We start from the raw sequence: 112,127 nt of genomic DNA, 5'->3' as shown, positions 1-112,127 counted from the left end.
GAGAAACTCCTTTTCAAACCACTTCACTAAAAACAGTTGTGGAAGACTTTTGGTACAAAGAAGAGTTCAAAAACTGCTGACAATATTCTCCTGAGAAGGGCACAAAGAAAACAACAACCAATGGCATTAAAGCAAATATGTCACATGGTGGCACGAACCTCTAAATAAACAAGTCTATGTATTATTAAAATGTCCACAAATTCTTAAAAAAAAAAAAGGAATATATATTGAGGTTTATGAAGAACATTTGAGTGTCATCTGCAAATGTGCAAACCTTTTTAGACTATAACACCCCCATCTCCTCCATAAAAGGCTTTGGCTCAATTCCATCGCTGGTTCGCAACCCCCCTGAAAAACTGCTTTGGATTCAACTCAAGTTTTACGCATACTCACTACTTTTTACAAAAAAAAAATTAAACGCCAAATATGACGTCACCCATTAGCCGAAGCAAAAAACCTAATAAATAAGACCGTTGTACAAAGACTTCAAAGTGTTGAAATGATGAAAACTTTTACATTGGCCGTGTCAGAATTCCCACCCTAACTACTAAAAAACTATACAGTGCGGAACTATATAGTGCCTTGGATTTCAAAAGTAATTCAGACACCATGCTCACTACCTTTTTTTTGTTTCTTTTTTAACTGCAAATATGATGTCATCGATTTCACGAAATGTAAATCTCATTGATGTGAGCGATTTGTGATGACCATTTATGAATCCACTGAGTGCTTAAGACGAAACATTTATATTTTATTTAAAAAAAAACATTTAAATGTAATAGTTTTATAAGCAAAACATAAATCAAAATGTAAAATGCTGTGAGATTTCCACTTTTGTGTAAAAAAAGAAAGTCCTAACAAGCTCAAATTTTCACTCTTGAGAAGTTGGTTCCGGCAGGTTCTGTCCAGATGTTAGAGAAACACAGAATCCCAAACAGATGTTGACTCTTGTTCATCAAACTGAAATCATCGTTTTGCACCAATAGGTGGCGTCCCAGCCCTGCTTTGACCTCAAACGGCTTCAGCTGCAGTGAAATCTGTGAATGCAGCCTGTAAATAGTCCCAACCCACAGTCTGAAGACGAGCGGCGCCCTATCTGCAGTCAGCTCTCCTCTAATAGACAAAGTGCGGGTGTTATCTGCGGCCTGAAACCTTTAGCCTGCCGGATCTTTGCCCTCCACGTGAACTCAGACAGCCCATAACTGCACCTCCAGTTACAGCCAGGAAAGGAGGTTTGACCCCCGCAGGCCTCCTGTCAGATTTGCGAGCGGCCAGCATGGGTCATCTATACCTCACAGAGGGCTCGGCGGTGTCGCGTTGCAGGGAAACAGCACGCCACAACTGCCAGTCAGGCAGTAACCTGAGCGTCTGTCAGAACTCCGACAGGAAACTGCTCTCAAGCTCCGCCGCGTCACTTTCTGACAGTCAGAGCAAATCTTTTCAAGTTTGCGGCTTATGCCTGAAGGTGACACTCTGTCAGTAACGCGCACCTGAACTCATCAATCAGGCAGGTTATGGAGAGCAAAAGTACCTGCCGGCACAGATCACTAAGTGTGCAATTGTGGTTTTTAAAGCAGCAACGTTTGGTTGACGACAAAAGCAGGTCAAAATCCAGAAAAGGTGAAGATCCTCCACCTTCTGACTGATAGAAAGAAACCCTCTCAGCTTCTTTTTTTTCTCTTTTCATTTTCGGGGCAACAAGAAGCTGCAGCAGAAATGAAGACAACAGAAAAGCACATCTTCAGTGTGATTTATTTACCAAAATATGACCCCTACCACCCTCTGTCACCGGCCCCAATATTACAAAAAATATCACATCTGCGCTTCGACAACCTGCGGAGAAAATAACAAAAAAAAAGCCAAGAGCAAGATGTGATTCCAACATTCAATCTTTGAAGAAGTGTTAAGACACGTTTTCAGCGCTTGTCTGCCCCTGGGAGGACGTGATGGAAGTCAAATAAGTACACTTCAGGAGAAAAAGGAACCAAACATGTGGGAAACAAGGCAGGACTTTTGTTTTTCTGGTGCAATAATTCGACATTTGCAAAGCCAAGTTTGAACTTTGACCTCGCGGCCGTCAGTTTTCAGTGGAGCGCATGGCGTGGGCCGGACCCAAAACCTCGATGAAGACGAAGAAAAAACAAAAACACAGAAGCAGAAAAAAGGCCACAAATCATAGTTTTTGGATTGTGCTCATTGGTCCTGTGGTAGAGACGGGTTATCGTAAGTTTTCTTTATTGCTCAGATCCCCGTTGATGCATTTTTCCCATCTGAAATTAGGACATTTTAAATTTATGGTCAACACTTTTAGATGTTATTTGGCATTTAACCAGAAGGCTAACAGAGTGTTTGTATATCTACATATGCAGGATGCTTTTCTTTTTCTGACCAAACAAAATTTAGTCCCAATAAATCGACTAGTTAGCCGAGCTAGCGCCTTCACTACAAGATTTTTAACGTTTTTTGTCACCATTCCAGCTTTTTTAAGTTTGTGCTACGAACTGTTTATTCTTGGGTCAGTGCAGGGAGGTCTTCACGTTAGCAACAGGAAATGGAATTCAAAACCGTCGCTTAAACTTTTGTAATTACAAGGGTGCTTGGCTGTGGTCGCCGCTTCATGATTTTACAAACTATTTTTTTTTAAGTTGAAGTTTTTAATGAAAATATAAATTTCACTTGTCATCAACCAGTAAAATTCATTTTGATCATCTCTGTTGGTGTGTAAACTGTTGAGTCCTGGCATCTGGACATTAAAATCAACTTTCTTGAAGAGTTTCAAAATTTGAAGCAACCTTTTTCCGATCATAGCGCCTAGAAACACAACACAGCTACAATAAACTGACTACAAAAGAAAACTAGCTAGTCAAGCTAGCCTCTTCACCATTTTTATCTACGAGACTTTTACTGATTTTTGTCACCATTTCTGCTTTTTCTGGTCCATTTATTTTTGGGTCCTTCACGTTAGCGACATTTCAAACTTTGGTTGTTGCAGTGGTACAGGATAGTTTGTTAAATTTGTTTGTTTCCTTTCAGAGAGTTCTAAATCTAGAGATAAATATCATCTTATTGAGAGGTAAAATAAAATTCGGTTCTGATTATCTGTCGGTGAGTCCACCGTGTCGTCTACTAGAAGTTGAGTCATAGCATCTTGACGAGAAATCGTCTTTCTTGTGCTTTGACTCAACGTAAAGACGTCATCTGGATAAACGAGAACCTTCATCGACATGTTTTTCGTCTACAACGCTACATAGACCCCAGTATCAGACTACAGGGACCACGAAAACCTCAACTGCTTTTAACCCTTTAACATCTAAGATGTCATCGGAGACGTCATAATAACACATAATCTTTGACATACTGTGTCGCTATTCCGCGACAAAACCATCTGCTTTATGCTGATTATGTAAACACCCTACTGTAATGTGTTGCATATCAGCGTAAGAATCCGCTGAGATTACGTTATTAGCATGAACGGTTAAAGAGTTACGGTGGTGAAAAGAAAGTGGAGACGGACGCGAAAACTCCAGGGTTGACGGGTTAAACAGACAGATTTTTGTCAATTTTTGGGCCAGGTATAAAACATTTTGACTGTAAAAAAAATAAATGGACAAAAAAAGAAATGTGTTTGTTTATTTATTTTTCTCTTATTTTTTTTAGAATCCGTATTTTTTTTCAAATAATCGACATGGAAAAGAATGTGGTAGCGTGAAAAGCTTGTTTGGTTATAGCAACAACAGCAAAATAATTTGGCTATTTTATTACGTTTTAAAAATAAGGTGAAAGGCGTGTCTTCATAGTCGGTAGTTCTACGGCAAGTCGGAGACGCCAGATTGCAATAACATAAGCAGCATAGAATCACATTAGACATGTGACACAAACCTCTCAGTGTAGATTTAAAAATATGTCTCCCCTAAACATCTGAGAAATTCCAAATGTTTGATTTTTTCTCCCTCCACTTCATCACAATTCAGTTTCGCCGGATTTGAACATTTTTGTGAATTGTTTCAATTTTTTTATTTTACAAAAACTAAACTGAGAACGGTCTGAGACATATTTGAGACAGAAGGGCAAACGTTTTTATGGTCATACCAGATGGTCAAAACTTCTTGCCAACAGTCGCCGTCCAATGAGACACAATCAAATAAATGATTTGCGGCTTTAGCTAAATCCGTGAAAATCTGCCCGTAAATCGGGTGATCCGATGGCTGAGCTCTGGGGGAAATGACGTGAGGTTCCACCAGCTGAAATTTGGTGTGCAGCAAGTCCCGCTTCCTTCCGCTTCATGCAAAGCTAGCTAGCTGCAGTGTCCCTGTTAGTGTTTGCGGTGAGGGGGTGGGGCGTCATCGATCCTTTCACACCCCTGACTTCTTCCGAAAAGCAAACCGGGGGGCGTAAATCCCATACGTGGAAGCGCTCCTCTGAACGGGGAGTCTCACTGGTATCCCAGAGCCGAAGCAGATCCCAGTCTCTGGCTGTAAAAGGTGTAATGCGGGTAGTACGGACCCGGAAGGGAGATGGGGGAGTGTCCGGAGGGGAGGTGGACTTTGCTGTAGGGGTGGTAGCGAGCTAAGCCCAGGCTGGGGGGGCCCCTGAGGGACAGAGAGCCAGGCATGGAGCCTGAGCTGCTCTGGTGTGGGAGGTGCAGGTGGCAGGAGGCGGGTCCAGAGGAGGAGACGGAGAGCAGCTTGCTGTCCATCGTCAGGGCCGTGTGGGTCCGCAGGTGGGCCAGGAGCTCGTCCGACGTGGCGAAGCGCTTGTCGCACGGCCCCCCGGCGGACACCCAGTTGCAGGCGTGGGGCAGGGGGTCGTTGGGGAGCATGAAGCCGTAGGAGTAGAGGGGGTGGGACAGTGAAGACGACACGCTGGAGGACAGCGAGCCCTGGTGGAGGGAGTGGAGCGGGTGGGAGGGGTACACCATGGGGTAGCTGCTCTTGAGGGTGGAAGACGGGTCGTGGATGCAGGAGTTGCAGCCGCCGAGGTGGGGCATGCTGGGGTAGCTTAGGCAGTAAGGGTCCCTGCACAAGCCCTGCATGAAGGAAGGGGGCGAGGCGCCTGTCAGCGGGCTGGAGTTGGGGTGTTTCCCGCCCATGCCGCCCACCCCCAGGCTCGACTTGGAAGCGTCCAAACTCGGAGCGAACTGGTAGCCTGCGTACCCCCCCATGACGGCTCCCTGGTACCCCATGGTGGAGGGGGGCAGTGGGAAGAGCTGCTGGCTGGATTTGAAGGGGGAGATGGGCGTGGCGTGTCCGGCGCCGAGGCCGGGCTGACCGGACTCGGCCTTGTCGGGGTTGGAGCCACCGTCCGAGCTGCCGGTGCTGCAGTTGGTGCTGGCGCGGGCGTGGCTGGAGTTGGCGTGCTGCGGGCTGTCCGACGCTGCTTTGGTGACATCGGTGTCCTTTTTTAGGTGGGGGGCGCCGCTGCCCGGGCTGCCGGGACTGCTCTGCTCGCGTGCGGCATCTCCACCCTGGGAGCCGGCGGCGCCCGCAGGAGAGTGAGTCTGCTTGTGAAGCTGCTGTCCAGGGGGGGTGCTTACGCCCCTGCAGCCGGGGGAGGCCGCGTGGGGCGGACACGGGGGCTGACCAGAACCCCCGTTGGTCGTGGCGTTATTGCTGCTGGTCACCCTGAAACCAGCTTTTTCGCTGCCGCCGACACTGCGACACTCGCCGCCGCCTTTGCTGTAGGGCTTGAAGCTGGATTTATCGTCCAGGGAGGGGCGGTGCTCCCCCAGTTTGAGGCCAGAGGCCGACGAGCGGCTGGCGGACTCCTTGTCCCCCTGGCTGCAGGAGGAGCTGAGCTTGGAGCACGGAGGATCCGGTTTCCCGATCTGGGAGCAGGTCTGAGCCAGCAGAGCCAGAGGACTCTTCTTTGCATCCAACTGCAACCAAACAGACGTTTAGTCAACTTCAGCCCCCAAACCCGAGCTGCGTTCACACAAACCCGAGCTGCGTTCACAGCAGATCTGTCAGAAAATGTTGCTAATTTATTCCTTTTTTTCCCTCTTTCTTTTCTTTGTGTTTTATCTCCATCTTTGGATGAAATAAATCAAATCCCGGAGGATTCCATTGATCTGGACTGACTGTTGATTAAATCATCATCATCAGGATCAACAACTTTAAAAAAAAAATCAATGCAGAACAACAGACAGTTATTGATTAGTTGTCTAATTACTGTGATTTTTTGATTACATTCCAATTATCTCTGTTAGAATTTGAGAAACCAATCAATTTTAAGGTAAAAATACATTTAAAAAGTGTTTTTTCTTTAGGATTAAAGTGATTTGGGGGGGGGGGGGGGGGGTGTCACACGCACCTCGATGCTCACGGGCGCGGACGTGAGCGGCTGTAAATACTCCGGGTGCAGCAAGTGTCCGCTGTGCGCCGTCAACATCTTGATCAGTCGGATCGGAAGCCGCTTCGCCTGCCGGAGGGGGTCCGAGGGGGTCAGCGGGGGGCCCGCGGGACCGGGACGGCGCCTCTCGGAGTCCTGACTGAGCTCGATCCGCGGACTAAATCGGTCTGACCCTGGGGGGGGGTATTTCATCGGAGAGGAAGCGGCTCCCGGCGATGCGCGCAGTATATTCCCGCTGAACGCCCCGAGAGGTCCCGCGAGGACGGAGGGAAGGCGCCGCTCGCGCTACTGAGACGTCCTCATGCCCGCGCGCGAGTTCGAAACCCAAAGTAGAAGTCCACACAGGCGGGAAAAAGTGAAAATCCGAGCTCGGTAAGGAGCTGCGTCGGGACGTCGTTCCGGTCCGAGCTGCTGCTGCGTTCTGAGCGCACTGACCGAGGTTCACTGCGCAGCCGCAGTCCGACCGCTGGGGGGCAGCCGTGAGTGGAGGGGGGCGGGGCTACGTGCAGCAGCTTTGATAACAGAAATACCTCTGATCTGATTAAAATATGAAAGAAGAAAAGAAACAGTTTAAGTTTAAGAAGCTTTAAATAACCAAACATCAATATACAAATTAAAGAAAAAGACAAACAAACAAAAACTCAAAAAGAATCTCTACTAACACAACAAAGCACATTTTTAGCAGCTCAGGTGACAAAAACATTCGGCAAATTTAAGAAGCTGCGAAAACTAAACTCAACTTTCAAAAAAGTCTTGATAAAGAAAAAAAAAACAGTGAACCCAAACCTCCTGTATTCAATTCAGACAGACAGACAGACAGACAGACAGACAGACAGACAGACAGACAGACAGACAGATGGTTGGATCGAAAAATGAATGGATGGTTGGATAGTTTGATAGATAGATAAAGGGATGAATGGATTGATGTTATATGGATAGATAGATGGTTGGATGACTAGATAAATGGACGGATGAACGAATGGCTAAATGGATAGATGGATAAACAGATTATTGGAGGGATAAATGGACAGGTGGATGAATAGATAAACACAGATGGAATGAAGGACAGTTCTTAACGGATGGATTGATGGATAGATTGGACTTTACCAGCATCTCAGTGAGAAAGCTAGCTTTCGTTCGGCCCTGAAAGTTGCTGGACAGACTTGCTAGATATTTTATTGTAGAATTAGCATAAATTGGACGTTCTGTTTTCTCCCAACCAACACCCAGTAAAGCCAAGCAGGCATAAAAGAGCTCAGATCAAATGAAAGATGCTTTTGTGACCTTCTTTATTTGTTAATTACTTTAGCCCGTTGTTGGCATAAACCGGGAGCACATCGTGTTCCTTCTCATGTTTGTCACAGATTCAGAGAGAAAAGGAAACAAAAAAGGGTTTTATTAGTTCACTCACAAGACACGCGGCAACATTTCCAACGAGAATCTTCTTTACTACAGTTTGCAGGAAGCTCTAAACGGAATTGTTCACTTGGAAAAAAGAAGGTTATGCTTTCAACTCAAACTCCTCAGACGTTTTTCTCCTTCTGGCATTGAAGTAATCCAAGCACAAAAAAATAAAAATCATTACATGGAACGAGTCTCAGAGGAGACTAATTTCTGTTATTAATTTATGGCATTTTTGCCGGGGTAGAAAAATGTGATAAAGACAGATCACTGCTATATTAGTGGTTACATAAATCTGGAATTTTAATAACTTTATTGCATTACCGCCTTGCTGACTGACTTTGCAATGAGCTAATTTTGCTAAACTAATTATACAATGAATTGGTTAAAGTACTTAAAAATTACGGCTGACAAGAACTATTAGCTGGAACCCAAAAATAGTCTGAGTCTGAGGGGATTTGATTTTGTGAATCCTCCACAGCCTCAATTGAATGCAAAAAAAAAAAAAATCATCCCTAATCCCTCATAACCTGCGGGCAAAAAGCTGCATAATGTGAATTAGCTGACGGATATTAGTACACGACTCACAGGCTGCTCGTTTATCTTCAAAAGCGACGCAAGGAGAGTGTGATCCATGAAAGCAGGTTTCCTTCAAAACACGAAGACCTTCTGGACAATTCCCCATAAAGGCTGTGTTAATGATCTGAAATCAGTATTAGGTTACTAAAAAAATAACATTTGGGTAGAGTAACTGGTGCCTTGACCTCTTGGCTTGAACACAACGCAGCTACTTACAGCCATCCATCAATGTCAGGTCTGTGATAAGAGGCAGAGAGTGGGAGCTCCATCTAATCAGGAAACAAGGTCACGGTCTGCAGCTCTGCACAGGAGACAGCAGGGACAGAAACAACAGAGGCCGTTTGACGCCACAGGACCGAAAAACGCGAGAAGAGATCCCCGAAACACAAATTCCCAAGTAATACACGTTTACGCCCTCAACTCCAAGATGAGGAGAGTCAGCTGGACAAAGGTACGTGGGAGGAGAAAGGAAAGGCAGATAGACAGAAAGAGGCAGAGCAGAAGAGAAGCCAACGAAGGTCAGGCACAAGGAACGCGGCCACAATGAACAATGGAGATCCTGTCTTTCATTTCTCATGACTTGCAGTTGCCTTGAAGTTGGTCAGGCAAAGTGTTTTCCTGTTGTTGCGTAGTGTGCGATAGCTTTCTTTTTAAACAAGAGCAACAAAAACAAAAACAATGAAATCACACAAAAAACAGAAAAGAGATCGTTCATGAAGCCATCCAGCACTCAGTGTTCAAATAAAATAAAAACGACATGTTTAGGCCCGTACACACCGGGACGAATATTCGCCAGGCGTTATTCGCCAGCGTTTTTCGCCACGTCTTTTGTGTTCACACCCAGGCGATTTTCGCTGACGATGAGCCGAGCGAACATGCAATTTCATTCCCTGACATTAGATGGCGCTTAATGTAAACAGAAATACTCCTGTACACAAGGTGGCGCTGCGCAACTTTACGATTCTTAAAGTCGCTTTTTACTCAGAAGAAGAGAGCAAGTATTTACGCGCTTGTCAGAATCATACAAAGAAAACATGAATATTTCCAGCACCAGTAGCTCCAACTGGTGCTTGGTTCGGGGATATTTAAGAATGTCCGTCATTATTTCTTCGCGGCAGTGTAGACGCTACTTGGCGTCTATCTTCTTCGCTGGTATGTGTGCTCAGCAAGGCAGTTTTGTGTTTGAGCGCCCCCAAGTTGTGTTTTACTGTAACTTCAGAAGCTCCAGACACGTGTGCAAAAGCGCCATTCTCATTGGTCGAATAGATTTCGACGCGACGCGTCGAAAAAAAAAAACGAACCCGAGGCGTTTTTTTTTTTGACGCTTTGGCGCTTGGCGTTTTTTCGCCTCGGTGTGCACACTCTCATTGGTGCCCTTTGTTTAGTCACGAGGCGTTAAACGTCGGCGAAAATCGCCGGCGAAATTCGTCCCGGTGTGAACAGGCCTTTTCTCTGGTCTTTATGTTGAATTCAAAAATTACAATGTTGTTTAGTAGTTTCAATTCAAATATTCAATTAGTTAAGCTGAGATTTGCTGAATCCCTAAACCAAAACAAGTACATTTTACATTAAATCAAGTAAAATCAGGTAAAATATATATTAGTTTGGAAGCCAAAACCAAAACACATTTTTTTGTGTCCAATGTCTAAAAAGAACAGAAAATGAACTACAATCCATTCAGTAGGTTATGATACCTAAACCTACAATTTTGTCTAAACTTTACACAGAATCAAGTAGATTCGATTGAACTTCCGAGAAGTTCAACCTGAAACATTAGAATCAGAAAACAACAAAATTAAAGTAAGTCGTTATTTTGGTCTAAATCTAAACCAAACACCAAATTAAAGCTAATAAATTCTGGTTTGTATGAAGCTATTTCATTGCATAAACCTGACACAACAAAATGACCACAGAACAGAACATCCATGAAGACCCTAAAAAGTGAAATAATATGATATATTTTGGTTGGATCGTTTGAAAAGGACGTTTTTCAACTCATGTCCTTTACATTTGAAAATGCAGTATTCAAAATCATCCATTTGAATACCTCCTTCATTTTCTGATGCTTTGGATTTGTTTAATGATCCAGTCAGCTCACCTGTCTGCTCACCTGTCTGCTCACCTGTCTGTTGACCCTCAGAAACCATCAAATGGAGCCGCTCTTTTGTGTTTTAAAACGTCCCGTGGGCGGAGGAGGAGGACCGACACATCAGGCTGTAATCAGATTGTTCTTTTTGAAATTCATTCTATGATTTGGGGAAACTGGAAAGTTGAATGTGACTCGTAACACAGTTAAATGTATTTAACTGAAGTTTAAAGGTAAAAACACATTTACATGTCATTTCTAGGACAAATTTATTTTAAAATGTGGAAATAAAAGTGTGGAATAAAATTACTTTAAGATAATTATGGTTTAGAAAAAAGAAAAATTGAACTGTTGTAACTCTTGAAATAAGATATATTGGGGCAGATGAGTATAAATTTGTCTAAAGATTATTTAAAACAGACTAATTTTAGGACATAATATATACCTAAATATTAATGTTTTTAGCTAATTTAAAGCTTGTTTTTGCTTTATAAAGGGCAGGATATCAATTTTTACCAAATCCAGTTTGTTCTAGAGGCAAATTTCTGTCACTTATAACGAGGGAAAAACATCTAGAATTTCAATTCAATTCAATTCAATTCAATTCAATTCAATTCAATTCAATTCAATTCAATTCAATTCAATTCAATTCAATTCAATTCAATTCAATTCAAATCAAACAAATCAAATCAAATCAAATCAAATCGTGCTCCTCCAACTAGTGCTACTCGAAGTGCTTTACTAAAAAACTATAATCGAATAGAAAAACAAAAATGAACAATAAAAAAAATAGAGACATTGCACAAAATTATGTGTGAAACCCATACAACGCCCACACGCACACGTCCGCACACGCACACACAAACACACCCACACACACACACACACACACCATGGTAAAGCATTGAATGCATCATTAAAATGATGCAAAGTAGAAATCTGGCTTTATAATGAAGTGGGGAAACAATATTTTGGGGACCTGTCCACATTAGTGACCCCCCCCCCCCCCCACTTAAGTTCACAGAGTACTCTACCACAGGACCCCCCAGATCTAAGTTTAAGAGTCAGACCCTGAAGATCCCACTGCAGCGACGCCGTTCACTGAGATTTGATCACTGAAGTGGAGAATCCCTCTGAGGAAAAAACTGGAGTTACAACTAAAAGTAAAAGAAGGAAAAGTGGAAACAGATCAAAATAACCGGATAAGTAAACAAATAAACCTCAATGGACTGACATAGATCAGTAAAAGTGAATAAAAAAGACCAAATGAGTGAAAAGAGAACGCAGAATAATAAAAATAACTTGTTTTAAGAAGGAAGTTTTTCCAGAGTGAAGCTGTTGCTGTTTTATAATCAGAAGTTAAAATTAAGCAAAAAGCTATTGTGAAAATAGTTTTAGGGGTCATGAAATGGATGCTGGATTAAAATCCCGTTTTGTTGTTTGTGATTTACTCTAATTGTGTTTTTAATGTTAAAGTAAATCCATTTTTGGAATAGACCAGATAACCCTTCTCAGTCTGAGGGCTGCACTAGAAAATCCGTTTTCCATTCGTCACTCAACTATTCCTGATACCTTTCAAGTGAAGGATTCCATATAAAAGTGCTCCCCCCCCGGAGAGACAGCCTGAAATCTTTGATGTTATCCCTGTTTTTAAACGATATCACATCCCTCATCTTTTTGAAATTGCTGGCTTTTCGCTCAGCTCTCCTCTTTGATTTCCAGCATGGCTGGACGCCACATTTGCAGGAGCGCAGCAGAGGCACCGTGTCGGGATTTCCTAAGATCTGTGCTGGCAAAAAAAACTGAAACGCAGCAAACTTTAGCAAAAAATAAGTAAAAGAAATGACCCAAGGTGGTACTACAGTTTCTGAACACATTTGTCTTTATCTTCACAGACATAAAAGCTAAATGACGACACATTTTAAATAAAATATGATATACAGGAAGGATGTCAGATGGAGACTGTATAGGTCCTCAAACACAGGATACAAATGTTTCCACAAACCTTTCAGTTAGTTTTGGTGATCAGAGAAGAAAAATCTCAAATGCTTTTTAGATTTGTTTGGACCAACAGGTTTAAAGCTGTTTTTAGCATCATTTGATGCAATTTCTAAATATGAGATGTTGAGTTTTTGCCTTTATGCTTATTTAAGAAAAAAACATGTTGGCATTTGGAATTCTACAACCAGAAATATTTTTTCGCTGAGGTTTGCTTGCATTTCATTTTCTTTTTTTCACCAGAATTCAGCAAAAACTATCTTATCAATAAAATCTCAGACATGTTTTCTTATTTTAGGATTGTTATGCCGTTGAAAACCTTTCTTAATTAAATTATTTTGCCAGAAAATAAGGGACGGACGGACGGACGGACAGACAGAGAGATAAACATTTACGTAAACTCTTTTTTTATTTAGATATAAGAACATTCAAAGCATTTCTAAGCATTAATTCATGTCATTAGCTTTTACATTTTTTTGTTGCAAACGGTTCCATTTTTCTGTGGTGTTCCTCAAGGCTCCGTTTGTGGTCCCCCGTTCGTTTAAGTTGGTTTCATCCAGACTTTTCTCAGAGCTGCATGCTAACAAATGAACATCTCTCATTTGGAAACGCACTGTGCAAAAGCACTGCTCCGTTTGATCAAACGTTTGTCAAGTTAACAGGAGTTATGACCCGCGGACCAGACCAGTAAAACAGAAGCTGCTGTCTGACATTCAACTGGTCTTGTTTTGAGAGGTGGACTTTTTTCTGTTGATGTCAGCGAAACTGATTGCTGCCGTTCACCCTGAAGGTATTAAACAAGCCCACTGGCTGCTGTCTGCAGCCTCTGAGATGTAATCATTTACCGCTGATCTCCTTCTGCTCCTAACAGATGTAAGTGAAGGTCAGGCTTATCACTCTTGTCAGAGCGCCCGCCACACATTTATTCTGAACTGATGTGCAACGTTGAAAAGTGGTTCACAACAAGAGTTCTTGAAGAGGATTTAGCACGATTTCTTTGCTTTTGACCTTAAACATCTTCAAGTATCGTTACCTTAAAGATCAAAATCACCGGTTTGCAGAGTTTGAGGATGACAAGAAACCAAAATGTCCTTGATTTAACTAAGAACACTTCTTCCTTAGAATATTCCGAACATCTGAGGCCATAAAATCTCTGACTTTGCTCGGCCAAGGGGCGGTACTGTCAGGAACTGAACTGGTGGTGAAGGAGCCAGCATGCAGGAGACCAAGCATTGTGGCAGAAACTGAACCATGGAAAAACCCAGGGAGCAACAAAAGAGTGACAAAGCAGAGCAGAACCGATGACAGATAAATTTCCCTTCGGGGATCAATAAAGTTGTTCTTGAATCTTGAATCTTGAATCTTGAATGACCTGACAAGGATAAACTTAAAACCAGACACTTCTATGGGCTGAGGGTGATTAGCTGAAATAAAGACAGCTGTGGAGGATGAACCTGAACCTGTTGAGACTGAGAGGGAAAATTAAACACGACTAAAACCCCAGCACAGACACTTCACAGTACTCCTCCCCAAAAGGGCAGATCCCAGATGCCCAAGCTCAAAGCACTTGGGAGGAGGGGACTTGGGAACAAGGCAAAAACAAGTCCAGAAAACAGTGAAGGTTCTCCTGCATATTGAGTCCTACATCACCAGTTCCTGACAGGTACAGCACACAGCAAAGTTGGTTTTCTAAAATGTCACTGGAGATTTAGTGATTAGTGTTGCCGTCCTTAAAATTACTGTCACTCCGTTTACGCAATGAATGTGATTCCATTGAATTCTGAAGCTGAGAAAGCAGCTTTGCACTGATATGCAACACCTCACCGTAGATCAATGTAAACAGCTGATTGCAACGAGGACAAAAGCGACTTTGCCCTGAAACGAAAGCTGCTTCTCTCCTCATCAAAATCTGTTGGAATCAGGCCAACTGCATCAACAGTCAAAGAGTTATGGTAGTTCAAAGAGCGTGGGTTATTTGCCAGCAACAGCTTCGGTGTTAAAACGTTAAAAGGTTTAACATCAGGACTCCGATTTACTAAGATGGTCAAGTAGTCGTTTTAGCCTGGAATGAGCAGGTTTTCTCGTGTACCAAGCAGCAGTGGATGCAGTTTATTTTTGTAAACAGAAACAGGGTTGTAAGGAATATGTTTGTTCATAGAGGACAACTTCATGAAGAAAACTCTATAAATAGTTTTTTTTTCCACCCAAACATGCCTCTTAGATCATGGGATGTTTTACAGACCAAAGGTCTGCAGAAAAAAACTACTCTTGTTTGTCAGAAACACTGCAAGAAGAGTTATTTGTATTCTGAAAACACTATTTTGACACAAAATGTGACATATTCATGTTTTCATGTTATTTTAGATCCAACATGAACATATTTAATTTATGTAACTGATAGTTATTTAGCTGTAAATCTGTTTGTATTTTGAACTAAAAGCCATGTGTTGTGGGTTTTTTAAAGTAACACTCAGAAAACAGATGGATTTAAATTTCATATAAAACCTTTTTTGCAGACCATTTCATCCCTCTGCCTGTTTGTGTTTGTGTGCTTTGACAGCAATAACTCCCAAAACCCAAACCCAACAAAAGACCAAAGTAAATATTGGTCTAATGACGCATGTACTCAGGAATACAACAGACAATGTTAAAACAGACTTAAAACCCACTTCTAGAAGGACTAAGTGTCATGAACGTTCCCCAAAATGTTGTGTATAAAGGCAATAATCACAGGAGTTAAACATCAGCATCAGAGATGGAGAACTGGACCAGGAGCCGTTTTTATCCATGGAGTCCCTCTGATCTGTGAGCAAAAAAACAACAAGAGTGGAGGAGAAAAAAATAAAAATATTAGAGGAAGTGGTGGAGGCAACTCGCACTCTCTCTCAGCTTTGATAGCTTTATTTACTTAACCCTTCTCACAGCCCTCATTCATAACTGTCAGGAACAAATCCATGGACCATTAAGAAACCCAAATGTGAGCTCCTCCAACCATAGGCCAGTTCCTCGCTTTCGTACATAATTACAAGTCAGCAGGGTCCATCTCTGCCCAAAACACACCATTAAAGAGCAAGAACTCCACTCCGCCGTTGGGCCCACATCTGTCATCCATCAGCAGCTTGGCTCCATATCAAGACGTGCCAAAAGTCTGTCTTAACGCTTTCAGAGGCTGTGGCAACATTGGAGGACGGTAAATAAGGTGCTTTTCCTGCCTGTGATGTTTCTGCAGAGTTAGCGAGCGTCCAAAAAAAAGCAGAGGCCGTCAAACTCGGCGGACAGAATCTTCAATTACGTGAATATACGTGGAAAAAGTGAGAAAAGTTGTGATCTTTATGTGAAATTTTCACAGATGTATCACGAATGAACCACGTTAAAACCAAGAATGAGTACGAATAAACCACGCAAAGAACACAAAAAGTCAAAAATTGATAAAAGTCAAACATCGGTGGTACATGCGTGAAAGGTCCGTTAGACATACGCGGAACGGTCGTGGAAAGCTACAAATGTGCGTATGCATCTCACAAAAATGATTCACAACTGTGTAAATTGTACGTAATGATGGCGTATAAACTATGTAAAATACGTGTAAATTACGAAATTCTCCTCTGACCAAAAATATTGAACAACTTAAATCCAAATTCCCGTAAAAACCCGTCGGCCGAAACCCTCGACGGACATCTGCGCACATCAACGAATGACGGACGCAAGAAACACTTATGGATTACGTAAATCATGCATGTATTACGAAAGATTGAAAATGTGCTTGGTGGCTGTGTGAGACGGACTTGAGATGTCATTGAACACCCTGACAGAGGCCAGCATATTGTTCCTGTCATTCATTGAGGATGGGGGGCGGGGTGGGGGCCAACTGCTGTCAGAGCTCTTGTCAGGCTTTAGTGTTACAAGGACGGAAGAGCTCAATTAAAAGGACATTACTGTGCGAGTAAATTAAAGAAACACTTCATCTTCTGCGCAGGATTTGACTGAAAGGATCCAGGCTGAGGACGCGTTTGTTGTTAGAGAGCTCCAGGAATTTCCAATCCGTCTTCCTGTGGAGAAATATTCATGACTGTCAACTCCTTCTTCCTTGTTTTTGACGGTCAGACCGTAAAAAGCTGGGAATTATTCTGCTGATCATCCAACAAACCTCGCCTGTAGTTAGGGATGACAAAGTGCTCTATTTAGGACGTTAGACTGAAATGTCCCGGGTTTAATTTATCTCCCTGGGATGAATACATGAATCTGAAGTAGTGCCATTTTTCACACAGCCCCACCACTCACTGGAATATTATTACGACTGCCCCAGAAAGTTGCAGAGGGAACCGTTTTTCACCTGAACAAGCGATACGGTGTCATGTCGAGCATTACTCACCAAGCGCTCTGACACTTGGTGAAATATTTTCAAGGCTGACCTCGGATTTCTGCTGAAGTAGGACGGTTTCCTCTCCAGTTCCGAGTCAAACTTTAAAGGGATGAGATAATGTTGGGATTTTCCTTGCAGCGATAAATACATTTGAGATCGGATCTCTTCCTTTTCTGTTTGGCGCCGGATTTTTTACCCTTCTTATTTGTTCTGCTCATCAGCGTCACTCAGCTTGTTGGCAGAAGTTATGATAAGTCTGACACACATCGAGTAAAATAAAAAAAAACACATTTGAAGGCCGTGGCAAATATTTACCTCCTTTCTGATTTTAATTATTTATCTTTTTTGTTTTGTTTTTCAAACAAACAGAACGCTATTTTCTTTATGACTAGTTTTAGTCATTAAAATGAAAACAACATATTGAAACCTGTCAGAATCAATATAAAAAAAAGTTAGTAAACCTTAATCATAGTTTTTGGGAGAACTTTTCTCTACCTATTTGATAACTTCTATGATTTTTTTTATTCAGACACAGCAGAAGTTTTCCAAGCATGAACGTCTCCAAACTTTACTTTTTGTAAAGGTTCAGGCGTGTTTGACTTTGAAGCAGAACCCCAGTGCTCTTTAAGTCAAAACTAAAGGAGTATTTTTTGACAAAGAGCAGAAAGTTGTCCCGCTTCCAAGTGGTAGGGGCGTGGCCTTCCAACAAGCTCGCTCCTGACTGGCGAGAATGGTTGCCTTAAAAAACGTTGACGAGTTCTGCATCCCTATCGCAAAAAAAGAAAAACAAGGCAACTGCATAGACTTCATTTGGTTGGAGCCAGAAGTAAACCACTTTCTGTGGATGATGACACATTCGGTTTTTTCAGCAGACTCCTGGCTCTATAAAACACTCGTAGAAACTTAAACTCTTAGATAGCAGAAGCATCTTCTTAAAATGGATTCTGCCTTTTTTTGTAGTTACGTTTTTTTACAGTAATGTTTGTGTCGGGCAACAATAACGTGCATCCACCACTGGTTTACATCCTTTGGGAGCAATAAACAAACTCAGTTGATGTTCACGACTAAGGACAAAGTTCTTGAGCATCTGGGCAAATCTAAGAAGCAGATGCACAAACTACACTTTTGTTTAATGTTAACCAAAATAATATTTTTGACATTAAAACATACGTTTGGTTAATCGCCTGTCTTTGTTAAAGGTTTTTATGGTTATGTTTCTAGTTAGAAGTAATCAACAAACCAACATGTTAACAAGATTTTAAAAAAAATATTTGCCGGTGTTCCTTAAAGGTGGACGTTTCTGCACTTAAACTTTACTTTTTATGAAGCTCATAACTGTTTACCAATCACAATCTCCCCCGAATTTCCAGACTGACTCCAACCATTAAAACTTCAATGTGCTGATAACTTTAAAATAGGGAATCTGGAATCGCCGCAAGTTTTATTTTCACAGCTACTAGAAAAAGAAGTCCTTTCCAGTGTAAATTGGAAAAGTCGGACACATCTGGTGGGAAAAAGCTTGAGGTGCTATTTTGTGGGAGAAAGTACAAGTTCTCCTCGCTTCCTGCCACATGTAGCTGTAAAAGCCTGGCAGCACGGGCGCAGGAGGCCTGCACGGGTCTGCGGTGTTTGGTGCGCGTTTGTGTACACGTGTGGGTGGTGCTGGTGAAAGGGTTACTGGGGATTGTCACGAGGATTACACAAATAGCACTTTCCTCTGGTGTCATCTGTGATAAATGAGTTCCAGAACAGGGCGGAGTGTATATTATATCACCTGTGCTGTGTATTAACCACTGAGACCATAACTCTGATTTTTTACACCGTAGTACGGCATTGTATATTTCCCCTCGTGACATGTTTACGAGCCCTCCCAGTTGAATAAACGCAGTGATTGGTATTTCAAAGCAGCTTGTCAGGCGCAGCGCTGAGTCCTGCCAGCTGCCTGGGCTACTTCAGCAAACAGCAGGAGCGTTTTAGAGGACAGTAAGACCCAGAGAGTTACTGCCTTTGCAAAGTTGAGTATGTCTAAGAAAACCTTTCTGGTGACTCTGAATTTATTGTTTTTTTGCTCGCTGCTGTAAAAACGTGAACCGTGGCCGGGCCACAGTAGGAAAAATGAGAGCATTTTTGCAAAGTGAGTGCAGAAACGTCCACAATAAAGAACTTTTTTTGTTCTAACAGGGACCTTAATTTAATAATCAGATAAGTAACGCTGAATGGACTTTGTGGAGGCATAACGTTCCGTTTAGCTCTTTTAATTTTTTGTCCATTAATCATGACAGACTACAGATTACAGACTGTAACTCTAGCCTACTTTGCATGGCAGCAAAAGAACAGTTTGCTCTAAAACCCCACACTGATGAAAATGATGTTTTTGGTGGTTTCTACATGTTCTTGTGGCATTTTCCTGATGATGGAGGACATATACAAAAAAAATTCAGCTTAAATTTCCATTTCTGAGTATTTTTTTCATCCAAATCGTTGTGAAGGAGCAGACAAAAAAGGCAGTTTGAAAAAAATCGTGACGTGGAAAATACGCTGGGCGGGGCCACAAGTTCCCTGCTCTGCTCCATTCTGATGCATTCCCTTACAGACAAATAGATCCGCGTACGTTTATGTTTTTCAGAAATGTATGGCTGAAGAGCTCCGATATTGCTCGCCATTTTTGTTGCAGCGGTAGTGTTAGGTTGGAGTTGTGAGGGTCTGTAAGATAGCAGGAGAGCGTGTCAACAGATGGATGATGGGAAATGGGGACGGGCTTACAAGGCGCCAACAGTCCCGTCTACAGCTCAGAGGTGAATTTCTAATGAACCCCTGCCGCTCTGCAGAAATTATGTCCTTGAAAATGACACGGGTTTTTGGATTTTGGCTAAAAACAGCTTTATCGTAATTAAAAGACCATTGGAAACACTTTGAAAATAGATCAAAAGGTGATTGAAGTGGGACTTTAAGTACTCAAAGCACAGAGCAGAGACCGTAGCAATCAATCTTTCAATTTTTTTCATCAATTCTTTTACTCGGGCACCATGCAAATATGAGAATTTTACCAAAACCTCACGAAAGAAATGAGAAAAAAATACAAAAGAACAGTTAATTAATATTGACTCTTTGATTCTCAAAGCTTTACAATAATTGAAGGTAAAACACTAATTTATTAATTAATTTAGTAATTTATTCTCATTTATTCTTGATTCAAATTTCCTGGTTTGAGCAAAAAAATGCTGCCAACGGTCCGTTATTATAACAGGAGTCACTTTCCGCGGTCTTGCTTTTGCAGTGATGTTTATGTGTTGCATATCGGTGCAAAGCCGATATGCAACACTCGCTATTCTCTGTGTCAGACTCAGCTGATTCAGATTGATCACGTTAATGGTTGAGGGGTTATGGTATGTTATGGCAACATCTCCAGTGTTTAAGGGTTAATCATTTCGGGGGGAAAATATATGACTTTATAATTTATTTCAGTTTTTTATGCCAATTTGACACATTTTTTCCCAAAAAAGTCTAATAACTAAAATACTATTTACATTTAAACGATGTTGATGTAAAAATTCAGATCTATAGTTTAAGTTTGAAAATGTATCCGCTTTGGTCTTCCACACAAATTTCAGATTTTTGTAAAAGTAGATTACATTTTTTTGTTTTTTTGGGTGTGCTTTAATGAGCATTTTTTCTTGTTTTTTGGCTGTTCACTCGCTGTCAGTCCAGATGTTACAGTTATTCTGGAACGACATGTAAATGGCTGCAATCACCGAACAACGTTTTTAAATTAGGCTGCCACCCAGAGCTCTCAGAGGAATATTATTTTGACACTTAGTCAACCTCCAGGGGAAATAGACCTTTTTGATGTGCAATCCGCCAAGGCTCACATGGGCTGGCAGATTTTATCAACAAACAAGACAGCCGAGCAGAGCGCAGATTAAATAAAAGGGGGGTGCGTGATAAAAATGTCAAGGATTATCTTCACTTTGCGGGGCGCTGTGATGTCGTATCAAAACGGATTTGGTGGAAATGATTTGGCAGTGGGAGAACAGATGATGGGAGGAGGGTGGGGGCAGACAAGACACAACAAGAGAGATTTAAGCTGCAAGGGTTTGTGTGCTGCACTCTTCAGATTCTTCAGTTCCTCCTTTTCTGTCGACACAATCGTAGTTTTGATGAACCAAAAACATTTCGCAAAACAATAAAAAATAAAGCTATTCAGTCTGCTTTGTGTGGATGTAAATAAGCAGAAAAAAGCCCCGTTGAAGGCTTGCCTACATTATCAGCAACCGTGACCAGCAACCTTAAATGCTGGTTTTGACCCCTGAGCTTGTGCATTTAAATTCTGCCAAACTTTACGAGCTGTGAGGAAATCAAAGGCACCTCTCTGCTCATCCCTCAAACAGCAGCAGGATTTGTTCCAGACTGCTCCATCCAGGGATCCTGCATGCTTTTATACCCCCACCAGCACCGTCTCTCTGACAGATGACAGATGAGAGCGTTGCCCCCGGCACTCTGGCTCATGTGGAGATGACACAAGGTATGAGGGTACTGTTGACTCCTGCTTTGCTGGAATTTTATGGGTTTTATTATTCCCAGTTTACTGGCTTTTCCAGGAAATTAGTTTTGGTCGGGCAAGGACCACGTTAAGCCTCAGAAGAACATGTCTGGAGTAAATAGGAGACTTCTCTTCTATAAGCAAATAACGTATGATGGACAAAGGCTGCGCTCATGCATTACATGGCAAATTTGATATCCAATACAATTCAGTGTATTTAAAAGCTGTCAATTCCTCATAGATATCATATTGCAAATTATTGCAAATCATGACAATCCAAACCAGTCCAGATAATTTTATAAAGACAGATTATACTATTGTATACAGTACTAACCAACAGATTATGTCGATGTGTGTTGGGTGCAAACCGTGGACTGTATAGGAGAACTGGACTGAGTGACTCCTCCCCCCTGGCGTTCCAAACAGGAAGCACCTACTGGCTTCAAGAACCCAAAAATTCTACAGACTTCTATTAAGAATGAAACAGCTTTTACTCAGTCATTCCATTGGCCAGAATAACCAGAATAATAAATGTTTTTGATAATCCTATTTTTTCTGTCATGCAAATTAGCCAAATTATAATCTGACCAATCAGATGCCTCAACAGCTGTAGGTGGTGCCTGCTACATCCAACATTCGAAACGTTTGGTTGACAGATTTCATGTAGCCCGCTTTCAAATAGTAGGGGTGTGGACCTCCAACAAGATCACCCCTTATTGGCAAGAGTGGTTGCCATAGAAACAATGACTCGGATCAATTCAGACCAATCACTGCTTACTGGCCACATCTGATTCCTGCATCGGGGCTTATCGTGAAAAATGGCGACTAAAATGACTGTATTTGGTTTTAACCAGAAGTAAACCATTTTCTAAGGGTGACGTCACACTCACTAGCTCCTGTTTTCATATACAGTCAATGGCGAAAACCCCATATGGAGCTTGGGAAATAAACGTTAAATAAATTAGGTTTTAAAATAGATCTGCTGGTCCAAGAGCATCAGAACCACCATCCAAGTGGATGAAAAAAAAGAGACGGACAACACAAAAGTTGAACAAGGTAACTACAGTTCGTGGATTTACCTATTTAAAAACTTACCTTAATAAAAACTCTCAAATCTATTACGTACATGACCTGTGACCTCGGAGAAGGACGACATCTTCAGTCAAAATGTGACTTCATAGAGGATGCCCTCAAATATTTGCAGAAAGATCCCACAAGGTTTAAACTTACAGTTGTATCATTCATTCATTCATCTTCCGTTTGTCCCTTTCGGGGTCACAGGGCTGCCGGAGCCTATCCTGGCCACTTATGGGAGAAGGTAGGGGACACCCTGGACAGGTCGCCAGTCTGTCGCATCCGTTGTATCATTTAATCAGAATTATTAAGAGTCTCGAGAGACTCACTTTGGAATCACAGGAAGCGTCTAATCTGCTGACCTCAAGAACTATTACCTCAGTGTTATTGTTAATACAATGTCAGTAATCTGTGCTTTTTCCCCCCTTAAATCGAGGCTAAGAAAGATTCAAAACAGTCTGCATCTTTTTAGTTGCTACATACACGACAGTGTCATCTGCATAAAAAATGAACAGAAATTGCACAGAGCACATCCTAGAAGAAGGAGATGCAGAGAAAACGAAAGAAACCCCAGAACAGAACTTTGAGGAACACCGCATGACACAAGACTACATAGGGGTGCCAGTCTGCTCAAGGCTAAACAAATCAATGTTTTTCAATTTGATGATGCTAATAGTGTAAGGATTGTACTAATAAGCACTAGCTGCTGAGTATAATTGTTAAGACTGGTTTACAGAAGAGGAAAAAACGTATTTACTAGTGCAAAGAAATTCAAAGTAAATTGGCCCTAAGTGACTAATAAAGTTTATTCTATTTAATTATAAATAAAATTTTTACGGACTAAATACTTTTACAATTTGGAACCAATTGTGACTTTGCCAACATTTTAGTGACAAGTATCATTGACAGTTATGGAAATAGTTGACATTTTAATCACTTTTAGTCTTTGAATAGTTTCATTAGATTGTGTGAACACTGTTAAACATAATTTGTTGCATCCCCAAAGATATATTTTTTGGTCATCATACTTTTTTTTCTTGAATACTTGAAAAAAATAAAGGGATTTGCTAACTATTGTATACTCACTAAAGCGTTTCAGTGACGACAGTGCTGTTACGACACTTTTTTGTTTTGAAGTGTTGTCAGTTCCCCATCATCCTGATGCTTCACACTGAAGCCTCTTTTGCTCTCGCTCTTCCCATCCATCATCTCATCACGGGGTCTGAAGGTGTAGAATAAAGCTACAGAGATTTATGGACATTCTTTGGAGTTTACAGCAGCTGTGAGACAGATTTACTTGTCTTCACTCATGGCCCAAATGTCTCTCTAAGTTCCAAAGCGGAGCCCGAGGCGAGTGGAAAGGTTTTATGAAAAGTCTGCCAGTGTGTGTCAGTGTGCCACTCCAACCTCATCATCTATGCTCGCCTGTAGATTACCAAATTCCTCACCTGAGAGGAATGCAGCCCACTAAGTCATCTGTTGAGGGGAAATTCAAATAAAACAAATGTTAAGTTAAAAAAAACGTTTTTAAATTTGATTTTAGGTTAACATGCATTTCAGATTTCATCATCAACCCAGAGGTAAAAAAAATAAAAATCCACAGATGCCCAGACAAAAGCTGAGGAGTTACGACCCATCAGGGCATCAAAACTGAAAAGTCTTCACTCGCCTTTGATGTTAAATAGAAGAAGACGTTTATGTTCAGTCACACCTTTCCCTTAACAGGATGAAGCCGAGTGGATACATTCATTCTGTTCACACTGGTTGAAGACATTTGGTAGAGAGGGCCTTGTTTTGCTGGAGCTGATGGGAAAGACCGAAGGCAAATATTTATCTGCTCTTTATTTTTTTTTTAGGACTTTCAGCACCAAACAGAATCGCAGAAAGATGTGATGAGATGGAGGCTCACAGGTTTGGACAGCGGAAAAACAGAAAACAGAAAAAGGAAACTGTAAAAATATTTCCACGTGTCGATACTACTATGTTGACTTTTCTGACAGAAATAAAAGCTTATTTCACAAAAAATTAGGATATACATCATTAGGGGGGGATTTTGTATTTATTTTTACTTTTTGAGGTCATTTGGAGGTTTACCTGAGCTTTTAAAACTGTTGTTTTAGCCAAACCATTTAAGGTATGCTACAAATTAAAATCAGGACAACGTTTTAAAACAATAAACAAACCCAACATTTTGTGTGTTTTTTTTAACTTTTTTTTAGTAAATACAGAATTTTGTGAGGCTTCTTGAAGCCTTTACCATCCATTTCCACATTCAACAAGAAGACCTGTCTGTGGACAAAATTTAGCCAGAACCGTATTGTTCGAAAAAAAACCTTTATTTTAAGTGGCGTTCTTAACGTTTAAACCGTTTGCCGTTTTAAACTTTAGTAAAAGTTATTTTTCATTCTGAACACTTTTAGGTTGGGGTAAGTTGTATAATCTCCGCTTTTGGCCAATGATGTCAGGCGCTATCTTGTAGCAAAGCCAACAAAACAAATAAAGAACAAATATTGCAGTTCCTTAAATGGCCACTAGAGGCAGGTTGCAAAACAAATTCTTGTTGGTTCTCATTTTAAAGTGTAGGATTTTCACACAAAAAATACATATATGAACAGCTAAGTTCAAAATCCTGCATGATGTTTTTTAATTTTTTGGCTATAACTGACCATTGTTTCGTCATAGGAACCTGAAGTGGGTCAGAAAGGCTGAATAATTTTAGCAAATTAACTGCTTTCTAACTAGACCCTATACCGGTAATCTATTCTTTTTACAGAGTCCTTTTTAGAGCTGTTTTGACTCTATTTGTGCTTTTTTCCCCACAATGCCCTGCTGTCCAGGCAGCACTTCAATAAACAAAGACCAGGCAGCAAAATACTTTTGAATGGACACGTCCTGCTGGGAGGATCTAAGCGGACTGTTTATGGAGGGGCTTGTCAGCTGTTACCACTGGGATGTTGCAGCATGTGGAAACAGTGGGGAGAATTGGCCTTTGATGCGTTCCCCACTTGGTTCCCCCTCTCTGCTCCTCTGTTTTGGCTTTGATGGGGCTCTGGGAAGTGTTTGTCAGCAACAGGAGGCCGAGCTATAGACACCCACACAGCAGAGGACGAGCACATATGGGCTGAAACCAGGCGCACACATTTCAGAGCACACCTGCAGTGTTCAGACGCTTTCAGCTCCACGTTCCTTTTTCTTTAAAATAATGGAGTCGTTAAAAATCTCCAAGATGACCAGCAATTTGTTTGAGATGTAGCCTGTGAGCCATTGGTTCTATCTCCCTCAGTTACGAGGCTAAGACGATGCAGGTAGGGAAAAGGTTGAAGTACAAAAGAATAGTTAGTCTATTCATAGTTAGACTGAAAACATTCCTCTTTGGACAGGCTTATTGTCAGACTAGCTAGTATTCAGAGAATATTTACCTTACTGTTAATTTGTTTAAATTAAACTTAAAAATAACAGTAAAGTTGTTAGTAGGCTGCTAGAAGTTTGAAGCTGGGGAAACTATGGTGCACTAGGGTTCTGTCCTCTTTTCTCATCTACCTCTACCTACCTCTAGTCTCCTTCTCTCCTCCATTCTTGATCATTACTTATCATTTCTCCATGCCTCTATTTGGTGCAGTGCGATTCATGTACTGTCCCTCTTTCCCACTCCCCTCCTGGAGGTCCCTGACCGTGTACCTCCTCTCTGGCTTGCCTCTACTACTGCTCAGCCCATTGAGACGACTGTTGTTGTGAATTTGGGCTCTCTAAATAAAATTGAATTGAATTGAAGATGGTAAATGGCGTACACTTATATAACGCCCCCTTCTTTGAAGACCCAACGCGCTTTACAGTCACAGTCCTGACCACTGGCGCCAACCTATGACCATAAGCATCTATGTGGGGTTCAGTGTCTTGCCAAAGGACATTTCCATACATGGGCAGGCAAGCTGGGAACCAAACCTGCAATCTCTTGATCAGATGTCGACCGCTCTACCTTTGCACCACCCCCCTCCAAAAATGGCTTAAGTGTTCAAAATGGTAATCATATTTGGTTTTTCACTTTTTTCCACTTTAACTCAAGCAGTGAATACATTTAGAAGTTATTTTGGCCAACTTGTGACAGATGCTGGTGGAAGAATGACGTACCATCCCACCGCAGTTTGACTGAACTGGAAATCAGTTTGAGGAAAAGATGCAGTTGATCAGGAATTTTCTACACACTGCATTGTTAAGTTCATGATATACCATACAAGCATGTTCTGAGGTATAGTCACATGAACCCATATAGGGGTTGACCTGTTGTGGTGCTGCGGGTTTTTGGGTTATCTGGGCCAATGTAGGGTCGTAGAGAGGAGTGGCCACTTCTTAAAAGGGAGCGCAGGTGTGTTTTGCAGTTCCCTTAAGGCTCACTAAAAATGGAACGTACCATTGTTGTAGGTGTGGTAAGTGTATTGGGAAATAACATTCACATAGGACATGTGGGTGATGCTGTTGTACAATGCCCTTACATCACACTTTAGTCATTCAGAAAGCATTGAGTGGTCTTATCTACCCTTATGGCTACATACTGTCTGTGCGCACAGGATGGGAAAACCTGGACAGGCTACACAGGTGTTCTGTACTTATCGCGTGAACATTACTAATGGGCTCCTTGTGCAGTCCACAGGATTTGGAGGGTTGAAAAATAAGTCAAATCTGCAGAAAAAGAATGAGGACACGGCAGCAGGGCAAGTCTTCCGCTTTGTGCTGTGTGATTGCGGCAGACAGCTACCGTTTAAGCTACATTAAAGGATACATTTAGTATTTCTAAAGTAACAATACTTTTACTTGTGTAAAATCTTTGAATACTCCACCGAACTCTGCCAGTCTGAAAGGGGGGAATTAACAACCGGTCTCCAACAAGGTTCGGTCTTTTCTAAACACCGACCATCCAAAATGCTTGGGGCTATTATTGAGTGATATTCGGAACAAGGCTTTGAAAATCCTTGTGTTAAAGTAAATCTACCCATTGGCAGAGTTTGGTATACCAGGACTATTTAATTATCCGATTTCTGATGTGCATGTAAACACACCAGATAATATTTCTCCTTGGTATTAGATCAATGAGGTCATCTAAAAAGTGCGTAAATCATTTTTGCAGCAAATTTGGAAGACTGAGTCACATTCTAATCAAAAAATTGGACTTACTATTTTTAATCTGGTGTTTAAAATGAATCAAATATTGCAAAATGACTGACGTTCAAAGATTTCTTTAAACTGAAAATAAAAATTCCCCTCAGATAAACATGAAGTTTTACTATTAAGAAAGCGACATGCGTGTTTAAAACAGGGGCGGATCTTTGCCCCCATCACAAAGCTTTGCCCCACAATTGTTTGAGTCAATATTAGTATCATTACTGACAAAGATTAAGAAATCATTAATACGAGCTTATTAAACATCGCAAACATTTCTAATAGAATCAATAAAACTATTAAAAATATTTTTTATCCTTTTATTTGTGATGGCCTCCCACTCTGGTGTTTTGCCACCCTCTTGCCCCCCCCCCCCCCCCCCCCAATATAAACTGTTTTAGCTCCGCCCCTGGTTCAATAAATAATAGACTTGTAGAAAACATACAGAGAAAATCCCGCATCAACTGAGATCTGAGCCTAAGTTTATAATATTTCAAAAATGTTCATGGAATTTGAGGTTTTCTTTGCTGAAACTTGCATTTAAGATACAACAACATTGATTACAGTCTCCTTTGAAAGCAAAGGCAAGGCGTCTGTTTCTTGCACAGGCATGTTTCTGAAATGCGGGCTAATGAAGCTCAGGTACCGCCGCATTCCCACGTGGATTTATGACACTTTAAATTTGAACTTTTCACCCAGCGAGGAGCTCAGCTCGGATCCTCCCAGAATAGCTGCACCATCTGGCAGACAAGCTGAAGCAAACTCACGGTTTACATTAGAGAAGTGATGTGTGAAACGGCTTAAATCTGAACACGTTTGACTTCGGCTGCTGTCATGAGCTTCCAAGGACACAAATTGAAACCAGAGAAGCTCTGAAGTCGAAGCGCTGCCTCCACCAACTGTCATCGTGGACATTTTTCTTCATGGGGAGCACTGAGGAGGATTACGCTCCAAAAACAAACTTCTACAACTAAATAAATATTCACTTTTAATGAAATTATCTTTGAAAAAATGTCCAACTAACTTGTAAAACTTCAAATCTTCCTTTCTTGAAGTCAATAAAAATAACTTAAAGTAGTAAATCTCCAAACATTTTCACACAGTTTTGTCTGAGTCCAAATTTGAATAAAAAAATATCCATAAAAGGAGAAAAGTTATAAAGTAAGTACATAAATGGGAAACTTTTTCTACATCACTTTTGAGGATAGTTAACTACTTTTTAACAAAAATTTGCACTGTAGTTTAAGAAACTATTACTGATGTGCCTGTTGATGAACGAATGAATGTAAAGTAAAAAAGATTAATGGAAAACAGGTTTAAAAAAGATCCTAGAAAGACCCAAGTGACATAAAACTAGTTCCTTCCAGACTGATTCTGATCAGACTAACATCCATCCATTCATCCATCCATCTTCCTCCACTTATCCAGGACTGATTTGAGTAGCCCAATAATACTGGAGATTTATAAACGTAATTCCAACGCCGATGCAAAACTTTATTTCCAGAAAGTGTTGCTTGGGACAAAGCTGCTTTTCTCTGTATCATAGTCATTTGGTTTATGTTAATTCCGCCAATACTTCACTACTGCAATGTGTTGCATATCAACGTAAGGCTCTTCTGTTGGAATTACATCGATTATGTTATCGGTTGAAGAGTTATGGTTGTTCAAAGACGTCAGAACTAAAGCTGCTCCAGGGTTAAAACATAAAAGGAACTTTTTAAATCGGACAAAAAGAATTTCCCCTTTTAACGCCAAAGATGTTAGTAAATAAACGTATATTCAACCCATTATAAAGCTGCAAAAATCACTTTTGAACAGATGCAACACTTAACTGATGCAAAGTGTTGTATGGCGGCGCAAATTTAACATTGGAGCTAAATCTCCCATGTTGAAGGATTAATAACTGAAAATCACCAATCAGTATGCGGGGTAAAAATATATCTATGATGAATTTGTAGTTAAAGAAAAAGCATTGAAAGAGAGAAAATGAATATTCTTTTATTTTCACCACCACAAATTCCATTAAACTCTCATTAAGATTCAAATTTGTGCAAATTAGGAGCCGTGTAATCTGACAACTTGTAAATTTCCTGCTTTTATTTTTACCAGTTTCAGGATTGCCTGTAGGTTCTTTACTTGCTGAGGTCGTGTTAACACGTGTGGATGACGAGAAACAGCAACCCACTGCTCCCAGTGGGACCTACAGCATTAAGAACCTTCACTTTTACCAGAGATCTGCAACATTTAACTCTAAAAGAAACAATTGATCCAGTTTCTCACAGAACTCAATCCACAGAGACACAAAGTCCCACTTCAGCGTTTAGAGAAAGTGTAGCCTTTAAATATGTACAAGAATTGAATTAGTTGAATTACTTTTCTATATTTAACTATTTTAACTGTTTTTTTTACTTTTGACTCAAGTTACTTTTAAAATAAAATACATGCCGTGTCAAAAATGCACTAAAAGTGGAAGAAAGTCAAACATGGCCTATGGTGCACCTTCATTCTTTTCCCCTTTAACTATCGATTATAAACATAACATTTGTGAAAAATCCAATTTTGTATAAAGAATTAAGAACATAATACAATAATTATATAAATAAACAACAGTAAAACCAATTTTAAAGTAATTTAATCCTTTTTCATTTTTCTCAGTTATATATATCATATGATGCTTTTCTTATACCTTGTCATAGTAAACTATATCCATTTAAAGTACAGACCAAAAGTTTGGACACACCTTCCCATTCATATTTGGTCTGTACTGTAAATGATAACATATCCTGTGGAACACGAAAGAACAATTTTTTTTAAATGAAATATGAGTTATTTTCATTTTCCTGCCCCGAAGTTAGACGACTCGATCTCTGAGGCTCCGCCTTTCGCTCCTTGTGGGTGTCGCCCATTTCATGACCTCAACCTAAAGCCGGTCTTTGCGGTGTGTCTCCGTTTCGCCCACAAAAACGAACAGCATATCTGAGTTTTTGTAAAGCTGGATGTGCATTTTACAGATTACCTATAGCTTCCTACCTGGAAGGGGCTGTTCCTCACCGATCTATGTCACAATGGGAAAACCCACTCATTGTGTTGCGAGGGGCTGGTGTTCAGAGAGCAGGTTTTTAGATAAATGGTGTGTGAATGGATCAAAATACCCCTTTGGGGGTGTTTTTCATGAGGAATGGACAGTATGATACACTTAAAAGCTCAAAAACTGGATTTAGTATGGCATTGGCCATTTAAAAGTGAAAACGTAAAACTATATTAACTAAATCAAATGAATCTAAACTACAAATACATGTATTCAAATTGCATTTTTCTTCATTGTCAAAGAGCCACAATGGAAAGATGAAAGAGCCGGACGTGGCTCCGGAGCCTCAGGTTGCAGGTCCCTGCACTACACCTTAAAGGGTCTATATCATGCAAATTCAACTTTTTTGAGCTTCTAAGTGTATTATAATGTTCATCCTCACTAAAAACAACTACCCCAAAGCACTATTTTGCTACAATCTGGGTTTTCCTCCAAAAAACTGCACCAGCCCCTCCCAATCCACAAATAAACAAGTGTGTTGTCACAGTGTGACATCACAAAGGGAGAACAGCCCCTTCCCCGGCAACACCACTCCCGGGCCCACTTTCTCTGTTGATCGGCTAAACACTTTCATTCTGTGTGCACAGTATTCATCTCCATCTTTGCAAAAGTTCGGATGTTGGTGAGAGTGGCCGGCTCTGGATTGGCGTCATGAAATGGGCGCCACCCACAAGGAGTGAAAGGCGGAGCCTCAGAGATCGAGTCGGTTTACTTCCGGGTAGAAAACCAGTCGCAAAAATAATTAATATTTCATTTTTTAAAAAGGCTCAAGAAAAGCATGATGTAGGCCCTTTTTCACTAGGTCAAAGTTAACCTAAAAAGAGAATTTTAAATTCATGCTAACTTTATTAAATGTTGGGACTGAAGCAGACTTGGACATAGAAGGAACCTGGCTAACTCATCAGGACGGCGCTGCGCCGGTCTAACCCTTGAAGTGTTGGGTGATGGGGGCTCGACACCTGACGGAGGGTGAGACAGATGATTTACTGCCCGCTAAACAACAGACACATTGTTCTGTCATCTTCCTGCCTCCTTTCTCTCATCCCATTTATCCCCCGCAGCGAATCATCGATGCCATTCATGCCCTGAAATGCTACGCCGTCACGATTTTCTCCTTCTTCTCCTTTGTTTCTCCTCTTGCCCCCCCCCCCCCCCCCCAACAACCCCAGGCATTCCCTGAGCCTCTCCTCTTAAGTTTTTCTTTCCGCTAAGATTAAGTGTGACAGATTGGCAAAAAGAACACATGACAAGAGTTCAGATGGCAGACAAGAATAAGATCAGACATGTGATGCGATATTAAGAGGTCACAAGAGCTGACGCACACGCATTTTCAGACAAACCCTCTCTGATTTTAACCATATGATCCACAGCCTCGCTATCAAAGCATGCGCCCTCCCCATGCACCATCCCCTTCAGATCTTATCGCCGCTTCGCCGCAACACAAAAGCTGCACAAAAACGTCGGCGGCGAGAAATCTGAAGTGAAGGTTTGACGTTGGCTTTAATTTGATTAGACTTGGGCGACGTTATTTCACACGATCGGGAGTGAAGAACGGCATCTGCTACTGTCAAACGCATTAACTCCTGCACACTCGCAGACAGGAAGAGTGAAGTATTGTTTGAATCTACTTTCTTTCCATTTGGTCAAACAACAGGCATTTTAATGCTTTCAAGACGCCGATGACAGCTCTGCACAAGATTTATGGCGCTGAGGAATTGTGAACACATGTAACTGAGGCGGGTTAGATAATATTGCCCAGAGGAGAGAAAAGTGGAAAACAAAAACCTTTAATATTGAGGAGGGGATTTTTCCTGCATGCGTGGATCGAGTTTTGGGTTCCTGAAGTCACGGTGGCAGCTATGAAAGAATGACGAAACGAGAAGTGGAGGAAAGAAATGCGGGAGGAGCTTCGTCTGAGGGAGAAAATGTGGTGCCACGGCAGCAGGGTCCAAAAGGAAACGCAATAAAAAGTCTTCAAAAGGCCCGGCCTTGACATTGAAAAATAGCAAGATTATAAAATACAGCAGGGTAACGAAAGAGAGGAGTTATTGTGTTTGGCACAGGATGGGGAACTGAGAGCCCAGGGCCGCCACGTCAAATGAGCCGGCACTGACGGAGGGAGTTAGGCCTTGCAGTGATTAAATACGGGCCTCTAACCTGCCGGCTGCCAGGCATTCGGGCAGCAGAGATGTTTGTGCGCAGGCAGCACAACCAACACAAAACAAAGACACAGAGAGGGAAAAACGGGCCCGTCGGATCTGAAGTAAAACCCGGAGCAAACTCTCCGGCTGTGGGGGAAAACGCGCTCAAAGAGGACCTGGCCCGGTCGCAGATGGATGAAACCAGAGTCTGAACTTTGAAGTGAGCGCCATCAAACCGCCGTTTGTCTGTCGGAGTCGGTCGTGTGACGGTGCATTTGTGTCACTGTGACACCTTTAAGACCTACTCCAAAGAAAATGGTGTTTTTAGCATTTGTTTTAGTAATGGAGGACACGTATAAAAGAATTTACGTTTAAAACATTGAGTATTGTTTGAAAAAACTTGAAACTGACACGGCCGGCCAGTAGCTTCTTAGCAACAATTCTAAAACCTCCACTTGCAGACAAATAGACGCAATTACATTGCCGTTTCTTCGTCTTGAGCCGACATCTGGCTCTAAACTGGGCGGCTGGATAGCTCCGCTTTGCCTGCCATTTTTTTGCTACGCTAGCATTAGCTTGGGCTTGTGAGGCGCTTGTTGCTAGCAGGAGAAAGAGTGTAAACAAAGGCATGCTGGGAAAAAAAGCTTGCCAACAGTCCCGCCCACAACCTCAAAGTAAATTTCTAAGAAGCTCTAAGCAATATTAAAAACTACACAGGCTTTTGGATTTGAGCTAAAAAGTAAATGCATTATCAATGCATTTCCAATCAGACTGAGCTTCGGTTCGCTCTGGTTGTCCTCAGTCTGAATAACGCTCTGTCTTCTGAGCAGAACAACTGGACCAAAACAGCCATTGGAGCCGGGCGTTAGGTGATGTACACAGAGAAGCGCAGCAATGACGAGACACAGCAACTAACTGAAACCTGGTTGGGTAATTGCAGGCTCATTAAAACTACTTGTAACGTGATACACATTGCTTCTAACAGGTTTCCCGACAAGAAGAAGATGATGGTTGATTGATAGTTTTAAAAAAAAGTCCTCGATTGGACCATCCACAGATTTACACGTCTCATCTCAAATACAGACAACTAAGATGAGGAAACAGAGCTGCAAATTTAGAGCTATGCAAGCAACATTGTTAAAAAGAGAAAATTACATCCCCCTCATCATCGATACGACAAAAGACTTTTTTCTCTACAGCCCATGTTTCTGAGAAGTCCTTTAACTAGGAGTGGGTGATACTGAGAGTTTGGGAATTGATCCAATTACAGGGCCAGTAGCGGCGATATCGATACTGATACTTTTTATGAAATGCTTGGTTATAGAAAATGTTTGGAATTACACAATTTTTTGTTCGGTGTATGTGGATAATGTCCTGTATGACAGGTCAGAGACTTTCTGGGAGGGGGTGCTGTTCACGCAGCCACATTGGGTTGGTTTTTGCTCAATCGGGCAACAGTGCAGACAGACAGTAGTAACTGCTTAAGTTAATTTAAGGTCTTAACTGTATGTATTAAAGAAAAACTGCAACAAAAGTATTGATCTCATCCTGCTAGTATCAATACTTGACCTTATCATCGATACTATTGATAATCAGATTGATCCTCCCACCCCTTACCCTTAACCTGTTAGTCACTTTAAATTACCCGTACTCGACCCTTAACCGAAATTTCAACGACTGTTGGAAAAAGAAGAAAAATAAACGAAAAAAGGAAAATAGAAGGGAATTTGTGAGAAAGTTTTTTTTTTTACTTTCTATCTGAGAGTCTTAGTATTCTTAGTCTTAATCTTAGTATAGGACATAGTTTCTGCAGAGCGGCAGGAGTTTATTAGAAATTTGCCTCTGAGTTGTGGGTGGGACTTTTTGTGCCAGCAACCCCACCCCTCTTCCTCTCCCTCTGTTGATGCTATCCTAGGCACTTTACCGTTGGGAGTTGGGTCATCTAGACCCACTAGACAGTGCGCTGAAGCTTTTTTCTTCAATGATTTGTGATATTCACTGGTGTCCATGGATTACATGAAATCTTTCCACCTTTATCCACCTTTGTCATGGTAGGGAGAACATGTCAGGGTGGGGTCATCTAAGATAGCACAAGGGTTAAAAACAAAAATGGCGAGCAGTATCCAGACGTCCAGCTCTGATCCAGATTCCAGCTCAGACGAGGAAAACATAAACGTGCATGGATCTGTTTGTCTGAAAGAGGATGCATCAGAATGGAGCTTGTGGCCTGCCCAGCACAATTTGACATCACAAATACAATCTTTTTTTTAATAGACCGTTTTTCATCCGCTCCTGATTCACAACGATTTGAATATAGAAATACTAAGAAGTGCTATTTAAAACTTCAGAAAAATGACATAAGAACATGTTAAGAATACCATTTCCATCAGACTGAGTCTTTTGTGTTTTGTTACCCTGTTTAAAAGTAAAATGCTGGAGAGGATGAACGAGGTCTAAGTGACAGCATGATGACTGTTGTGAAAACACAATTAGAATTTCAAATTTCAAAGTCAAATGAGACATTGAGCAGCTCCAGACTGTCACCATCAATCTCCTCCGCTCCTCTGGCTCGTCCTGATCTGGCTTTAGCTGGTCTTGTGTCAAAGCAGGCCCTCACCCAGAGGTTTGAACTCACAGGATGTCGCTCCAAGCGATGCAGCTAATGTTTCAGCGTCGCTCAGGAACCCGAAAAGGGATGGCGTTGACAAGACTCAAATTTTAGATTTTGTGTTTGACATTAAAGAGGATGTCTTCCTTCTTTTCGTTTTATCACTTCTCACATCTCTGGATATTAAAATACTAGCGGGGCGTCTGTGGCTGAAGCTCACCATATGTTTCCAGGGAAGCAGGCCGGGGGTGTGAAACGGGAAGAGACAGGCATGCAGAGATGTACACGAAATCTGCCACGGCGACGGTTTGAGTTCATCGCTCAAAGCTAAAAGGATGACAGCGGCAGTATGAGTGTTTGGCTAATCTTTGAGAGTGACAAGAGCGACAGAAAAGCATAGAAGAACAGAAGTGAAGAAGCCTTTTGTACTTTGAAAGCCTCTTTCATGGCAAACCTCTGTCATCAAAGCTCCTCAGATCTATTTCATCGTCTCGTCACTCTGATTCCTGCCTTGGAATCTCAGCCGATAACCTTTGAAGAGGAGCTCCTGCCGAGAACAACAAGGAGGAACATCTCTCTGTCAGCACCAGTGTGACATGAAAGGCACTAAGCTATCCAGAGTTTGAGAGATTCCTGTAGTTTAATTAATTCCGAGTCTGTTTATCTGCTGGAGTATAAAAACTGGGAGCGCAGACAAGGACGGAGCTGGATGGTGCTGTCAGCGTCTCTGCGGCGTGTCTGGGCCAGCTCGTCTATCCGTCTGTCTGAGGCACTGAACCGTGTTTGTTTGGCTGATTTGAGCCAGATGATCCTCATTGTCACACCCTAAACTGAATCCTCACATGAACATGGCCTGAGGGCGCGGGAGCAATCTGAAAGACTGTGGCCTGTCTCTCAACTCCAAGACGGCTGCACATGATGATAGGAGACAAGAAATGTCATAGAGGAGGACTCAGCAGAGGCGCTGGCGGTCTCCGACGTCCCCCTTCAGGGACAGCCACTTGCTAAATGATAGCATTTAATGCAGAATTAGATTAAAAGGATCTCATGCAGTGAGTTTGGTGTATTTTGGATATGGAGGCAAACAAGATTCAACCCCGTTGGCAGCTTTGATCGTTTCAGTAGAGACCAGGTGTTGCACATGACTCCTCAAACCTCATCCCAACAATAAGAGACTCCTTTAAGAAGCTAAGTGCCAAAAGTGCCAACCCAGACAGGAATGGCCTTCAGAGGACAGGAGAGTTTTCAGGAATTTTCATGGCTCATAATCTAATTAGGACAGCCCAAAGAATGAGGGTCAAGTTGAGGTTTGGAAAACCCAAAAAAAAGAAAAAGCTTTCCAAGTGAACTGTCTGTATGAGAGTTCTAGGAGAAAAAAACAACTGTCTGTATGTAAACTTCCTTTAGGGAGATTTATTGAACATCAGAACTGCTGCCTCTGCAAAAACATTGCCTACGATGAAGCAGAAAAAGCCAAAACAATCCATCGGCAGTTTGGATAAAAAAGCTAAGAGTTCTGTAGTTTTCTACTTTACTCATCAAACTTACCAAGACTGCACAGATGGGTAAAAGTATTTGGTTCTGATGACATGAAATATTAAATAATCTTAAAATTCTGCATTATTTTGTCCATCTACAGCTAAATTAGCAAAACAAAACAAAGCAGAAATTTTAAAAATAATATGACTTGGGCTTCCATGAACAAAGTTCATACTGTGCGTTTATATCAATTAATCAATAAATCCAAGTTTTTTATAAAATAGTGCCATTTATGCAGTTGCGCAGCATTAAAAACAGAAAACACACAATATTACAGTAAAAACCCAACCCACCCTTCACCCTTCCCACTCCAGTCCGTTAAAACATATGACCCATGGCAAAGAATTTTAAAATCAATCCTGAAACGCGCAGGGAGCAAATGCAGTTATATGTTTACGAAAAAGAAGAAAAAAATGAACAGCAGGACACCAAACCACTGAGAACTGAACTGAGAGTGACTCCACCCGTAGAAAATGGTCAACTTCCTACTCCAACCAAATGAAGTCAATTTAGTCGCCATTTCTGTCTTCGTCAGTAAGCGGTGATTGGTTTGAGTTTCTATGGAAACCACTCCTACCAATCAGGAGAGTGCTTGTTCAAAGTTCACGCCCCCAGACCCTACGTGAAATCTGCCAGTCCATCTGTTTCGAATGCTGGACGTGACACCGCAAACCCCCATTAAGGCATGTGATTGGTCAGTTCATTGTTTGAACTACAGAAAAACTATATGGAAAAAAGAAGAATTATCTAGAAGATGTTCAAGAAAAAGGTATCCGAATGAGTAAAAGCCATTTATTTCTTTTATGAGTTTATTGCCTTTTGGCTTCTTGGGGCCAGCGGGTACTTCCTGTTTTGAACGCCAAGGGGGAGGGGCTCGCGCGGTCCAGTCCTTTAACCTTTTTTATGGCCGTGTCACACAGCCAGTATGAACATTTTGCACATATTGCACAGTGGAAAATTGGTCATATGTGAATATACGTGAAAAAAGTGAGACAAATTGTGGTTTGTATATGAAATTTTCACAGATGTATACGCGGAACGTTCATGGAAAACCACAAATTTGTGCATCTCACGAAAAACACGTACAATTGCATAAGATTTATGTAATAATTGCGTATAAATACGTAAAATATGCATAAACTGCTTAATTCTCACCAGATTAACAATTTTGAAGAGCTCAAAACCAAATTCACGTAAAGATCCGTCGGCCAAAACCCTCAACGGACATCAGCGCACATCGAAGAATGACAAACGCAAAAAAAAAACATTTAGAAATTATTTTCACACATGGGTCACGAAAGGCCGAAATTTTATACGTGGAAAATGTGCAAAAACTACGTAGTGGCTGTGTCACAAGACGAGTTTTCATGGACATACGTTTTTCATAGGTTCCAGTGTCAATAAGACTATTGTTCACAATAAAATAAAAAAACAGATTTAAAATGTCTGTAGATATTGTTAGTCCAGTTCCCATTTACAGTCAATGGACCGTGGACTAGCTACAAGGGCAACATTAGCTTTACACTCAATGGTACAAATATTTATACATACAAAAAAAACGGATACTCAAATAAATTATTCAAATTTTAATCACGTGATATACTTTTTGAGTGCAGGATAATTTCTTGAAGTCCCTTGAGGCTCATTAAAAAATCTTGGGAATGCTTAACATTGAAAAGTTATTTTTCTGGTTAATTTTTGGGCAAAATATTTTGGAGCAGGTTCTTCAGAAAAAGGAAGTGATTTAGTATTGACTATTATTATATCAACATGAGGTCAATCATTGTACTAGATTTAACTGAAATAACAGAAAAAGGGTCTTAATTGTGCACGGTGTCCTTAAACAAATTCAAAGTAGTTAGAAAAAGGGAGTGAACATGGGAAAGAGTAACCAAACTTCTGGTTTTCCTTCAGTGCATTTGTTATTATTGGTGCTTTAATGTGTTGTTTGTCAGATATCAAATGACTCCTATAGCTAGCATCCCTGCATGCAAAGCACGCCTGGTTACACGAGCCATTTGCCTCAAACATGCAAAGTTTGTACTCAGTTGGGTCGGATAAACTTCCGTCCAGCCACAAGTGAAATCAGTGTTTGTTAGGACCCAGACCGAGTCTGCTCCCTGTAGAAGAGGGACCCACAGAGGTGGTTCTGGGTTTGAAGGGAAAATCAAACCTGGTGGAACTGGATTAGCCAGTTTGGGGAGGCCTAGATTTGTTCTTTTTTAACTTGAAACGAAAAACCAAACAAAAAACGAAAAAAACTGTTCTTTGACGGTTTCCAGCGATGCACATTCTGAAAACGATCATTTTGGAACATTTTCCAGAGTTTAGTTCATCTAAGCCAAACAAAGCACTGAAGACAAGAGCTGCTCTCTGCTTGACTTTAATCAGCTCATGCTCTTCAAGCCAGATCGCGGTAAATTACAGTTTATAAAAGCTGCGTGCCAGTCGTAAATCATTCACTGTTGCAAAAGACCCCCGACAAAGGAACGGTTAACGCCGTTTATCACCGTTCTTTCAGCTGCTGGAAGGTGGGAGGCAATCCAGGCAGCCTCGCAGGCAGCCAGCAGGTGTTGAGTCAGAGCAGCAAAAACAGATGTGGAGCCGTCAGTTTTCACCTCATCCACGTCTGCAAGGATTAAAAACCGGGAAGAGCCGACTCTGTCTTCTTTAAAAGCGAATTCTTCCAAAAGCAGATGTTTTTCAGTTGGCCTTTCATCAGGGTGGTCTCTGCTGCAACCGTGTCTCGGCTAAAAGTTGCGTTTCTGCGGCTGCTGGTGTCTTCAAGTTTCTCTCAGGTAATTTATAGTCCTGCAGACGTCCAAGCAGAATGCATGAACTCTGCAGGATTCCAGTCCAAAGCCACACGCTCATGCAGCAAGTGTTTCTAAGGCGTAAATGGGGAGATTTTCCACCTCAAACGCTCAGAAACTATTTTTTAAAGCCTTTATTTCCTGTCTAACCATAAATAATTATAGATATAGACAAGCTTGTGGAGAGCTCCCTGCTTGGAGATGACAGCTGCATTGAAACCATGTGTTTTCACTCTTTGCTTTGACCTAGGGAGGTCTCCCAAAATCCCTCGCACAATCCCCAAGCGGCTGCCACCAAGCGTAGAATCAACAGCTCGCTTGGCGGCCAGCTTCAAACCAGATTTTCTACTTCCAGTGCCAAGCTGCTGCCATATCCCATTTCTCATCAGACCTTTATGAACCTAATGTGGGAATCCATTATGACGCTCGCACTCTTTGCAGCTTCACTGCGCTCTTTCTTCGCCCCTATCGGCTGTCATGGATCCACGGCTCATGCCTCCGGGGCCCCCAGCTTTGGTTCTGAGTCTGTGCTGGCCCGGCCCCGGGTCATCCTCCGCTTTAGTCCCGTTCACCCTTGTCAAACGACATTCTCGTAGTGTCAGCGCGCAAAATAAGAGACAGTAGGTTCAATGTAATGTGCCGCAGATGAAATAAAAGAAGTTTTGTTGAATGGCCACACTTGATTTTTGAAGGTTTTGAATAGATGTGCTTGTGCTGCTGCGGCTTGACCTCTCTGTGCCCAATTTGGAACAATCCCGCTTGTGTTTTGCAACTTGCCGAGCGCTCATATGCTTCCTTTGCTTTAGCTAAAGAGTTTCACCACTGTACGAAAATGTACCCAGGAACAGTAAATCTAACTGCTGCTGTATGTGTCTAGTCTTTGTCTTCTTCTCACACAGACTTAGCCTCCGTGAACTTTTCACCCCAGCTGCCACCAGAAGGCTGTCGTGCTAAATTATACCTGTGTTGGTTTTTGGCAGCCTCTCCCATCAATTGACAGGCAGGCGGTAAGTTCAGAGATACAGATTAACTTGCTGTTCAAAGTTTTTCCTTCCATACTTCATCAGATTACAGCTCAAGGCTTCGGAAAAGCTGAACAAAAAAAAAACGCCCCTGAACATCTGGTAAGGCACTGGTTGTATAAATGAATTTGGACTTTAACTTGAATCCATCTTTAATGTGTTTACGATGTCAAACTGAAAGCAGGTTGAGACTTCTGTTTCTGCTCCAGAGTCGTCTTCAAAGTTTTAATTATGGGTCAAAAAGCCGCTGTGAGGTTCAACTCGACAGAAAACGCTTTTCCCACATGTTGAAAAGCTTTGACAAGTCAAGACATATTTTGCTGATTTATTAGAAAAAAGATAACGTTACTGCAGAAAGCACAAGAGTGTTTTATGACAGGATTATTCAGCTAAGGTAGTCTTCACTTGATTAAACCTCAGTCACATGCACTCACTTGTCCGGGAGGTTGACCTTTATAGTAGCTGTGGGATTTTGGGTTGTCCAGGTCCATGGAGGGTCATAGACAGTAGCGGCACATCTCTAGGCGTGTGTTTTGCAGGTCTTCGTGGTTTGTACGGCCACCTTTAGGGATCTTCTGTAAAAGGAAAGTACCATTGTCGTGCATTGGGTAAGTTTATGGTGAAATATTTGTAAGGCTAAAGGTACAGGTACTTACTACAGGCACAGGTGATGATGTCGTAGGGGGTCCTTATGCAACACTCTAGTCGTTAGCTAAGTTCAAGCACTGACCCGCTACTGACTTCACGTGAAAACATCACCCGCCAAAATTTAGTGACACCTTTAGCGCCTTTGTAAAAGTCACCACTGATCATGGGTCCCCATATGTTGTTGGAGGGGCCAGCAGCTTCTTTCTGTCTTTCTTTCTTTCTTTCTTTCTTGGCTGGCTGGCTGGCTGGCTGGACTAAACATTGACTGTATCTCAGACCTGGACTGAGTGACGTCACCCATAGAAAATGCTTTACTTCCAGCTCCAACCAAATGAAGTCTATTCAGCTGCCATTTAATCATGATACGGACACCGCCATGTTGGAGCTAGATGACGTCAGTAAGCATTCATTGGTCCAAGTCGGTCTCTTTCATCGTTTCTATGGCAACCACTCTCCCCAATTGGGAGTGAGCTTGTTAGAAATCCACACCCCTACCACTTGAAAGCGGACTATGGAAAACCTGTCAATCAAAATTTTTTGAACATCAGATGTGGGGGCCAGGAGGCACCACCTACTTTTTTTTAGGCATATGATTAGTCAGTTTATAACTTGAATTACTTGGAATAAAGATAAGATATAGTGAACACATTTGAATTAGAAAGATGTTAAATAAAGGTATCAGAGCAAGAATGGTTATTCTGACAACAAAATGACTAAATGACAGCTGTTCATTTCTCTATAAAAGGTTAATGGAATTCTGGTTTGCTGGAAGCAGCAGGCACTTTCTGTTTGGCACGTCAGGGGGAGGAGTCACTCAGTCCAGTTCACATATACAGTCAAAACGCACTATGTTCAATAAAGGTGTCCAAGCAACCGCTTCAATGAAAAGGCTATGTAAACACACGTCTGCACTCGTTTTGGACTTCTGTGTTTAAAACTCTCGCGTCATGCTTTTAAATTAAGTTTTTGGGCTTTTTGTACAAAAAGTTTGGTGAAAAGTTAAACCAGTTGGACTTTGACCCATCTTTGGATTTTGTCGTGACGTTTGGGGATGGTCCTTTTCAAAACACGGAAGTGTCAACTGCAAGTCCGTAGATAATAGTAAGCCGAATTCTGGTATTAAGGAAATATCTGTTCCCGATGTCCTAAAAATAATTTCGTCCCTCAAAAGCTCCAAAGCTAGAGATACAGATAAAACAAACCAGTCCTGCAGACATTGATGATAACGTTGTTTTTCTTGGGATCTTTAGACTTTATTGTAAATAACCTTTGTAAATATCTTTATCACTAATATTGTGCGTTTGTATTGTGTCCTAACCTTTTATCCTGCCTTAGGACAACGGATGAAATACAGCTCCTGCGCTCCTGGCATATTTATGTTGAAGCAGCTGCTGAAACATTGATTAATATGCACTGTCCTGATTTGAATAAATAAACTAACTAAACTGGTTGAAAATCTGTGACCTGTGTGAACACCCTTTAGTACAAGCCCATTCAAAAAGCTGTTCCAGCGTTCCTGAAGGTGCCACACATGCCCAGTGTGAACGTAGCCTCAGATGTAATCAGCTGCTCCCATGTCCATGCTGTTGTTTGTCAAATGTAAAGACTGGTGAGACCAGACCACAGTGGGAATCCAAACAAAGACACTTTTAGTCATTTTACTCAAAGGTGGAAACAGTGACAATTTACCATCAGCTGTCAGACCTGCAGCTTTTAAAGCAGAGAACAGGTTTTTCTCTAAATGAACCAAAATACCAGTTATATACGTGTTATACGTAGGTTTGCCAAAGGTATTTCTGATTTTTTTCTGACTTCAAGAACAGTTCCTTCGTATCTGCATTTGTTTCTCTATCCTGATGTTTGTGTATTTTTTTGGACTCGCATCCAAACAAACTCAAACACTCGACAACAGATTCTGCGCCCTCGAGCATTTCCAAACACTTATAGAAAATAAGATCCAGGTGGGCCCAAAAGAATTCTTTTTCTCCCGTTGCTCTGAGCAGGAGCCTCTGGGGAATTGACGAGGTGAAAACAAGGCCGCACGCACAAGCTCAAGACAAAAGTGAAAAAAACAGTGACCTTTGACTGTGTTTGCGGTCTACACCCAGGCGTGAACCTCCAGCCTGAGGGCATGCTGGGAGTTAAACCAGGGGGACGGGGTCATTCAGAAGCAGCGAGGTGAGAAAGAGTTGAAAGAGAGACACCTATGGGATTCCTTCAGCTGTGCCGCATGGACCGGCCTTATGAATCATTTTTAGTCTGTGATTAAGCGGCTTCTGTTTGGACTGAGATGTGAGTGACTACATTGATTTTTCAGAGAAAATGTTAAAAAACAAACACATTTGGGTTTAATTTGGACCACTTTTAAAACTTTGTCTTGGCCCTCCAGGAGTGTCATGTGGACCATTCGTGGTGCACAGGGTCAGGAGTTGGGCTTAACTTTGGTCTGTGAGGATCTGTGAGGGTCAGGTATCTCCTGTGGGCATGGAGAACATACTTAACCCTTGTGCTATCTTAGATGACCCCACCCTTACATTGACGTGTTCTCCCTACCATGACAAAGGTGGATAAAGGTGGAAAGATTTCATGTAATCCATGGACACCAGTGAAGATCACAAACCATTGAAGAAAAAAGGTTCAGCGCACTGTCTAGTGGGTCTAGATGACCCAACTCCCAACGTTAAAGTGCCTAGGATAGCACAAGGGTTAAGACGATGACATGAGGTCAAAAGTGGACCAAAGATACAGATGCAGGCCACATTTAAGCTACTAGTATTTGCTAACTGGGGAAAACTGGTAAACGATGGCATGGATGGGTCCCAGAGAAATGAAGCAAGTGCATAATTTGTTAAAGCGGGGGCAGCGGTGGGCTGGAATGGCTCCTGAAAAACGAAGACTTACAGTAACAGATATCACACTCAATCAGTTGTATAACGTTTACATAACGTATACGGCGCACATATCACGTTCCAATTACGTAATTGACGCACCAATTTTGGGTCAGATCATTTACGTGGTTTATTCGTTCTTCTTCTGTGGTTTTACTGTGGGTCATTGTGATAAATCATGTGAAATTTTCACGTAAAGAACCACAACCTTTCTCACTTTTCCACGTATGATCAATTTTCAACCCTGCGATATGCAGAAAAGGTACAAAGTGGCTGTGTGGCTCGACCTTAAAATCAACATATTAGGTTCCTTATTTCATAGCTTTTCGTCCACATTTAGAACATTTCCATTCGGTTGGGCCGATTTTTGCTCAATTTTCCACCTTTTTTATGCTGTATGTTGGTTTCTGTTGTGAACACAGGCGTCTGAAGTCCAGTCCAGCTTTTTCCTGGCCCTGCAGACTCTTTGTGCATGAGATGAGTCAATACACAGACCGAACACGGTCCACGCTGCACACCTCTATAAATCCAATTTATGACAGATTAGAGAGAGCAATGGCTTTTCCACCGCTTTCCCCATAAATACAGCTACACGCTCACATGGTTTATGCCTCTCCCTCCTCACAAGATGGAACGGGTGAGCTGATGTTTATAGATGTCATGGACGCGCAGTGAAAATGTCTCCCACTGGCTGGACTTCAAAGCATTGATAAAAGAAAGCTGCTCGGCGATAAAAAAAAAGGCCAAACAGCTGTGTGTGATGGGATTCTGCTTTGTTCCTCGCAGAATTTGCGGGGGCAAAAAAAGCAAAACTTTGAGGAGAATTTGCTGCTGAATGATGGTGAAGTTCCCACGATGGTTTTTTTAGGAGTACATATTTAAAACGTTTTGGGAAATGTAAAGACATGGCACAAAGCCCTCCTCGCCTTTGGAGCCAGAAAACAGGTCGGAAAAGGGGGGGCCATCAGATTTGACGTAGGCGTTTTCTCCTGACAGCTGTAATTCTCCAGCCTACGGAATTTCATCAACAGCAGTTGCGTTTAAGCTGTGCCGCAGGGCAGCAGCCCTTTTAAGTCTCCCTCCTCTGACAGGTAGATTTATTAGTCCTGAAATTTGTACAGATCAGGCGTCACTCATGGCAGCCTGTCAGCATGTCAGATGGGCCTTCTGGCTTTTTTCAACAACAAAAAAAAACTTCACCCGTCTCCTCCTCTTTTTTTTTTTTTTCGAGCTTCAACCACTTTAAATATTTGAGGAACAGGAAACAAAAAAAGCATTCGTTTGTCTTTTTTCAAATGGTAGATTAACATCCAAGATGAGCGATGCTGTCAGGAAAACAGACAGTCGGGCTGATAAGGAAGAAAACTGAAGGCTGCCTAAAAACGATTCATCAAGCACAGCAGAGCAGAGGGGAGGCCGCTGTCAGTCATCTGCTTTCTCAGCTCGTTTTGGTCCACAGTGAAAAGCTGAACAGCTACTCAGCACACGCTAAAAGGGACACCGACTGGCTTGAGGGGTTCCGTTTTTTTCAGAAAACGGGGCATATTTGACAGTTTTATTGATCTCAACACTGAGTTAGACCCTTGATTCACGCAGAGGAATCATTTTCCCGGGATAAATGATGAAGTTCTGAGTAGGATGTTGATGTGGAAAAAAAACAGGGGAGTTCCAGGATGAAAGCACCGCAGTGGGAGGTTGGACTGCTGCAACAAGGACTTTTACTTCACTTACTTCCACTGAAGCTGGAGTTCAGAAATCTACGTCACTGAAAGTCCTGAAAACATGAGAGCCAAGTTGTGATTGTAACCAGAGATGTTTCAGCTTCTGGTTGTGCAAATGAAGAAAATTGATGATCATATTCATCCAGCTGCATGCTGAGAGTGCTCTGTGTGTGGATGGGGTCTACGTCCAGACCCATGAATCTTTGTCAGGTCAGAAACAAGCTTTCTGAAAGGTTTTAATGATGAGCAGAAGCTTTTGAATTTAGACCAACTTCAGTAGCTTCAGATATGACAGCCGTAGCTTATAACCCTTGTGCTATCTTGTGGGGTCCAGATGACCCCACTCCCACCGTTAACTTGCCTCCTGCAAGGAGGCTGTTAGTGCTGTTCACGTGATAAGTGTTCTCCTCGTTTATGAGGAACTTAGACAGAGTGTAGTTTGTATGGACATCCCACAGACACAAACGCATCAAGCGCGCGGTCAAAAGGGGCCAGTACTCACTAATGATACTAATGATACTATCAAAGCTTCATCAGTACATCAGAGGTGCGTGCAGCTTACATTTTCCTTACAAATACTTTGCGATACAATTACCAAAGGGCAACAGTGATAGGTTAGATTTTCACAATGTCCCTTAAAGTGGCCGTACGAACCTCAAGGGAACTGCAAGACGTTCCTGTGCTCCTCCCAACGTCACTTCATGGGCTCGACAACCCACAAACCTAAAGAACCCGTCTGGTTCAGAGCAGTCCCACATGTTCAACTGTGAATCTTGGGTTCTGAATATTTCCACAGGTTCAACTATAGATCTTTAGTTCCAATAAGTTCCACAGATTCAAATGTAAATCTTTTGTTCTAAACAGTTTCAATTATTCTACTGCAATGTTCTGCAGTTCCACCGATTATACTGCAGATCTTGAGTTCTAAACAGTTCAACAGATTCTACTAAAGGTTGGGTTCTGAAGATTTCCACAGATTCTACTGCAGATCTTTGATTCTGAACAGTTCCACAGATTCAAGACCTGTTCATCAAAAGAAATTTGGGTTTTTTCTGAAGATTTCCATAGATTTTACTGTAGATCTCAGGTTCTGAAGCGTTCCAAAGGTTGTACTGTAGATCTTTGGTTCTAAATAGTTCCCTCTGATTTTAGTGGGGATCTTTGGTTCTTAACAGTTCCATGTAAATAGTTCCCAATATTCAACTGCAGACCTTGGGTTCTAAGCAGTTCCACAGATTCTACTGTAGATCGTGGGTCACTAACAGTTCAACAGATTCTACTTAAGGTTGGGTTCTGAAAATGTCCACAGATTCTATTGTAGATCTTTGGTTCAGAACATTTTTGTAGATTCTACTGCAGATCTTTGGTTCTAAACAGTTCAACAGATTCTTCTGTAGATGGTTGTTCAGTCACAGTTCCACAGATTCAAGACAGTGTTCATTAAAAACCCAAGACTAAAGGTCTTGGGTTCTGAAGATTTTCATAGATTCTGTTATAGATCTTAGGTACTGAAGAGTTCCAAAGGTTCTACTGTAGATCTTTGGTTCAGAACATTTTTGTAGATTCTACTGCAGATCTTTGGTTCTAAACAGTTCAACAGATTCTTCTGTAGATGGTTGTTCAGTCACAGTTCCACAGATTCAAGACAGTGTTCATTAAAAACCCAAGACTAAAGGTCTTGGGTTCTGAAGATTTTCATAGATTCTGTTATAGATCTTAGGTACTGAAGAGTTCCAAAGGTTCTACTGTAGATCTTTGGTTCTGAAGAGTTCCACAGATCCAACTGTAGATCTTTAGTTCTGTTCATTAACTTGAGCTTTTTTTATTAAAAAAACAACTGTAGGAACCCTTTAAGAAAACACCTTTCTTTCCTGCTACTCTAGGTACTTTCATGTCATTTCTTTTAAACGGCGTTTCATTTAAAAACTTGTGTTATCCGCTGCAATGATGTGTGTAACAAACTCCGACTGTGTGGGGGGGGGGGGGGGGGGGGGGGAGTATTCCTTCGAGGCAAAAACATTTACTTGAACTGCCTTTAAAATCCAAACCATCAACTGTGTCGTTTGCTGATTCAGTCTGTAAAACATTTGCATTCCCCCCAAAACACCCTGTCATATTATCAGCAGAATTATGGCATGTGTTCAGCGTTGAGAGGGAGGAAAAAGCAGGGACAAAAAAGCAACAGTTAGAAAAATGAAAGAGTCAGGTTGAGCAAGAGAAAAAGCACTCTGGGGTCTGTCTTTTAGTTCCACATCTGGCCCTGATATTTCAGAGTTAATTAGTCATGCAGGGGTTGTGTGTAGATAAATCTATCATCCCGCGCCACACAAACCATTTGAGAAATGAAAGGAAGTGAGGAGATATACACAGTCCGGGCTCCTTCATAAATCACCGGCCCAGATTAAAAACAGACACTGGCGTGATGGGAGCGAGGGATCGGGACGGGGCTGGTTCTGGACTCCTTCACACAAAACCACACTTCCATGCATGCGCTCACTGTAAAGGATATACTGTCCTGCGGTCACGCTTGCTTTGCTGCAGATGTGAGGAGATGATCGTCGCTGAGAAAAAACGTTTTTTTTAAATGAAGTATTCTGGTTTACCTGCAGTGTGTCGTTAAAAATGACTTGATTGTATTTTATTGGACTCCAGCTAAATTATCCCAGAGTTCAATAACAGATTTGTAAAAAAGAAAAACGGTTTTACTTTTTACACATGAAACTTTAAGCTATAATTGTATTATAATTATTGGGTGTCTAATCCAAGAATGTCAGGTTAACTGTATAAATAAAGCTTGCTCAAACTGTTTGAGGCTGCGAATGTTTGACATAGTTTCCCATTTCCTTCATTAGCAAGCTGCTTAGCACTGATTGGGTAAACTTCACTTACTTGTTTTTTAAAGAAACTGTAAACTGGAAGTTAAAGGTATTCATTTTTTATCGCTCTGGAACTCCCATGCTCTGTAGACTCAGTGTTTTCTTTTAAAAAGCTGCAACGTATCTTTTTAAACTGCTCTTTCATAATAATTTTTATATTCTGTGTTTTACTGGGAAGCACTTTGTGATTTTTATCTTGAAAGGTGCTCTAAAAATAATAATAATTATTATTATTATTATTATTTATCCGAAAAAATTGCACAGACCTTTTTAATTTCAATGAATGGGGCCAAGTTGGGCTCTACAAAGAAACTTTATCCTGATTTCATGCGATCCTGTTGCGTCTTCATGTTGAAGGTCCAGTTTTATCACAACACAAATGTTAGATCTTTGGTGCGTGTTTTTTTTTTGTTTTTTTTTGCGTGTTCATCTTTAACCTCCTGTCCTCGTCTCTCAGCTCCCTCCTGTTGTTCCTTTCCTCCCACTCCTTCCTCTGCTGAGTGAGCCTCGTAGGGACGGCGAGCAGACGCTGCCATAAGTTTATGAACCATCTGCAGACCCACAGTGGAAACCGCCGTCAGAAACGCTGAATAGGAGCTGAGGCGGCTCGAGTGCAACTTTGAGAAAGTTTTTCAAACGTCCTTGGACCGGTTGCATAATTAAAGGCTAGAAACTCAGCTCGTTTGACTAATAGCGCCATTAGATGCAAAAACAAAGCAGAAGGAATGTGATTCATTACTTTAATTTGAAGTCTACCAAATTTGTGTCTTTAATCTCAGCGCATGTCTGAGTCAGAGTGGCCGGGCTCGCTGGCTACCAGTGTTTTCATGTTGTTCCTCCGAGGTCAGTTTCTGCGGCGCGGCTAAACAAATATGCGGCGTGCCAGCCCAGATCTGCAGCAGTTCATAACCCACTGGGTAATTACAACCCTGACATCAACAAACACTAAAGCTTTTTTATCAAGGATGGCAAAGCAAAAATAATATTTGGGCCTGAATGATGAGAAATCCGGCGCTCTTTTTTTCTGTGAAGATAAATTGTAGCATTCAGATGTGATTGCTTTACGTTAGTGTTGGTTGCTCTACTGTTACGTCCTTCGTTTGAACCAAGTTTATCCACTAAACCTCTGACTTTTTCATTTGATTTCCTGGTTTACACAATGAAAACAAACTCTACAACAACGTGCAGTATTTCAGTTTTTGTTTATATTTATAAAGGACTGTCGAAAAGATCCAGTAAACCTCGGTTAGCTTTGTTTAGGTCTTCTGTAAAACGTGATTTTTGTCTACAAAAAGATGTTTAAAGGTTTTGTTCAGGGCTTAGATTTATCATCACACAGTAACAATAGTGCTTAGTATGCAGAATGTGCAGACAGTCAGTGAAAGAAAATGAAAATAAAACTATTAAGACTAAAGAAGTTAAAGAAACTGTTGTGTTTCATGGATTTATTGCATTTTTTCCATTTGAAAATTGGTGTTTTTCCAACTAAATTGCCAGCATGTCCAGAGTTCATGATTATTTTTTAATATTTTGTTGATTCTTCATATATTAAACAGACATCAAATGTTTTCTATGGTTTCAGCTTTAATATATTTCTCATTTGGTGCCCGTTTTTCAAATAAACTATTAACTTGAAACCTAAATTTGTTCTTGTTTTTATATATATATCTTGTTTTTCTGGGTTTGACAAACATCCCAAAAGTAATAAACGACTTTTGTAATAAACCAAATGGATTCAAACTCCTCATGTTTCAATTCAATTCAAAACATTTCTAAAAACATTCCTAAATATTTAAAAGAAAAATATGTCCTATATATTCAGAATAAGAATATATTCTGACCCAGTCTGTACCAGTCAGACCTTTCTGGTCACCTGGAGCAATGAGATATATAGGTTAGAGTCGCTACGCTATCTTGTTGAGTGTGTAGAGTTAGACGCCATGTCGAGATGCCGGCTCACTGCTGTGCTAAAAAGCAGAGCTTGAGAGGCAAGGATGTGACTTTTCACCCAAAAATTATTACTGTCAGCTAATAAAGGAGAACTTATGGAAGATTTGAGTGAGTTTAGTGAACATTTAGGCGGATCTTGTACTCAATGTCAATCTTAGCGTTGGACTTTGCACTATTTCCATATTTTCTGGCAGGACCACCGATCTTTTTTGTTTTTTGGAGGATGGCGGGCTGAACTGAAGCATAAGCAGAGGGGAAAAAAAACGTCATTTATTTGGAGCAGAAAGCACATCGAAAAACCACAAGTTGGGCTCACCCGTAGTGTCAATAATATGCGACGCGGAGGGGACCCTTCTCGTGTGCCCATATATGATGAGTTAAAGGAGTCAGAACATGTTGGCTACAGAGACCGGCTTAAGGATGACGTCATGAAACGGGCGCCCCCACAATGAACGAAAGGCGGTGCCTCAGAAATGGAGTCATCTAACTTCTGGGTTGAAAAAGAGCTGCGAAAATGCCAAAGGTGATATAGAAACATATATATGGATGTAGTTTACTCCAGCATGATATCAGCCCTTTAAGACACTTTAAATTCCTTTGAACTTTGTTTAAATGTGTATTTTAAGGATTTATGTAAAGCACTTAGAATTGTCCCCTCTTATAAACCTACATTGCCTCCATCATTTTAAAGGAGATCAAATATTTTGTGGTGAAACGTTCAAACAGCAAATGTAAAAATCAGACGGCTGAACTCTGAATCACCTTTGCTTTTAATTTTAGAGCGCTTTGGGATTTATAGGTTTAAAGAATTACGGCAGGGTGAGGGTTGGGTTGAGGGTGAAGGTTAGAGAAGGGGCAAGGTCAGAGGTCAAGGCAGGGAAAGTGCTGAGTGTTAACAGGAACATGTGCGTTACAGACTGGCAGCAAATGATAGATTTAGGAGTTCAAGAGTTGGTGGAAATGATTAGTATAAATAAAAAAGGTAAAACTAAAGTAAAAGTACTTAGCCAAAAAACAATTTTTTTTATTAGATTTTGGAAAAACTCTGACGAGGTTTTCTTTAAGGTCCACAGCCTGACCACGCCACGTTTTTCTGTTCCAGTGTCCTACAGGACCAGAGCGGACATGTAAGGCGGCCGATAGCCATCTGACCAGGAAACACTAAATCACAGATGAAACAGCATGGAGGAAAGTGTAAATCACGCGTTACAAAGAGCGCGGTGAAGGCGCAGCAACGCCATTCTGCCATGAGATCGTCCCTCGTTCGCCGCCTTCAAAGCCCGCTCAGGCAGGAAGCAGTCATTCCCATTTCCTGCCTGCGCCGCCCGCGGGGACAACGGCACAACTGAGGTGTGAAGGAAAATCCAGCGTTTTTCATGCTTTGATTTATTCTTCTTGCCAAGGACACGCGATTGTGTTGAGACTTCGCTCACGACTGTTTCTGTGAGCTGATGAAAAGAGATTACAATGTCACAGGAATCACATTTGTATGAAGGTGAACTCTGGCCATGATCAAGCTGTTGTCGTGGAAACACTGATGATGGGTTTGTTGGTGTCATGGTTGGTTTGCTTGAAACTCGAACAATGAAGACAAAAGTCTTTAAATACTTTCTCATCTGTGGCTCTCAAAAAAAGATCCTTTTAAGCCCTAAGAACACGCCATGAAAGAACTGTTCAAATGAAAAACAAACAGTTAATGTGAAAAACATGACATGCAATGAGTGTGTTAACCATGAAAGTTTTAGGTGTTAACATTTAGCTATACTTCCATAAAAATACAAAATGATGACTTTTATTTTGTTAAATACCAATCTCTGCCAAATAACTCACTGCTAGTGCTAATTATACAACTGATTATGGCATTACTATACTAATTATATAAATAGGATATTAAAAATACACATAAATGACATAAATTTAAGTCATATGTAAATGGCCGACGAAGTGTGTGTTATTACTTTTTAACGCACGCCATGGAAGCCTGAAACGTCCGACGCGAAGTTTTAAGCATTTAATTCCTGTTTTTTTTTTCCGATTTGGATCCCTTTTCTAACAAAAAGCGGACTATTTGTTCGCCGCATCACGTAGCAAATAGTCCTTGTCGCGCCGCATCACCGCTGCAGTCAAGATTCGGCGATATATATATGCTGATCTTTCCGATGGGTTGAATAAAGCATCAGTTCAGGGAGAAAGTTCACATCTTACCGCTTGTTTTTGTCCAGTTGATGAAGCTAAAGGTTGTTTTAAAGAAGCGGGCGCAGTGATACGAAACATTTAAGCTAGGTGACCGGAACTTCTTTTTTTACTGTGCGGTTATCAGGTTTTAATGCACACCTAGCAGCCAATCAGAATCGAGTATTCACCCGGACCATGGTATAAAATAATGTAATATCAATTTTGTATTAAACTAATACTTATCACAGACTGTATACCTGGGTTTAATAAAACAGTACTGTGGCTTTGTGGTAGTGTTCGCCTTAAAACTGGGAGGTCGTTGGTTAAAATCCCACAATCAGGTCATGCCCAAGCCTCCCTGTTTGACGCTCAGCATTAGGGGTTGGATCGGGGGGGTTGAACCACTTCCTCAGGGGAAAGGTCAAATTCAGACATCCATTCCACAGCAATTTTCACTTCAACTTGGAGCGGTAACATGCTAGCTGCGAGCTTTTTAAGCTAACATCGAGGACGTGCTAATGATTTTTTAACCTAGCCTCTTTAAGTCAGTGTCATAAAGTGTAGAATGTGTCCTAGGAGTCTGCAGCAGCGGTTAAATAACTTCTTCCCTTTTAATGCGGCTCCTTTGGATGTTCAGTTATCAGACTGAAACGTAAAGGCTTAAATCAGAACATTATGTCTTCCAGTGGAAGACTTTAAACTTGGAATTGGAACAATTTACCCGTCAGAAGACATTGCCGTGATCAGCTTCTTCCACAAGTGTAACCAGCTTTTGGAACCGTTTATTTGTCCATTTGAAATGATTATTTAACAGATACAGCATCAGCATCAGCTTTACGTTGAACCTGCCGTCCCACTGTGTCAGCGTAGCAGGCATCGTGGGGATCTGCTGAGGCGCCACGCTGTGTTTATGACTGCGATGATGACAACAACGTCTGATTTGTCATGCTGCCAGGATGCCGTTTGTGACTGTGAACCTCATTAGCCCTGGATCACCAGACTTGTTAGCAGCAACACTGTCTGCGATAATTTACAACCCTTTCATCTTGAGAGAATGTGTTTCTTGTAGAGTGTAATGGAAGCAATCCATTCTGCCTGTCAGCGCCTGGAAAACACTTTGTTTTCAGGAGAAATAGTTTGGGTGGAAGATGCTCATTGGGGTGATGATGGAGGAAGAGTGGCAGGAAACTCTGCCGTCGGCGTGTCCGGTGCATTCCAGTTTGGAAAAAATTCATGGAATGAAGAACTGGTTGAGTCCAAACATGACAAATCACTTAAAGAGAAAATAATACAGCCATGACTGAAAAGCTGCAAAAACATCTGTAAATGATCCAAACTTTTTTTATAGTCTCTCAGAGTGAAGACAGAAGACCATGTGGAAACTGTCAGGATACTTAGATCACACCTGAGTACTTTGTCCAAAAACAAACAAATTGCATCAAAAATGTTAGGTTTGATAATCCAAAAACACTTCACCCATTCTATGACATCCAGTAAAAGCCTTGAATTTCTAGAGATCTATAAAACTCTAACTTTTGCTAATAATCACTAAAAACCAAAGGAAGTTTGTATCAAAAAATCTTGAAAACTCTTTAAAACACAACATTTGAATTTCAGGAACATTGCCATTGATAGTAAAAGTATATGATTTCATCAAAAACCTGAGATTAATGTTTCTATTATAAAAGAAAGTACCATAAACACATGCTGTTCTTCTACAACACAAGACGAACCCTAGACAAATCTAAATTTAACTCAACATTAAATGATTTACTTTTTGCAAATGATGGAAACCTGCAATAAACAGCCTCTTGGATCATGCCCCTCCTTTAGTTTTAGCTATCACTGTTATTCATAATTCCACAGCGATATGATATTTCATCGGAATTTCATTTTAAGCATTTTCAGCTGCTTAGTTTTCCATTCGTTAGAACCAAAGTGCACCAAATGCAACAATCCATCTCTTCAGCATGTCTGCTCACCCCCTCCTCCACCACCTTCATCAACCCACTCTTCCTCATTTCTCTTCTTCTGCATCTTCTCCAGCCCCCACAGTGCCCACAATAAATCCTGGGACAGCAGCGCTTTAATGGATAATTAATTGATGCCGCTGCAGCACTGTAATAAGACAATAAATTACGACAGGGACCGGGCTGCTGTGTCAGTGTGTGCTGCTAATGGCCCTTCAGAGTCGGGGCAGGAGGCTAATAAATTAGACAGGTATTAACTGTTGTGTGCTAAGTAGCCTTCAACCACGGGAGAAAAGCAGGGTGAAGAGAGCAAGAGGAGATGCCTCCGTTTTAAAGAGTAGTTTGCCGTTTTGGATATTGAATCGATTTTTAGCAAGTGCAAAGAAGGATGGATGGATGCCTGGATAAATTTATGGTTGGATGGTGGATAAATGGATGGAGGATGAATGAATGAATGAATAGATGGGTAGATCATTAGATGAATCGGTGGATAAACTGATGGAGATAGATAGATAGATGGATGGATGGATGGATGGATGGATGGATGGATGGATGGATGGATGGATGGATGGATGGATGGATGGATGGATGGATGGATGGATGAACGGCTGATGAACGATGGATAAACTGATGGATGGATGGATAAACTGATGGATGGATGGATGGATGGATGGATGGATGGTTAGATAGATAGATAGATAGATAGATAGATAGATAGATAGATAGATAGATAGATAGATAGATAGATAGATAGATAGATAGATAGATAGATAGATAGATAGATAGATAGATAGATAGATAGATAGATAGATAGATAGATAGATAGATAGATAGATAGATAGATAGATAGATAGATAGATAGATAGATAGATAGGTCGGACGTCCGTCGGACGGACGGACGGATGGAGACGGACGGATGGACGGACGGACGGATGGATGGATGGAAGGATGTTTCAGAGAACGTTCTAATGCGGTATACACAGGGATTTTCCCAAACATGACTTTCTTTTCTTCACATGACACGAATGCTGCATTCAACCCTCTTTCCCAGATGAGCAGAACAAAAACACTGAGGAGAACCACAAAAAGCACATCCTTCATGCAAGCAGATTTGTCAACACGTACAATGACTAGAAACATGGTTCCCTAATATCCTGTAAATCTATAGCAACAGTTTCCTCTGATGTGGCTGTAAAACATTCCTTTTTGCTCAAACTGGAACAAATCATAGCAACAAGCCTTCCAAGATTACTCTTTTAACCAACCTGTCAAAGTATTTCATCTTAAAGTACTTTTACATTTCATTAATATAGACACGATTGGACAATAGACGGCTTTACGATTTTATCTTACTGTATGGAAACTATAGTCACACATTTAGACACACTGGAATTTTTGACATCAAATTTGAGGATTGTGTTGCCTCCCAAAGAGGAAACGCACAGATTAGTAAACAAAGACAACACATTCCGCTTGGAAATATGGAATTTGAGCAGAGAGTTGCTAATCTCATTTTCACGGTTGTCTGATTAAGGAGAGGGAAGGATGGGGATAAGCATCCATGTGCAGAGTGTGTAAAATGTACCTTAAACTATATTTGCTTATTAGATTAAAAAATACTAATAGAGAAAAAAAATGTAGCCAAAACAGTTGCAGACACCAGACGACAGTGGGAAAAGAAAAATGTCTTTTCAGTCACGCTGTTCCAATTAAAAAGGCTACAAATCTCTCCTCTCCCACCGCTAGGCCTAACGAGCCTGAGCAGTGGCAGTTATGTAGATAAAAACTCTTTCTGATTGATTCCAATTGCCCATTGAAATTTGTTTCACTCCACCTTATTGATCGCACCCGCTGGTTGAAAACTGCTAATTAATAATGATAATAAAAGTGCCACAGCTCATTAAAATCAGCCACACGAGGCTGCATTCCGGTCCCGTTCATGTCCCGCACTGCTTTGCTTTTTGTCTGCCCTCTTCTCACACCACAAGTTCTGTTTGTGCAGCGTTTCACTCCTTTGAAAATGCCCTCTTTCAGCAGCAGCCGTGACATCTAAAATGTTGCATGAACCGATTTTAACTGCACACTTGCTGTGAGATTTCTTGCTATCGCTGCAAATTGAAAGTGATACTGGCAGATTAATGTCCTCCCCCTCCCGCTCCCTCTACCCTAATGATAATGTGTTTGCTCTTCTCTGCTCACAATCACTCTTGTGAAGTTTAGATTTTTGTCTGATTGGCATTTCACACACGCATGACTGTCACTTAAAGCACACTCCGAACTTGTAGGGTTTCTTCAGGACAGGGATGCTTGGTCTGGAGCAGAGATTGTTTCACCATACATCTGATTTAAAGGTTATTTGAAGTTTGAGGTGGATGAAGAATGTAAACACTGGTTTTTGTGTTGTCCAGGCCCGTGGAGGATCACAGAGGGGAGTGGCCACATCTTAAAGGGATGGCAGGAGTGTCTTACAGTCTCTTGAGGCTCGTACAGACACCTTAAGGGACGTCATGAAAATGGAACGCACCATTGTTGTGTGTGTGTGGTAAGTTTTTTGTGAAGTACATACTTTACATAGTATTTAATTTTATTTAATTCAGTGGGGCAAAAAGGTATTTAGTCAGCCACTATTGGTGCAAGTTCTTCCACTTAAAATGTAATTTTCATCATAGGTAATTTTCATCTCAACTACTGATTTTTAAAAGAATTTATCTGTAAATTATGGTGAAAAATAAGTAGTAATACCAAAACTTCAAATCAATACTTGGTTATGTATCAATTTGTTGGCAATGACAGCAGTCAAACATTTCCTGTAAGTCTTCAAAGGTTTCCACAAACTGTTGCTGGTATTTTGGCCCATTCTTCCATGCAGATCTCCTCTAAAGCAGTGATGTTTTGGGACTGTCGCTGGGAAACACGGACTTTGAACCCCCCCCCAAAGATTTTCTATGGAGCAGAGAGCTGGAGACTGGTTAGGGCATTCCAGAACCTTGAAATGCTTCTTATAAAGCTACTCCTTCGTAACCCAGGCAGTGTGTTTAGGATTGTTCTCATGCTGAAAGACCCAGTCATGTTTCATTTTCAATGCCTTTGCTGATGGAAGGAGGATTTCACTCAAAAACCTGACGATACATGGCCCCATTCATTCTTTCCTTGACACTGATCAGTCGTCCTGGTCCCTTTACTGAGTAAACAGCCCCACAGCATGACACTTCCACTCCCATGCTTTACAGTAGGGTTGGTGTGTTTTGGATCCAACTCAATATTCTTTCTCCTCCAAACATGACAAGCAGAGTTCTTACTAAAAAGTTCTATTTTGGTTTCATCCTCCTCTAGATCATCCAAATCTAGAAACCATTGGACAGGCCTGCACGTGTATTGGCTTTTGCAGGGGGACACGTCTGGACTTGCAGGATCTCAGTCCCTGGTGGTGTAGTGTGTTACTGATGGTAGCCTTGGTTACTTTGGTCCCAGCTCTTTGCAGGTCACTAGGTCCTCCGTGTGGTTCTGGGATTTTTGCTCAGCGTTCTTGTGATCATGTTGACCCCACGGGGTGAGATCTTGTGTGGAGGCCCAGATGGAGGGAGATGATCAGTGGTCGTGTCTGCTTTCCATATCCTAATATTTGATGTCTTCACATGAAGTTGCTTGCCTATTGCAGATCAGACTTCCCAGCCTGGTGCAGGTCAACAATTTGGTTTCTGGTGTCCTTAGACAGCTCTTTGGTATTGAGCATAGTGGAGTTTGGAGTGTGACTGTTTGAGGTTGTGAACAGGTGTCTTTAATGTAGATAACCAGTTCAAACAGGTGTCATCAATACAGGTAGCGAGTGGAGGACTGAGGATCCTCTTACAGAAGAAGTTAAAGCTTTGCGAGATGTAGATTTGTAGATGACCAAATACCAATTTTCAACCATAATTTGTAAATAACTTCATTAAAAATCAGACAGTGTGATCTTCTGGATTTTTTTTCTCATTTTGTCTCTCTTAGTTGAGTTGAAAATTACAGGCTTCTCTCATCTATTGTTTTTCAACCAGTCGGTAAATATTCACTCATGTCTTCTTTAGATTCCCCTTTGTTAAAAAATCATTTCAAACCTAAAAGTAAATATGGTAAAACACTGAAACATTCCTGGTTTGTTCAAATTATCATGCTATAGCTAGTAATTACATATATTTCAGTATAAACTGATGGTTTGATTCCATCTGTCATGTTTTGGTAACTCTCTAGATTCCACCGCTCCTCCATGACCCCGTTTGTTCCTGCCACCAGGGGGGTTTCTGAGGATAAACATTCATCATTCTGATGGCCTTCTTTAGGTGATGGAATTTTGGCTGCCATTAAAAACAAAAAGCTTCTCTGTTGCAGGTTTCCTGGCCTTCAGAATCCCTGCGTGACGTACATCCTGCACTCCGGCCACAGCGGAAGTGCAGACGGCGATCCCCTTTCAGTTGTCTCTTTGTTTCAGGACATCAGTGAAACGACCGAGGGAGGTGAAGGTGGACGAGGGCATCTGGGGTGGTGTGGCAGCGGCGGCGCAGCCCAGAGTGTGGACGGTGATAAAGCTGTTGGGCTGGGTCATAAGCAGCGCCACTCTGCAGAGAAATAGAGCCCTCCATATATTACGGGCGGACATAACTGACACCGCCAAAGACGGAGCACCCACTGCAGAGCTTTCGCAGCCTGGGACCTGAAACATTCCACCATATTTTTTCGCCAGCTGTCAGGTCGTCTAATAAAGCAGAGCACGATGGAGGGACGGAGCCGAAGCTGTGGGTGGATGAAGTATCTAGCACCGATGTAATATGGCTTATAAATCTAATTTAATTACCCTGTGTGGGGACGGGCTGAAGAAGCCATGACTGGATTTATTGTGTCTTAACTTGGCATCTTAACGACTTTGTGCTTTTAATATCATTACCTTGTAATTTATTCCTTTTTGTGCTCGTGCATTCACACTGTGTAATCGCAGCAGCCCAGCACCTACGGTGCAGTCATAATCTTTTTAAGCAGGCAGCTTTACAGATCATAGGACACCTGAGCAGTGACAGCAATTGATCCATAAACTCCCACTTTGCCCCGTCCCGGGGTGTCCTCAGCGGTGCCATCAGGGTGACAAAGCTCGAAGCGGCCTCATTGGGGGCCTGCATGATATTTTAGCTCCATCCATTGTGTTTTTATATCCATTCACCAAAGACGCTTAAAAGATATGCAACCTGTGAGGCCTAATATTGAGTTGAAAGCTAAAAAATAACCTCCACCAGTTAATATGGGTGTTATGCCGACCACGATAGGAGTTTAAATGAAACAAATGGTAAAATAAAAGAGCAAACATGGTATCATCACCAAGACAGATGATCAATGGAGGCATAAAGCTGGAAAACGACAAGAGCCCAAACAAAGAGTTTGGAGGCAGAAACCAAAATGTAGGATGTGACCTTTCTGATGTGGAGGAACATGTTTTAGTTGGGCGACTGTTCGATTATTCAGTATTGTTATTTTGTTTTATTTGTTTTTTTGTTTTGTTTGGGGGGGGGTCCCACTTTTCTTGACGATGTACCACACAGACGCTTAAATTAAAATTATTTAAAGGTCTTCATATCTTTAGATTGGCAAAAAACCAACACATTAAACTGTTCTCGTGGACATTTTTTATGACAGTCTTATTACAAAAAAGCTGAATTTGCAATGAGTTTTCCTAAAAGTTGCAATAAAACTTTTTCAACATTAATTTTCATCAAATGGCTTTAGTGTAGATTTTAAGGCAGGTGTTTATTGAATTGTCATTTTATGTAACCCCACACATGCCAGCAGACTTTATATGAAACATTTGGTTATTTTTCGCGCATAACTCATGGTTGAAAAGATCTTGTGAGTTGTCGAATTTGTTTGTGCTCCAACAAAACATGACAGAGGATATTTACTAACTGTTGTAACTGACTGTTCAGTGTGTTCTTTTGTTGTGTAATATAGTTACAATAGCAGAGTTAAGCCTCGTTTCCACTGAGCAGAACGGTCTGGTCAGGCTTAGTATGGTCCAGGTAGCTCAGGCGAGTGTTTCCACTCAAAGCTGGACCATCACAACGCATGCAGAGTGTAGACCGATCGTGAAGCTTTGTGTCGTAGAAGTGCGGCTACAGCAAAAGCAAAGTTATCAACAGCAACGGAGGCCCTCCTGCAGCTCATTTTTCCCCGCTTGGCATGGTATTTCATGTGTGCAGAGTATTTCATGTTGTTTGGTGCCTTTTTGGCCCTGTTTTTCTCTGTTAATGACCTCACACCAATCAAAAGGTTTCGTGTGACAACAGCAGCTCTGCCCTAACTGCTTCATTCCATTACGGACCTACAACCACGGTGCCCCAAAAATGGTTCAGTTTGGTCTTAATGGAAATGCTCAAAATAACAGATAGTATCGGACCGTTCAGGGGAAACTGGGCTTTACAAATACTTTTGCGTTAACCCAGTGGACCTTAGGTAAGGCAGTGGGTTGTGATAAGACGGTGGCACTGATGCCAAACAGGTCTGAGATTCGTTATTCTATGCACTTCTTCTGATACGAGAAACTGCAAGACTTCAACGATAATCTTCAGTTGTTTTTTTCGTTGTGAAAGACTTTATTAGCCGTGTCAGCACAAGGAAGTGAGGATGTTAACCTTTTAATGTAAGACGGCGACGGCAAAGTAACACACAGTCCTTTGAACTACCTTCAACCATTTATGTAATTGCTTCCAGCAGATACTGACACGGTTCAACATGCAACACTGTACTTTAGTGCAAAGCTGCTGGTCTCTGACAGAATCAGCTAGTATACATTAATTGCGTAAACACTTCACTAAAGTGTTGCATATCAGCGCAAAGCTGTTTTTCTCCACTTCAGAATCCGCTGGAAGTACGTACATTGTATCAGTGTTGAAGGGTAATTCAAAGAAAGTCTACACTGGAGCCAGCGTGCCGGCGTTAAAGGGTTAAGCATGTATGACTAGTGACATACATGACCAAGCCTCTAAATTTGAGTGGTTGATACAGTTTGATGAGTTCAACCTTTTTCGAAATAAGAGCGACTGACCAACATTGTGGTGACTGGACGAAGTTGCAGATGTTTAGAAACAGCTGCAGGAATTGATTGAGTTTGCGTGAATTGGTGCGATCACAACATTGCGAAATCCTGGAGCATCTTGTTTATAGATTATACGGACATGAGCCCTTCCTACAATGCAGGACTTTCTCTAGCATGATGCAGCAGACTCACAGAGGTCACAGCCCTTAAGACCCTTCATCCAGAAGTACGTGCAAGGCGTACGGCAGACGTTATACCACAACATTCTGGTTTGATGAAGTTCTACACTTTGAGATGGTCATTTGAAACCTCAGAACATTTCTTTTTCTGTTGCAGAGGTTTGGCTGTGATTTGGATCCCAGTGACCTGCATTTGACCAGGCTTCCCCCCTCAGACTTCACATTTGCCTCTTAGTTACTCTGATACACAGAGGAACCCTGGGACGGCAAGCTAGCGTCAGCCTTCCATCATCGTGTTTGACAGATGGTATGTGGAGTTTCAGCTCCAATGTTATATTACCAAACATAGCAGTGGTCATTACGCTCAACCAACTCCACTTTGGTCTCCACAGGACGTTGCTCAAGACATCTCATAAGAAGTCCAGTTGGAGTTTTTCTGAACCGCATTTCTGAGACTGTTTCGTGACAACCCATTGGTAATTGTTGAGTCGTCTTTTAATTTAACTTTCAATAAACTAACCACCTGAAGTCTGTAGAATCTGAAAAATACTGGAAAAATCCTAAAAGTTTCCTATTGTAAAAATGCTTTTTTCCCCCCACGTCTTTCTATGTAACATTTATTCATTACAGCCATTTGGTTTATTACTGCTAACATCTTTCTTCTGCTAACATGTTTTTAGGCTCCAGAGCCTAAAATTGACTACATTTCTGATTTTAAAAGTCTTGCTTCCATGTTTATGATCAGTTCAATAAAAAAAAGAAAGATTAGCCAGATTTTTTTAAATCTTTTAGAGGTATTAAAAAACCACATGGGTTTATTCATTTGGGTTTTAAGTTTGGGTATTGGTATTTCAGATATTCTACATTAAAGTCGTGTCAAACAGCCACTATGTACGTTTTGTGTATATTGCACAGTTGAAAATTGGTTATAACATGGAAAAAAATAGAAAAATGTATCACACAGGCACAACGTTAAAACCACGCAAAGAACGCATAAATCAATGTAAAAAGCCAAATCTGGCCAAAAATGTGCGCGTCTATTACATCACTTTAACATGATATATGCGCCTTATGCGCGATATAAAAGTTATATATGTGAAAAGTCTGTTAGACATATGTGAAACGGTCGCGGACAGCCACAAATCGGTGTATGCAAAAATCTTGCAAATCTAGAAAAGTCACGCACAATTGCAAAAGAATTACGTAATAATTGCGTATAAACTGTGCTGAAAATACGCATCGTATTTTACTTAAAATATGCGAATAAACTCAAAACCAAACTCACGTAAAGACCCGTCGGCCGAAACAATCGATGGACATCTGCACACATCGCCAAATGACGAACGAACGCAAGAAACATTTATGATTTACGTAAATCACACATGGATCACAAGATAAAGTGGTTGTGTGGCACAGCATTTAGGCTTTTAAACACACATGCACAAAATATGGATCAAAAAGAAACCATTTTTGCACAAGTCTGTACCTTTCAAAGTAAAAGTCTTGGGCTGAAACATTACATTTTTTATCAGAAATGCCAACATAATGGCTTTCCAAACACTAATGGCCATTCTGATAGTTGTAACATTGTCTTAGTCGAGCCTGGTTTATGTGTGCCTGATTTAACTGGTATTGTGAGTCCTTGCTCCGCATTACTGTTCAGTGGTAATAAAACAGATTTATTCCAATTAATGGAATAGTCTGATATAGAAGAGAATTCATTAATGATTGTTGCCGTTTCATTTACAGAATGTATATTACTTAAAAACAGTAATATGTCATCTGCATAGAGACTAATTTTATGATGGCTGTGTTTGGTTTTAATTCCTTTAATACTCTCATTCTGTCTTATTGCTGCAGCTAGAGGCTCGATAAATATTGCAAAAAGAGAGGGGGAGAGCGGGCAACCCTGTCTAGTTCCTCTTCCAAGAAAAAACCTGTTGGAAGTCTGTTTATTAGTTCTAACTGATGCATTGGGGTTGTGATATAATATTTTGATCCAATTGATGAATGATTCTCCAAACCCAAACTTATGGAGGGCAGCAATGAAGAACTTCCAATTTACTCTATCAAAGGCTTTTTCAGCATCCAGTGATAGTATAGTCATTTCTGGTTTTTGATGGTGGCAAAGTCTATTATGTTAACGAGTCTGCGGACATTGTCATCCGAGTGTCTGCCTTTGATGAATCCAGTTTGATCAAAGTCAATTATGTGAGGAGTGACTTTTTCTATTCTCTGTGCTAGTGCTTTGCAGATAATTTTAACATCTGCATTAATTAAAGAAATGGGGCGATAGCTTGAAGGACTCGTGGGGTCTTTGTCTGGTTTTAGAAGAAGGATAATGTTGGCAGAGTTCATGTTAGGTGGTAGAGATTGGCTTTCATTGATAAATTTTTTTTTTTTTTTTTTTTTTTTTTTTTTAACTTGTCCTGTCCAACAGCTAGGCAGACAGATGAGAGCTGAGGGCCTCTTGGGTTGGACATATTTTACTTTAACAAGAGGGGTTATTAATCTTCAGACAAACCAAAGGTATGTCTGAATAAACCCCTTTTGTAATTGAGGCCAAACTTTATTAATTTCAAACATGTCTGAAAATCTTTGGTGTTGGACCGGACGGAAAAGGAAAGAGGGGAAGAAGAGAGAGGGACGTTAGAGAGAGGGGGGGTAGGGGGTGATAACAGGAGGGGAAGGGGGATAAGACCATGAAGCAGCATAAAGCAGCAAGTTTACTGGTTGTTAATCATTATGGTAAGGTTCAAATGTAAAAAAAAAAAAAAAAAAAAAAAAAAAAGGGCGGAGCCTGTCCACACACACACTCAAATGTTATAAACACACCTGTTAGTTGCAAAAATGTCCACCTGTCGACATGTACACAAAACAGATAGTGTTCACACGCATACTTATGCCTTAAAACCAACTAGTGTGAAATATTTCAGTCATTCAGTCTGTTGAGCTAACACCTGTGCCCAGGTGAGTGTTTATGTTCTTCTAAAATGGATGGTGGAACGTGAAAAGAAGGAGGGAGAGTGCCCAGCCATCCCCACCCCAAGACCCCCACCGCACCAGCAGCGGCAGCCGGAATCCCCCCAACGCCACACGGGAACCGGCAGGGAACAACCGCCGCCCGGGCGACCAAGCCCGCCACCCAGGCCAGGGCCAGCAGGGCCGCCGCAAGGCCCCCAGAGCCAGAGAGCAGGGAGGCACGGAGGGAAAGAGGGCGCCGCCCCAGCCCAACCAGGAGAGCAGCCCCCCCGCCGCGCCGGGAGAACCCAACGCAGGGCCCCACCGGAGAAGGACGCCCACAGCCCCAGACGAGCACCCCACCACCACCCAGGAGTTCCGGGCATCCCCCCGCCCCAACCCCAGGTACGAGCCAGGACCCCCCAAGGGAGACCCACTCCGCACTCCAGGCAGCCACCCGCCCGGCCCACGGTTGGTCCAGGGAGGAGCGAGGCAGGGGCCCGCCGCCCCCGCCCAGAAGGGGGGAACCCCGGGGAAAAAAGAGGGCCCACAAGGGGTGTTGTAAATATGGCCCGACCAGGCTCGGCCACAGTTGGAAATTTGGCGGGGCCCAGCACTCAGGAGCAAGGACCAGAACCCACCCCCCAGGGACACGAACACCCCCGGCTCAGATGTAATGTGAACCCCCCCACCGCGCGGAGAGAGCACCGCCGGGCCCAGGAAGCCGGCACCCCGGGGACACAGCCGCCGCTGCAAAGGGGCCCGTACCCCCCACCAGGGAAGAGGCAGGGGACAGATGGTCCTAGGTCCCACCTTCCTTGCAAAATGTGTGTGCGTGTATGTGTGTTTGAGAGAGTGTGTGTGTGCATGTGTGTGTGTTTATGTTGGGATGTATATATTGAGGGGGGAGGGGTGTGTGTACTAAGGGGGGTGCGGTTAAAATTGGCGGGTAGGGCACTAAGGGGACGTCTCCTGATTACTCACAGTGACGTCCCCTCACCCTCCCCACCAAGGGGCCCTAAATGTCTAAGGTGCGGTTAAAATTGGCGGGTAGGGTGCTAGGAGGACATCCGCTGCTTGCTGGCAGTGATGTCCAAGCACCCCCCCTACCAAGGGCCCTACATGTCTAAGGTGCAAATAAAACCGAAAGAGGGGGGGCCCACATTTCATTGATAAATTTTACCGTTTTATAAAACGTTGGTGCCAGTTGTTCCCAGAATTCCTTATAAAACTCTGCAGGATAACCGCAAATTTTCAACGCGTTGGCTTTCTCTGCGTCAGTCAGTTGATCGTGTAAATGGTGGTAAACTTATGGAATGTCAAAGATATACCCCTACAAGCAAATATTTAAGACACTAATTTATAGATTTTGGTCATGAATTGTGCTTTTTAATCCTTGTGCTATCTGGTGGGGTCGAGATGACCCCATCCTTACACTGACGTGTTCTCCCTACCATGACAAAGGTGGATAAAGGTGGAAAGATTTCATGTAATCCATGGACACCAGTGAAGATCACAAATCATTAAACAAAAAAGGTTCAGAGCACTGTCTAGTGGGTCTAGATGACCCAACTCCCATCGTTAACGGGCCTAGGATAGCACAAGGGATCCTCATATAAGGCATGGTCCAAAATGCTTTTCAGTCACTTCCACCCATGCACACACACACATTCATTCACTGATGGCGGCCCTGAAGGCTGACTAAAGCCCAGTTTATACTTCACAGCGATCGCCCATCGCGCAGCCTAGTGCCTACTACTGTAGGCTGGTTTTGCTTTCGGCTGTCCGCGATAACTCTCTTCTGATAATCTTATGCCTGCTATTGACCCCCCCCTGAGCTTATGTAGCTTCTGCATTTGGATCCAGCTTTCTGCCTGTTCTTGTGACACTGAAAGTGGTTTTAACCCAGAGTGGTCATTTTTCTACTCAAAGACCAGGTTTGTCTTTGCGTCTCTTAACAGCTTATTCCATAGAAATGTATTTTCCATCGAGATGCCCGTCAGTACCAGGTGAGCTCCTCGTCAACATGACTAATCAAAATGTTTTTGCTTCTTTAAAGCACACCCGTCGTGTTCACTTACAGGAGTCTCGCAAATATAGATCACGTGAAACTAAACTTCTGTGGCTCTTGAGGTGCAATGACCCTCAGGTCCAAACAAGGTTTGCTGTTCTCTTATATTCTTTTTTACTTTAATTCTGGAAAATGACGCTTAATTTTGCAGCTTTTTATACTACATGCACCCAGAAAACAATGTCCTTCACTGTTTTGGGTTGCAGATGCGATTTACTTACAGTTTTCTGTGGTGCGTGACAAAAAAGATACTTACAGCTCAGCTGCAATAACAACAAAAAAAAAATCTTACTGGAAACTGAGCAAATGAGCAGCATCAGCAGGTTTATTTTAGAATCATTAATTCCACGGTAGTTCACAATTTTATGCCAGTTTAATCAAATTTCCTCGGCTTAAAAAGCCAAACCCCAGACTTGATGTCTTGATCCACCATGCAGGAATGAGCTACCAGAAGGAAGCTTGATTCCATGACTAGCATCCACCGCGTTTCGTTCATTATTTCTATAAGGTCAGCCCTTAATAATCACTGAAATAACAAAACACTAGGGCAGCTCCTCCCTGACCCGCTCAGTTTGCGGCTCACTGTCAAGGCTTTGTGTCGGCCAAGAGGTCAGGGCGGGTCGAGAAGGAGCCGGCGCTTTGGAGACTCGCGGGGCGGCGGAGGAGAGCTGGAGGTCTGCGACTGACAGAACCCACACGGCGTGAGTGGATCAGTCAAACCTGCCAGTCGCCGCCGCCACAGAGAGACGGACAGGAAGAGCTGCGACCGCCGGCGAAGTATTACTGGAGTCTGAGCGGAAAATGTAAAACATTCCAGCATGACAGAAATAGTGCTATGAAAACAGTGGAGCAAGAGTCCATTACTTTGGTAAAAACACCAATGAAACTATAAAAATGAGTCCTTCAAAAACTGACCTAAAAACCGAATACAGAGCTTTTAGCAAGAGAACTGAAAACTTTCATTTTTGTAATTCTTCGCTAATAAAAACATTTTTTTAATGATTAGATTTCCCTTTTGTCAGTAAATTAAAACACACTGGATCTTTTTATGCTATAAGTGTCTTTGTCATTTAAATGTTTTAGACTGGTTTTGACCTTCATTACATGACAGTTTGATGCATTTGTTGTGGACCGTGATGGTTCTGACTAATCTCTCATCAAATTCAATCATGAAAAACCTCCAAAATGAGACATAAATTCATCAAATCGGATTTTCTATTGATGCCATTTCATTTATGTCCATGTCAGTCCTAAATATGAACTTTTTTTTTTAAAGCAACATCTGCTTTAGTTCAATTCAAAGTTCTGGTTGGATGAAAAACTCTTTTCATGGTGAAGCAAAAATGGTCTCTGAATGAAAAAGTGTAAAATACAGATATATTTGGGACTGAGCCATAGATTAAATTCAAGACCTTGTGAATTTAAATAAATTTGATTTGAAAATTTTAACATGAACACCCTAGAAACTAATATTATGATGTAGATACATTTATCCTCACGAAAAGCCCAATCATGTATTTTTGGGACTGTATGTCACACCAGGGCGGTCACCTCCAAAAACTGGAGTATAAGGGTGTATTCAGACTGGACACATTTGGTTTGCTTTAAAGTGAACCAGAGTTCGTTTTCTCCCAATAATCTGGAACTAATTTTCAGTCTGAATACACCTAAGTGTACTCTGATCAGGATTTGCTCTTAGAAGCATGAAACAAACATTGTTTCATTTTAAATGTAAAAGATTATAAATGTATGATATCATGTAAACAGACACGTTCACTCATCGACCGCTAGGGGAGCTTGAGCACCTGCCCTTTTTGCCTTGTAATAAAAAGTGCTCTCTGTTTTCTTTTTGTATTAACATCAATTCATTTCTGTTAGAGATATCAGAAACAAATGTGGCTACAAAATCCCCCGGTACTCTATCGCAGTGTTTTTCAACCAGTGTGCCGCGGCACACTAGTGTGCCGTGGGAGATGGTCAAGTGCGCCGTGGAGAAATTGCCCTCATTAACTGATCTAAAAACATTTTCCATCTCCAGGAAATCAGCTCTTTGTTCATCCAAACAGGCCCTGATAAAACACTGAGTAGTTAGGAATATAAACGATCATAAAATTACTTTTTCTTTGTGTTTATTTAATTCTATTAAAGAAATTTTGATAAGAATCACGGTACCACGATTTAGCTGCAGCTATAACTGTGTAAGGAAAAGTCCCGCCCCTTTAACTGTCTCCGCCAATCATTCTTGAAGACTTAATCACATGTCATCAGTCTGACCAATCAGAAGTGGTTAAAGTCTTCACTTCCTTGTTCTTAATTCTGCTGATAAAGTCGCTCAGTTCTAACAAAAATACCAGCTAAAGCTGGTGGTTCATCTCTTAGAAAAAAACAGCCGCAACTCCCTGCTTTTTCTGCCACAATTATCACAAAAATCCACGTGAGATTGCGCGCGGGGGATGGGGGGGTGGGGGGCTGTCGATCAATACAGACCATGAATTTCTGCTTTTTTTTTTTTTTTGGATGCTGGTGTGCCGCGGGATTTTTTTCAGGGTAAAAGTGTGCCGTGGCTCAAAAAAGGTTGAAGAACACTGGTCTATCGAACCCATTTTCTTGTAATACGGGGGTTCTGAGCAGCCGCCTCTGTCTTTGCTGCGCCAATCGGACTCAGAACCGCCAGAGAGAGTTGGGGACGGCCGGGGACGGCCGGGGACGGCCGGGTACGGCGAGAGAAGCTGCTGCCCCATGGAGACCTGAAGAGACGTGACAATGAAGCTACTTGACTGAGTTCTGGTCTAACCAGCCGCCGTCCACTGATTTAACGAGCTCAAATGTGGTTCATATTTCAGAAAAATGCTCTATATTAGTCAAGGGGTCACTTTTTACTTTAGCCAGACGTCTGAGCGGTGCATCAATACAACACAGGGCAGATGGTGCAGGGACAGGAAGCTGGTACTAACTCCAGAATAAAACATAACAGCTTCCTCACTACAGGTCTGACACGAAATGTATCTGTTTAACGTAATCGCCTTCTTTAAATTCTATATCATTCAGTTCACAATCTCTTGTATTAAAATCTTTCCAATCTCAACAAAAGGCTGTGTTTGGAGGATACGAGGCAAAAGAGAGTGTAGCTGTGAATCCCAATCTAGAGCTAGAGTCACATTGGGTGCAGCTGTCAGGAACTGGAGGTGTGGGAGTCAAAATGCAGGAAACAGCGCTTAGAGGCAGAAACATAAACATTTAATAAATGAACAAAAACCATGGAGAAACAAAAAGCAGATGACCAGACAAGAACTGAAAACCAGACCCCTCTACTCACTGAAGACAATGAACAGAAATGAAGACAGCTGTGGATGATTAACATGAACCTGGAGTGACTGACAAAAATAAAAATACTACTGAAAACTGAACTCGCCTGCAGAATCCTCACTGATACACTAGGATCACGTTAAATAGGAATAATTTCAGCATTCTGGGGATAAAAGTATGTGTGTAAACGTTTTTCATATTAATCATGCCTGCAGCACATTGTGCCTCCAGTGTGTTATTGCTTTCTATGTCGTCCATAAAGTGAACAAACTCAGGTTGACAGTAATTTGTTTACATAAAAGAAATGACAATTGTATCACTTTATCTACAGTAGCTGAGTAGTTAACTATTAGTACTTTATTTTAAAATTTCACTTTATAAACGTATTGTTTTCGCTGCCGTTTTCCCACTTTGTGCCCATCTAAAATCCTGTGCACATCTATGCTGCCAAATCAGGTTCGTGGTAAGGCGCTCCTCGAATGAATAAAACCTTTGATTATCATTCTTGTTGTAAAAACAAATACAGAAACTGAATTTAATTAAGTTCAATAAATAGTGTCCCCCCTGTGGCTCACCTTTTTAGAGCTTATTTTTTCAGTAAAATTTGACGTTTGTTGTTTTTACAGTGCGTTTGTTATTTCGTGGGGGTTTGTGCAGAGACGGGAGGCAGATGGTTCCAAAAAACAAGGGATTTTTAATATAACAAAAGCAGGGAAACCAGAAAACCAACTGACGGGCTACACGGAGAAACAGGGTGGAAGACAGCATGGACCAGCACTAGAGGAAGGTAGTGACCAGACATTTATACTCACAGGACCGACGAGACACAAGGGGAGGGATCAGGGGAGAATGGGACAATGGAAGGCAAACTCAAACTAAGACAGGCAGGAAGAAACCTTCAAAATAAGGCAGGAAGTTGAATACAACACAAACAGAACCCAAACCACAACAATATTGTGTTCGGCGTCCTGATTGGTTGTAGACCATTGTAATACTCCTGCATGCTGTGTCTCCATTACAGAATGTTTGACTTTTCTATGAAGGTTTGAACTTTGAGAGTTTAAACAAGAGAGAGAAAAAGTCCATAAAGTATGTATAGTGAGGAGTTTTGAAGATCAACAACAACAATAATTGTTGCAAAAAAATAAAGATGACGACTGCAAGGATTTCATTGCAGGTTATTTTTAAAACAAGACTTTATGTTTGTTTGTAGAAATAGTACACCCATTGTTTTACTATTGACCCTTATAGAAAATAGATTTTAGAGTAAAGTGTTCAAAAGTATCAAAGAGTAAAGTAGTAAAAAACGTTAAAAGTCCCTCAAAAACCTGCAGACTTCCACAGACAGAAAAACAACCAGATGGCCGGAGAGAAAAGGAGTACCCAGCCTGGCCAAAATAAGCTGTAGGAGATGTGTTTTCTGTGCACATGGAGTTTTGTGCACGTGAGACCATGAATGTGTTTCCCTGTGTGTGAGTGTGTGCGCTGCCAAGTGATTTATGGGGCCTGTCTTCCTCTGCCAGCAGTTTGTCTCTTCTAGCATGGAGGATGAATGGCCCACTGTCAGCCCTGCCTCAACCTCCTCTGCTCTCTCTCAAATTACCTTTCTTCTTCTTCGTCCTCCCCTCCTCGTTACGTCCGCGCTATCTTATCTCCCCACATGCTCTTCCTCAGCATGCAGCTTGTCATCCTCACTTCCTTCCACCTCGGCCCGTCCTCTCCCCTGCCCACTTAGCTGATTTGATCCTCCTCCCCGTCGTTGGGCGACCCTGCCTCTCCGCCGCTCCCCCTCATCTGTCAAAGCAAACAGGCGTCCCCGCGGATCCGGGATGTGATTTGACCAAATCCTGACCTCTAATCTGATCTCTGATTTCAGGGACACTTCATTCAGAAAGTGCTGCATCCATTTCAGTGAGTCTGCTCTTTCATATCGCATCTGATGCTTCACAGTCTGCTCCTCCAGTTTGCTTTGAGGAAAGCGACTCAGGAGGGAAGCAGCACATGTGGAGTTCACTGCAAATACATGCACTGAGGGAGGTGTACAATAAGGAATAGCAGTTATGGTATCTTAACAGAAGAAAGCAAAAGAAATTCATTCCAAAGTGTGTTTTTGTTGGGTTTTACATACAAATAGACTGCAGTTTTTCTTGTTTTATACTTTGTTTCTTCTAATTAAAGTTACACTCTCCATGAACTTTTCGTCTTCAGATACAAGAGTATTTTGAAAAATAGGATTAATCAGATTTTATTCTTTTTCTGCCTAACTAGTCCTGTCCAGGAGCTTAACAAACAGATGCAAGCTGAACGCCTCTTGTGTTGGACAGATTTTACTGTTACAATAGAGGGTTATGAACCATTGGACACACAAGGACTATATTTGTATAAACCCCTTTTGCATTTAAGACTTAACTTTATTTATAATAGATTCGCATAGATTCGCAAAGAGAGAAGAAACTTGGAATGGGATTCAAGAGATGGGGAGCAAAATGGGGTACAAAAAAATAGCAGGGAGGTCAAGAAGTTGGAGGATAATTAAATAATTACAAAAATAGGAGATGGTAAAATTACAAAAAGAGGCAACAAGTTGGTTAATTACCCTTCTGAAAATATGTTGTCTCTAGACATATTAGATGTTAGATTAGATAAGTCTTTGTTCAGGAATTCATTGTAGTTTCTGCGATAACTGAAGAAAATCAATTCTGGATATTTACTAATGGTGGGAACTAAAACAGTTTTCCACATAAAAATACATTCAGCTTAAACCAAGGATTCATGTACTAAATTTTCACAATATTTTGGTAACAATTGTGCGAGAAACAAGGAAACACCACTTTTAGAGCCCATCCCACTAACACTGTTCTAAATCTACAAACTTTAAAAAACAACCATTTCTTCCCACGTAGCTTCCCAATGATGCTCCCGGAGTTAGGAGGCGATAGATGGAAATCACTAGGAGTTGTTCAAATTTGTTGCTGGTACTAAAGGGGACTTTTTTCAAGATGGCGGCCTCTTCCTGATGTCAAAGGTCAATAAAAGCTCTGCAGTAGTTTTAGACCTAAGCTGGTGGAAAGTGTGTGAAATTTCATGAAATTCGCTTCAGCAAAAGTCTTTCTTCCCATATTGTAAAAGAAATATGGGAAATATGCCAAGATTCACACTTTACCACAAACGGCCGCCAAGCTGTAGATCCCATGGCCATCGCATATCAATTTTAAAACTTCCTTTGGATAACCCCACATGTGTGTTTGGCTTTGTTAGTGCATTTTGATGTTTTTTGAGCAGCTTAAGAGACTTTACCCTTGTTCATTTTTTTGACGTTTTTTCCCCCCGCTGTGATGTCATCTTTTTTACATATATTTTTCAGGTTATACACTATGTCCAGAATTCATTTTCTCCAGGTACTAGGTGAGTGCAACGTTTAGTGAGTATTTGAGTTTGTGGTGAGGGTGAAGATTTTGCTCATTAGCGCGGCAGAAAGAAAAATGACAAAAACAAAATGGTCCTTGCAGTGCAGAACTGCTGAGGGACAGAAATAACTTTTTTAGGAACTGATGTCAGCGTTGTGCATCATGATTTTAAAGAAAACACAGACTATAGAATTGAATAGGTGTGGCATTTCGCAAAACTTTCAGGTGGGTCAATGCGTACGAGGAGATGCAAGAGTTGGCTGTAGAGGGACCACCATGTCTTCTTTCTTGTCCTTTTCATATAACTTGACTTTAATGATCCCACACAGGTTATGTATGACCCATTGATCAAATGGTCACTCGATTAACAAATGGTTAATCCATGGTGAATTGATTGACCGGTTGCTGGTCAGAATTCATTGACCAACCCAAAGGGAGTAGCTTTTGGATTGGTCTGCGTCACTCCGTGGTTTGTCACAAAAAGCGCCATGTGTGAAAACTACACCAAACCAGGTGAAGGTGTGAATGTATTAGTCTTTTGCAGCTAAATGAGTTAAGGCTACAGAACTATCCTGATATTTAAAAGAAAAAACAGGTACTCTGGTTCTATAGAACCCCTGAAGACCAGTAGAGCATTGCTTTTATTCCAGACTGTGTCCTATGACTATATATGCTTACCAGAAACTGTCCTGGGTCTGCTAGCTTTTTGTTCAGCAAAAACTGGGGTTTTACACATATAACAGTATAAGTTACCCAAATTAAAGATACCCAAACACTGTCCAATACATCAGTTAAACACTAACACCATTAAAGTGGTTTATTCCAGTTTCTCTTAGCAGAGGTATCGTAAAATCTGGCCTTCAATTCTTAGAGGGATTAACTGAAAGAAAGCAGGGAGTTCAGGCGGACAGAAATCCACATTGTGCACTTTAAACAACATGAAGTCCCTGCACATCATCGACCCACTAACAGCTGAAGAATAATGTCTCCTGGTGCCATTAACTGCGCTGTCATAATTTAACATCCCGCTCTACCCTCTCTATCTTTATCACTGCCGATACAGTAGCCATTAATCAGACTTGGGGCAGAAGAGGGGGGGGGGGTGACCAGGCAGACAAATTAAATCAAAAAATGACCTCTCTATCAATCCCACTTTCAACACATTAGAAAGGAAACACTCTTTCTTCCACTCCGCTCTTCCCTTTAGCACTCAGCCGTCCTGTGCTAATGGTAGATATACAGTGACATGGTAATGATCCAGCCACGGCTGCAGAGCACAGGCGGTATTGATCCTCTTCTGATGTATTGCAGGTTACAGCTGATTATTGGGCCATTAATCAGTCTGGGATTACCCTATCAATAAAAGTGCTTACGTTTGTTTGTAAAGTGCTCGACGGGGCGTAGGAGAGGCCAGAGTACGACCCAGCTCCAGAAACAAACACTGCTCAACAACGAGCTGGGTTTAACAGAGAGTGTCATGTTTCCAAACCTACAAACCGACCAAATAGGCTCACATGACACTGAAAAAAACAATACGAGGTAATACATAACTAATAGAATGGATATAAAAGTTTAGTCTTTACAGTTTATGTTAAATGTGATGCCTAACCATTGCTTGTTTTATTTTTACAACACCATCACATCTGAGTTTGCCTCTTATATGAAACATCAAACCAAACAAATCCAAACAAAAGTTTGTAACTTAGCCTGGATCATTAATTTAAAAAGGACAAAATGTACTACATGACAGCATGGCTAAAGTAATTACATATTATTTGAACCAAAATTTGTTAACAGTCCCGTATCATGGTGGTATCGCTTCACCACTTCATAGTTGAAACTTTAGGTTATCCCTTGTGCTATCTTGTAAGGGTCCAGATGACCCCACTCCAAACGTTAACGTGCCTTCAAGGCACGTTAACGTTTGGAGTGGGGTCATCTGGACCCCACAAGACGGTGCGATTAACCTTTTTTCTACAACAATTTTTGATCTTCACTGGTGTCCATGGATTACATGAAATCTTTCCACCTTTATCCACCTTTGTCATTGTAGGGAGAACACGTCAATGTAAGGGTGGGGTCATCTGGACCCCACAAGATAGCACAAGGGTTAAAAAGCACAATTCATGGCCAAAATCTCAAACTATAACTTAGTGTCTTAAAAAAGTTGCTTGTTGCCAGGACCTTTACAATGGCATATAAACATTGGGTCTGAGAATAATAATTAAGATCCGTGAATTACCTTGATATTCTCCCTGGTAATTTCTTTGACAATGTAAATAATATTAAGCAAAGACACACGTGTTTGATAGTGAGCTTTAAAACACACTGTGTCCATTTCTGGAAGTAAACTTATGCCTATCAAAATAAACCAACGGCGAACCATCACCTTGTGGAATTTCCTAAGCTGTTTAGAGTCATACTCAAATGAATGGACCAAAACCTCTGAAAATGTTTGAAAAACACTTACCATAACTGTCCGTCTTGGGAGACTCGGTTTTGCTGCTTCACACTGATTCCAAATGATTTCGTGTTGAGCTCTGCAGAGTTGAGTTGGAGGAAGCGCCTGCAAAACAAATGGAAAAAAAAAGTCACACTTCTTAGACTTTTACACCACGTCTTACCATAACACTGCTGCTTTGCAGCGATAAGATTCAAACAATGTGTGGGATGGGTTAATAAGACAGAAAAGGATCTTAGTGTTTTGAAAATGTGGCAAAAACAAGTAGTTTTGTACTAAATCCCTTTTGTTTTGGGGCATTAAAGTCTAAGACACATAAGAGATAAATACCAGATTTGGCTGTTTTTGTGACACTGCAAACAGGGTGTCTTTATAAGTCGTATGGCCCAGTCTTTGTCCTCAAGATCTATTTGTTGTTGATTCCAGGTCATCGTTGTCTGTAAAATAATCTCAAAAAGTAAATCTGGGGTAGCAGCAGACGGGTGAGTTGGGTAGACTTACAATGACCAAGGGCTCAGCCATAGGCTATAGTGCATCAGTTGGTGGTTTTCCAGTACTAATCATAGAAATGTGTTTTTCTTGGTGATAAATACAACTATTTTGCCCAGATACTTTTAACAATGTTTGAGATGTGCCATCAGGGGTTGCCACAGCAAATCTGCTTTCAATGACCCACAAAATTGGTTTAGTAGAGATTTTATGCCCTTCCTGACATAATCCTGTAATTTATCCGGGCTGGGGACCGGACCAGATCTGGTCCCCCTTGTGGCCACATAGGTAGGCAATAGGGTGAAGGATCTTTCTCAAGGATCCACACTGGATTCAGCTAATTGTGTCCCTTTGGAAACAAACCCTGGTTTCCCATACACCAGTCCTGCACGCAGACAACTGAGCCATCCAGCGGCTCAAGATACTTGTAACAATGTGGTACAGAAATAAAAATGAAGTACAGGTGTCCAAATATGACTATTTATGTCAACCACCATCCACCTCCTGTGTGTGTTTTATGACAAATAAAGCCATCCAAAAGTGACAAGAAGCATGTTGTCAGAGCCACGCATAATTAGCATCCACTAAACTGCCATTTATTACCCTAAATGTCAAAGTCAAACCTGACATCCTGTTGGTTTTTAATAACACCCAGAATATCCAAATCCCAGCTATGCAAGTCTCAAGTTAGTCCCAATTCAGTCTCGTGGGTCGCTCACTCTTTACATTTGTCTCAGACTCCTCCCTCAGAGAAAAACAACCTGACAGCATCTTAAAAACACATCCAGAACGTTCACTTCTTCACAATTTGTGGAGAATTGGTGGAGCATATTTTTAAGGCTCCTATTGTACATGAGCAGTGAGTGTAACCGCCCCCTCACTCTTGTATGCAAAGTTTTCATTCAGAGTAACACAACACTTAACTAAAACCACAATACAAAGTGAAAACAAACAGACCAACAAAAACATAGCAAACACTCAAATAAATAATACAAACCCCCATAATGCACCTCAACCTCAACCGATTCCTTAGGTGTAAGCATGGACATTGCAATATTAAAATAGAAATATATTGGAAGTGACCAACACGGATCTCCCCCACTGCATAAAACAACTAAATGTACTTTTCCAAATGAATTCAGTCCAGCAGAAAAAGCCTTTCGAGTCCTGAAAACCCACCACTGTATGAAAGTAAGAGATTGCAGTTCCTGAATGGTACTTCTTCTGAAAAAGTATTAAGAAAACATTCAATTATTAATTATTTACAATCTGAGATACAAGGGCTGCACGGTGGCGCAGTGGTTAGCGCTCTTGCCTCACAGCAAGAAGGCCCCCGGTTCAAGTCCCCTGGCTGGGGGACCTGGAACAGAACATCAATGGGGGACCTTTCTGTGTGGAGTTTGCATGTTCTCCCCGTGCATGCGTGGGTTCTCTCTGGGATCTCCAGCTTCCCCCCACCATCCAAAAACATGCTTCATGGGTTAATTAGCAACTCTAAACTGTCCCTAGTTGTGAGAGTGAATGGGTGTGTGATTGTGGACATTCTACAGACTGGCGACCTGTCCAGGGCATCCCCTGCCTTCACCCATAAGTGGCCGGGATAGGCTCCGGCAGCCCCGTGACCCCGAAAGGGACAAAACGGTATAGAAAATGAATGAACAATCTGAGACACAAGCCCAGAAGAAATGGAAAAATAGTGGACTGACCCACTGAGTTTCTTTAAGGACAGAGTCCTTATTTTCACCATTTTGTCCAGGTATCTGAGGCCCCTCCCGTTTTTTTGTGTGGGTAATTTGAGACGAACAAGACCGACAGAGCAAAAAGTAATCAATAATAGATTATATAAATATTAAATTATGTAAAAATTAGTTTAAAGTATGGATATTTCTTAAAAATAAAGCTTTATTTTTTAATCCCAGAAAAAAATTGAGTGGGGGTGGTGGTGGGGGGGTGCATATATTTTCTTTTGATATTTTCAAGGGGATTTAAACTTTCACAACTTGCTCAAACTTTAAATCTAAAGAAAAACGCGAGGTGCAGCTGCTCGGGTTTATCAACTCCAAGGTGATCTGGACCTGATGAGTGGGGGGTGGGCGCTTTATTTGTTAATGGGCGGCCTGCCCACTGGTGCCCGGCATGCCTGAAACCATACTGTGTAATTATTATTCTGTTGATGAGCCAACTCAAAATGACTTCAGTAAATTTAACAGTAGGACTCAAGACTTGACTCTATTGACTTGGAACTTTTCTGCTTTGCCTTGGTGCCTGCTTTGACTTGGGACTTGGCTAGAGACTGACATTCTTTGACTTGGGACTTTACTCTGAACTTTTCTGCTTTGACTTGGGACTTTCATGCTTTGATTTAGGACTTGATACAGAACTTGCATGCTTAGACTTGAGACTTGACTCAGGACTTGCCTGGTTTGACTTGGGACTCAACTTGGGACCTGCCTGCTTTGACTTGGGACTTTCCTGCTTTGATTTAGGACTTTACTCAGAACTTGCCTGCTTTGACTTGGGACTCGACTTGGAACTTGCATGCTTTGACTTGAGACTTGACTCGGGACTTGCCTGGTTTGACTTGGGACTTTACTCTGAACTTTTTTGCTTTGACTTGGGACTTTCCTGATTTGATTTAGGACTTGATACAGAACTTGCATGCTTAGACTTGTAACTTGACTTGAAACTTGCCTGCTTTGACTTGGGACTCAACTTGGACCTTGCATGCTTTGACTTGAGATTTGACTCGGGACTTGCCTGGTTTGACTTGGGACTCAACTTGGGACCTGCCTGCTTTGACTTGGGGCTTTCCTGGTTTGATTTAGGACTTTACTCAGAACTTGCCTGCTTTGACTTGGGACTCAACTTGGACCTTGCATGCTTTGACTTGAGATTTGACTCGGGACTTGCCTGGTTTGACTTGGGACTCAACTTGGGACCTGCCTGCTTTGACTTGGGATTTGACTCTGGACTTTAGGACAAAGACCTGAGACTTACTTGGGACTTACAAAACAATGACTTGGTCCCACCTCTGGTTTCAAAAACCCTTTGTTTTCAATGACAAATATAAAAAACACTTCACAACCTTACCCCCCCCCCCTCCTTAAATTAACAGGCAGATAAAAAGATACTGCTGCTGTCGACCCGCCAACAGCTTTACAGTGCACCGTAAAACAGGAGGAGGAGACGGAGGGTTGCTGTTGCTTAAATCCCACCAGAACCTACAGCCTTAGCCTGGGACACACTTTTACAACAGCCAGCAAATTGAGAGTAGTGATTTTCCTATAAAAGCCTTCAAGAACAGGAGAGCCTGGAGCCTGGAGAGTTTAATGAGAAGGTTTGATGGCTGCCCCTGTCAAACAGACCGACTTCCCTGCCAAACACTGCTCCCCCCGTGTTTTATTTGTGAGTGTGTTCGAGTAACTGATTAAACATCCCAGGACCGCTTGGATGTGCTGCCAGTGGTCCCCTTGCTGCCTCCTGGTACCGCCGTTGTAAAACCTGACTTGACAGCGGCCTCGTAAAGCAGACATAATGCTGTCGTAAACATGTCACGACACCTGTCATAAACATTAATGACTGTTTATGAATGAAGATGATGAATCGGAGCGCCTGGGCTGCTCTGGAAGCGGTGTGGCAGCTTTGAGAGTCCACGCTGTGATCTGTTTTTTAGCTCCAAACAGCTCAGCTCTGCAGGGAAACATTCAGAACACCGAGCTCTTTGCCGGTTATTAAACCCTTTAATCCGCGAGGCTCTTAATAAAACACTAAACTCATTTTTCTAGCATGTAAAAACAATTTAGCATCTGGTTCTTTGGGCGAGCTGCAGCTCTGCAGCCCCTCTGCAGCTAATAGAAACGTGTTCTGCAGAATTGCAGGCTTGGCGCTGAACTCAGGAACAGTTAGCTTTAATCCTATTTTCCCTTCAGGTGGGCCAGTGGGCCTGCCTGCAGTTCTTGGAGATAAACATCAGCGTACACTCTGTATGACCCCGCACCCAACTACTGAGGCGCACACACATGCATGCAGGTGCCAGGACAGCAAAGACTGCTTTGTCAAAGTATGAATTATGGATCACGGCGTGACAGGCTGTATTTAAGTGATGTCAGCAGATCCAATAAGGCTATAAGGAACAGATGTATGTGAGCTTCATAAACTTTATGTGCTGCGCTGTCAGACATCCCTAAGGGGACAGTCTAAGACAAATGTGTTGGTAATTTAGAAGTGTGCTTAAACCCCCATTATTCTTTCCTCTGCACGCTCTCCGGAGATCTGCTGCACTCATTTATCATCAGCTGCGCGGCGGCATGCGCCCACAGAAAAGCAGGGAGAAAAATGAGGGGATGTCGCTTTGGAGATTCCATCAGACCGGAAGTTTTCAAGGATCGTTCCGATTCCTCCCGACTTTTGTGCCGCTTTGGAGGTTGTCGCCGTTACAGCAGCTGGTGGTGCAATTGTGGCGATGAGAAGCTACAAAAACTCACTCCAATATAAAATCATGTTTTGATTGTTTTTTTTTTGAAGATGGAGGACATTTTTTTTAAGAAATAACATCAATTCTGCATTTCTGAGTATTTATTTATTCAAAACATGGTTAATCTGGAGCAGATGAAAAACATGCAGTGGTACAAAGCCTGTAGCTATCACACAGGTGTTACAGTGGGCGGGACACAAGCTCCCTTCTGCGCTCCATTCTGATCCATCCACTTGCAGACTAATGGATCCATGTACAGTGAAGCAAAATGTGTTTAATCAGCCACCAATTGTGCAAGTTCTCCCACTGTTGTTGGTGTTTTGGCCCATTCTTCCATGCAGATCTCCTCTACAGCAGTGAGGTTTTGGGGCTGTTGCTGGCCAACATGGACCTTTAACTTCCTCTAAATATTTTCTATGGGTTTGAGATCTGGAGACTGGCTAGGCCACTCCAGTAACGTGAAAGGCTTCTTACAAAGCCACTCCTTCATAACCTGGGTTGTGTGTTTGGGATCGTTGTCATGTCATTGTTGTTGTCATCATCTTCAGTCCCCATGCTGATGGAAGGAGGTTTTCACTCGTTCATTCTTTCCTTTACACAGATCAGTCGTCCTGGTCGCTTAGCTGAAAACAGCCCCAAAGCATGATGTTTCCACCCCCATGCTTTACAGTAGGTATGGTGTACTTAGGATGCAACTCATCATTCTTACCAAAAAGTTCTATTTTGGTTTCATTTGACCATTGGACATTCAACCTATCCTTTTCTGGGTCATCCAAATGCTCTTCAGCAAACTTTAGAGGAAGCTGTAGTGGTGTCCTAAAGTGTTTTTTAAGGAGGAACTGTATTGACTTGGGGCTGCCAATCCCTCCACTGGTAAGGTGATCGGGGAGAAACGCATTTCTTCATGTTGGTGTGCTCTGAAGCACAGAAGTTCACATTTAAATGTAAGTGATGTCTTTTCTGTTTTTGCATGACTTTTTAAATTCATAAAATAGATCTTATGTATTTTCCAAGTGCTGGCAGCTACGCACTGACGTAGATGACCGGCGACCATTGATGACGTCAACAAGTGGTTGTAACGTCCACATTCAAAGACATTGTTTTCTTCCATATCTCTCTTCATTTGGAGGGATAAACATAGGGACAAAGAGAAGTCATAGGGGTGGGGGCCCTAGAAAATGACACAGGTTTTCTTAAAGTTGGCCATAAATGGCATAATCATATTTAAAAGACCACTAGGAATGCTTGAAGTGGGATTTGAAAGGGAAGGAAACATAACGCCAGGAGTTGAAACACACACGTGTGTTTCTTACCACTCATTTTATGATCCTAACTTAATTCTCAAAATTCTCATATCAACTGCGTCTTAAAGAAATCCCAGCAGCACTTGAGGTGACGTAAGGTCATATCAGAGAAGTTGGTGCCCCAAATTTGCGCTACAGAACCTGGATTTTAGTAAGGATTCAAGTGCAGATGACTTATCAGGAGAGCTATTCCAGTTTCAAGCGAACACCTTTAAAAACAGTGAAGAATGTCCTTTTGCTTCATCTGTCTTTTTCTAATTTTACAGCCTCGGCTGTCAGTCCCCCCCCAACTCCCTAACAAACATCCCTTGAGGTATTCAAAGCTCTTGAAACTCTGCACCAAGCAAAATGAAACGTGTTATGGTGTGAAAATGTAGCAGCACATAATCCTAGCGGGTGCATCTATCACGGCACGCAGACACTGAGGATGACACTGTTCATTGCAAGGTTACAGTAAATCATGCTGTGACGGTTTAATCCCGCCGATTGTTTACAGGAAGAGAGGGAATTCAATTTCCTAGCAGGCGCGGGTAAAGGTATGCAAATACCGTCCAGGCGAGGGCACGACGAGAGCCTGCACAGTCGCAGCGGGGAGGCGGAGGGGTTGTTTTCTCTGGGGTCTCGCACCTTTCATGCTGCTCGGAGAGATTACATTTCAGAAAAAACGCCACAGACGAGACGGACAGGATAATCAATCACGTGCGTTTAAAGCACACGCACGCAAACACACACACACGGAGGGACGTGTGCGGCGCTGTAATGTCTGCTGGCTGTGTCTGTTTGCCGGAGTCATAAATCAATGCTGAGCTGTCAGAGCATCCAACATGAGCCGGAGAGCAAAATAGAGCAGCGGTCCCGTCTGCTGCATGATCTGCTACACTCTCCTCAGTTTTGTACGGGGACAAGGCCAAGTGACCGAGCACAGAGGATGCTGATGATCCACTGGCTGTGTTTGTGTGTGTGTGTGTCCTGGCCACTGTGGCAGACAGCAACCTAATTAATGAAACAGCAGAACTGGCTCACAGGTGACCTCATTATTCTCCCCTCCAATCTTGCGGATAACAGGGTGTTGCCTCCGTCACCCACACCTGCCCTCTATCCCAGAGTGTCTGTCTCATGCTTTCACCGCCATGAATCAGCGCCGCAGACCAGCATCACACTGTTTTGATAGCAGCTCTCCTGTTTACCTCAGTAATTATAACACCCAGGCTCACATTGCTCCAGTAAATCTCCCAGAAAAAGTCCGCAACAGGAAAATACAAGTAAACAAGGGCTGGCGGGATGCAGATGCCGAGGAAAGAACATGAAGATTCTTGTTATGATTATTATTATGTCATCTCCCTGTGTTTGGAATTTCCCGATCAGTGCTGCCTCTGCCTTTGTTTATCCATGAACAGAACCAGCATGAAAGGGAACGAAGGGAAGGAATCAGGGGAACGACAAATATGTGGGATGCTGGAAACGTTGAGTCGGTAATGTTTTACCAAACAGGTGTCAAAACACCCCAAAGACAGGAATCCAGATTTAGATCCATGAGGGACTCCAAGTCAGATTTCAAGTCTTTGAAAAGGTTTTGCTTTGAAAATTTTGACAGAAGAAAAGTTTGAAAATGGAGCAAATCATCATATATCTTGTGCTACTTCGTCGTCACTTCTACAAACACGATATTTAGAACTTTTTATCTGTTAAGAAAACTAAATTTACACTAAAGAAACACTAAATACTTAAAAGCTTAATTTATTTCAGTTAGTTAGCGATTTAGTTTTTTTATAGGTGCAACCACTGAGTGAATTAATCACAAAAAGTGTTTCAAAAACTTTTAGGAAAACCAAAACTAGCTGTTTGAGCCCCCCAAGGCCACTCAGACACTGGATAAACGCCATACAAATTCCTGATTCTAAATCCTTCAGTTTAATGAAAAGAAAAAGAAAAATTCTAACTTTTAAGCTAAATATGTGGAAATAAGTCAATAAGAGAACACAAGTCCAATTCGCTAAAGTGGCTGAATAGTGTAGGACTGTCACATGGTTTGTCTTACAGGGGGCGCAATGAGGTTCATCCAGTGTAGGTCCTTGGGCAAGACCCTTCACACTACTGCCCAACTATAGCCACAAAGAAGCCCGGGTCTGGGTCAACCTGCGCCGGTCCCCAACCCGGATAAAACACAGGTTTGTATCAGGAAGTGCATCCGGCGTAGAACTCCCTGCCAAACCCCCTGTGCCATCAGTGAACGCTGATTCACTGTGGCGACCCCTGAAGGGCTTTGCCGAAAGGCGAACAACAAGGCCAATTCAATAGTTAGGTGTTTGAGTGTGAAGTTCATTTTAAGTTCACGTGCACACGCCCCCAACGACACGCGTTCAAGCGACTACTTTCAAAGAGAAGTATGAACGTGTGCGTAAATGTGAGTTTCCTGATCCTGCATTGAACACTCTTGCGTTAACGCGTCGCTTTGCAAGTTTCTACAACAGTCTTCGGACTCCACAAATAAAACACGGAACGTGGGTTGAAAGTTAAACCAGGCTGAACTTTGGTAGTGACGTGTGGATGGGGTCCATTTAAGCTTTTTTTGTAATTGTTCAAGTATTGACGTCATGTCTACTCTGTGCTGTTTGACATTGTTCCCAATGTCTACATGTTTCTTTTGTTTTTACGTGCCTTAGGCAACAGATGTAACTTAGCTATATCTGGCATATTTATGTTCTAGTTATGCTAAAACATTGATTAATGTGCATTGTCCTAATGCAAATTCATTTGATAATTCTAAGGAGAAAGAGGAGGCCAGATATGGACTTTAGCAAAGACAGTGTTGCACAGGACAACAAAGATTTGAAGAAAAATCCCTTTCGAGGAAAATACATGTGCATGACAAAAACGCAAAGTGCTCTGTAAAATTATAATTGTTTCAGGTTGCATTCAATGAGACAAATTGCATACAAATCTAGAGGAGCGAAAGCCGCGGCTTCAAGGCACTGAGGATGTCAAGGGTTTTTTTCTCATTTGAGCGAACTTGCTTTTGAATAGCAAAACAGACCTTTTATATGCAAAACCTCCAAGTGCAGGAGCTGTCTGGGTAAGTACATGTTTGGGCTGTCAGGGCTGAGATGTGCACAGCTGAGAGCTGCTGTAAGGAGATCTGCTGCTGCTGATGGTGGTGATGATAGTGCAGCTTATTGGCCTGTAACTCTGCTGCCTGCTGTAATAGCTGCACTGACAGATACAGACCACCCACTTTCTTCAGGCCACAAGGCATTCATCATACTCCCAAGATTTTTTCCCCTCCCGTCCAGCATGTCAACCCGAGGCAAGAAAAGCATATACAAAACACACAATCTGCACATTTTCCAAGCACGTAATGCTAGAAGTGCGCAGCCTGCCAGAATGACAAGCTATCATGATAGTAACTTTCTGGTTCCAGTTGAAGAGTCGACCACATTGGACGAGGCCAAAAGCGTGGGCTTCCCTCATTTATTCATTTTCTCATGCAGGATTTTTCCTTCCAATTCACACAAACAGCAATTTTACTGGAAGACAAAGAATCTGCAAAAATGTGTCCTTATAAAATAAGAAAAACAGGAAGTGAGGCAATGTTTAAATCAGCTTCCAGGTCAAGTTTTAACCACTGACTGTATATGAGAACTGGACCGAGTGAGTGTGACGTCACCCATACGGCCTCAACAAAGCAAAAAGCAATTCAGTCGCTTTTTTTTTTTTTTGAGTGCCACCATGTTGGATCCAGATGTCGCTGGTAAGCAACAAGTTGGTTTGAGTCAATGTTTCTATGGCAACCACTCTCAACAATCAGGTTTGAGCTTTCTGGAAGTCTACATCCAAAATATGTCAAACTTTAACTTTGGATGTGACGACCAGCAGCAGGCACCGCCTTCTTTTATTAAGGCATCTGATTGGACTTGAACTACAGAAAAAATATATCGTGAAATAGAACATGTGTTTAAAAAAAGAGGTATCAGACCAAGAATTGTTATTCTGACTGAGTAACAGCTGTTTGTTTCTCTATAGAAGCCTGTGGGATTCTGGCTTCTCTGAACCAGTGGGTACTTCCTGTTTGGAACGTAAGAGTCCGGTTTTCATATCCAGTCAAGGGTTTCATCACGCTGCCCACATTCCATATCCGTGACAAGTTTATCATTCCTGCCAACAGACTCCACTGTGCCAGCTGCTGTCAATCAGCCAGTCAATCAAGCAGTCTTTTTTTTTCTTTTATTACTTAAGCTTTGCCAGAACTACTGATACATAACAGCTGACAGCATACCACAAGGTTTATGCTATTTAAGAGCATCGGCTGTTTACTTTCATTAAACTCAACCCAACAGCAAATAGGCAAAGTTTGGCTCAGTTTGACCACAATCGAACATGTGCACAGGATAAAAAAAAATGAATATTATTCAAGCCAAAATAAAGAAAAACAACTATCATGGATAGAAATTTCATCCATGTGGATAGCACCTTACCTAGGACTTTTGTGTTTTTCTTCAAGGATAAAACATCTACAGACTCATCTTTTGCTTAGTTTTTCAAAAAAGAAGAGGCTATTTAAGATTTTAACAAAATGTATGTAAAAAAAAAAAATCTCCAAAAGTGTCCATGTGGCAGACCAACAAAGATCTAAAGAGCCATCATTAACTGCACATACTTCCAACTGAAGGCAAATTGTTAAATCTGTCCAAAGCTGTAAATATTTACAGTGGAGGAAAACCGTGTCTGCACATTTCTAAGGAAAGACATTTGTTTTATTGCTAGGAGTCGATCCTGTTTAGACAGCAGACCTGTGGCTTTTATTTTGAAGAAACAGGAAGGAAATATGAGGCCAACCCAAAAAGTAACCCTTTAAAACACCCCAAACTTTAAAATTGGCAAACTATTATCACTGTGAACTCTGTCCTTTGGAATATGTCTTCTGTCTTTAAATAGCTGCGACTGATGTCAGGACCTTCGGCGTCTCTACTGGTTACACTAATGTCTTCTATATGTAAAATCATCCGGAGGGTTTAACTATGAAGCAAATTTAACCTTAGACTAAAGAGTAATATTTAATTATTTCCCTAATACAATAGAAAAAAGTAGCTCCACTTTACTTCAATGGGACTTAAGGGAAAAGTTGCACATATTACAGTTATTCTGATCATTAGCTCCTCATGAATTTTCTTCTGCACAAGTTCGGTCCTGTTGGTGAGAAGATTAGTGTGATCAGTGTGTCAGAGGGGAACATTGTCAGTAACAGTGTAAGAGAACTGTTAGAAATGTAGAGATCGATTTCCAAAGACTTTGTTGTTTTTTTTACAAGTGGAAACTCTTCAGGATGTTCCAGCACATTTCCCATGAAGCCGTTCAGACTCTTCAACACTTGGTTAAAAAAAACAAAGAGAACATAATTGATTATATGAGCTGTTTACGAACCACAATCAGTTAAAGTCAACATTTTGAAGAGGAATGGGTTAAATTCTTCCACCCTGATGTGAAAAACAGAATCAAACAAAGGATCACTAGTACCTAAAGTGGATCTACAAATCTTTAAATCACTGGGGTATGAGTATGACCTTTGAATTTTATTGTTTTAATGTATAAAAATAGTTTTGTTAACCCTGGTGACAGCAAATAACACTTTGAACTACTGTAACTCTTCAACCATTAACACAATTATTGTTATTCCAATGGATTCTGATGCTGAAAAAAGCTGCCTTTTTCTGTTAGGTTAGTAAAGTTGCATTGTGGGTAAAGCTGCTCTTCTACACGTCAGTATTAGCTGGTTTATGTTAATTGCGTAAACACTTTCTACTATACAGTGTTTCATATGAGTGCAAAGCTGCTCTTCTCAGCGTTAGAATAACGTGAATCGTTGAAGAAATGAGGTCATTCAAAGCACGTCAAGACTGAAGTTCTGGTGTTAAAGGGTTAAAAATGTTTGACGTTTCTTTGCCAAAAGTTGAGTTAGGCAAACGCTAATATCCACAATGATCAGCTGCTGTTTTCTGCTTTTTTTCCTACAAAAAAAACTTAAACTGGGGTAGAGAAGAGAGGACCAATTATCATGCATGTGTTAAGAAATATTTTGCACCTTGTAACCAGCAGCACTGACAATTACTTTATTGTGTTTATGTGTATCACTCTTCTAATGCCCAATTTAGCGGGTTAACCCTTTGACACTGAAGATGTCACAGATGACAGCAAAATAACACTCAACCTTTGAACAACGGTCATCCTTAAAACGCTGCGCAAATAACATAACTAGAACTCATTCTGAGGCTGAGAAAAACGGCTTTGGAAGTATTGGATATCAGTCCAGAGCCACTTTTCTGCAGAATCAGCTGATTTAGTTTGATCGCATAAACACTACTACTGTAGTGTACACCCTAGACTAAGGGTGTCCAAACCATTTGTAACGAAGGCCAAAAGCTCCAATTCAATTCAATTCAGTTTTATTTATATAGCCCAATATTAAAAGCACAGCTGTTTCAGTCCAAAAACATGCTTCAAAGGTTCATTTTATTATTCTAAATTGTTTTTTTGGATGCGACTGTGTGAGTTTATGTGGTCCTGCCACGACAGGTAAATTATCTAGTGCAGGCATATCCAAAGAACGGCCCGTGGGCCAAATGCGGCCCTGCATTCAGATTTCCACCAACCCGAAGGCTACAGTCGTGAAATCAAAAACATGCAGCCCCCCCTCCACTTTCTGTAAACTAACTGTGTGCATAATTTCTTTATTGTGACTGGCTATATTCCATTATTAATCAATGTAAACCTGTAGCTACACTGTTGCACAACACTTCTGTCACACTTTCTAGCTCGTTTTATAAAACGTCAATTGTAAACAATAAAGAAAAGTTGACAGCGAGAGCCGCCACTCCAAACATTTACAGTAATTTTGGTAAAAATGTTTTTAGCTGCAGTTCTCAACTTTGTGAAAAAGTATCCAATTGCAACAAAGGTTTAATTTAACACTTCATTCACATGTAATGTTATTTTTAGGGTTCAAAGTATGCAGGCTGATTGGTTGGCGCTCACAAATGTTCACCTCGCTAAATCTGGCCCTTTTTGGACCCCTTTGGTCTAAGGTGTGCCCCGCTTCACTCATTAGTGGCTGGATTGGCTCCAGCTACCGTCTAACCCCAAGTTAGAGTTTTTGGGATGTCGCATGACTATGAAGTTTTCAGAAAACCCTAGGTGGAGTGCTGCAGCTGAGGCCAAATGCTAACTCCCTATAGTCACGTGTGGCCATATATTTTTATATGACCAGTTTCCATCTCAAAATGGTCCTTCTGGGATGATAAAATGTCAAAAGTTTGAATTTTGGCTGTAATTCAGTTTAAAACAATATGCTGCAGCAACATTTTGGCCTTGCAGCAAAGTGAATGTCAAAGCAACGTGTGATAAGAAGCCTTCTTCCCCTGTGGAATATTTTTATGGTCCATAACTTGGCTGTCTTTATGATATATTATGAGATATTCTGAGCCTTTGGGAGCTGCTGGACTGGCAGTAATTCAATGCACAATCCATACACCGCTCTGATTGTGATGCATTTCCCTCCCCTCCTCTCTGACCAGGTCGCCGGGCTCCTCTGACTCTAGGCACCTCCCTGTAGTCGAGCAGGATGTGACATCACAGACTTGCCCCGAGAACAAAGCGAAGGCCGCTGAATGGGCCAATTCATCTAAAAAGAGATTCCCGTCGTGTCTGCTGCGCGCCGGCTCTCACGTCTTTCATCCTCCATCTTTCTCCGTCATGACAGAGATTAATGACCCTCAGCTGTCGCGTGCTTCCTCCCTGACACTCCCATTCTTCTGCCGCTCCTCTCACAAGAAGAGAAAGAATGGAGCCAAAACTAGATTGATGCCACATGTTCTTAGATGGTGGAAAAGAAAAGTGGAGAAGGCCAGCACTAGTCACCGAGCCAGAAGAAAGGAATCATGGGCGGATTCAAACTGGAGTGTTTGCGAACCCCTCGTCCGTCCAGAGGACCAGAGGTCCTGACTTGTGTTCAGACTGTGTGAAGATCAGCAGGTCAGTTAGTCACCGATGCAGAATGACACACAGCATCAGGAGTCAGGAGAAAGTCACTGACAGAGAAACGCTTATTAAATACCGCTCAAATCAATGCCAACCTATCAGCAGGTTTTTATTAAAGCTTGTGCTATTTTGTGGGGTCCAGATGACCCCACCCTTACATTGACGTGTTCTCCCTAACATGAGAAAGGTGGATAAAGGTGGAGAGGATTTAATGTAATCCATGGAAACCAGTGAGGTTCACAAATCATTGAAGAATAAAGGTTCAGCGCACTGTCTAGTGGGGTCCAGATGACCCCACGTGCCTTGAAGGCACATTACCGTTGGAAGTGGGGTCATCTGGACCCCACAAGATAACCAACATTTTTATTTACTTCAGTTTGATTCAGTTTACTGTCCAAGTCAGAGCTCGTGATCAAAGTAACTGTTAGGTGCCTCAAATAAAAGTGATACATAATGCATAGTTGATAGAACAGGTTAAGATAACCTTTAATATATATTTATTTTTTTAATAATAAACAGTTAAACCTATAAAACCACTTGTATTTCTGACACCCCTGCCTCATTAATAGGATCCTACACAGTAGTATTTCCTATTTTTCACCTGTCCGCTACGACTTATACGACGCTACGACTTATAGCAATCCTGCATGTTTCCTCCAAATGACAAAAATGTACACCATAGGTTTAAATTTGTTTATTGCCTTCTTATGTCTCTCACCGCTTCTTTCTGTACCCAGATGACTAAATAGTGTCCAAAGGCACTATTTAGGAGGGTCGGGCATGAGGAATTAGAGAGGGAAGGGGTTTGGATTTGTTCATCAATGACTGAAGTTATTATTTTATCTGTTTATTCTTGATTACAGGAGCTTAAATGTATAGTTTCTGAGGAATCTGTACCTCTTTGTTGTCTGAATTTTATTGTTTAGTTCAAATGACTTTCTTCCTGGGCGGGGCCGGTCCATTAACTGGAGCCCATAAAAGGGAAAGGACCTCAGTGCGAACGGGGGCTGAAGAGGGAAAGAGCTGATGTGAGCTATGCAGGGTTTCCGGTCCAATAAAGATTTCTGTTCCTAAACTTTATGGACGTCTACCTCCTACGTGACACCAGGCCGCCCTTGTCACACCAAACCAGTTTTATAGAACCTGGTCTGTTTTCAGCCCTGTAGTTCATCCTCATTCCACTAGGGGCAAGAGAAGGGCTTTTCCTGCTCATTTTCTCAACTTTATGGTAAAAATAACTAATTTATTGTTCTTCATTTTATAAAACGGTGATTTGCTTTATTGAAATAATGCAACTTTTCATGATCATTAATTCTTGGTAATATACTTACACCATGTTAAAAATGTGTGGATCAAATTTGGGACATTGGGTTAAAAGGGTGTTTTTTCTTTTCCTGAACACTCATTTCAATATTTTTGTATCTTAAACTAACATTGTTGTGAAGAAAAGCTTAAATCATCATTGATACGATCTACAGTATATCTCACAAAAAAGGATTTTGCAGAATTTTTTTTATTTCATTGGGATTCCAGGAAATTTGAATTATCTGTAATTTTTTGTTGACATTGTGGGCTTTATGGGGTTAAAAGGACTAATAGGTATTACAGGAGAAAACCTATTATTGTTAATTTTTTATGACCATGATATAGGCCAGTGTTTTTCAACCAGTGTGCCGCGGCACACTATGGTCAAGTCTTCCTAAATAAAAAGGATAATGGGCAAAATGTAAATATCTTTGTATTCATTCGTTAGGGTTAATATGCAATATTTTGTCATGGTGCTCCAGGGAATTTACTCTTCTTTTTCCCCCTCCCTTCTCTGCTCTTCCTCTCCAGATTGGACCCAGCTGTTGGCACTCACCTCATCAGCACTCTTGCTTCTTAAGATGGACCTTCTCCAGTATTCATCGCCAGTTCGTTTGCCCCTACATGGTGCAGTTCTTGGTCTCATGTTATCTTGTAACCAGAAATTATCCCTAGATCCTCACTCTCTCATGTACTCCCGTCTACCTCCTTGTCAACAGGATCTATCACTACTAGTGCCGACCACCCATCTACTCCCTGTCTGGTAACGCCTGAGCTTTCAACCTCCTCGCCACAACTTCACACCACGCAGCCGCCACTATCATACTTCAAGACAAGTACCACCGGTCCGCTCCGAACGTGAACTATGCATCGCTACAGAAACGGGGATTGCTTCACTCACCGTCTTGGACCACGTCCAGTTTCCACTTCCTCCTCCACTGGGACTCACGCTGCACCATCATCCCAAGACATCTTCGCAGATTCCTCCACCGGCCACAGAACACTTCCCCGAGTAACAGTTTCCCCACCTGGACAATAAATTAATGACTACATCGAGCCTTGTGTCAGTGATCTTTCCGGGTTCCAGCATCTAGGTCTGTTTTCGTTTATCAAAAATATGACGTATTTAGGCTTTTGAATCACTTTAATACACAAACAAAGAAGCTGATTAGTGTAATTAGCTAGTTGTCCTTTAGTATAATTACTCAATGTGTTATTTTCTGAAATATCACAAACTCATTAGGTGTTAAGTATTAAGTAACTATACTCTGATTATCCTCCTAAGAGAGGCCAAACAGAAACCACATTTACGGGTAACAAGCCAGCTTTGACTTGTGTTTCACCTCCTCAATCACAGCTGATTGACAGCCGTCACTCTTACCTTCAGCGTCTTACACTTCTGCTCTCAAACCAGAGGCATCGGTTGGTCTTCAATGTCACGTCCTGAGTGTCCGTCTCTACTTTCTGCTGATGGGTCTGCCCACACCTGATCCCCAGGTGTCAGAGCCGAGCGGCGCCCTCACTCAGCGTCCTGACAGCTGGCAGACAGCCGAGGGCGGCCGGCTGTCACGGCTGATGCTTCCTTCTCTTTGTCTCCATCATTTCTTCTCCGTTTTCCTGTAAAGAGTGACAGAGCCATCGTGCTCCGTTTGAGCCCATCAAACATCTGATCTAAAGAAGAATTTCTTCAAATGTTTTATTGTAGAAAAAAAATCCCTTCTGAGGAGGATCTGAACTCAGTTGACGGTCCAAAGAACACGTCCATTTCACACCACATGAATGAATACACCTTTGGCCCATTCATAGAAATGTGGCAACAGCTTTATGAACATAGTGTTGTGCTTACACTAAACACAATGCCAGAAACAAATCCATTGATCAACACTCGTCTAAAAGTGTGTCCACTCCCACCACGCATGGGAAAATCTACTGTCAAACGCTTTTAGCCGCATCGCTACACGGAGGACACGGATGATGTCGAGAGATCAGGTTTATTCTTGAAGAGCTCTACGTAGGTGTTTGTAAACACGTCTCCATGTCTGGGTTCATGAGATCATTCACTATTATTTATTATTGTCTTGATACATATAAGAAAAGTATTATAAAGTTCAGGAGGAGAACAAACGCCAACGATCAGTTTCCCCTCCATGTTGGTTTCGGACTCCACCGCTGATAACATCATCAATACGTCACAGGCCAAAGCTGAGTTCGTCATTGTTTGACGTGACATGAATTCTTCGCTAAGGTTCAGCGATTTGAACTCTGGAAACATGGCGGCACGTCAGAATTTTCGCTGCTGCTGCTGCTGGAGAACTGTGCCACGCCCAAGGTTCAAGACGCATCACAGGACCTCTGATTGCGTCTGTACATTGACATAACCCTTAGTAGTCTGAGTTTGCCAATCACATCAGTGTTTACAGTGACATAGGAACAACACTGACCAACCATCAGTATAGTTTTTCGTCAAAATTTAACCTAAGGTTTTAAAAAAAATCAGCTTTTAGTTCTTTGGTTTACAACAAACAAAAGAGTTACAACACATTACTGTTAACTACTTGGAAAATATCCCTAGAACTTTGTATGTAGCTACGTGACGCTTAGACTGGTTTTGGGGGTCTTTTCTTTTTTGTTTTTTACATTGTTTTTACATTTTCTTTGCTTTATTTATGGATATTTACAGTATTATCTTGTCTCTGCATGTTTGATCTTTTTCATAAAATATAAAAACGGATCCTAATTTGTGTGATTTTTTAAGTTAAAAATGACGACATCTACAGCTCAAAGTTTAGTTTTTTAGAGAGTTTCAGGGTCTTTGTAAAAATTATTGTTTAATATAATGAAAATATCAGTAAAAATAAGCTGTTGTTATACTAAAAAGAAAATGATCTAAAAATAAATTACAAGAGCAGTTGGTAAAGTACTTAAAAACACTCAAAAAAAGGCCCAGTACTACTAAAGCTATGCTCTCACTGCCTTCGGCAACGCGTGTAAACGGCCACTTCCAGTAAAAAGTCTATGTAAGCGCATAAAAAATGCATGTTTCTGACTCTTGAGTTGACGTGTAGCTACGCAAGTTTTTGCGATCATTTTTGTGTGACCATTGAACGCACGTTCCAAGTTAAGCAGGTTGAACTTTGACCAATCAGGGATTCGGTGAAGTAGGGATTGGGTTTATCTGGTAAAAGCAGACACAGTGATGAGCATGATGATGTCTGCGTTTGTTTTATAGCTAAAGATTAACCAATAGACACTCTCCTGATATGATGGTGATCCATATCCACCATTGAAAGGACGCTAGCAACGAACAGAAATGTTTCCATTTTGTGCCCAAATTGTGAGATTTGCACCACCTGAACATTTTGCACCAAGCTTCTCCCAATTGTAGGTGGTGGACGTGTGCTAGTAAAGAAAAAGAAGAAGAAGCCCCTCCCTGTTTGTCCACTGTGAAAACCATGGGCTGAACATGCATTTAACGTGTTCTTGAACACGGGTCGCTTAAAGGTTAACACAAAACTGGGCGCCCCTGGCGGATCGTGTTCAATGTGAAGCATAAATTTTAATTCAAATAATGTCTTAAATAACCAGGGACAAATAGGTGAGTGGGCCGTATATCTTTTCCAAAATCAGTCCCCCATGTGTCATAAATGAGACCGAAGAGCGGAGGTTGCCTGCCGTTGAAAGAGCCAACTCCTGAATAAATTACAGAGATTAGGCAGCTGAAACAGACACGAGCTCTGACCTTGAGATTATCTCAGTTCACAAAACTCCCAATCACCAGGAGCTGTTTTCTGAAGAAATGAGTCCCGAGGAGATTAACCTCCACTCACCAGAGCGCGTATTCAAAGACAGCCTCACACTGTCAGCCTTTTATTTTCCCTTTTCAACAACTAAATGCTGAAGTCAGAACTGCCAGAACAGATCAAGATGTCCTCATTTGTTTCCTGCCCCCTCGCTGTTGTCTCCGTGACTCTTTACGTACTCTCAGCTGTTCAAACACAACACTTCCATTTATATGCATTAGCCTGAGAATACATTTACTCAGGTCCAGTGGAGCAGTCCGTCCCTGAAGAGCGTCGCTTTAGCCTGTCAAATTACTGTGTGACTGGCCTGCGCCGTCTGATAACGACAGATAATTGAGCTGCTGGCAGGTTGGCCCGCTTCCTTTAATGTGGAGATCTGAGTCCTCGGTTGGGTCTCTGGGGGTCACGCTGGTTTACTTTGAATGTGTGTCAGCAGGGTTCAGCTCCGTGTAATTTGGGCTTCCTCTGGGCTACTGTTAGCTTAAAGAGCTCTGTTTTCAGAGGATTGTGGAAAGAAAAAGTTTGTCTACAGACAAATTGGTCGTGTTTTTTTCCGCTAAGCAAAAAAGAGCTAACAATCATACAACATTATAGAATCTATCGAAGATAAAAATTGGTGAACATGCAATCGTAATATTGATGCACCATATCATAAATATGCTGTATTTGTTCCGGAACAGATTTGGAAACAATTTTAGCCATGAAAAGTATAAGCATAAGTACTAGCAGACTAGCTACAGGAAGTATACCACCTGACGTTTTGTGAAGTTATATTAAAAAAAAAGGAGTGGAAAATCCCAAAGTAGAAATGAGAGGGGAAAAAAATGGCAAACGTATGGGCTGTATCTTCGTATTTTATAAAAAAAAACTACAGTCACGATCGCATTCACCCACACACACACATTCATTCACACACATTCATTCACACACTGATGGCTGCCAAACACTGGTGCCAACCCTTTAACCACCAGGGACAATTTGGACTTCAGTGTCTTCCCCAAGGACAAATGGACACACATAACCCCTAGATAGTTATGTGCACCTGAAAAATATCAAAACTCTTCATTAAATACCATTAGACATTTGTTAAATACGTGCATTTGCAGAAACACCTGCTGGCAATATCAAAATCTCTGGACCAACCAAACAACTAAATCTTAGGGATCTTTTAGGCAGGTATTATCTTGCAGACTTGATTTATTTCAGAAAAAATGTTAATAAATGTCAAAATATTATTTGTTTTGGTTTTTTTTTCTCTTCAAGGACTGACTTACAGCACGCCATTACTTGGTGGCAAAGATAAAACAAATAATCTGGTTGTTGTGATCGCTCATGTGCCGTTCATGTGCAGGGATTACATTTTCTGGAGCGCCCAGGACGATGGTCCTCGGAGGACCAGAGCACTATTTTTGTGCTGAGAACACAAAACCTGACGGAGAATATCATGATGTCATTCACCAATGCTACAAGTTCTTTCCACATGCAAAACACAAAACAAGGAGACGAGTCGTGTTAGGACAACACCTTCTAAACATGAGTGCGACCTAGCTTGACTTTAGCTGAGGTTGAGTGTCTGCTAATTGAAACAAAACATTGTTTGACAAAATGCACCAAAACTAGCACATGTACTGCAAAATTTACTTCAAAGTAACTAGTATGCCGTTAAAAACCCCCAAAAGAACTTCATCCTGCTGATGTGCACAAGCAGTGACATGACTGACGGTTGACATAAGGAGCAAACACCGCCGTGTCCGTCTTGGCAGTGCACCGGCATGGATGGAGAAATGAGTTTTGAAGTGGAACCAGTGACGGTGATGACTTTACTCTTTGCTGCAGCATCGATACAGTGCAGAACAAATGCTGTGAACCCGGTTTAACGGCCAAGAACCTTCTGGCAGCGACATTCAATTGCAAGTAAATGAAAAGGGGGGGGGGGGATCTGCTGCTGTCCTTATATTTTTTTTTACTATCTGAACATAAACTTTTTTTGCTTTTTACCTAAAAAGAAAAAGTAAATGTTTAAAAAATGATGGCCAAAATAGCAGTGATAAAAAATGTATTATTCAACGATCAAAATTGTAGGTTGTGAACCTATAATATTTTATTCATAAATATTGTTCATCTCTTTTCTTGACATCAAAACAAATCACATAAGTGGACTGAATCAAACTGTTAAGATGATGTTTCGTTGTGTATGTCCCTCCAATTATCCATCTCCAAAACCTCAAGTTGGAGTTGTGGGGTTGCTGGAGCCTATCCCAGCTTCAATTAGACGAAGGGGGGTACACCCTGGACAAGTCACTGGTCTGTTGCTGGGGTGTTAGAAATCTGAGTCCAAAGAAAAGTCTGCAGAGCTGAGACTCAGACTACATAAACAGTAATAGGCACAGGTGTCGAGTTTAAAAGTAAAGGAGCAGTTCGAGTACCTGTTTGATGAGGCAGAAACAGGAGTTGAGACATTCGGTCAAAAACAAAAAATTCTGTTGCAGGGCCTCTGAAAGACTCTCTTTGTTAGCTGGCACTGAGGTTTCCTTCTTCTCAGTGAAAGACAAACCAAAGGCTGAAGTGTTTCATATCCTAAACCCAAGACATACAACACTGCTGAGCCAAAAACATGCAAAATGTCACTTCCAATGTGCTTAAAACCTTAGAAACGAGCCACAAACGTTTGAAACGTCTCAGTGGTGAAAGAAAACTGGACTTTTTTAGTCACAGAAATCAGGAGTAAATCCGGAGGAGAACTAGAGCATGGAGGTGGCTTTGTAAGGCTCCTGGGGTTAAGTCAGTCCCACTGCAACTAGAAAAGCCAACATGTGGAGGACAGGAAAGATTTAATCTGGAGTCAGATGTGCCGTTTCTAAGAAAAAGCTTGAGATTTGGACCAGGACATGTTCCCAAAATGCTACATTACCATAGCAACATGCGGTTCTGATTACCCTTGCCCTTTCTACACTGCAAAAAACTGTACCTTAAGTTAAAAAAAAAGACCTACAACACATATATGTTTCAAGGAAAATAGTATTTATTTATTTTTTGGTCTTACAAGAAAAATTAGCAAGAAAGTTTTTCAACAGCAAAAAAAAAAAAATTCAGTTGAAGAAAACCTGTAACTAGAATTTTTCTTCTCAAAATAAGAATTTTTGGTAGACTTTTTGAGAGGGACCTGGCTGCAGCCAAGATGGCACCCGACATCATCAACCAGAAGGGGAACTTATGCAATTTAGCCTAATCCCAACCCAAAAGTGTTCTGAATTGAAGGTTTTTTTTTAAGGCTTAAAACAGAAATAAACTGAACTGTTGGGGTCACCAGTTAAAAGGAGTCTGGTGGAGGACTTCTGGTCCTGGTCGTTAATGCCCTCAGCTGTTCTTTTTGGATTTCCCTTTTAAAGAACATTTTTCTCCTAGGGGGGTGTTGTTGCAGTGTAAGGTCAAATTCTGTATGAGACAAGTTAATGTGCTGCTATTAATTAGAATATTGTTACATCTAGCTGCCTTATTTGCAAAAAAGAAAATTCAAGACTTTTTCCATCAACTAATGAAGATTAACAGAGTAATACTCACTATTCTTTTAAAGTATTTTAAAGTATCCCAAATCTGCCAGCCAATCAGGACATGATTAGTGAATCTTTTTGCAGCTGGCATCAAATGATTTTTGTTCCAGGCTTTGTTTGTTACAAAAAAATAATAAAAAATGGTGAGGAGTGTCACGTTTGTCCACTATTTCACCCAAAGTTTCATTGGAATGAAACAATTCTGGATATGATCCTCATAGAACTTTTATTAGTATGCGAATATTAAAGGCGCATTTGAAAAAAACTCTAACATCAAAAATGAAATGTTATCATGCAATCAGTAATGTCCTTTGATGCCTACCTTTAACATTTATTTTTTATTTTGTTTCATTTTTTCAGCATTTCATCTTGATTTCTGCAAATTACATATGTTTTCTGAGATGTTTCATTTTTATCTCAACATTTTTGGGGGGATTTGTGTTTTTAACTTGTCGTTTTGATATTTAATGTTTTTGCGTTGAGTGTTTTGTTCTTGTTGCACTTTAGGGCAAATTGTTTGTAATTTGTGCGTGATATATGTATGTGTGGAAAGTACTTGATAAAGGTCATGAGGTGTGATTGTCAGAGTGATGCAGTAAACACGCAAGCGTTGCTGCATTATTTGCGACACCTGCTGTCGCTGTGCATTTTGCCCTAAAGAGTCAGCTCTCCACCAGCGAGGCCAACAAAGGCCAATTCATGATTAGTTTGCTCATAAATCCAGCGTAATTTAATTCATTGCCAAGAGCCTGCGAAAAAGTTTAATGAAGGTATAGAACAAAAGGAATTAGCCATACCGAAGGAAATTAGAGAGGCATTAGGATCTGGGACGCCCGGTCGCGGTGCTTAACGACTCCTCCGGCCTGAGAAAATGCGTTTTCCTAAGCAAGGCTGCTCTCAGCAGAATTATGGCCACTGTTAGCCTCCCCTTATTGCCTGCCCCCATTAAATGGGCTTTACCTGAGGAGGGAAACGATGGAATAACACCATCAATTCTGGCCAGACTAACAAGTTGCTCCCTGGAAATAAAAGGTTCCCATGCAGTAAAATAATTGCCCCGGTGGTTCCAGCGGGATGTTATTTTTCCACGTCTGCCGGGAGAACGCTGTCAGCGGGGATCTGTGGGGAGCGTCAGCTGCTCGGACCACCAATGAGGTCCCGGTTAGGATGTCTCATTAAATACAGGGTGGATCGTGTGCAGAATAAACCAGTTTCTTTAAAGCACAGCAGTGGAAAAAAAAACCAAATCCTGTTTCTTTTTGGAGAAAAGTCCACAGGTGCAGCCGCAAACATTTCAGAGATGCTGCTGCCCGTTGAAGCCTTTTTGACCCAAACTCAGGCCTTCATGTGTCATTTGATGGTCGCATCAATACTTAAGGCTTTCCTATAAACACTGGTATTGGGGTCTTTTCTTCTGTGGCTGGAATGAGACTACAAGGAATCACAATCAAATCCACGTCCAGATAAAGGCAGAGGGTTGTGTCAGGATGGGCATGGAGACAGATGATTGGCTGTGGCGCCCCCTAAAGGGAACAGCAGAAAGTCAAAGAAGAAGGCAACTGTAAACACCACTTTGGTTTTTGCCAAACCACAGACACACAACCCCTCACATTCACACCTAGGAGACAATTGAGTCACCAAATTACCCATCCGACTATTTTCTAAACCCCGGGGTTGCTGGAGCCTATATCCGAGCCGCTGCTGGGTGAAGGTGGGGCACACATTGGACAGGTTGCCAGTCCTTTGCAGGGCCACCAATCAACCTATGAAGCATGTTTTTGGACTGTGGGAGGAAACCGTAGTGTCTGGAGAAAATCCACTCATGCACAAGGAAAACATGCAAACTCCACACCACTACTCCACCAGGAAAAAAATAAACGCAAAGAAAGTATGGCATTTGTGTTTGTGTCACACTCTGCACCTGATCAGGTCCCGCATTTGGATGTCCTCTGCAGATCAAAGTTTGCCAGCTTGAGCTCATCAGCTCAAATCCACAAAGAGACAGTGGATTTGACAGCACCTGAGTGTTTTCGGAGGTCTTTGGCTTTTGATTCCACTTACTCAAACAGTAAATGCCACTTTGAGGTTGGACTTTCACAAACATTTTTTTGATGTTCTAAGAATTCTGGGTAAAGTTGAAATATCATCTTCAAAATCGTCACATCTGGTCCATTCAATAATGACACGAGGTCCTGTCAGGTACCTGAAAAGTGCTCCAGCTCCGTGTTTCAGGTACCTGACAGGACCTCTGCTGCTGCACAGACGAATGAAGGAAGTCCACAAAAAAAAAAAAAAAAAACTACACTTGAGATGGAGGAACGGGAGGAGGAAAGAGAAGATGTGGTGGAAGAGGAGCAGAGGGGAGGAGGGGGGGGCAGAGGGGAAGGGCTCGTATTGATCATCCGCCAGGTGTGATGGATAGCGCAATAAGTGGCAGCGGCCAGCGGAGAAGAGGAGAGAGTGATTTCTGCTTTTCAAAGTCCTGATGAATGGGAGTGTCAGAGGGAGGCCGGCGTCCAGAGGCCAGCGCATGATGGACTGCTGTGTCAGGAGGAGAGAAATTGAAGGAGAAAGGAGAGGTGAGGGGAGTAGAGGCAAAACGAGAGCTCTCTCTTTGAGAGAAAAAAAAAAAAAACGGAGGGCAGACTGAGAGGACGGGGGAGAAATAGAGAGATGAGGGGAAGCAACGGGGGATTTTAAGAAGAGGGTCAATAAAGCAGAGAGAGGAAGGAGACGACGGTGAGACGCAGATAGAAAGATGAGAGCGGGAGGTGACAGCGGAGTGAGTTCATCTTTATTAATGGCCAAAGAGCAGAGAGGGAGTTATTAAAAAGGAAAAAGATGAATGAAAGAATGAGTGAGAACGAGGGGAGGGGTGAGGAACTGAGATGTGATATATGCTCCCTCCCAGCTCTCTGAAATCCAATAATAACGCTGAGGAATGGGCCAGCTGGTTCACTGAGGGGAGGAGAAGTGAGGAGGTGTTTTTCCAGAGAGCAGCTCAGGCAGGGGGCAGCAGAGAGGCTTCACAAAGGAACTAAACTCTCTGTATCCCCTTTTATCCATCTATCCTCTAGAACTTATTTTAGTTGACGAGGCATTCAAACGTAACAAGTTTCAGTATTACACGTATAAAACCTCAGAGGGCCGCGCCCAGTGGCCCCTCGAAGGTTTTACAGCGACTGATTCGTTGCATTTAAAGTTGAAAAGCAGATTGTCGTCAACAGCAAAATAGAACACGCTCCTTGATCTAAAGTAACTCTTTCAATGTTTACGCCAAGCATGTTCAAAGTCCGGCCCGCTGGCCAAATCCGGCCCACGTTCAAATTTCTGTCGACCCGCAGGTTCCTGTCATAAAATCAATAATATTCTGCCCCCACAATCTTTCTAAAAACTGTGAACGATTTCTTGATTTTGATTGACCAGAATTGTGTCGTAAACCTGTGGCAACCACCTCTGCCCAATGACCTTCAGAGCCTTAAGGGCCAAATGAGCAAAACAGATTCCTTTGTTTCAGCGAACAACACCACAGTGGTTCGCACTTCTGAATAATATATTTATTTGTGCTTTTTTTCCCTCTTCACCACCATTTAAATGTAAAAGTTAACAGTGAGCATTTACTTTTGCAAAACCTACTTTTCTCAAAAGGTCTATATCACGCTTTTTCTTGCAGAGTAAACTATAAAAAACTGTATTACCTTTAGCACACTAAAGAATCCTTTTTAATGAAATACGAGTTGTTTTCGCAGCTCTTTTCCCTACCCCTAAGCAAGACGACTCGATCTCTGAGGCTCCGTCTTTCGCTCCAGAAGAACTCTGGACAAAGAGCAGCTTAGTCCCACTGTGCAACTCTTTGTCACTTTTCATTATTAACGTAATGTGTTGCATACCCGTGCAAAGCTGCTTTTCTCTGTGCCAGAATCAACCGACAAACGGCCCGGGGGCTGTATGAGGCCCAATAAACTCTTTAATCTGGCCCGCCACACTGGAATAAATTATATTGATAATCCTCGTCAGTGTTTTATTTTCCCTGTAATTCTGGTTTTTACCCATAGATGGCGCACAATAAATAAAATGATATTTGTTTAGGTGCAGATAGTTATACTGCATTCATGAGGTGTTGACAGATTTGTTGTTTTTTTTGTGTGTTTTCCAAGTCGGAAAGTCCAACACCACACGAACGAAGCATTTCTCTAATTTTGCATTTTTCCTTGGGGGTTATTGGCACTAAAACGAGAGCAAAGGACGCAGTTCTGAAATAAAATTTGTCAAAATGTTGTGTTTGAAAGTTAACTTTTAATCAAAATAAAAGCATATTTTTGTACAGGTCCATGTTATTTCTTTCTCTTATGGGTGGATAACCAAAATACTAAACACATTGGCTCCTGGTCCAGCCCTTCTGTCAAATGCTAGAACCCTTTGTGGCCCACGAGTCAAAAAGTTTGCCCACTCCTGGGGTAAACACTCGAAGTGTTACGGTATGTCCAAGAGCATTTATTATTTAGGTGTCGCCGGTGACGTCTCCGGCGTTAAAGGGTTAAACAACTTGAATAGACACAATAATAGGAAGTTGATATTTCTGCAAAAACTCTTTATAAAAAGAGCTTTTATTTTGGAATCTGCCAGTGGCTTCCTGCAGATGAGAAATGAGAATGAACAAATGACAAGTCCCAGACCTTAAATCTCAGGTCTCTGCATGCTAGACTCAAGTCTCTGTCATAACGCGCCCCATCAACAAAAGAGGTCTTACAACGTCGGCTCACTGAAGACCCGAGCAGGACAGAAGACAGATACACTGAAAGATGGAAAAAACACAGCATCCTTTTCCTGAATTAGGTCTGGACCTCATGATGATTGATGGCAGCATATAAACAAATACAAATCAGGGCTGCTGCTGCTGCTAGTTGTTGGGTGTCAAATAAAAATTAAAAACAAGAACTAACATTTTGAAATACTTGACTTCCTACAGGTAGAGCATTTTAACAATTCAGTACTGGACATACTAAAACACGTCGAGTCCAAGCAAAATTGAAACTAAACAGGCCTCTAATGAACCTCCCTCGAGATGAGGAAATAACCAGCTTCGGTGCCAATTCAGTACTGGTGCTGATCCCAGCAAAGCTCACATTAGCTGCGTTTCCATTAACTAGGAAATTGCGATAAGTGGAATTGTCATCATAATGGAAACACGACTATTTTGATAAAACACATTTATCGAAATAACCTTTTTGCACTTTGTGGTGGACCGAGCAGTAGAAGGCAAGGACAGCAAACAATTTAATCAAAAATATTGAAATTTAATTTTCAAAATGTGTAAATGGGCAAAAATGGGCCCTTAAAAGAGGTCAAAGCAACAAAGTTAACTCAAGTTTTTAAATGTAACAGAGGACAACTGAACAGACAAAGCAACATAATTAAACTGACCTCCCTAATTGCAAACACAAGGGAACATATATAGTGGCTGATCAAACCAACTAGACACACAAGGGGGAACTTAAAGAGACTAAGAAAAACTACAGAGAACCAACTAAACTAATGCCCAACATGTGATAAATTAACATACACAATGAATGAAACTAAGGACCATCAAAATGGAAACTAAAGTAAAGAAACACAAAGAGTTCCTTGTCCACTGGGTGATGGGTCAGTCCAATTAGCTGCCTGCTGAATATAAGGCCTCTGCTGACTGGGATGCATTCTTGTGTCAGGCCTGACTTGATTGTTCCAGCAGCAGATGGCAGTAGCAGCAATGGTTCCCTTTAGCACTGGTAACTCAAACAAAACATCAAATTAATAAAGCAAATTATACTAAAGTAAACTGAAACATGTTAATACATTTTATGATCAAACAGGTGTTACTTTTGAAAAAGAAATCTAAAAGTATCTGCAAACAAATAAAGTGAACAGATATATGTAGGCTGTGGTGCAGGAGGTTACTGCCCTGATGGTGTGGCAGCGTAGGCAGCCATCACACACTTGAAGGAGGTGGTTTTGAGGCTTAATGAATGGAGTGAGTCACATGGTGCAGCGGTTGGGTGGTCAACCCATGATCGCAAGATTGCAGGTTCGATTCCCACCTTGCCTGCCCATGTCTCGAAGTGTCCTTTGGCACTGAACCCCCACCTTGCCTCTGGTGGAAGGTTGGCGCCAGTGTTCGGCAGCGGAGCCGCCACTAGTATGTGAATGTGTCTGTGAATTGGTGAATGGAACTGTGACGGTAAAGCTCTTTGGGCCTTCGAGGAAGGTAGAAAAGCGCTATATAAGTATACGCCATTTCCATGACCACAGGTAGTCAGTTTGTGGACAGCGATGGCAGTGTGCTTCTTGGTAGGAACTGGTTGCCTTGGGCACTGCACAGCGGGCGACACAGGAGGTCCCACTGCATCACACAGCTCATGAAAAGCTGAGCCTGTCATGTGGAATTGTTGGATTCACAGCTTCTCTGTAAAACCACCATTTTCCAAGATGGCGTCATCCGTAGCCCCTCCCACATGTAAGGAGCTCGCCACTCCATGGCCAGGCGTCTTCTTTGACAGATGATGATGAGCGCTGGAGCCGTGGCAGAAATTTGAAAGTATCTGCTGTCAATCAAAGTATTGTTCACATCCGTTACCACGTTTTTGAAAGACTTTTTGCGTGAGTTGGTTTGTGTTTATTTGCATAATTACGATTTAATGGAAACTGCGTAATTGCCAAATTGTGTTTGTTTTTTACAATTGTAGAATTGGGATAAAGTTTGGGGCATATGTGTAATGGAAATGGAGCAACTTATGTCTCTTCGTAAGTTTCCATGAGCTTAAGTTACAAAAACGTCCCTCAGCTGGCAGGTTTTTAAATCATTTTATGCTGACATTGTGCTATAGACTTTGTTAACATGGTTTGAAGCTTAAATAAATTCTATATTTGTGATCCATATGCTTAAATGTTTCAAACAAAAACTGTAAGTAAGCTTGAAATACTTTCTTTCCATCTATAAGACAGAGGTTTGTAAATATAGCTATACAAAGAAACAGTGTCATTTCATTAGAGTGGCATTAACTGCCCCCTCCAGCACTTGGTGCCCTACGTACAGCGGTGCTGATAGAAGGGCTTATCATAAATGAATTTAAAGTCGACTGAGCTCCTGAAACATAAACAGCAGGGCAGGATTAACAAGACTTTGTAGATGGATTGTTGAGTAATCAACAAGAAGAATGGCACACATTTACAGGCCTTCATGCACAGTTGATGGCTTTAATGGAGATAAATGCACCAATAAATATCAAAATGGTTCCAGGAAAAGCGATTTCAATCACCTGTCTTTTTTTTAAGCAGCTGTGTGGTGCCACAAACATTTCCTTGGGCGATTCAGACCTCGGAGTATATTAGTCGAGCCTTCTGCTGCATTCTCCCCCAACGCGATATGCGTGTCGGGGTGGCAGTCAGAGGTCCTGCATGGCAATTTGAGGGTGGGGTAGCGCATTTCGGGCATTGTGGCGTATCCAGGGTGCAAAATCTGGCAAAGAAGACGTCTCGCGTCACCCAATCAGGGATTCTGTGACGTTTTAATGACGTAATCGGCAGGTGGAGTTCAAAACCAACATGGAGGAGAAGCCGATTGTTGATGTTTTCTTTTATTCTATAAAAATAATAACAAAAAGTTCCTCTAATTGTTTTCTGATTTATATTCTTTCCCCCCTCTGACTAATGGGTGACAGCAAATCATCAAACTGAGTCCCAGAGAGACAGAAGTACCGTAGTCAATTCACAGTCAATGCTTCCATTAAAGATGAGGCTGAAAACTTTTGGCGGTAGCTCCTCCCACACGCGTCTGGAGTGTCAAGTTTATTTAATACGACTATGTGCGGAGGAAAAATAGGCAAACTTCAATGGAGGTCACCCACACAAAATATCAAGGTCCTGGACCTTGATATTGAGGTCATAGACCACTCAGTGAGCCCGCAGTGTGAAAGTATTTTTGCCAATTTATTCTATGGGCAAGTGACACTTCTACAACACACAAGGGTAAGTAAGGGCAAAGTAGGCAGCCTTACCATGAAAATGAGGAAATTAGAGAATCAGAGCGTATTTCAAAAGGGGCAGCCTACGGACATACAACGTGCAACTCCCCATTTTTTCGCGGGGTCAATGCAGAGCCAGTACATGCACCTTACTTACTACTAGAGTGCGCCATAAGGGCATAAAAACAGCATCAGCCATCATAAATGTTTGCAACTTACATTACCTATACGAATACTTCACAATACATTTACAACAGGCACGGCAATGGTACGTTCCATTTTCACCTGCATCCCTTAAGGTGGCAGTAAGAGCCTCAAGGGAAAAACAAGTCACACCTGTGTTCCCTTTAAGCTGCTCTCCTGTCTACGATCCTCCACGGGTCCAGACAACCCAAAAATTCACAGCACTCGTATGGGTCAACCCCAGTACAGGGTTCATATTTCTAAGGCTACACTACTGCTGCTGCTTCATAAATGGTTCCTGCCGAACTTAAGTGGCAGCAGAGTGTAACTTCCATCCCTGCCCTTTTACAACCAGCTTACCAAAAAAAACATGCTCAGATGGACCGAGCTGGAACCAGATGTTCCTCGAGAATTCATTAGAAAGATCTTTAAGCCTCAGAAAACCTGTTCAACTTCCCTTAAACCCACTCAGTTGTAACACGAGCTGTGTGAGTAGCGGGTTCTCCTTTGTGGCGATGCGTTTGTTCTCTGCATAGAGATCTTTACACAGCTGTAGAGGGTAAACACAACCTCAGAGTCAAAGTCCGTGTGGAGTTCACAAAAGTCTTCTGCTTTACACAATAATCCTCTCCTGTCACTCCACTTATGTTCAAACTGAATCCGGTAAACAAAGGTGTGTCCTGTCCAGGATTATTGGGTAAAGTCTGCTTTAGACAGGAGTAGTCCTGAAATATGGTGGCAAATACTAGGAACTGGATGCCTTAATTGGATCAAATGGGTTTAATTTGAAGGGGCTCTTTGTAGATAATGACCTTTGTTTGTAAAAAGAAAAAAAAAAAGCACAAACGTCTGCTAAAGTTCTCCTGTGGTACGAAGATTGTAGAAGCTGTTTCATTCTAGCATACAGCAGGTTGTAGTGAGGTTCCATATTTTGCTCGGGTTAAGTACAAACTTCATGTAGTTGTTTGGGATAAATTCAGTTTTCCATTACAAAAACTTGACGAGGTTTCCTAACTTCCTCACTGGTACCAGGGGGATATCCCGAGAACACATTTGAGGTTCTTACCACACAGCACACAGTGGAATATGAGTGACGTCAAGTGCATATGTGAGTCTAAGATGTAGCCATACAGTGTGCATATGAGATGTGACCCTTTAGTTTGTTCAAATCCACGGTTATCCTGATTTTGATAAAATATTACAATTCAAAAACGTTGTTGCCAATAATGACCCAACATATCGTTTGGTTTTGGAGACAATTGGGGCTCAGAATTGGACGATCAAACAAGCTACTAGTTTTAGGCAAAACCAATTTTTGATCAAAAAGTTTTAAAAAAAAATCACCAAAGTGCAAATATCTTGGGTATAAAATCCACCAAGAAATATTAAAAGGGCTGGTAATTTGGGCCATTTTTTTCTAAAGTGAATTAGACCAGTTTGATGTTGTAAAAAGCAGCCTGATGGTCATACATTATAAAGTGTAGGGAATTTACCAACTATTGCTCCACTATCCACCAATTACATTATTCAGGTGTGTTCAGTCGACCAGAACCTGCATCACTTGATCGACTTCATCAGCTGTAGGTGGAGCACAGATGGCTGCCAACAGGACTGTGTGGTGGATGCTGGAGATTATTGGTAGGTTCCAGACTAAAGTCTCAAACATTTGTTGACGTTGGCAGAAAAGTTGTAGTTATGCAAATCAACCAAAATTAAAAATTAGTTTGATCTTCCTCTCGTTTGTCATCACACACACAAAGTTGGGTTAAATCTTAACTTTAAACTTCAGTTTTAATGTTCTTTTAACCTCTATGTACAAAAAACACCCAATTTAAGCATTAAAAACCTTCACCATCTTCTAAGCAACATGATTGCCTCAACACCACAAAAAACAACTGACCTGGAAAAGCCACAGAAACCCCAAAATGTTCGTTTCCCCTGGCCTTTTCACTCCTAAAGCCCAAAATAATAATAATCATGAGGGTTTTCTGGTCCAAGCACTGACTGCATACAAGAACTGGACTGAGTGCCCCTCCCCCCTGGCTTTTCAAACAGGAAGTACCCGCTTGCTCCAAGAAGCCAAAGTCCCATAGATTTCCATAAAGAACTAAAGAGTTAGTTGTCAGAATAACCATTCTTGCTCTACTACCTTCTTTTTAACATGTTCTTGATAATCCAAATTTTTTTCATGATATTTTTCCTGTAGTGCAAGTTATTCAAGTAATAAACTGGCCAATCAGAAGCCTCAATAGAAGTCAAAACATTTGACAGATTTCGGACAGCCTGGTTTCAAGTTATAGGGGTTTTGACTTCCAACAAGCTCGTTCTTTTTTTGATGAGAGTGGTTGCCATAGAAACGTCGACTCACACCGACTCAGACCACTGGTGACGTATGGCTGCAACATGTCGTTGTCCATAGCACGGAAAAAATCCTGGGACGTGGAAAGACCAACTTTCTGAGTCTGGTTTGCTCTGCCATCGCATCTTCTAATCGCTCCAGATAATTACAGGTTAAATGGCGCAATATGCACGTAGTTGGACAACGTCAAATTCCAATCGCAGTAGATGGCATCAGCCACATTTAACAGATTTCCCTCCAATGGCCAATCAGGGACCAATCAGACCAGAAAGACTACAAACCACTACGAAGTCTACAGCGGGCCTTAAAGTCAACCAAACCCTATTTTCATGAGTCTCCTGAAGACCAGTCAAGTTAGCAGGGACAAAACTATCTACAATATTTACCTTCAATCCTTTGGAAAGGTTTTACTTTGCTTGCTTTACTTTGGAATTTACTCCTCCTTACATCCTAATAGGTTCCTTGAACCCGCAGATACCATCAACTTAACCTAAACAGTGTCAGAGGTGACTGACAGCAAAACAAGTGAAAGGAGAAGTGTTTCCGGACGCTTAACCGCAAGATTCAAACGGTCAGCTGAACAAGGAAGGAGTGGTGAGCAGGGAAAAAGGGAGAATGAAGGAGGAGGAGGAGGAGCTGGAGCCAGACAAGCTCATTAAGAGGGAGGACAGCAGTGTGACAGATGATGCTTGGAGCTGGCAGCATTGATCTCCCTGCTCAAACAGCGAGTTTCTGGGCAGAGAGATGCATGGAAAAGTGTGTGTGTGAGCAGGACTGAGAAATACTTGGGTACCACGGCTCTAATGGAGAGGCCAGGCCTGGCAGCCCGCTGATAGATGACTTGTCAGTGGGGGTAGAGGAGAAAATTGAAGAGAGGAAGGGAGAATAGCACAGCTAGTGATTAGATAGCTGTATTAATGCTTGACCTCTTCCTAACTAGCACACGTCCTTCACAAAGGAGACGAAGACGAGGATGGACACCGGGGGGAAAAAGGCAGGTAGGGGGGAACCGCAGGAGGCAGAGGACGGATGGATAAAAGAAGAAAGGAAGCGCGGCTTTTGGCAGTAAATCTGCACTGACTTTCTCTTAAAGTTTTCAACATAAATGGGTTTACATCCAATCTAATATCTAAATGATGAGCATTAATGCTCTTTGCTTGAGTGGTAATGCCATGTATTCATCACTATAAAAGCCAAGCAACTTTAAATGGACTCATTATTGTCTCAAAGTAAAGATCCAGAATTTAAAGCAAAATGTATGCATTTAAGAATGAACAATGACAGGACAAAGGAACACTATCTTTCAATTCTAGGCTTTTACTTTCAGGGACAACTTAACCCTTTAGCATCGGAGCTGTAGTCCTAATGCTCTTCGAACAAAAAAAACTCTTTGACCATCTCTGCAATCAAGTCCAACATGTTCTGAAGTGGAGTAAAGCAGCAATCATGCACCCACTACCGTGAAGTGTTGCATATCGTACATATCGTACATTTATCCTACTCAATACAATGTATTTCTAGCATCGGTTTTTATTTTAATTTTTTTTTCCACTATGATTTTACATGAATTTAGGCCAAAAGGCTTTGTATTTTCCATATCAAAGTCATGAATGACCCAGCAATGTTTTTGCACTTCAGGGCAGGAGCTGTCCTTGATAATTGGACATTCTATGTCTTTCAGCTCAAGGGGTTTGGTCATCATCCTCTCCCACACTCTAACTCATGGTGCAGAAAGAAATAAACATAATAGTTTAAATTACTTGTTAAAACAGAGTAAAACAGCTAGACAACAAAACACATAGACAAAAACTCACACTTAAACCAAAATCTGCCCACAGAAAAGGGTATCCCACAATTCCTTGCGCTGCCTTACTTTATGACGTCATGATGCATTGGCAGCTTCACACCAAAGTTACACCAACTTAATTGAATTAAGTTGATTGAAAGTAAAAAAAACGATGTCAGACAACTACAAGTTAAGTATAATGAACTAAAAAAATGATTTTTTTTTCACCAAACTTAATAATTAAGTTAGATCAATGTAAAAAAGTTCATCTTTCCAACTACAGCCCAAATACTCTTTTTATAGAGTGCATAATGTCCTTACCCAGCATTCTTGTCCTTAGTGAACTCTTTACAGACCACGGAAAAATGCTGCATGCAGGCGATGTGGACGTGATGCGTAAGTGCCTGTAAGATTGTCGTACGATATC

General features: G+C 41.7%; 1 protein-coding gene and 2 long non-coding RNA genes across 3 annotated transcripts; 1 reads left to right on the top strand and 2 right to left on the bottom strand.

Moving 5' to 3' along the window:
• Window positions 1–1,733: 1,733 nt before the first annotated feature.
• Window positions 1,734–6,911, bottom strand: LOC101170605 (zinc finger protein 703-like). Its single transcript, XM_023960856.1, has 2 exons — window positions 6,310–6,911; window positions 1,734–5,875 (listed from the first exon to the last, which is right to left on the bottom strand). The coding sequence occupies exons 1-2, from the start codon at window positions 6,538–6,540 to the stop codon at window positions 4,433–4,435; spliced, it is 1,674 nt and encodes a 557-aa protein (XP_023816624.1). The 5' UTR covers window positions 6,541–6,911; the 3' UTR covers window positions 1,734–4,432.
• Window positions 6,912–41,104: 34,193 nt separating this feature from the next.
• On the bottom strand, window positions 41,105–93,635 carry LOC110016030. Its single transcript, XR_002874345.1, has 4 exons — window positions 93,403–93,635; window positions 92,923–93,049; window positions 76,431–76,526; window positions 41,105–41,329 (listed from the first exon to the last, which is right to left on the bottom strand). It is a non-coding gene; the product is annotated as an uncharacterized LOC110016030 (long non-coding RNA).
• Window positions 90,396–93,077, top strand: LOC110016031. Its single transcript, XR_002291293.2, has 3 exons — window positions 90,396–90,710; window positions 92,553–92,648; window positions 92,741–93,077. It is a non-coding gene; the product is annotated as an uncharacterized LOC110016031 (long non-coding RNA).
• Window positions 93,636–112,127: the final 18,492 nt, after the last annotated feature.

This window comes from Oryzias latipes, chromosome 12, assembly GCF_002234675.1.
Source record: "Oryzias latipes chromosome 12, ASM223467v1".
Lineage (NCBI taxonomy): Eukaryota > Metazoa > Chordata > Actinopteri > Beloniformes > Adrianichthyidae > Oryzias > Oryzias latipes.
Note: the sequence above shows the minus strand (reverse complement) of the source record. Positions and strands in the feature narration are given on the sequence as shown.

Excerpts from the sequence above, each read along its gene's own strand:
- LOC101170605 (XM_023960856.1), bottom strand. The coding sequence starts at position 6,540 with ATGAAATACCCCCCCCCAGGGTCAGACCGATTTAGTCCGCGGATCGAG. Across the intron at positions 5,876-6,309 it reads CCGCGCCCGTGAGCATCGAG|TTGGATGCAAAGAAGAGTCC; the intron begins GTGCGTGTGACA and ends GTTTGGTTGCAG.